Source organism: Ranitomeya variabilis, chromosome 4 (assembly GCF_051348905.1).
Source record: "Ranitomeya variabilis isolate aRanVar5 chromosome 4, aRanVar5.hap1, whole genome shotgun sequence".
NCBI classification, from domain to species: Eukaryota; Metazoa; Chordata; class Amphibia; order Anura; family Dendrobatidae; genus Ranitomeya; species Ranitomeya variabilis.
In genome coordinates this window covers 757,293,896-757,438,074 of record NC_135235.1, presented here as the reverse complement: position 1 = coordinate 757,438,074, position 144,179 = coordinate 757,293,896, and the positions used below count along the sequence as shown (strand labels likewise).

At 45.9% G+C, this 144,179-nt stretch overlaps 2 protein-coding genes across 2 annotated transcripts; one reads left to right on the top strand and one right to left on the bottom strand.

The window, feature by feature from the left end:
• Positions 1–72,568: 72,568 nt before the first annotated feature.
• On the top strand, positions 72,569–143,212 carry LOC143766835 (uncharacterized). Its single transcript, XM_077254818.1, has 7 exons — positions 72,569–72,623; positions 73,781–73,930; positions 74,060–74,239; positions 74,322–74,445; positions 74,529–74,626; positions 74,824–74,914; positions 141,518–143,212. The coding sequence occupies exons 2-7, from the start codon at positions 73,853–73,855 to the stop codon at positions 142,873–142,875; spliced, it is 1,929 nt and encodes a 642-aa protein (XP_077110933.1). The 5' UTR covers positions 72,569–72,623; positions 73,781–73,852; the 3' UTR covers positions 142,876–143,212.
• On the bottom strand, positions 135,476–138,417 carry LOC143766840 (uncharacterized). The gene is made up of 2 exons (XM_077254825.1): positions 138,130–138,417; positions 135,476–137,345 (listed from the first exon to the last, which is right to left on the bottom strand). Exons 1-2 carry the CDS (start codon positions 138,368–138,370, stop codon positions 135,847–135,849), a joined length of 1,740 nt encoding a protein of 579 aa, XP_077110940.1. The 5' UTR covers positions 138,371–138,417; the 3' UTR covers positions 135,476–135,846.
• Positions 143,213–144,179: the final 967 nt, after the last annotated feature.

The following is a 144,179-nucleotide window of genomic DNA, read 5'->3' as shown; positions in this document are numbered from 1 at the left end:
CTAGCCTAGGCAGGCAATCGTTCATTTAGTATTGTGCACATTATTATTCCAGGACAAATATCTTACTCTCATCATATAGGTGACTATACAATAATTTTTTGTGAAATGGTCATTCTCATTATGGGCAGACATTTTTGTGAAGCCTTCATATAGATTGAATTTCATTAATTTATATATAATGTATCACCTTATTATGTTTTAAAATTACTTATGAAATGTTTTGGCCGCTGTTTAGTGTTCATTCCATGGCAAAAAGGTCCCTATTTCCAATTGAACTCAGCACCTTTTCTATTATTTTTCATTGTAATCTTTTAAATAGTTTTTTTTAATTATTATATTATTAAAATTATCTATTTTAGTACCAAAGAATGTTTGGGATCATTACTGAATTATGGTGCAGTGATTTATTGTTTATCTAATGGCACACGTATCCCATAACCCTTAGGGTATGTGTCCACGTTCAGGATTGCATCAGGATTTGGTCAGGATTTTCCATCAGTATTTGTAAGCCAAAACCAGGAGTGGAACAATTAGAGGAAAGGTATAATAGAAACATATGCTCCACTTCTGCATTTATCACCCACTCCTGGTTTTGGCTTACAAATACTGATGTAAAATCCTGACCAAATCCTGATGCAATCCTGAACGTGGACACATACCCTTATGGCTTCAGTATATAGGGCACTCCTATTGTGATTAACAATCAAATACCTCATGTTCCTGACACCTGGTTACTGGTATAGTCCTCCGAGTCTCTTGAAAACTTCTTCTTTTTGATGTCCATAATATTTTCTCCAGCTTGACAAGATTATTCGTTAGTCCTTCATTCAAACATTTGAAATCCTTCACATGTGCATATGATTCCAACGATTTCTGAAGATCAACAATTTCATCCTTAACTTTATTCGGCTCCATTTTTTCATGTTTTACAATGAGCTGTATCAACTTGAGAGAACATTGGCTCAATATAGGATTCCATTCAATGTGAAATCATTATAAATTGTCGTGGCAATCTTTTTAATACACAATCCTCTAGGTATCATCTCCTTTTCCAGGTAAGTTTTCAGCGTTTTATGATCCCACCAGATATTTATTTCTTTAAAGGGAACCTGTCACCCCGTTTTTTCAGTATGAGATAAAAATACCGTTAGATAGGGCCTGAGCTGTGCATTACAATAGTGTATTTTGTGGACCCTGATTCCCCACCTATGCTGCCAAAACACGTTACCAAAGTCGACGTTTTCGCCTGTCAATCAGGCTGGTCTGGTCAAATGGGCGTGGTGACATCGCTGTTCCTTCCCCCAGATCTTGCTTAGTTTTCCGTTGGTGGCGTAGTGGTTTACGCATGCCAAAGGCCCGAATCCACTTCATAGGTGTGGAAAAAGAGCGCGATCTGCGCTATTCCCCTGGTGATCGGTGGGGGTGGCCATCTTCCTGTGGCCGCGCGTGCGCAGATGGAGCGCTCTGCTGCCCGGGGCTTCAGGAAAATGGCTGCGGGATGCCGCGCGTGCGCAGATGGAGATCGCGGTGGCCATTTTCCTGAAGCAGAGTTCGCACTCTTTTTCCACACCACCACATTTAACGGTTTTTTTTTATCTTATACGGAAAAAACGGGGTGACAGGTTCCCTTTAAACATTTTCTTTTCCAGTGCAAGCATAACTTTTTCCAATTCATTCAGATTTATTCATATCTGGATGTGGACGATGGCCAAATACTGCCGCCAATTTGTTCAATCTATCAGTACAGTCATTAATATCATAAAAATCGGTACATGAAGGATTCAATGTTAATAGTTGGAAAAAAATAATTATTTTTCAATAACAAGCTGTGTGCTATTGTAATGGTAACCAATCCGATATAGATCGGAATAAAGAGTCTCAGTGAGCAAGACAAAAAACTCTCCGTATAAAGCAAATAGAAAAGTCAGCTCACCTGCATCTAGACCCCTCCACATCTACTCCCGCAAGTTTATTGAAGAGCAACCAATCAAAGACAAAATGAAAGAAAACATGGCTGGATTTCAAAGGTTTCTTCAAATGTGGGGCTCAGCGCTGCTTAGTATGTCAGTATGGATGGAAAACAAAATTTAACAATCACGCAGTAATCTTAGGGAGTTTCATATTAATGATTATATTAACTGCAATGATACTTCTGTAGTCTCTCTCATTGAGTGCACCCTCTGTAAACCCCAATATATGGGATGTACAACATGCTCGTTACAAACTAGAATCAGACGTCACATATCTGATGCGGTTAATTAACCCTGCCGCTTTTTCTTCGTCTGCTGTCTCCAAACACTTTTGGAATGTCCATAAAGGTGATATTTCTGGCTTTGCCTTCTGTGGTATTGAAAAGGTTTATAGCCCTTATAGATGTGGGGATCATAGAAGGAAACTCCTGAATAGGGAGTCCTTTTGGATTTTCATGCTGGAAACGAGAGTACCTCATGGTCTAAATCACAGACAGCATCTTAATTTACATTACTAAAATATCCTTATATGCTCCTTCTGGCTGGATTGTCCTTCACATTTTTTAACATTTTTTGTGTGTTATCCCTTCTCAATGTCTTTTATATTATTTTGTATTTGTATTTTCATGATTTGTTTTCTTGTATGTCTCCATAGCCAACTCATTGGTTTCTGGAAACAATTGCAATTATTCAAACCAGCTGTGCAATGGAATAAGAGAAGCTATAAGAACTTATCCAGTCTTCAGTGAAGCATGCCACGATTAAGACGGATGTCGAAATGCGTAGGCTAAATGTTATTCTATGTGCATGATGCTGGAAAGTGCTGTAATGGTTTACCTTATTATCCTTTTATATTTTTGGATAAATAAACATGTGAAACTTTATTGAAGATAATAATTTCCCGCTGGATCACTCACTTTTTTTCTTCTTGAACTGGTTGCTCTGCCCTTTCCTTGTTGGAGTAGATGTGGAGGAGTCTAGATGCAGGTGAGCGGACTTTTCTATTTGCTTTAAATCCAATATCACCACATCCAGGTTGTATAGATGGAGGCTAAATGAATCCTTACTGACAGAGCCAGTTGTTAATACCCTAATTAAAGAGGATATGAGTAGATTTTTTGAGGACAATACTACAGGAGAATCCTCCCCAGGAACAGTTTGGCTAGCACACAAGAAATATATGACTGGTTCCCTAATCAAGCTAGCGGCTAACAAGAAAAGGAAGAGAACAGACTTGAAAACAAATTTGGAAAACAAATTTCTAAAACTCAAACTAGCCAATCGACTTTCCACATCTTTGTACCTAACTAAACAAATGCAGGACACTAAGCTACAATTAGAAGCCACTCTCACCACTAGGACAGAGAGAGCCCTGAATTAGACCAAAGCTACATTTTATGGACAGGCCAACAAACCCAATAGAATATTAGCACGTAAACTTAGAATGAGAGAATCACTTAACACCATAACCTCCGTAAAAGACACTACAGGACAGATATCAGCACACCCAGATACTATCTACAGCACAATTCATGCCTATCATCAGAAACTATACTCCACTCCGCAGCCACCCCCACCACAACTCCTACAATCCTTACAAGACCTGCATCGCCCCAAAATTACAGAACCCACAGTCCAACAACTTCATCTTGATATCTGTGAAGAAGAAATAATCTCAGCAATTAAAAGCATAAAAAAACTCGATGGCCTTACGGCAATCTACTATAAAAAATTCAGGGAGACACTTATGCCCTACATTAAGTGTTTTTGTAACTCACTCTTAAATGGATCCCACATGCCCCCTGAAACCTAAAAGAGACCATCTAATAACAAAAAATTAGAGACCTATTTCACTATTAAACATAGACCTAAAAATTTTCACATCAATCATTACTGATAGTCTTAATAAATTACTACCCTCTCTAATCCACCATGATCAGGTTGGCGTCATACCCTCGAGACAAGCGCCAGATAATATCATACCTCTTTATGGTCCTGTCCAAATTCGGCATCTCTCTCAAACTCATCTCTTGTCTTCAGCTATTATATGACAGTCCTGCATCTTATCTAAAGCTTCTGTTGACACATCCAATCCCCATAAATATACGAGGCACTAGACAAGGATGTCCTTTATCACCAGCCCTTTTTGCCCTAGCCATAGAACCCCTGGCAGAGGCCATAAGGAGAAATCTCAACATAATGGGCCCTGACAACTTAGGAGATCATTACAAAGTCCGTCTCTTTGCGGATGACCTCCTCTTGGCCTTAACTAATCCTCATACCACCCTTCCCAATCTGTTCTCCCTCCTTCATGATTTTGAATTGATCTCAGGCCTTAAGGTAAATATAGAAAAATCTGAAGCATTATTCGAAAACACTCCAAAAGAAGTGCAAACCAATATAATCTCCCAATTTAAGTTCACAAGAAAGGAGCATTACCTGACCTACCTGATTAACCTTACAACCAACACTGTTCACATGGAACTACACCCCACTTAGGCTAGTTTCACATTTGCGTTAGAATCCACAGAGTTTAAACCGCATCCGCAAGTGCAGGAAAAAAATGCATATAAACAAGTACAAACGCGGCGATTTTTAGACGCATGCGGGAACGCATGCAGTTAAAAAATGCCGCGTTTGCACGCTTTTCCATGCGTTTTTTCCTGTGTTTGCATTTTTGGTGCGCATGGTGACAAATTTTACAGGAGAAAAGACTAGATAACCAGACACCACCAATGTGACTACAGAGGGTGTGTATTATGGGATCTCATTCTCTATATATAGACCCTAGGACTGCTGAAATCTTAACAGTGTGCTACTGTATCCTGTGTCATGATGGATCTTCCCATGGAGAGCTTTTATTTCAACCTGGATTTAAGCATCAAGCTGTTTCTTGCCTGTGCGTTTGCTTGGGAGCAAGACAGAAATCGCAAAAGATGGAGGAGACGGCGTAGGCATTTTTGGAGACACCCCATTATTGAACTACGTGAGAGTCGTGGAGCCTATCACATGCTGTATGGCGAGCTTAATGCCAACCTGGACAAATTCCCGGAATATACAAGGATGTCGCAAGACTCGTTACGGGATTTGCTTGCTCGTGTCCAAGGAGCCATATGGAGACAAGACACCCAGCTCCGTAGAGCGATTCCACCAGAGGAACGTATGCTGGTTACATTAACCCCTTTACCCCCAAGGGTGGTTTGCACGTTAATGACCAGGCCAATTTTTACAATTCTGACCACTGTCCCTTTATGAGGTTATAACTCTGGAACACTTCAACAGATCCTGGTGATTCTGACACTGTTTTCTCGTGACATATTGTACTTCATGACAGTGGTAAAATTTCTTTGATATTACCTGCGTTTATTTGTGAAAAAAATGGAAATTTGGCGAAAATTTTGAAAATTTCGCAATTTTCCAACTTTGAATTTTTATGCCCTTAAATCACAGAGATATGTCACGCAAAATACTTAATAAGTAACATTTTCCACATGTCTACTTTATATCAGCACGATTTTGGAACCCAAATTTTTTTTGTTAGGGAGTTATAAGGGTTAAAAGTTGACCAGAAATTTCTAATTTTTACAACACCATTTTTTTAGGGACCACATCTCATTTGAAGTCATTTTGAGGGGTCTATATGATAGAAAATACCCAAGTGTGACACCAATCTAAAAACTGCACCCCTCAAGGTGCTCAAAACCACATTCAAGAAGTTTATTAACCCTTCAGGTGTTTCACAGGAATTTTGGGAATGTTTAAATAAAAATGAACATTTAACTTTTTTTCACACACAATTTTTTTCAGCTCCAATTTGTTTTATTTTACCAAGGGTAACAGGAGAAAATGGACCCCAAAAGTTGTTGTACAATTTGTCCTGAGTACGCTGATACCCCATATGTGGGGGTAAACCACTGTTTGGGTGCATGGCAGAGCTCGGAAGTAAAGGAGTGCCATTTTACTTTTCAATGCAAAATTGACTGGAATTGAGATGGGACGCCATGTTGCGTTTGGAGAGCCCCTGATGTGCCTAAACATTGAAACCCCCCACAAGTGACACCATTTTGGAAAGTAGACCCTCTAAGGAACTTATCTAGATGTGTGGTGAGCACTTTGACCCACCAAGTTTATAATGCAGAGCCGTAAAAATAAAAAAATCATATTTTTTCACAAAAATGATTTTTTCACCAGCAATTTTTTATTTTCCCAAGGGGAAGAGAAGAAATTGGACCCCAAAACTTGTTGTGCAATTTGTCCTGAGTACGCTGATACCCCATATGTGGGTGTAAAGCACTGTTTGGGTGCATGGCAGAGCTCGGAAGGGAAGGAGTGCCATTTGACTTTTCAATGCAAAATTGACTGGAATTGAGATGGGACATATTATAGAAGGGTTAATAGTTTGCCTTTAAGTGCCTCTTGCCTTTAATTGCTAGAATTACTAGAATCTGTTGATGCAGTAGTCTGATGGTCTCCTCTTCAAGGAGACTATACTTCTTATCATGTATGTTCTCAATAGTCAGCCACAACATGCTCTAAGGGTACATGAGAAATGAAGGTCAGTATGACCCTGGGTGATGGTGGGGGCTACATGAATTACATTGTGTGTTACATTTGTTGTAAATGGTATAAAATACTGCCTTTTGCTGCATTACATCAGATAAAAGTGACTTGCTCACAGGATATGTGTGAGGTGTCTTTTTGTCTCCAAGTGCGCTTGTAAAATGATGGGCATAACTACCTGATTTGGCTCTCACTGGTGATCTGGCGTACTGACATTGGGTCAGAATGAAAACAGCTACAACAGTTTTGGCGCCCAACGTGGGGCCGTGTAACCAGCCTATTCGGAATCCGTATGTGGGAGCTTCCTGAGAGATTGGACATGCAAAACCCAGCTGCAGCAAGGTGAGAAATTTTATGCTTACAATTTGTTTTGCACTTGCAATCTCTCTTCTGGATCTGTCCATACCTCTGGGTAAAAGGCTGCCAACACGGTTCAAAGAATCCACATCACCAGTGAGTTTTGTGTTTTGTCTGTTTATGTCCGTATGAGAGTTAAATAATAGAGTTATAAGATGATAATTGTGATAATTGTTATCTGTATTATTTGTCAATATCCTAATTGGTTGTGTATTTGTTTAGTGTGTGTGTGTAATACAGAGCTGGGATAGGGTCTGTGCAGTGTCGTTATTTTGGTCATTTTGGATTGGCAGTACATTATATGAAGCTGTATTTTCTATAAGGCTATAAGGCCGTGGTTTTTGTTGTTTGGCCTTAAAGTGCTTTCAGAGTGTCAGTGGACACTGCTGCAGCTTTATTTATATAGAGTTGTGTTAATTCCAAAGTGCAAAATAGGCAGGCTGTGTGAGCCTTGTATGTATGTATGTCTGTCTATGAGAACCTCTGAATGAGATAGGTGAGTTAATGAGTATAAGGGATAGATAAATCCCTGATTGATGATGGGTTCTGTTAGGTGTGGTCCTCTGTATGTGGTAGAAGACATTATTCAACTCAGTTTGAGCTGAATTAGGTGGAGTGATTGAGCTAAGGGATTTTCTTCTTATAAAAATCAACTGAAAAGTGAAAGGAAAAAAACAATCCCTGAATGAGCACGTATGAATGAGTGATAACATAAGTATTATTACTTATCTAACTGTTGTTGAGGGTCCAGGATGAATGAGTTGTGGATATTTTTTTAATGTACATTTAATTTACATCTGAGATTCAGTGAACCCCGTGTTATATATGGTTTGACATTGGATAGGTTTCTATATGTGTTTTGGCCGGATGCAGTCAGAATCAGCTTATTCAAGTTGTGCAGTGATTTGCCTGTATAGAGAAACTGTTTTTAATTCCGAGAGGATGAATGTTTGTAGAGATTAAGTCTGAAAACTGCTGCAATCCGTTTCTGTGTAGAAGACACTGAGCTCTTATCTGTGCTGAATACCAGATGGGAGGAGGGAAGCGAACCCCTGCGCGACTTGTTTGTGATTTCTCCCCTCTGTGCTGTGGTCTAGAGGAAGGGGGGCACGTAGCTGCATTCTAAGTTTCTCTGTCCTTGGTACTGTACAGTGTAAGATTTGAGTTTAACCCCTTCATGACCGTGGGATTTTTCATTTTTCCGTGTTCATTTTTCGCTCCCCTCCTTCCCAGAGCCATAACTTTTTTATTTTTCCGTCAATTTGGCCATGTGAGGGCTTATTTTTTGCGGGACGAGTTGTACTTTTGAACGACATCATTGGTTTTACCATGTCGTGTACTAGAAAATGGGAAAAAAATTCCAAGTGCAGTGAAATTGCAAAAAAAAGGGCAGTCCCACACTTGTTTTTTGTTTGGCTTTTTTGCTAGGTTCACTAAATGCTAAAACTGACCTGCCATTATGATTCTCCAGGTCAGTACAAGTTCATAGACACCTAACATGACTAGGTTATTTTTCACCTAAGTGGTGAAAAAAAATTCAAAACTTTGCAAAAAAAAAAAAATTGCGCCATATTCCGATACTCGTAGAGTCTCCACTTTTCGTGATCTGGGGTCAGTTGAGGGCTTATTTTTTGCGCGCCAAGCTCACGTTTTTAATGATAGTATTTTGGTGCAGATACGTTCTTTTGATCGCCCGTGCATTTTAATGCAATATCGCGGCGACCAAAAAAATGTAATTATGGCGTTTCGATTTTTTTTTCTAGTTACGCCGTTTAGTGATCAGGTTAATGCTTTTCTTTTATTGATAGATCGGGCGATTCTGAACGCGGCGATACCAAATATGTGTAGGTTTGATTTTTTTTTAATTGATTTATTTTCATTGGGACGAAAGGGGGGTGATTTAAACTTTTATGTTTTTTTTATTTTTTTCACATTTTTTTTTACTTTTTTTTTTTACTTTTGCCATGCTTCAATAGCCTCCATGGGAGGCTAGAAGCAGGCACAACCCGATCGGCTCTGCTATGTAGCAGCGATCATAAGATCGCTGCTATACAGCAGAATTGCAGGTGTGCTGTGAGCGCCGACCACAGGGTGGCGCTCACAGCTACCGAGGATCAGTAACCATAGTGGTCTCAAGGACCTCTATGGTTACCTTCCTGATGCATCGCCGACCCCCGATCATGTGACGGGGGTCGGCGATGACATCATTTCCGGCCACCCGGCCGGATGCGGTAGTTAAATGCCGCTGTCTGCGTTTGACAGCGGCATTTAACTAGTTAATAGGCACGGGCAGATCGCGATTCTGTCCACGCCTATTGCGGGCACATGTCAGCTGTGCAAAACAGCTGACATGTCCCGGCTTTGATGCGGGCTCACCGCGGAGCCCTGCATCAAAGCAGGGGAGCCGACATCGGATGGTATAGTACGTCCGATGTCGGTAAGGGGTTAAAGGAATACTGTAAGTTGAAGTTGGACGTCGAAAAGTAAAGAAACTGTGCCTATTTTAGAGGAAACTTGTAAGTGATTGTGGAGCGCCCCCACACCGCCGCAGGGCCTAGGGGTACCCGGAGCCGGGCTTCTAGGTCTCAGTCCTGGGGTTGTCACGGTGGCTAGACCCGGTCCGTGGCCCTGTGTGTCAGTGGGGGACGTCCGGTGCAATAAGCAGTGATGATGGTGCAGTTGTGGGGTGCAGGTCGCGGTAAATAACGAGGACACCAGGTTGCAGTCTCTTTACCTCTTTACTGGAGATCTCTGAGTCCTCAGTCCAGAATACGGTTCACCAGGCTGCGCAAGTCCGGCCGGTCCAATGGCACTTCCAGAGCTCTCTTCACAGGTGGAAATCAGTGCCTTCCTTCTTAGCGCTATGTGTTGTAGTCCTTCCCTGCTGTGCTTACGGAAAGTACCCCACAACTGTTGTGTCTGTTTCTTAAAGTTCCCTCACAACTCGATTAGATGATGTTCTGCTAATCATCCGTCCCTTCCTGATGTTACAGTTAGAACGGCACCCGTTTGTCGGGTAGGCCTGGAGTTCTTCCGGGACCCTAGAGACGCCCCTCTCCCGCAATTGCCTCCCAAGACTTCATAGGTGATTTAGGTGAGACAGCCCGCCTGAGACTGACTGTCCTGCCGCTGTTTAGAGTATTGCTTGAAGCTGTCTATTGAAATACTCCCTCGGCGTTCCAGCCACCGGTATTGCGCCTCAGTAGGATGTTGCTCCGGTCTTACAGCATGACCCCTACTGATATTCTCCTATTGCTTCGATCTCGTTTCTCACTCAGCACAATATATCTCTCTTCTAGTCCCTTCTTGGGCACCGCCGCTACCCGGAGCAGGCGCGGTCCCGTTACGTTCGTTCTAGTTGCCCAGCCTCTGTCAGGATCCCACCCCTGACAGAGACCCTACTGTCTCTTCCCCTGCAACACCCTCTGCCACAAGGTGTTGCCTGGTTCCGACCCAGTCAGCTTCTGACTAACTTCCTGCCTGACCCCCAGTTTACCCACTATGGTGGGGAGTGGCCTAATGAATAGCACCCTTAGCTCCCCCCGGAGGCCCGGCTGTGAAATGTATTGGTGTCTGTGATACCTGATCAGATGAGCTCCTTCAGTGCCATCGGACTCACCACAGCCCCCCATAGTGGCGGAGCCACAGTACTGCAACGACCAGGACTCTGGGCCGCTGCAATTGAAAGATTGGTAAAAAGATTCACCTGCTCCAAGTTGAGTGATCGATATAGCAAAGTGAGAATCAACAAGGGGGGTAGCCAACTGCACGGCTGATGTAGTAGGTGAGAGGCCTAACACAACAGGGCCTTCCTTCTACAGTCAACTTACGGGTCAGAGGTGGCATAGCCTTCCCGTCCATGGAATTGAGCTAGTGGGTCAGAGGCCTAACACAGCTGGGCCTTCCTTTTCTAGCCAGTTGATTTAACGGGTGGTCAGAGGTGGCATAGCCTTCCCGTTACATCCTTTAGGTTTACCGGGTTAGAGGTGGTATAGCCTTCCCTCTAAATCTTGACACTAACTCTGCAGGTGAGTTGTCTGAGCGGATAAGTTGAAGACATTGGCAACTTATTCTGTGTGCAGTCAGGGCCCCCAATGGGATCCAAAACCGCTGTACAGATTGAAAAATGAAGCAGTAAAAGATGTGAAACCAATATTTAAAAAAAAGGCAAAAATGCCAGTGTGTGGATGTTTGGATGTTCAAAAAGGCACAAAGGAGGAAAATAGCATGTGAATAAATGGCGTCTGAGAGAGTGCAGCAGGACGGAAGTAAGGTGTATTATGAATGTTTTGATGCTCAAAAGTCCGACTATGACTGACACATTACTGCTACGGTCATCCCTTTGTATAACTAGAGACCCAGACAAGACAGATGGACTTCTAAACATTGTGGTCAGACAAACCCAGACTGGAAAAATACTTGTATGATCTGTGCTGCAACCCGACCTAAGAGAATTGCACTGAATCCTGTCCAGACAAGATCACATGTAGTGACATAAGAAGCTGACACAGGATTTGTGGTTGGTGGATAGTGGGGACATTAACTTTTGGGAGTAGGCTGACAGTAATCCTTTTGGGAAGGAGCTGTAGACCAGCATGTCATGTCACCCCCAACCGGTGATCTAGTCACCCCCACCACCAGAGAACCAACCACATCAGGTAGGGTAAGACAGATACAGGAGTATTATCCCTGGAGGCCCTCTGACTAGCTAGCTATGCTAAAACAATTGGCTGACCCTGAGAACCAACCTTTCCCATTTTACAGACAAATAAAGACACAATGATGGACGTATAAGTGCACCTGAGCAGACCTAGAGAGTTGGTGAAGCACAAAAGCAGGTATCGTACTAGGACACATAATTAAGACTTTTACAGATGTGACAAAAGGAGAGTGTAGAGCTATACTTTGGACGGTTACAGCTGAAATGTGCAGACATGGGGTACAGTCCCATAAACCCACTCGATGTTAAAGTATTGGTAAATACATTCATTGACGGTATGACCAAAAGCTTATGAGATGCAGTACAGACAGCCAGACCTGAATGGAGAAATGTAGATCCAAAGACCTCCTGAAAGGTGCTAAAGGAGTTGAACAAACCAGGACAATAAGACGACGTGTCATGTATGCTGGAGTACAAGGAAAATAGTAGAGATGTAGTAAGGGACCTAAGGACTTAGAAAGAGTGAAGTGCTGGAATTGTGGAGAAAATGGACACTCAGACCAATCTTCCACCTCCTTCACCTTCATACTAGGAAACTGACAACCCAGTGACAAATGTGTGCCCTGTTCTTGTCCCCTCCGGGCTGGTCCTGCCTTGATGACCACCATACCAATGCCGGGAGGGAAAGAGACAGAATTCTTGATTGACACTGGTGCAGCCGGAACTGTGGTACACAAAGACTTGATAATGCCAGACATGATTACTGACGAGACTGTGGAATGCATGAGTGTAGAGGGACAAGTGACTGAAGCCCCTATGACGAAACAAATAAGACTAGAATCACGAGACCGCCAAGAGGTGCTTACAAACTTATTCTTAGTGACAATACAACCCCTATGATTTTGCTGGGAGCAGAGTTGAGTGCTGGCTAGGCCACTATACAGTACTCTCCTGAGGGTATTAGTCACAAGGCCCTTTCATATAAACACTTGGGGCAGAAGGACACCAGGGTCTTCCACGTGCACATTATACCACAGGTAAATCATGCCCAATTATAGTTACACTTAATTCCATTCATTTGCCAGTTTAGTAGTTTCCTTACACAAGATGATATACACTCACTGGCCACTTTATTAGGTACACCTGTCCAACTTCTTGTTAACACTTAAAGAAGTTGTCCACTACTATAAAGTTTTTTTTTTTCCCATAAATCTTGCTATTATGTGCCACTGAAAACATCTACTGTGTTTATTTTAACAATATTAATATACTGTTAAGGGGAGAATGTATGGCATATGAAGATATACTTGAATCAAACTTATATGGACGCTTTGCTGAACATTAGATTCATGTCACTTTAAGGTTTTCTAATTCACTGTTATAAGACTAAATTCTGTTTGTTACTCTGTACCAGGATGTACCAAGATCCGTGTAAATCCCCTAGTCTTATCGAGAGTAAATGTACCTCCACCTAGGTGAATTGATCCCCAATAAACCAAAGATAAGTAGAATGCGTGCATAAACAGATGTCAGCTTGACCCAAGACAGCCATTAGGGCGATAGCGGTACAGAATTAGACTAAAAGCAATAATCATTAGAATAATGATATTATAGTAATAAAGATAATAACATAGAACATGTAAGATCAAAAGAGTCTTGTGATAATTGACAAGTTGGAAAAACCCATGATGTAATGTGCTGAGACCGCCCGATTTCTCTTATAAAAAGAGCGGTCCACGAAATAAAGATCAGGAAAATCTTTCGAGACAATTGCTTGCATTTGTGTCCTGATTCCTCCGGCCGTAACATCTCACATTCAATTTGGCAGCAGACAATTAAGACGGGTCGCACCCTAGTGTGACAGAATTAACAGTTGGCGCCCAACGTGGGGCGCCAACTGTTAATTCTGTCACACTAGGGTGCGACCCGTCTTAATTGTCTGCTGCCAAAACATCATCACCATAGCCAGGTGATCTCCGGTGGGCATCCGCAAGAAGTCACCAACCACTTAGAGGTTGTAAGATCACTCAGAGTAATCAAGCCGCTACTCCCACTTCCACTAGTCCACTGGGAGAGACACAATTCAGACTTCTGCGACCATCGGTCAAGCCCGAGAGCAGGACCGGAACCAGAGTGACAGTGAAATTGCTCAGTACGTCTCCCTATCTTTTTCAGGCTGGCTGAGGTAGCAACCACATATGCAAACAAAATGCAAACAACCAAAACAGCAAAGCAGAGAGGCAAAGCAGATAAGGCAGACAATTAAGGAAATCGTGACCAGGGTGGGTTTTTTGGTGCTAGGACTTGTCAGAACGGTCACTATGTCCGAGTCTGACAGCCGACTGACCTTTATCTCAGCACGGAAACACTGGAGGGTTATAGGTAAGATGAATGATTTTCTTACCTAGTAGGAGGTGCACTTCTCCACCCTCGAGTGGTCCGGTCCAAGATAGGAGGTCGTCCTTGCGGCTGGTCAGGTTCGAACTTTTCGTCCTAGCCCCACGTTGCGGACGCCAAGATAGGGAGACGTACTGAGCAATTTCACTGTCACTCTGGTTCCGGCCCTGCTCTCAGGCTTGACCGATGGTCGCAGAAGTCTGAATTGTGTCTCTCCCAGTGGACTAGTGGAAGTGGGAGTAGCGGCTTGATTACTCTGAGTGATCTTACAACCTCTAAGTGGTTGGTGACTTCTTGCGGATGCCCACCGGAGATCACCTGGCTATGGTGATGATGTTTTGGCTGCAGCGTAAGTTCATAGGTTTTATTCTATAAGGGTGGAAGGGTAATTACAATTACCGTATTGATGTGACTGAGTGATTGCTCTCTCCCTGTCTACCTAAAGTGTTTTCTGCCCAGGCATAGACTTTTTATCTCTACAGATCAGGCTGGCATATAGATTGGTAGATTGTGAAGTGTTTTGTTGTCAGGAATTCACGGTATCTGACATCAGTGCCAGTTTAAGCTGTCTTTTTGTCTGTTTGTATAATGTATGGTTTGACGGCGGGAGGCGTATTAGCATATGGTTAAAGGTTTGAATTCATTCTATATATATATGTTGTGAGATTAGAGAATTAGTTAACCAGTTTTGTTTTGCATACTTTTAGAATTGTAAAGTTAGGTGTTACAATGTGTTCATGTAGGAAGAGAATTCCTTGAATGGTAATTGCTTTTACTTGTACAGATATCTCTGGTAGTGTGAGATCCGAAGTCCATTGTTACTCTTTAGTTAATGTTTGACTAACGTCACTGCATTTTTCTGTGAAACAGTTTTGAAATGATTGTTTTGTTACAGTGAAAGTGTTGTGGAAGCCGATATTCTAGCAATTTATCTGGTGTTTTTAGACTGTGCATTTTTCTGGGTATACAAGAATTGTTAAATACCCTGGTGGTAATTGTTCGCTAACTTCCTATATCACGGTGTTCAAAATACTAGACACCACAATATCACTAAAGACCCCTTTCCTTTGACATAAGGAGTACATACAGCGTTCACAGTCACATATATCCAACTGTTCAAAACCCCGTGGGAACTTGTCTCAAGAGATAGACACACATGTCCCTCAGACGCACTCAGAATTCAGATGATAGAATGGGTGGGAGTAGTCAGTCAACACACATAAGACAGACACGACCCATAGGGGAGCAAGGAAAGAAAACGCATGTTAAGAAGAACCCTCCGACCCCAAAGGGGGGAGGATTAGATAGGAAGGTATGGAAGAATGTGTTAATGAGTAGAGAGCAGGGTCTTAGGTTTAGGTATTATGAAATCCTACAGAACCCTGAAGAATTTTATAAGATGGTAAAGGAAGTTAGAAGACAGGTATGGAGAGAGGAATATGATAAGGATACTGAATTTTATGCCAAACAGGCACCTACGGAAAATGTGTCAGTTACAACATCTGCATTACAGTCATTGATACCGCCCATATACATTCCCGACGACTGGACATGTACCATCTGTTACACACAGAATGCAGAATACCGTGAGACTTGTTCTGTCAGATGAAAAACCCAAATAGCCCTACTTTCTATCCAACTATATATGTAGACGGAATACCTTATGCTACATCCTGTCCAGCATCCACTATAGCTCCATTAATTAATGCAGTCTATAAAAAGAATAATGAAGGAGAAGATGAAAATGACATGGAGATACATAGTCAAGCAGAAGAGGGAAGACAGGAATCAACAGCTCAGACTGATAATCCACAGCATCCACCAATATATGGTGGGAGTACATCATCATCTTCTAAACCTCAAAGCTTACACTCTCGCACACAGCCTACTCCACACAAGGACCCCTGGAAATACCAGGAGACAGACACCCTAGTGAGCAGCTTGCCAGACCCAGTGCAGCATCCCATGCCATTTTATAAAAGGATGCGTCAACTACAGAAGGCACACTCTGCCTCATGGGCAGATTTAGAAAGGCTCACTCAAATTACAGCAGGATATTCCCTTTGGCCAAGGATGCGACTAGCCCTTGAGCCTGATAACTTCCATGTAGAATGGCTTGAGTCATGTGTATCCGGAGAGTATTTCCTCCGTAAGCTTTACGTCTGGGCTAAGAACCGCCTGCCAACCCAGACCCCCACTCTCCAAGATGTCATGCAGGGGAAAGGAGAACCTGTGGATAGTTTCTTCCATCGATGTAATCAAAAGTTTCAGAATCTCAAATTTGAAATGCAAGTTAGTCAATTAGAAGAAACTTTGACACCCACCACTCCCGAGCTCCAGACCCTAATAGGGTATTGGCATACTGTACTAGCCTTAATTCTTTACCAGCATAACCAAAGTGATGATGACCATACATGCTGATTTCAAAGATCCCCTAGATGAAAGATGCTGCTGTGAAACCACGAGAGGAATGTCATATCCACATCCCCCAGAATATGTCTTCCTGAAACACGCCGATGAGGGAAAGACCAGGATCTGACTTCCTCCTGTGCAAAGTCCGTTAGGAGGGGGTCCATCTACTAGAGATGGGTCGTCTCGTCTATACGGTGAAGGTTAGCTAGTTAGATAGGCTTCAGATTAGGCCGGGAGGACAGATCGATAGGCTCGACGAGATCAGAGTTTGATTTTGCATATCTCCAAAGGGGGGACTGTTAAGGGGAGAATGTATGGCATATGAAGATATACTTGAATCAAACTTATATGGACGCTTTGCTGAACATTAGATTCATGTCACTTTAAGGTTTTCTAATTCACTGTTATAAGACTAAATTCTGTTTGTTACTCTGTACCAGGATGTACCAAGATCCGTGTAAATCCCCTAGTCTTATCGAGAGTAAATGTACCTCCACCTAGGTGAATTGATCCCCAATAAACCAAAGATAAGTAGAATGCGTGCATAAACAGATGTCAGCTTGACCCAAGACAGCCATTAGGGCGATAGCGGTACAGAATTAGACTAAAAGCAATAATCATTAGAATAATGATATTATAGTAATAAAGATAATAACATAGAACATGTAAGATCAAAAGAGTCTTGTGATAATTGACAAGTTGGAAAAACCCATGATGTAATGTGCTGAGACCGCCCGATTTCTCTTATAAAAAGAGCGGTCCACGAAATAAAGATCAGGAAAATCTTTCGAGACAATTGCTTGCATTTGTGTCCTGATTCCTCCGGCCGTAACATCTCACATTCAATTTGGCAGCAGACAATTAAGACGGGTCGCACCCTAGTGTGACAGAATTAACACCTGTTATCATGCTGTAGCAGCACATCTTCAGTGCTGGATTCAGCTCTCATGGGGTTAATCGACTACTTCCTTATTGTGCCCTAATACTACAAGTTCCATGATGCTTTGCACTGCCACTAAGCCCGAATCTAGCACACCCACTCCAAAAACAAACCCAAACCCCTCCCTCCTCTCCCTCCTCTCTGTTCAGGCTGATGAGGAGAGGTCACATCTTGGTCACAAGCTGAAAGCAGCACCAAGCACTGCACAACCATGGTGATCAAGCTTTGAGCTTTTTTTCTTTCTCATCTATTTCATAGTATAGTTTAGTGTACATATATGATATACATTTGGCCAACCCACACTCCATTACACACAGATAGATAGGTAGGTAGGTAGATAGACAGACAGACAGACAGACAGACAGATAGATAGATAAACAGATGGATAGATAGATAGATAGATAGATAGATAGATAGATAGATAGATAGATGGATAGATGGACAGATGGACAGATGGACAGATGGATATATAGATAGATAGATAGATAGATAGATAGATAGATAGATAGATAGATAGATAGATAGATAGAAAAACAGATGGATAGATATAGATAGATAGATAGATAGATAGATAGATAGATAGATAGATAGATATGGGATGGCTGGATATTTAAATACAGAGATATATCTATCCATATATCTATAGATATTTCCATAGCTATTAATTGAATATAAATGGACATGTTTGAAACATCAATTGTTACTCTGTCCATGAAAGATGGCAAAGTTATCACCGGACAACAAGAAAACTCCCATTTTAATATATATGTATAGAGACCACCGTAGAATAACGCCACAAAATTATAATCCAAAGAACGAGTAATAATTAAAAAATATACATAACTTTATTAAACAATCCAACAAGGCATAATATATACGAGTAAAAATGATGGATGATTGGTGATGACACAACAAACATAAGCAGCAGTACCATATGATTCAATATTTTCACATTGTAGCAGACAACACTCAATTCATTGAATGCGCAGACAGGAAATGAAAGACTGTATAGCATATCATAAAAAAAGTCTCGCAATCTATATATATGTAATAGTGTAAGGGATATGTACGTCTATTGCAACGCAAATCACCGTTCGCTGCTTGCTCGCGGCCGGCTGGCCGTGACCATTTAGCTACAGGCAAAGTCCGGACGCAAATTGGCCCCCTTTCGTCCAGTCAGCGCCCAGATAACGTTTTAGGACTGCGTTTCTGCACGGCATAACGCGGTGTAACGCAGTCCTTTAACGCTGTCATTAATCATCTAAGTGTGCGCAATTTTTTACTATTGATGCTGCCTATGCAGCATCAATAATAAAAACTTATGATGTAAAAAAAAATAAAATAAAATTACATTATATTCTCACCTTCCGCTACAGCCTTTCACACTACTCGCGACGATCCGGTCTAAATAATGCATTGCGGAAATGCACGAAAATGGCGTAGCGTTCTTGCGAGACCGCTACATCATCACGTGTTATGGCCGCAAGACATTACTGGCAACGGAACGTCACGACATGGCCTGGCTGCGGGGGACACCAGATGGTGAGTATATAACTATTTTTTACACATGACTGATCCGTAGCACGACGGACGGTCGCTAATACAAGTCTATGGGTAAAACGCATCCTGCGAGCACATTTGCAGGATCAGTTTATTTCCACCTGATAGTTTTTTTCCAACAGATCCGTTTTTTTCTCATAGAGTTGTATTAGCGCCAGATTGCGCCTGATGGCCACACGTTTCATATGTTTTTTGCTAGATCCGTTGCTGTGCGTTTTTTCGACGGACAGAAAAACCGTTCATCTGTATGTGTTTTCCATCCGGCGGGAACAGCTTTTTTGACGGAAACTGGAGAAAACGGATGAAACGTGTGGCCATCAGTCGCAATCCAGCGCTAATGCAACTCTATGAGAAAAAAAGGATCTGGCGTTAAAAAAAAAAAAATAGGATCCGGCGTAAAAAAAAGGAACCGGCGAAAAAAAAAAACGATCTGGTGGAAAAAACTGAGCCGGCGGAAAAAAATGGATCCCGCGAAAAAAAAAACGATACGGCAGAAAAAAAAAAACGGCGGAAAAAAAACGTCACGGAAAATAAAAAATGGATCATGCAAATGTGGTCACAGGATGCGTTTTACCAATAGACTTGTATTAGCGATGGATCAGTCGTGTTTTTGCAGACCGTCTGTACGAAAAAACTTTAAAGTGAACTTTTTTTGTCCGGTGCGCCGGCTATTTTCTAACGCGCATGCGCTGCAGAAACTCCACCTCCTTCTCCCCGCACTTCAGAATGGGCAGTGGATGCGTTGAAAAACTGCATCCGCTGCCCACGTCGTGCACAAATTTCACAACGTGCGTTGGTACGTCGGCCCGACGCATAGCGACGGACACGTACCGACGCAACAGTGAGAGGCCTTAATGAGTGTAATTTTTAAAAAAAAAAAAAAAAGAAAAAAACGGCGTGTGCTCCTGCGCAATTTTCTGCGCCAGAGGGGGAAAACCCACGGCCGGGGGCCAATATTTGTATCCTGCTATGAATACCAGCCCGCAGCTGTCTGCGTAGCCTTTACTGGCTATAAAAATAGGGGGACCCCCCCCCCAAAAAAAAAATGACATGGGGTTCCCCTATATTTTATTGCCAGAAAGGCTATGCAGACAGCTGCAGGCTGATATTCATAGCCTAGAGAGGGGCCATGGATATTGCCCCCCCCCCCCAGCTACAAATACCAGTCCGCAGCCGCCCCAGAAATGGCGCATCTGTAAGATGCGCCAATTCCGGCACTTAGCCCCTCTCTTCCCACTCCCGTGTAGCGGTGGAATATGGGGTAATGAAGGGTTAATGTCACCTTGCTATTGTAAGGTGACATTAAGCCGGGTTAATAACGGAGAGGCGTCAATAAGACGCCTATCCTTTATTAATCCAATAGTAAGAAAGGGTTAATAAAACACACACACATTTTGAAAAAAGTATTTTAATATTCTTCATTTAACCATACTTACCATACTGCAGCGCCTGCAAAAAAAAGTAAAATAATAAACCATATACTACCTTTCCGCCGTAGTCCAATTAATAACGAGTGTCCCACGACGATCTCCCCTATAGAACAGTGACATCGGGTGATGTCACTGCTCTATAGGACCCTCAGTGACACACTGACAGGAGACAATGGCTCCTGCAGTGCATCACTGAGGTTACTCTAGTTCACTGGTCTCACTTTATGGCAATTGCTGCGTGGGAAAATATCTCACCCAGCAATGCCAATAGTGAGACTAGGGACTATTTTCTCACAGGGGCGTAGGAATACCTTGTGAGGAATACATGATGGAAGGATACCTTCCATCATTGTGTTCCTGGAGCCCCTGGAGAGTGGTCGCATCAACTGATGCTCCTGCTCTCCACGGGAGATCGTCGTGGGACACTCGTTTTAATTGGATTTCTGCGGACAGGGAGTATATTGTTTGTTTATTATTTTAATATTTTTTACAGGTGACAATGGCTTCGGGGAACAAAGTGACAAGTGATGGTGAGTATGTACTCTATGTTATATGTACTGTATGTCTGTATGTATGTATGTACTGTATGTCACATGTCGTTGCATGGTGCATGTCGTCGCATGGTGCATATGCCGTCGCATGGTGCATGTAGCATGTCGTCGCATGGCGCATGTCGTCGCATGGTGCATGTCGTCGCATGGTGCATGTCGTCGCATGGTGCATGTCGTCGCATGGTCATGTCGCATGTCGTCGCATGGTGCATGTCACATGGTGCATGTCGTCGCATGGTGCATGTCGACGCATGGTGCATGTTCTTGCATGTCGTCGCATGGTGCATGTTGTCGCATGGTGCATGTTGTCGCATGGTGCATGTCGTCGCATGGCGCATGTCATCGCATGGTGCATGTCGTCGCATGGCGCATGTCGTCGCATGGCGCATGTCGGCGCATGTCATTGCATGGCGCATGTCGTCGCATGGCATTGCATGGTGTATGTCGTCGCATGGTCATGTCGCATGTCGTCGCATGGTGCATGTCGTCGCATGGTCATGTCGCATGTCGTCGCATGGTGCATGTCATCGCATGGTGCATGTCGCCGCATGGTGCATGTCGTCGCATGGTGCATGTCGTCGCATGGTGCATGTTGCCGCATGGTGCATGTCGCCGCATGGTGCATGTCGTCGCATGGTGCATGTCGTCGCATGGTGCATGTTGCCGCATGGTGCATGTCGTCGCATGGTGCTTGTCGCCGCATGGTGCATGTCATCGCATGTCGCATGTCGTCGCATGGTGCATGTCGTCGCATGGTGCATGTCGGCGCATGGTGCATGTCGTCGCATGGTGCATGTCGTCGCATGGTGTGTTGTATGTATGTATGTATGTATGTATGTACTGTTTTTTTTTTTTTTACATTCAACACATTAGCCGGATGATGGGACTACTACTGTCCCATCATTGGCTAATGTGTCACTCACTGTCAGTGTAGCAGGCAGAGCCCGATGGGACTTGTAGTCCCATCGGACGATGCCTGCACACACACGCACAGCGTCGTCACGCACACACACACGCACGGCGCCGGCACACACACACGCATAGCGCCGGCACACACACACGCACAGCGCCGGCACACACACGCACAGCGTCGGCACACACACGCACGCACAGCACCGGCACACACACACGCACGCACAGTGCCGGCACACACACACGCACGGCGCCGGCACACACACGCACAGCGCCAGCACACACGCACGCACAGCGCCGGCACATACGCACACACAGCGCCGGCACACACACGCACAGCGTCGGCACACACGCACACACAGCGCCGGCACACACACGCACAGCGTCGGCACACACACGCACAGCGCCGGCACACACAGCGCCGGCACACACGCACACACAGCGCCGGCACACACACGAACAGCGCCGGCACACACAGCGCCGGCACACACACGCACAGCGCCGGCACACACGCACAGCGCCGGCACACACACGCACAGCGCCGGCACACACACGCACAGCGCCGGCACACACACGCACAGCGTCGGCACACACACGCACAGCGCCGGCACACACAGCGCCGGCACACACGCACAGCGTCGGCACACACACGCACAGCGCCGGCACACACACGCACAGCGCGGGCAGAAACACCGGCGCCGGCGGGCACAAGCACCGGCAGACCCCCGGCGACCGAAGCACAGCCCAGCCACACATCATGATCCCAGCACTGAGCACACACAGCCCCGCCCGCCCCCAGCACAGCCCTGCAGGCAGACCCCAGCACCGCCCACAGCCCAGTCACTCTTGCTGAGTGACTGCTGACTGTGGGGGCTGGTCACGCCTGCTGCTGACGTCACGTCAATTTTCAGAGCCTGGAAATTGACGTGACGTCGGCGGAAATGAGCGGCGGCTGCAGTCTGGGGGTCATGTGACCCGGACTCAGCAGGAGGAATAGCGCCGCTCACAGGCGAAAACGTCAACAGAAGGTAATGGCACAATTCATTAGGGGCCCCGGGGGGGGTACATTGGGGGGTTAATTGAAAGTAGTGGACAACCCCTTTAAATTCTAATCAGCCAATCACATGGCGGCAACTCAGTGCATTTAGGCATGTAGACATGGTCAAGACAATCTCCTGCAGTTCAAACCGAGCATCAGTATGGGGAAGAAAGGTGATTTGAGTGCCTTTGAACGTGGCATGGTTGTTGGTGCCAGAAGGGCTGGTCTGAGTATTTCAGAAACTGCTGATCTACTGGGATTTTCACGCACAACCATCTCTAGGGTTTACAGAGAATGGTCCGAAAAATAAAAAAAATCCAGTGAGCGGCAGTTCTGTGGGCGGAAATGCCTTGTTGATGCCAGAGGTCAGAGGAGAATGGGCAGACTGGTTCGAGCTGATAGAAAGGCAACAGTGACTCAAATCGCCACCCGTTACAACCAAGGTAGGCCTAAGAGCATCTCTGAACGCACAGTGCGTCGAACTTTGAGGCAGATGGGCTACAGCAGCAGAAGACCACACCGGGTACCACTCCTTTCAGCTAAGAACAGGAAACTGAGGCTACAATTTGTACAAGCTCATCGAAATTGGACAGTAGAAGATTGGAAAAACGTTGCTTGGTCTGATGAGTCTCGATTTCTGCTGCGACATTCGGATGGTAGGGTCAGAATTTGGCGTAAACAACATGAAAGCATGGATCCATCCTGCCTTGTATGGAGCATCTTTGGGATGTGCAGCCGACAAATCTGCGGCAACTGTGTGATGCCATCATGTCAATATGGACCAAAATCTCTGAGGAATGCTTCCAGCACCTTGTTGAATCTATGCCACGAAGAATTGAGGCAGTTCTGAAGGCAAAAGGGGGTCCAACCCGTTACTAGCATGGTGTACCTAATAAAGTGGCCGGTGAGTGTAGTTACTGTGTATTTCTAGGTTGTCTTCATATGATATAAAAAGTTTTTTAGCCATTCATTATATTGGCTCAAGCCATAGTCACTGTTTATTTGTCCTTTCCACTTCTTATACCTTATCGCAAGCAACTGGTATTGATATTTGGTATTTTTCAAATCTCTTCTTTTTGTATTTGGAACTGTTAGTTATGGATTTATATAGGGCTGCTACTTCCTTAGAATAAGCTTGTGCTTTGCTGTGGCCTATGGCATTGTGCTCCCCCATTTTATGACTCAGTATCTTTCGTAATTATACACTCACCGGCCACTTTATTAGGTACACCATGCTAGTAACGGGTTGGACCCCTTTTGCCTTCAGAACTGCCTCAATTCTTCGTGGCATAGATTCAACAAGGTGCTGGAAGCATTCCTCAGAGATTTTGGTCCATATTGACATGATGGCATCACACAGTTGCCGCAGATTTGTCGGCTGCACATCCCTGATGCGAATCTCCCGTTCCACCACATCCCAAAGATTTCATGTTGTTTACGCCAAATTCTGACCCTACCATCCGAATGTCGCAAGCAGAAATCGAGACTCATCAGACCAAGCAACGTTTTTCCAATCTTCTACTGTCCAATTTCGATGAGCTTGTGCAAATTGTAGCCTCAGTTTCCTGTTCTTAGCTGAAAGGAGTGGTACCCGGTGTGGTCTTCTGCTGCTGTAGCCCATCTGCCTCAAAGTTCGACGCACTGTGCATTCAGAGATGCTCTTAGGCCTACCTTGGTTGTAACGGGTGGCGATTTGAGTCACTGTTGCCTTTCTATCAGCTCGAACCAGTCTGCCCATTCTCCTCTGACCTCTGGCATCAACAAGGCATTTCCGCCCACAGAACTGCCGCTCACTGGATTTTTTTTCTTTTTCGGACCATTCTCTGTAAACTCTAGAGATGGTTGTGCGTGAAAATCCCAGTAGATCAGCAGTTTCTGAAATACTCAGACCAGCCCTTCTGGCACCAACAACCATGCCACGTTCAAAGGCACTCAAATCACCTTTCTTCCCCATACTGATGCTCGGTTTGAACTGCAGGAGATTGTCTTGACCATGTCTACATGCCTAAATGCACTGAGTTGCCGCCATGTGATTGGCTGATTAGAAATTAAGTGTTAACAAGAAGTTGGACAGGTGTACCTAATAAAGTGGCCAGTGAGTGTATATTTTCATATATATAATTTTCTGTTGGTAACATATTTTCTGAATCAAATTTAGTTTTCTTAAGGGGTACTCTACCCAATCAAATACGGGTATAAACAATATTTGGACATTAATGTGTGACTTATATAAACACTTGTGTAAATTTGCAGAAATGGTGTATACGGCAAGAGTAGTGAAAGTAACACCTGACACCAGAATGTCCGAGGACAGGGAAAAGAGTCATGTACCAGACACTGTTTGGGCAAGGGGAAAATCTGATGTGGGTCGGCTGCCCATTCCCCCTGTCATGATAAATTAAAAGAAGGAACCACTCCTCTTTGGTTAAAGCAATACCCCTTAAGTCTAGTCATATCAATTTAGCCTTAACATACTCAAATCAATGGCCCTGAGCAGGGATATTAAAGAGTACGTTAAGGCAGGGGTTCTAGTGCAGAGATCTTCCCCCTGCAACACCCCTTTGTATCCCATTAAAAAGAAAAAGGACCCAAGGGTTCCCCTGACACAGAATAGTTCATGACTTACAGGCTAATAATGATGTTACAGTGAGTGTGATCTCAATTGTCCCTAATACACACACAGTACGGTCACAAAATGTTTCACAATCACTGATTTGGCAAATGCATTCTTCACCTCATCCACAGATTGTACCATTACAGTACGTGGATAACCTCCTGCTCTGCTGCCCGGACCAGATATCCTTGCTGTGGCTTTTTAGCAGAAAAGGGTTGCAGAGTCTCACGTGACAAGCTACAGTATTACAAACAAAAAGTGAAATTTTTAGACCACAATATTTCTAAAGGTATAAGAGTCCCGATTAAAGAAAAAAAATCAGGCAGTGCTGACTCAACAGCATAGAGGAAAACAGAGACCAATAGCTTATTACTCAGCACAATTAGACCCAGTGATTAGAGGGTCTCCTATGTGTGTCCGTGCTGTAAGAGCTGCTGTATTACCGAAAGGCATGTGAGCTCACACTGACTTTTTCTTTGGACAATTTGTTCCCCACATGACATTAATGCCATACTCGTACAAGTTCAACCAAAACACCTGTCTATGGCTAGACAGATCAGACTTGAATGTGCTCTAATACTAATTTAATGAATACGTCACCTTCAAAAGATATAATGTTCTGAATTCAGTCACTCATCTGCCTGTGGATTCAGAAAAGGGGGAATTGGTGACAGCGTTGGAAGAAGAAAAAAAAATGATGATGACATGACGCATGAACATGCATAGGAACTGATGAGTCAGGTGACAGTGGGTTTTACATATGTTCATGAAAAAAAAAACCCTGTTCCTAATGCATATTCTGAGGTTTTTATAGATGGCTGATTTGTGATGGGTGATTCTACATTGGATATGCAGTAGTATCCTCACATGAGGTAATCCGAGCTGAACCAATCCCTCCTCACATGTCGGTGCAGGAGGCAGAGTTAAAGGCACTCACTGAGGCGTGTAAAGCTGCTGCAGGTAAAGTCGCTAATATTTACACAGATTCGAATTGTGCATGGGGAATATCCCATGATTATTGCCCTATCTGGAGAAGCAGAACGTTTCTTACATCAGCCCATTAAAAATGCAGAGCTGGTGAAACAATTAGTGGAGGCATTGACGTTACCAGTCCAGGTTTGCATCGTCAAGGTAAAAGCACACACGGACGGTGACTCTGTGGAGGTAGAGGGCAACAGAAGGGCGGACGAGGCTGCTAAAGTAGCAGCAAGGCGGCCTAGGGAGCAGTGGACGGTGGCGGAGAGTCAGCGTATTCCAGCCACACTGAGCCTAGATGTCCTGAAATCCCTCCAGCTGCCCAGAGAAGGAACACGGGAGAGAATGGGAGCTGAGCTTAACTCTAAAAGAGTTTTGGGAGAATAAGGATAAATTGTATATACCAAGGTCCCTGTTCCTAATTATGGCGCAAGCAACACCTGGCCCCACTCACACCTCAAAATGTCACATGTGTCCATGGTAGATGCCTTCTGGATCACTCCTGGTTTCAGTTACGCAGCAGCCAAGCTTCTACGGTCATGCCTCATCTGTGCACAGCACAACCCTGGTAAAAACAGTAAAAATCCCTAAGAAAGCAACACTCAGGCCTCTCTACCCATTTCAGAGACTGCAGACTGGCTACATACAGCTACCCAAGGTAGGAGTGTGTGAAAAAAAATGTCCTAGTATGTGTGGATCTCTTCTCTGGTTGGCTGGAAGCCTATCTGGTAAAATGTGCAAATGCTAAAGCGACTGCAGACAAATTGATGAAAGAACTGATCTGCAGGTATGGTGTCCCAGAAACCATAGAGAGCGATAGGGACACACACTTCAAGGGAGAAATAATGAGGGAAGTCATGCAGGCCCTGGGAGTACAGCAAGCATATCATGCACCATATAGACAACAAAATAGTGGGAAAGTGGAAAGACTAAAAGACTCTTGTCAGTCAGACACACTCCAAATAGAAAGACAGGCTTGTCTCCTTTTGTAGTCCTGTTTAGTAGTTTGCCAGAGACTGGTCTGTACTTCCCACAGGTGCAACAAATGCAACACGGTGCTATAAGCCAATGTCCAGGCCTTGCAGAAAAGACTTAATATGGTGCATAAACATGTGTTTTCATCCATTCCAGATCTTAATGCCAGTGCAGACGTACATCTGCTGAATCCAGGTGATTGGGTGGTCAATGACCGTGGGTCTAGGCTCCTCACGTGTCTGTGTATGACCACTGGTCATACACAGACACGTGAGGAGCCTAGACCCACGGTTTGACGGCGCATTGTAAAGTCCAGCTGACCACATTCACCTCAGTGAAACTTGAGGGAAAGCCCACCTGGATCCATGCCAGTCACTGCAAAAAGATCTTTTCACCAGCAGAAAGACGGTTCTCTTAATCACCTTGCTGGCAGTGGTAGGATGTTTGCACCTTACAGAGACACTGGATACACTTTTAAATGTTGACAAGGACAGCAACTTATTCAACATCTTGCTTTTCTTATAAAAGACGCGGAAGGACAAAAACTGCTGGACTGTTGGATCTGTATACACAGCCCATGCTGTACTTAGCCTTTACCCCTGGAGCCAAGGAAGGTATTAACACCACACAGCATACCCGATGAGACTTAGACTCAGATTTTCTAGGTTCCTTAAGGCTCTTAATGAGACTAATACAATATAGAGACTCCTTTTTAAATCCAGCCGATAGGTTTAGCGGCCTAGAGGGATGGATTATTTTTGACTTGACAGACTTGTATGCAAATTTTGTCGCTTTGCTTATTGTTTTATGTAGCCGTAAAAGTGCTAATATATGTATTACCTAAGGCTGAACCTTCTGTAGTGCATCATAGGCCCCTGCTGACGGGGGACGTGAGTGTCCACACTGAGGGTGGATGGGCGAAGCAGGTAGAAAGCCACCTTGTGGGTACTAGACCCATGAGACAGTAGCTCCTTTGTGGACATCAGCTGACCCTGTGGCAGAGGTTATACCATTTACAAAAGGGGGAAATTGATATAGAAGGGTTAATAGTTTGCCTTTAAGTGCCTCTTGCCTTTAATTGCTAGAATTACTAGAATCTGTTGATGCAGTAGTCTGATGGTCTCCTCTTCAAGGAGACTATACTTCTTATCATGTATGTTCTCAATAGTCAGCAACAACATGCTCTAAGGGTACGTGAGAAATAAAGGTCAGTATGACCCTGGGTGATGGTGGGGGCTACATGAATTACATTGTGTGTTACATTTGTTGTAAATGGTATAAAATACTGCCCTTTGCTGCATTAGATCAGATAAAAGTGACTTGCTCACAGGATATGTGTGAGGTGTCTTTTTGTCTCCAAGCGCGCTTGTAAAATGACGGGCGTAACTACCTGATTTGGCTCTCACTGGTGATCTGGCGTACTGACATTGGGTCAGAATGAAAACAGCTACAACAGACGCCATGTTGCGTTTGGAGAGCCCCTGATGTGTGTAAACATTGAAACCCCCCCACAAGTGACACCATTTTGGAAAGTAGACCCCTTAAGGAACTTATCTAGATGTGTGGTGAGCACTTTGACCAAACAAGTGCTTCACAGAAGTTTATAATGCAGAGCCGTAAAAATAAAAAATCATATTTTTTCACAAAAATGATCTTTTCGGCCCCAATTTTTTATTTTCCCAAGGGTAAGAGAAGAAATTAGACCACAAAAGTTGTTGTGCAATTTGTCCTGAGTACGATGATACCCCATATGTGGGGTTAAACGACTGTTTGGGCGCATGGCAGAGCTCGGAAGGGAAGGAGTGCCGTTTGACTTTTCAATTCAAAATTGACTGGAATTGAGATGGGACATGACGCATTTGGAGAGCCCCTGATGTGCCTAAACATTAAACCCCCCCACAAGTGACACCATTTTGGAAAGTAGACCCCCTAAGGAACTTATCTAGATGTGTTTTGAGAGCTTTGAACCCCCAAGTGTTTCACTACAGTTTATAATGCAGAGCCGTGAAAATAATTTTTTTTTTCACAAAAATGATTTTTTTAGCCCCCAGTTTTGTATTTTCATAAGGGTAACAGGATAAATTGGACCCCAATAGTTGTTGTCCAATTTGTCCTGAGTACGCTGATACCCCATACAGTAGAAACCCCCAACAAGTGACCCCATATTGGAAACTAGACCTCCCAAGGAACTTATCTAGATGTGTTGTGAGAACTTTGAACCCCCAAGTGTTTCACTACAGTTTATAACGCAGAGCCGTGAAAATAAAAATTCTTTTTTTTTTTTTCACAAAAATGATTTTTTAGCCCCCAGTTTTGTATTTTCCTAAGGGTAACAGGAGAAACTGGACCCCAAAAGTTGTTGTCCAATTCATCCTGAGTACGCTGATACCCCATATGTGGGGGGGAACCACTGTTTGGGCGCATGGCAGAGCTCTGAAGGGAAGGAGCGCCATTTGGAATGCAGACTTAGATAGATTGGTCTGCAGGCGTCACGTTGCATTTGCAGAGCCCCTGATGTACTCAAACAGTAGAAACCCCCCACAAGTGACCCCATATTAGAAACTAGACCTCCCAAGGAACTTATCTAGATGTGTTGTCAGAACTTTGAACCCCCAAGTGTTTCACTACAGTTTACAACGCAGAGCTGTTAAAATAAATCTTTTTTCCCACAAAAATGATTTTTAGTCCTCCAAATTTTTATTTTCCCAAGGATAACAAGAGAACTTGGACCCCAAAAGTTGTTGAGCAATTAGTCCAGAGTACGCTGATACCCCATATGTTGGGGTAAACTCCTGTTTGGGCGCACGGGAGAGCTCGGAAGGGAAGGAGCACTGTTTTACTTTTTCAACGCAGAATTGGCTGGAATTGAGATCGGACGCCATGTCGCGTTTGGAGAGCCCCTGATGTGCCTGAACAGTGCAAACCCCCCAATTCTACCGGAAACCCTAATCCAAACACACCCCTAACCCTAATCCCAATGGTAACCCTAACCACACCCCTAACCCTGACACACCCCTAACTCTAATCCCAACCGTAATCCCAACTGTAAATGTAATCCAAATCCTAACCCTAACTTTAGCCCCAACCCTAACCCTAACTTTAGCCCCAACGCTAACTTTAGCTCCAACCCTAACCCTAGCCCTAACCCTAACCCTAATGGGAAAATGGAAATAAATACATTTTTTAATTTTATTATTTTTCCCTAACTAAGGGAGTGATGAAGGGGGGTTTGTTTTACTTTTATAGCGTTTTTTTATAGTGGATTTTTATGATTGGCAGCCGTCACACACTAAACGCTTTTTATAGCCAAAAAGTTTTTGCGTCTCCACATTTTGAGACCTATAATATTTCCATATTTTCATCCACAGAGTCATGTGAGGTCTTGTTTTTTGCGGGACGAGTTGAAGTTTTTATTGGTAACATTTTCGGACACGTGACAGTTTTTGATCGCTTTTTATTCTGATTTTTGTGAGGCAGAATGACCAAAAACCAGCTATTCATGAATTTCTTTTCAGGGAGGCGTTTATACCGTTCCACGTTTGGTAAAATTGATAAAGCAGTTTTATTCTTTGGGTTAGTACAATTACAGCGATACCTCATTTATATTTTTTTTATGTTTTGGCGCTTTAATACGATAAAAGCTATTTTATAGAAAAAATAATTATTTTGGCATCGCTTTATTCTGAGGACTATAACTTTATTTTTTTGCTTATGATGCTGTATGGCAGCTCATTTTTTGTGGAACACTTTTTGTTCGGTGGTATGATAATAAAGCATTGTTTTTTGCCTCGTTTTTTTTTTTTTTTTCCTTATGGTGTTCACTGAAGTGGTTAACTAGAGGGACAGTTTTATAGGTTAGGTCGTTACGGACACGGCGATACTAAATATGTGTACTTTTATCGTTTTTTTAATTTATTTAGATAAAGAAATGTATTTATGGGAATAATATATATTTTTTAATTTATTTAGGAATTTTTTTTTTTACTTTTTTACTTTGTCCCAGGGGGGACATCACAGATCGCAGATCTGACAGTTTGCACAGCACTCTGTCAGATCAGCGATCTGACTTACAGCGCTGCAGGCTTACCAGCGCCTGCTCTGAACCCGGAAGTAGTCCCTGCATGACCCGGATGCAGCCCCGCAGCCATTTTGGATCCGGGGCCTGCAGGGATAGGAGGTAAGAGATGCTCAGACCAACGCGATCACATCGCGCTGCTCCGGGTGTCTCAGGGAAGCATGCAGGGAGCCCCCTCCCTGCGCGATACTTCCCTATACCGCCGGAACACTGCGATCATGTTTGGTCGCAGTGTGCCGGGGGTTAATGTGCCGGGGGCGGTCCGAGACTGCTCCTGGCACATAGTGCCAGATGCCAGTTGCGATAGTCAGCTGACACCTGGCCGCGATCGGCCGGGCTCCCCCCGTTAGTGCGGCCGATCGCGCTGGACGTACTATCCCGTCGGTGGTCATACGGGCCCACCCCACCTCGACGGGATAGTACGTCCAATGTCAGAAAGGGGTTAAGGTAAGTAACAAATCTAAACAAATGTCAGTGCTAATTTTGGGTGTTCTGACATGTATTTTTTGGGTATTTTCCTATATGTCTTTAGCATAACAACACCATAAATAGAATTGATGTAATTTTTTTTTTTTCTTCTTCCGGATTTCTGGCAACCGGAGAGAGTTTATCATCCCTCCACTTCCAATGCCGGCTTGGAATTTCCACCCTGTCTGGAATAGTTGCGGACACCTGCCGGGCTTTGTGGAATGTTCTCCAGGATGAGTTTATACCCCTACCCACCGCGGACATGTGGATTGAAATTGCGGAAAAATTCTGGAGTGTGTGTGATTTCCCCAACTGTTTGGGAGTGGTGGATGGAAAGCACATCCGCATTATCAAACCAGCCAGAACAGGATCGGAGTACTTCAATTATAAAAAATATTTTTCTGTTGTGCTCATGGCAATAGCCAATGCGGACTGTCGCTTCATCGCCGTGAACATTGGAGCTTTTGGCCGTGGCAACGATTCCCAGACTTTTAAGAACTCGGATATGGGCTGCCTTGTGTATGGCAAAAATTTTAATTTTCCACGGCCATGACCTCTCCCCAACACTCAAGGTCCAGCAATGCCATTTGTTATGGTTGGGGATGAGGCCTTTCAGATATGTGAAAACCTACTGAAGCCATATTCCAGTCGGGACTTGAACCACACTAAAAGGATCTTTAACTACAGACTGACCAGGGCCCGAAGAACAGTAGAGTGTACCTTTGGCATTCTAGTCTCAAAATGGCGCATTCTTGCAACAGCCATTAATCTAAAAATGGAGACAGTCAACAAGGTGGTCAAAGCCTGTGTGGTTCTCCACAATTACATAATAGCTAAGGAGCGACCCAACATTGAACTGGATGAACCAGTTGGAAACCCATTGCCAGATTACCAGCATCACCCGCTGCAGTCAACTGCTGAAGTTGGCCACATGCGGGACCAATTTGCTGCCTTTTTTGAATCAGATATTGGACGTGTGTAATGGCAGGACAATGTTGTGTAAATGTCCTGTTGGCATTGGGTCTGTACGTTATTTTCTTAAATGTTACTAATATTTGTTGTTATTAAACTTTATTTTTTGGTATCTTGACCGTGTCTCCTATGTATTTCCTCTACAAACCAAGGGTGCTATCACACTACCACTATTTGGTCTGTATTTTACATCGGTATTTGTGCTATGATGTGGCCAAAAAATAAAGTGTGCGGCGCATGATGTGTGTTGCCAGAGGCGAAATACACAATTAAACCACACATATTTGGGGGCAAAAAACAATATTATTTATTTTCTTATAAACCAAATTTTTATTTAACTGCGCCTGCTTGGGGTAGAGTGATGGAAATGGGGGGGTGAAGCTGTGAGGCCTGGCTAAGTGTGGACGACGCAAGGGTGGCAGGAGAAGGGGTGTGATGGGGTGTGCGACAGAGCAAGCAGGGACAGCAGACCGATGAATAATCCAAGAGACCATTATTGCAACTGAGAGAATATTCCGGCAAACAGTCGCCGCAACAAAATAACAAATCCAGGGCAACACCCGATAATCGGACTCCAGGGAAAACAAAACACTAATTCATAGACAGGCGCCAGGATCTCGCCGCAGCAGCAGATCCTAGCTCCTCACACCACACAGGTCCCAGAAGAATGATAGTATATCCATGGATTTATTGTTCCACCCTCTAGGGATCAGCCCCTTGGATGGGTGGAGGGGCTCACACCCACCCTCAAACATTTGTTACCTAGAGCTGAAAGTACAAAAGAGGCTCCAGATGTCCAGTCCCACTGTCCCAGCCAGTCTGAGAAGCTCCCTGCAGAGAGCAACAAATGAACACAATGCCCCCCACCAGAAGCAGAGTACAAAATGTTAATGAGGTATGGTCTATGAAATCAGGGCGGGGGCGGGACTTCATTACAACCCCTTCCCCTCTCATATTGTGTACAGACTAGTGACCTCAACAGGTCACATGTCAAGTACACTTAGACATGGCCAACATGACTTATGACTCCTGCCTGGACAAACCATCAGCATTTATGTTGACTGCCTCATCTTTATTGTATGGTGCAGCTGTAGGCTTAAAGGCGGGCTCCATTTTACATCTTCTTTGACTTAAACTCTGCTTCCGGCACCCACAAATCGACATTGTAGCTCTCCCACATCATTTCCTAAGACAATATCTGCAGGCAGGCCCCTCATCACCCCAACCACGCATTGCTTAACCCCAAAGCCAAAGTCCAGTTCTACGCTTGCTTTTGGGATATTCTTCCATTGGCCTCCAGCTAATTCAATGGTAATCCCAGGTCTATGCTGTATTGCCTCTGGCCGAACCACTCTGGGATCAGCTATAGTGAGAAATGCCCCAGAGTCACAAGAGCCAATAACTCTCCAACCGTCCAGCATGACCTCCTGTACGTGCTTTCTTTGAGGATTAAAGGAACTCGTGGCTGTGGCCCGCACCCCATAAACCCCTAATGGTGGAACATGGGTTTCTGAGCTATTAGACAAATCAATTTGTAGCGGTGGCACCTCTTCCTCCATTGTATTTGGCTGTAAACAATTGATAGGCCGATTTGGTGCAGGGTCATTCCTCAATTGACCCTGAGGGCAGGCGTCTTGCAGATGCCCACCCTGCCCACATCGGTAACATCTGCACTGTATTGCACTCCTTCCCATGTGCACTCTGGGGACGGAGGTAAGGGAACCTGGAGGCTGATATCTATGTGACGGTGCAGGCAGTGGTTGTTGGGGTTGAGACCGATTTCTCCACTGTATAGCTGGGCAGGTGGCCTGCAGATGCCCACATCCATAACACCTGCGCTCTACTACTTTCTCTCCTTGCAGCATTTCGGAGGAAGGGGCAGGACTAGCTGGAAGGTGAGTCACATGGGTATCAACATGAGGTGGTGGTCTAGTGGGACAGCAAACTTTGGGGACTGAAGGACAAGAGACCACTGGTGGTGGGGTGTTGGTAGTTTTTACTCCATCCACCAGTAAATTTTTCCACTGAGGCTTGATGGTGAGAACCTCATCAGCTAAAGTAGGAGCTTGCTCCACTGTCGCTGGTCTCCTCTCACGCACCCATTCCCGGATCTCAGCGGGGCATTTGGTGTAGAACTGTTCTTTTAGGATGACCTGGAGGAAGGCCTCCCAAGTTAAGGCCCCCTCTCCCTCCAGCCAGCGGTGACACTTGTTTGAGCCTGTGGGCATATATCTTGAAAGACACTTCCCCCTCACAGGCTAAGGAGCGGAACTGCGCTCTGTAAGTGTCTGGAGTTACAGCATAATGTTCAAGAATGGCCTCTTTTATCTCCTCATACTCACTGCTCCACCGAGGGTCCATAGCTCTATAGGCTTCGGCAGCTCCACCGTCTAAAAGCCCGACTAGATGTCTGACTCGCTCCCTTTCCGGGACTTCCATTAATCAACATTGATGTTCAAAGTCCTGGAAGAATCCCTCAATGTCCCCTGCAGCCTCGTTAAATGGCTTAAAGTCCTTGCGGGACACTCTTGGAGGTTCCCTGATGGTAGGAGTTATGGTGGAGGTCTGCCTGTGGGCTCTAGCTTCTTCCTCAGAGAGCTGCCTTTCATGAGCTCTCTGAATAGCCTCCCGTTTATCTTCTATGGTGGCTTCTTCTCCCAGCAAGGCCATCTCCTCCTCATACCACACAACCCACTGACTTTTCAGTCTTTACCTCCAGGTCCCGTCTTTCCTCCAATTGCTCTGGGAGTCCCTCTCCAGTGCCATCTTGAAGGCTAACTCCTTCCAAAGCCTCAATCAGCTGATCCTTGTACAGTCCTTTGTAACTGACCCCTAATTCATGGGCCTTTGTCTGTAGGTTCATCACAGTCCAGTTCCTGTATCCTGAGGTTCCGGTTCCATTTGTTGCTGGGCCGCTGATCTCCATTCCTTTTGCTCTGATCCCGCTGCTTGCCACCAGTTTGTGACGGGGTGTGCGACAGAGCAAGCAGGGACAGCAGACCGATGAATAATCCAAGAGACCTTTATTGCAACTGAGAGAATATTCCGGCAAACAGTGATCAGGTTCTTCAACTTACAATAAGGCTGCAACAAAATAACAAATCCAGGGCAACACCCGATAATCCAACTCCAGGGAAAACAAAACACTAGTTCATAGACAGGCACCAGGATCTGGCCGCAGCAGCAGATCCTAGCTCCTCACACCACACAGGTCCCAGAAGAATGATAGTATATCTATGGGCTTATTGTTCCACCCTCTAGGGATCAGCCCCTTGGATGGGTGGAGGGGCTCACACCCACCCTCAAAACATTTGTTACCTGGAGCTGAAAGTACAAAAGAGGCTCCAGATGTCCAGTCCCACTGTCCCAGCCAGTCTGAGAAGCCCCCTGCAGAGAGCAACAAATGAACACAATGCCCCCCACCAGAAGCAGGGTACGAAATGTTAATTAAGTATGGTCTATGAAATCAGGGCGGGGGTGGTACTTCTTTACAGGGGCAATTAAACTAGTGGGGTCTGGTAGTTCGGGGATGGGGCTTGACACATGAGAGGCCTGAGACGCACTGGAAGGGTGAGACAAACCTGACATTACAGACAGACTGGGAGGTGAGGGGGGAGGAATACTGATAGTACGCGTTTTTTAATTTTTTTCCCCTTTCTGGGATCGCCGTGTTCTGGGAAGCCTCGGTGGGCTCATATGTCGTGGCATGGTCGTGGTGGGTGACCTGTCAGGGTCCGGCTGCACTGTGCTCGTAGAGCATGAAGCCATGCCAGAGTCCATAGTGCTCGTAGAGCGTGCAGCCATGCCAGAGTCCATAGTGCTCGTAGAGCGTGCAGCCATGCCAGAGTCCATAGTGCTCGTAGAGCAGAAGGCCATGCCAGGGTTCATTGTGCTCGTAGAGCGGAAGGCCATGCCTGGGTCCTGCTGCCTCGTGGTGGTGGTGGAGCGGAAGGCCATGCCAGGGTCCTGCTGCTGCATCGTGGTGGCGGTGCAGAAAGCCATGCCAGGGTCCTGCTGCTGCATCGTGGTGTCAGTGGAGGAGGTCCAAGCAGGAGCAGCGGTTGTCATGGTGGTGGCGGTGGGCTGTCCTACAGCACTCGTCATGGTGGTGGTGCTGTAGTGGTGTCCTGCAGTGCTAGGAATAGAGGTGGCCGTGCAGTGGTATGCAGCAGAGGTCGTCATTGAGGTCAATCGTGACAGTGTTAGCACAGGTGGATATGCCGCCACTGTCTGCTGAAAATACTGACTCTGCTGCATAGCCTGCACGTAAGCAACATTGCAGGCCTGCATGACACTAAGCTGGAGATCAAGAGTAAGGTGTTCCAACATGCCCTGTTCAATTTGGTTAAAAAAATGATGTGCTGGCCTCTGGAGGTCGGCTTTTACGTGGTCAAGGCTTTTGGTGACCTCCTGGTTACGTGTATTCATATGGCTAATGGCAGTATCCAGTCGGTCACCCAAAGCCTTGAGTCCATCATGAAAAACCAAGCTCAAGTGCAATAACTCGGGCATGAGTGATCTGTCCGATGCCCTCTGCCGCTGCTGGGAGGAGCCCAAAAAAGGGGCAGAGGACTGGGAAAGGGGAACACCTGATGGACCAGCTTCCTGGTCTCCAGGTAGTGTGGCAGGCCCACTTGCTGCAGCGCTCCAGAACCTGGGTCAACAGTTGCTCCATGTGCTGTGAACAAAGGAAAAAAAATTATAACCAAAAACTGAATAAACGCCAACTCCTGTTGAATAGAAACATACAGATTATGGCAATACAACACAACCTAATGCACAGGAGAAATACTTATGTTCTCTGGGCAAGGACCGGTCTTAAAAATGCCAGAATGCGATTGTATTTATACTTTCGGATCCTTGCTCCAGAACCACTGGGAACACGGCTCTCTTGACGCAGGTCCTTGTTGAAGCGGTCCTTCATCGAACGCCAACGTGTTTTGACTTTGAGCACTGTTTAAAAAACAAAACATAACTGTTAGACAATGTACTTTTGGCCATGCTCACACAACTGTGTGTGATGAGAGAAACTCCTGAGAGTTTGTGTCATCACACACAGTTGTGTGAGCACGGCCAAGGTCTCTGCTGCTTCACACTGCATTGCAATACTTACAAAATGCATTTCGGACCCGAGTCGGGGCATTGTCCCAGCCATCCCACATCGCTTTGGCCACCTCATTCCATAGGCGCCGGATCGTGACGTTGTCCGAGTGCTGTGGAACCCGGGTGTCCCACAACGGGACTCGCTCATGGACCAGGGAGATGAGGATATATCGTTGTCAATTAGGTCCTCATCCCGTTCTGGAACCTAAAACATAAATTAAGAAATTAAATGTTGTATACATTGACATAAGGAAAAGAAAGAAAACAGAGGCTGAGAAATGGCATGAATAAGGAAAGTCAAGATAAAAAAAGGAGTCCAGAAGAAAAATCTAAAGAAATAGGAAAGTAAAGAAAGGAAGATTCAAGAATTCTAAAGTGAGGATACAGTAAACAGTCAGCCAGGTATACTTACACGCTGCCGCCTTGCCACCCGACCGTGACCCCGCTGCTCCTGCTCACCCTCTGCCGCAGTGGAAGAAGTGCTCTAAAAAAACGGAAAAAAAATTGTCATATGTGTAGACGTGACAGTGAATACTTACCAATCTGAGGAGGTGAATACTCACTTCACTGACATGGCTTGAGAAGGCCCACGACGTTGCTCCTCATCAGAAGAAGACATGCTGATGCATGCAGAAAAAAAATGGCAGAAATTAGGACATGTAGAGACAGAAAATAGAAAAAAAGGCATTGGCTAGGATATACTCACATTGTTCAGAGGCTTGTTTCCTCCAAGGTGCTTTGGTCTGTCTGCTCTGCTTGTCTGTCTGCTGAGTAGTGACCTGCAAATGTCCACTCCCTCCTTTTATCACCTTGTATGTGGGGTGTGGCTTATCAGTGTCTAGACATGTTTTTCTCTGGTGCAACGCATGCTTTCACAAACGCAAGGAAACGCATGTGCTTGCGGCCGCATGCGTTCACAGACAGCAATGCGTTGTTTTGCCACATTACTTAAACAACCGCATACGTTTCTAGGCGGCAAATTGACGCCTCTAAAATTACTACATGTAGCGTTTACCGCGCCAAACCGCAGACGACGAAACGACGCATGCGTCATCAAACCCGGCAAAACGCAATCAAACACAGACACTTGCGTCCCTAATGTTAAATATAGGAATACACAACGCATGCGGATTATTGCGGAAGAAACGCTGCGGACACAACCGCAAATTTGAAACCGGCCTTATACAGATCCTTCAGGCTGACAGCTAGGTGGTCCCCCTCGACACTGTCTGGCTTGGTAGACTACACGCGGTAAAAATGGTATCATTACCTCGCTTTCTATATTCCGATCCCTCCTGATTGCGGTACCAACTAAAATGTTCCTCAATACATGCTATGATTTCTAAGTTTGTGTGACAAGGAAAGAGACCTAGAATCTCACAAAAAAATATGTTTCACCACCAGAGATTGGGAGTATTATTTTTGACCAACTTCACACTACATTTCAAGTCAGCCCAAATAGCTCAACTAACTAACACATGTACACATACCAGCAAACCTAGATTGTTTCTCTTGGAGTCATTTCTCACAAAGCCATTCTCATTACCAGGTCTCATATGGACTACAGAAAAGCTTCCAAAGGGTTTGACCATCACAGCGCCTTTCATTGCCCACTCCATAATATTCTGGAGGCAAGTAAGATTCAAATTTACACTCCAGTCCAACACTTCCACGCTAATCTCATTATTTAACAACCCATTGTTTCTGCCCGGCCTTGAACCTCATCCTTTTCCATGGTAGAAGCTAAAAGGGATCTCCATATTAAAACACCTTTGCTCTCCATTTAACACATTACTTAATAGGCAAGAATTTATTCAGAAATATAACCCCCCCCCCAACCAGAGAAGCCATGCGTGTAAACCAGATTCTTCACTTTGCCAAATTTTTCAAAATGAGTCCTCTCTCAATGCTTCAAGCTTAGAAGAAAAATGTCTAAATGATCCTCTGGGAAGGGGAACAATATCATTAGTCTACTCAACCATTAATCCTCCACACGACAAGAAAAAACTAAAATATATGTGTCACGGGGTCCTTCTACGGTACCACACAATCAACACAGCCAGCGAAGAGTGAACAATCCCAAGACCTTTATTTAGGCAAAAATACGAAAGGTCCATATACAATCCACCACACAAAGGATAAAAGTCCAGAACACGAATGCAGTTCAGTAACAGGATAAAAGTCCAACAATCCAGCAGACAGAGGATAGCATAGTCCATATACTCTTCCTTCTCTCTGATGTGATGTCTTCACATCATGGTTCCACACAGAATCTGATCTGTGTGTCACCTCCCTCATATTTACAAGTCCCCCTCCTCATTCACAGGTTAGGGAGAGGGGTCGGTGGCAGGGGCTCATTGTTTTAACAAGCTAGGTCAACATGTCATTAGCATATTAGCAAACAACATTATTCACTGACAATATGGAGAGATAACAGTACAGGACTGTGGGGGCTGATATCAGATGGCAAATAACAACTCATCCTACAAGAGAACACCATGATAATCAGTAAAATATAAATATACACAAAATGATACCCACATAACATATCACACCATCACAACCTCTCCCCCCTCATAATGAGTGAGCATGCCATGAGGCCTACACAGACCTCTGGCCTGCTCACTCCAGTCCACACCGTCCAATTGTCCATAGTTCCTTGTACAGTGGCAGGGGTTGCAACAATAATGAGCCCTTGTCCACAATTCCCGGCTCCATGGTCACACCAGGCTTCCCGACTGGACTGGGCCGTTCGCTGATGTTCACTAGCCAAGGCAGCCAGCTGGGCAAGACAGTCTCCGAAATCCAGAATGTAGGGAACGATGGGCGCTCCGGCATCTGCTACATCTCCCCCAACCATTCCCCCAGAAGAGTGAGAGGCCCAGGGATCCTCCGCTCCCACAAAATGACTTTGTAACTCCCCAATGTCATTTCCAAGGCGGATATCTGCAGGAAGTCCTCCCATAACTCCAATCCAACAGTTTTTCTCCAAAACCATAATCCAAACGTACCAAAGCTCGCTGTATATATTTGCGGACACCCCCCGCCAGGACAATGGGAATTCCCAGGCCCCGGTGATTTGCCTCAGGTTGAACCACACGGGGGTCAGCAATAGTCAGGAATGCCCCAAGTCTCTAAATCCCGACACTTTGTATCCATCAATTAAGACATCCTGCAGGTGGCAATGCCATTGCTCTGTATTTCTGATGGACAAAGGCTAGAGTCTATACACTCCAGGAGGGGTATCTAAGGTGTCGGGGTCGGTGGTCCACTCTGGTGGGGGTGGTGGTAGCTCTTCCTCAGGCGGGATGGAGTGTACAGGATGCACTGGATGAGGTGGGGCTACGTGGGGCTCCCTCCGAATCCTTGAGGGACAGCCAGACTGCAAATCTCCAGGTTGCCCACACTCATAACATCTCCTCTTTGTGATACCGCCAGTTCGTGGTCAGAACTGTTGGGGCCCAGGATTGTGAGGCGTGATTGTCATCGGCTTGCGACTAGGTGGAAGGGCAGATATAATTGGAGGGGGACGGGGCGTGGGAGCAGGCCATGGTTCATTGTCCAGAAGCATCCTCCATTGCGGTCAGATAGTAAAGGCTTCATCGGCCAGGGCTGCAGCTCTATCCATGGTACACGGCGTGCTCTCCCAGACCTATTCCCGTACCACTGCAGGGCACTTGGCAAGAAATTGTTCTATAAGGAACGCCTGTCACGGGGATACTGGGTAGACTAAGGCTGGTTACCCGGGTCCCTGCAATATCCCTCAGACTAGGGAAGACCCTGTCTGTCTCTCTCCCAGAATTTACACTGATGGTGTGCTTGTCTGGGACGCCAGGCCTGCCCCTGCCTCCTGTCTCAGTCCTATGCTGAAACCTCAACCCACCACCCAGTGATAAGACCACACACAACCCCCTACAGAAAACACAGACAGGGAAAACTAAAAACGCACCACGCCGCAAGCACACAGGAAAACACTATAATGTGCAAAGGGCAAAACAAATACAAATATAGGAAGGAGAAATATGACAAAGGATAATACACCACCAGATACAATATTTCTTCTCCTAGACCACCACTCCAGACCGAGAACACCAGGTACAAGACACAAGCTATAATCGGCGACGCCCAAAGTTCAGCAGAACTATTTAAAGGCAGTGGGCGTGACCAAACATCCAATTCGAGTACCAGCTATATTAACCCCGGACAACCTAGATAAAATCTAGCCGGCGCCACTGAGCACATAGTGGACGAATGCGGAATTACCGCTGTCGGACGCCCTAGTGTGAATAGCGTCCGACACGACAGTACCCCGCCTTCTACGAGGGACCCCAGGGCCCTCACGGACTTATAGGACCCGACTTGTCCGGATGGCGGCGGTGAAACATACTGACCAGCCGGTCCGCATCAATGTCCGAGGCTAGTACCCAAGACCTCTCCTCCGGCCCATAACCACGCCAGTGTACCAGGTACTGTAATGTGCAGCGCACTACTCGAGAGTCAACCACCTTGGAGACTTCAAATTCCAAATTGCCATCAACCAAGACTGGAGATGGCGTCGGCGTCGCGTCCACGGAACCCACCAGCTTTTTTAATAATGACCTGTGGAACACGTTGTGTATCTTATAAACCGTAGGAAGCTCCAATCGGTAGGCTACTGGGTTAATGATGGCGGTCGACCCTAAATGGACCAATAAACCTTGGACCTAATTTCAGGGAAGGTATTTTGAGTTTTATGTTTTTTGTGGACAACCACACCCAGTCACCCACACTCAGGTCCGGACCTGGCACCCGTCTACTGTCAGCCACACGTTTGTACCTAGCACCCACACTCAGCAAGCGCTGTTTCACTCTCCTCCAGACAGACGGGGACTCCCCAGATGATTCCTGGCGGTGATTATTTATAGCAAACTCTGCTAAAGGAAGGAACTTCGACCACTCCTCCCGATTGTCAGAAACAAAGCAGCGTAAGTACTGCTCCAGATTCTGGTTCATACGCTCGGTCTGACCATTTGACTGAGGATGAAACGCCGAAGAATGCGATAACTTGATCCCCAGCCGTGAGCAAAATGCTTTCCAATATTTTGCCACAAACTGAGTACCCCTATCAGACACGATGTCAGATGGAACCCTGTGAAGTCTGACCACCTCCTGCACAAATACCTGAGTCTTCGCGTTAGGCAAGGACACAAAGTGCGACATTTTTGAGAACCGATCAACAACCACCAAGATGACCGTGTTCCCAGCTGAAGAGGGCAGATCTGTAATAAAATCCATGGAGATCTCTGTCCATGGCCTACTCGGTACCCCTAGAGGATGTAATGTGCCAGCAGGACGGGAGCGAGGCGTCTTAGCCCTAGCACACGTGGTACATGCTGACACGTACAAGACCATGTCCTGTCAGATTTTGGGCCACAAAAACCAACGCGACACCAACTCCAACGTAGCCCTAACCCCTGGATGGCCAGCCAGGACAGCATCATGATGCTCACCCAATACCTTTAGGCGAAGATGGAGCGGTACAAACGATTTGTTAATGGGAAGCTCTGGTGGTACTTCCTCCTGAGCCTCGGCAATCTCAGCCTCAACCTCGGTCGTGAGAGCCGAGACCACTACACCCTTTTGGAGGATGGGTACCGGATCTTCCCGAGGTTCTCCCCCCGGAAAACACCTGGATAAAGTATCCGCTTTAGTGTTCTTAGACCCCGGTCGGTAAGTAACAAAAAAGTTGAACCGCATGAAAAACAATGCCCAGCGAGCCTGCCTGGGGGACAGACGCTTGGCTGACTCAAGATAAAGCAGATTTTTATGGTCGGTGAAAACTGTAACCTGGTGGACCGACCCCTCCTAGAAGTGTCGCCATTCCTCAAAAGCCAACTTGATAGCCAACAATTCCCTGTTGCCGATATCGTAGTTACGTTCGGCAGGCGACAGCTTCTTGGAAAAGTAGGCGCATGGACGCAACTCGCCCAAAGATGAGCCTTGTGACAGCACCGCCCCCACTCCAACCTCAGACGCATCAACTTCCACGGTAAATGGTTTCGATACGTCCGGCTGCACCAGAATGGGGGCCAAAGCAAAACTGTTCTTCAGAAATTCGAATGCGCGCACAGCAGCCTCAGGCCAGATGGAGAAATTGGTACCCTTTTTCGTCATGTCCGTAAGCGGTTTAGCAATGGTAGAAAAATCTTTGATAAACTTCCTATAGTAGTTAGAAAACCCAAGGAAATGCTGAAGCGCTTTTAGGTTATCAGGCCGTTCCCAACGCAGCACCGCTTGCACCTTAGCGGCGTCCATTTTAATCCCTGAAGCGGACACAATATAACCCAAAAAAGGCAACTCCTGAACCGAAAATACACATTTCTCAAGATTTGCATAAAGCTTATTCTCTCTGAGAAGCTGTAACACCTGCCTGACATGCTCTAAATGAGTATCATGGTCGCATGAATAAATGAGAATGTCATCTAGGTACACAATAACGAATTTCCCCAAAACATGCGAGAACACATAATTTATGAAATGTTGAAATACTGCAGGCGCGTTTGTCAACCCAAATGGCATCACCAAATTTTCAAAATGACCCTCAGGAGTATTAAAAGCCGTCTTCCACTCATCACCTTGACGGACTCTTATGAGGTTGTATGCCCCCCTGAGGTCAAGCTTGGAGAACCACTTAGCACCAGCCACCTGGTTGAACAAATCAGGTATCAGTGGCATAGGGTATGGATCATGAACCGTAATCTGGTTTAACTCCCTGAAATCCAGACACGGGCATAGTCCGCCATCTTTCTTCTTAACGAAGAAGAACCCCGCTGCCACAGGCGAGGACGAAGGCTTGAGGTGCCCTTTGCTCAAACTCTCAGCAATGTAGTCCTTTAAAGCTTGCCTCTCAGGACCAGAGATGTTAAACATCCTTGCTTTCGGCAATTTGGCCCCTGGTTTAAACCTGATAGTACAGTCATAGGGGCGATGTGGCAGTAATTCTGACCAACCCTTCTCTGAGAACACATCCAGCAGTGACTCAGGAATGCTAGGAGTCACAGCGGACACACATGTGGCCAGGCAATTCTCCTGGCAGAATCCGCTCCACTGGATTATGTCCCGAGTTTTCCAGTCAATCCTGGGTTGTGCATAGATAACCATGGAAAACCCAAAACCATTTATGCAGGAAGATTACTGAGAACCCTACATGTGACCTGCTTGAAATGTAGGACCCCAATGTGGAGTTTCACCTCAGCCACAAACTCAGTAATCTCCCCCTGTGGGAGAGGAGCAGCATTGATGGTGACCACCCGGATAGGATGAGGCAGTTTTTCGACCGTGAACCCGGCCATGCGAGCAAACTCCTCATCAATGAGATTAGTGGCCGAACCACTATCCACAAAAACAGTGATAGGCAGTTCTCTGCCAGCGACCATAACTCTGGCAGGGAGCATATATTGAGAGACAACAATGGAAGATATGCATAAGCTCAGATTAGTCTCTTCCACACCTTCTGAGCTTAGTAGTTTTCTGCCGTTGCGCTTTTCTTAGGTACCAGAGGACAAGCATTAACATAATGCCCATTTTTACCACAGCAAAAACAAACTCCCTGCTTCCTGAGCGAGGGGGCTCGATGACGTGACACCCCTGCGATTTGCATAGGCTCCGTGGGCTCAACTGTAGCAACCTCACGTGCACCTACGCCCTCCCCCATAGGCGGCGTCTCTTGCAACCCCTGACGCAAAGGACGATCAATGCGAACAACAAGACTCATAGCAGACTCCAGAGAAGCAGGAGACTCATACATCAGAAGGGCTTGTTTAACCCTTCTTGAAACCCCATGAACAAACTGACTCCGCAGCGCCGGGTCATTCCACTGCGTGTCCACCGCCCAGCGGCGAAATTCAGAACAGTAATCCTCCGCCATTCGCTCCCCCTGGTGGAGAGAGCGAATTTTAGATTCTGCTAGAGCCAATCTGTCAGGATCATCATAAATAAGCCCAAGAGCAAAAAAAAAAAAACTCTCCACTGAGTTAAATGCAGCTGAATCAGATGGTAAAGAAAATGCCCAAGCTTGGGGGTCTCCGTTCAGTAATGACAATACCAGTCCCACATGCTGAACCTCATTACCTGAGGAAATTGGGCGCATACGAAAGTATAATTTGCAAGCTTCCCGAAAGACAACAAATTTACTGCGTTCCCCAGCAAACCTCTCAGGCAAAGGGATCTTTGGCTCTGCAGCTCTACCTGCATTTTCAGCTTGCACATTAGATACTACAAGACCCTGTTGCTGAACCGCCCCTTTCAACTCAGTGACCTGTAAGGACAGCGCCTCCAACTGGCGGGTTATGGAAGTCATGGGATCCATGGAATACAAAATTTTGGGTCCGATTATAATGTCACGGGGATACTGGGTAGACTAAGGCTGGTTACCCGGGCCCCTGCAATGTCCCTCAGACTAGGGGAAACCCTGTCTGTCCCTCTCCCAGAATTTACACTGATGGTGTGCTTGTCTGGGCCGCCAGGCCTGCCCCTGCCTCCTGTCTCAGTCCTATGTTGAAACCGCCACCCAGTGGTAAGACCACACACAAACCCCCACAGAAAACACAGACAGGGAAAACTAAAAACGCACCACGCCGCAAGCACACAGGAAAACACTACAATGTGCAAAGGGCAAAACAAATACAAATATAGGAAGGAGAAATATGACAAAGGATAATACACCACCAGATACGATATTTCTTCTCCTAGACCACCACTCCAGACCGAGAACACCAGGCACAAGACAAGCTATAATCGGCGACGCCCAAAGTTCAGCAGAACTATTTAAAGGCAGTGGGCGTGACCCAACCTCCAATCCGAGTACCAGCTATATTAACCCCGGACAACCTAGATAAAATCTAGCCAACGCCACTGAGCGCATAGTGGACGAATGCGGAATTACCGCTGTCTGTCGGACGCCCTAGTGTGAATAGCGTCTGACATGACAACGCCTGTATAACATCTTCCACAGTAAAGGCATTTTCTGCTTGCAGCCATCTCCGACATGCCTGGGACATCTTATGTGCATACATCCTAAATGATCCCCCTGTAGTGCATGGGAGGTCTCGGAACTTGGCCCTATATAAGTCTGGGGTGCTAGCATGGTAATCCAGGATAGTCAGTTTTACAATGTTATAATCCCAATTCCAATGTGAGTCAATGGTTTGGTAAGCCTCCGCCAGGCTCCCGTTCAGGAGTCCCACTAACAAACGCATCCATCCAGAGTGGGGCTCCTCCATCACAGCACACTGCTGCTCAAAGTCCTTGAAGAACCCCTCCACATCTCCGGAAGCCTCATCAAATGGCTTAAACTCTGTCCGGGTGATCCGTACAGGCTCCCGGATCATTGGGAATACACTCCACATTGCATTACTCCCTCTTTCAAGCTCCATTGCTTCTTGTCTCTGCTGTGCCCGGCGGGCAGCCTCCTCCTTCTACTCCTGAGAGACACCTGGGCCCAGAACCGCCATCTCTTCTTCGTACCACACCACCCACTGGCTTTTTGGGGTGGGGGTCATCGTCTCCTGTGCTCGTCCTTCAGACATATGGGAGCAGGTGGCCGGGCCTGGTACCCACCAGTAGGTCAATTAAGGCCTCTTTAATCAGTCCCTAGTAGTTCAGGCCCAGGTCTCTGGCTCTCTCCTGGAAACTGGATACAGTCCAATTTCTGTACTCACTCTGAGGGTGGATCTCCATTAGGTTACGTTCTGTTGATCCCACTGCTTGCCACCAGTTGTCACGGGGTCTTTCTCCGGTACCACACAATCAACAGAGCCAGCGAAGAGTGAACAATCCCAAGACCTTTATTTAGGCAAAAACACGAAATGTCCATATACGATCCACCACGCAAAGGATAAAATAGTCCAGAACACGAATGCAGTTCAGTAACAGGATAAAAGTCCAACAATCCAGCAGACAGAGGATAGCATAGTCCATATACTCTTCCTTCTCTCTGACTTGCTGTCTTCACATCATGGTTTTACACAGGATCTGATCTGTGTGTCAACCTCCCTGATATTTACAAGTCCCTTTCCTCATTCACAGGTTAGGGGGGTGGGTGGCAGGGGCTTATTGTTTCAACAAACTAGGTCAACATGTCATTAGCAAACAACATTATTCACTGATAATGTGGAGAGATAACAGTATAGGACAGTGGGGGCTGATATCAGATGGCAAATAACAACTGATCCTACAAGAGAACACCATGATAATCAGTAAAATATAAACAAAATGAAACCCGCATAACATATCACACCATCACAATATGGTACAATGGGAGGATTTGGGCTTCGCTCTGTCTGTGGAGAGCTGGCAACGATGCTGCAATATGCTATCAGGAGGTAGCCACAAGACGTCTCTTGTGGAGACTTCTCTGAAAGTTCTCCACAGAACGTATCATGTCTCAGCAAAACTTCATAGCATTCACCCAAATGTTTCAAATATTTCAGAGGATGCAATTTACTAGGAGACATGAAGCATCTTTGGTGGACTTGCCCAGCGGTATTAGACCTGTGGCATGAAGTGAAACTTTTCGTTGAACAAATGTTTGGTGGGACAGTCCAATTAGACCCCTCTATCTTTTTCCTGGGGGCAAAACCTCCGGGATTCACTAATAACTTATTCAAATTGGTAAATTTTCTATTTATGGCCGCCAAAATCCACAAAGCATCACGAGGTAGAGAGCAGCTGTGGCCCTGGTTTCCTGTTCATATTCAATACGTCCGAAGGTAGGAGCAGTGAAGCTCGTGTGATGTAACAACCTCACATAAGCCCCGGGACAGTGAGTCTCAACACTGCTGAAGTGGAGCCGGCATGCCAGCGGAGTATGAGTGTTTTTATTTTAATGAAGCCAAACATGAGGAATGAGTTCACTGAGAAAAATCTGATAATTTTATATATATACCGTATTTTTTGGATTTTAAGATGCACCTGGGTTTTAGAGGAGGAAATTAGGAAAAAAAAGCAAAAAATGTGGTCAATTCTGTACTTAATATCCCCTATCCTGGTATATATGGTCCCATCACACCCATCCTGACACACAAGGCCTCCTCATCCCTACCCTGGTATGCAAGGCCCCCTCATCCCTACCTGGTATGCATGGATCCCTCACCCCTATCCTGGTATGCATGGATCTCTCATCCCTACCCTGGTATGCATGCCTCCTCATCCCTAACCTGGTATGCATGGATCCCTCATCCCTATTCTGATACACATGCCCCCCTCACCCCCATCCTGATACACATTGCCCCCTCATCACTATCCTGGTCTGCATGGATCCTTCATTCCTATCCTGGCAGTAATGATCACCCTCATCCCTATACTAGTATGCATGGCCCCTGTTATGACCTGGTGGTTAAGGAGCCACACTGATATGACCTGGTGGCTAAAACGCAACATGGGACAAGCTCTGAGGAGGTGGTATCTCTACTGACCGCAGTTCCTAATCCTAACAACAACACTAGTAATAGCCGTGGGATGTTCCTGACTCTCCCTAGACACCTCGTCACAGCCTAAGAACTAACTACCCCTAAAGAAGGAAATAGAAAGCTATCTTGCCTCAGAGAAAACCCCAAAAAGAAAGATAGCCCCCCACAAATATTGACTGTGAGTGGAGAGGGAAATGACTTACACAGAAATGAAATCAGATTTTAGCAAAGGAGGCCAATACTAAACTTGACAGACAGAATAGAAAAAGAATACTGTGCGGTCAGTATTAAAAACTAAAAAATCCACGCAGAGTTTACAAAAATGAACTCCACACCGACTCACGGTGTGGAGGGGCAAATCTGCTTCCCCAGAGCTTCCAGCTAGCCTGAATATGACATAGTGACAAGCTGGACAAAAAGAGACATATTTGCAGAGCAATAGAGTCCAAAGCAAATGGACAAACAAGAACTAGCAAAAACTTATCTTTTGCTGAAAAGGACAGGCCATATGAGAAATCCAAGGAGAGAACCAAATCCAACCAAGAACATTGACAGCTGGCATGAACTAATGCCCAGAACAGGTTTAAATAACAAACCCAGGCAAGGCGATTAGTGAAGGCAGCTGCTACAGCTACCTAAAGGAGCAGCAGTTCCACTCGAAACCACCAGAGGGAGCCCAAGGGCAGAACTCACAAAAATACCATTAGCAACCACAGGAGGGAGCTCCAGAACGGAATTCACAACAGGCCCCATCCTAATCCTGGTATGCAGGGTCCCCATCTCGTCCTAGTATGCAGGGCACCATCCCTATTCTGTATGATTGGCCCCATCCCGGTCCTTTTATGCAGTGCCCCCATTGTGTCATATTATGCATGGCCCCCATCCTTATCCTGGTATGCAGGGCCCCATCTCGTCCTGGTATGAAGGGCCATCATCTTGTCCTAGTATGCAGAGCCCATACCTAATCTGGTATGATTGGCCCCCATCCCGGTCCTGGTATGCATGGCCCCATCAGAAAACATGAAAAAAAAAAATATTACAATTATCTACCCGGCACTCCCTCACAGCGTCCTGCTTCAATGCCAGCAGCTGCTTTATGCTTGTAAGAAGCACATGGCAGAGACGTCTGACTAACTTCAGGGGTAAACTATGGGTATAGTTTTACATTAGGAATTAATAAAGTAAAAAGAAGAAAAGGTGGCCACGTAAAAAGAATGCACACCCGGGAGGGTATAGACTAAATGGTCAAAAAATACACAAGTTTATTGAAAACAGAGACCAATACACTACAATAAAAACATATTAAAATCTAATAACCACACCCCTGGTCCCAGGATGAATATTAAATGGTACATATATGAAAACGATGTTATAACACACAAAAGGGTAATAAGTAATATACCACACAACAATAATTATGATACAACACTATATCACCTTGAACCCTATGTAAGAATGATATAATATAGCTCAGGGAGTTGAAGACCCAGGTATAAAGATATTATGTATAAAGTACCAGAAAACACAAGGTCTGGGCGTCCCCAGACAAACCTATAGGAGGCCCCAATCAGTCAAAAGGCACAACAGCATCGGTAAGGTATAGTGCAGACTAAAATAAAGCAATAAGAAGTGTGAGGAATATCCTAATGGGAAAATCCTATAACCCTGATCATGAGATGGTGCTCATTCAATAGGGTAATGTGCCATGATGATGAAAGGAGCACAAGGGTAAGAAATAAATCACCCAGCCAGGTAGTCCAGTCTGTAATGTGGGCCGTCAGCTGTCAGGATATAAGGGTAAGGGAAAGTGATCCCGGGATCCAAGAGGTGTGGGGGGAGCCCCACGCGTATCGCTGCTAGACGCAGCTTCGTCATTAGGAATTAATGAAGTTTAGTTTTATCCTTTTGTCAACAAACATGAGGAATGACAAGAGACAACCCATTTCAGAAGATTCAATTTTGGTTAAAACTATTCCAACATTATGAACATAAAAAAGGCTTCTACCCTATGTGATGTCTCTGATGTTTATTAAGTTGATTTCCAAGTAAAATATACTGCGTGGGCTGTTATATACTACGTGGGCTGTGCTATATACTACGTGGCTGTGCTATATACTATGTGGGCTGTGTTATATACTACGTGCTGTGCTATATACTATGTGGCTGTGTTATATACGACGTGGCTGTGCTATATACTACGTGGCTGTGCTATATACTACGTGGCTGTGCTATATACTACATGGGCTGTGCTATATACTACATGGGCTGATATATACTACGTGGGCTGTGTTATATACTACGTGTCTGTGTTATATACTGCGTAGGCTGTTATATACTACGTCGCTGTGCTATATACTATATGGGCTGTGCTATATACTACGTGGCTGTGCAATATACTACGTGGCTGTGTTATATACTACGTCACTGTGCTATATACTACGTGGCTGTTATATACTATGTGGCTGTGCTATATACTATATGGGATGTGCTGTATACTACATGGCTGTGCTGTATACTACATGGCTGTGCTATATACTATGTGGGCTGTGCTATATACTACGTGGCTGTTTTATATACTGCGTAGGCTGTTATTTACTACGTTGCTGTGCTATATACTATGTGGCTGTGCAATATACTACATGGCTATCTGTGTTATATACTGCGTGGGCTGTTATATAATACGGCGCCGTGCTATATACTACGTGGGCTGTTATATACTATGTGGGCTGTGTTATATAGTACGTGGGCTGTTATAAACTATGTGGGCTGTTATACACTGCGTGGGCTGTGCTATATTCTACTTGGGCTGTTGTGAATTCTGCTTTTTGGCTCCCTCCTGTGGTTGTAGATGGTAATGCAGTGGTCCCTGGTTTGTAGCTCTGGTCAGGTGAATCTACTGATTGCAGTTCTTCTGGAGTATTTAGGCTCCCAGGATTCATTAGTCCTTGCCAGTTGTCCATAGTTTTTGGAGGTTTAGTCCTAGCCTGGTTCCTTCAGCTGTTGTGAATTCCGCTCTTGGGCTCCCTCCGGTGGTTGTAAGTGGCACTTTTGTGAGTTCTGCTCTTGGGCTCCCTCCGGTGGTTTTGAGTGGAATGGCTGCTTCTTGGATTTAGCATCAGCAGCTGCTTCCACTGATCATCTTTCTGGCTCGGCTATTTTAGTCTGGCCTTATCCCTCAGTCAATGCCAGTTGCCAATTGTTCCTGCTTGGAGTCACAGCTCTTTTGGATTTCTCTGACACTCTGACCAGTTCAGCAAAGATAAGTCCTTGCTTGTCCTTTTGCAGTCCACTTGTTGTGGACTTACTGTTCAGCACATTTTTTGTTTTTTCTCTTTAGTCCAGCTTATCAGTATGTATCTTCAGCTAAGCTGGAAGCTCTGGGCAGCAGATTTTGTCCTCCACACCTTTAGTCAGGTGTGGAGATTTTTACATTCTCTGCGGTGGACTTTTTCTAGTTTTTATTACTGACCGCACAGTGTTCTGTCCTGTACTATCTATCTAGCTAGAAGTGGCCTCCTTTGCTACATCTTGTTTCATAATACGTATGTCCTTTCCCTCTCCACTCACAGTCATTATTTGTGGGTCAAATAGAAGAAAAAATCCAGCTTCCAAAAATATCAAAATTTATTGAAGATAAAATCCAAGATCCAAAAACATGGTTCACAGGAGAAGAAATGGCAGCATGCTACATGTTTCGAACAATAAGTTCTTTTTCAAAGCTGCTCACCATGCACCAGAATGAGGTTTAAATAGCAGCTGTGAGAAATCACAGTGAATCAATCCACCACCTGATGCAACAGTGATTATATACAATAAAAAACGCAAAAGTGTCACAAAAAACTGGAAAACCAATAAAAAAACCAGACAAAAAATATATATAATGTGCACATAAAAAACATATAATATAACTGAACAATGTAAATCTCTCAGTAATGAAACATAATTTCCTTGCGAGCATTTAAACCCATGGGATAGCAAGTGTTAAGGCAGAACATCCAATAAGCTTCACGCGTCAACCGACAACCCGAAGGAATGCAGTGCTTCTTTGATGACTTTTTTTGATAGCAGTGATAAACAAGAACACAAAATCCAGCAATTTATTAACTGCAATAGCAAGAATGTAGTTTATATGATAACATGCATTAAATGTAAATTAAGTTATATAGGCTGTACCACTCGCATGTTAAAGACGCGTATCTCTGAACACATTACTGACATTGTTGTTCTTACTAATAATAATCGCTCTGTATCTCATGCCTCCAAGCACTTTATCACCAGTCATCAAAGAAGCACTGCATTCCTTCGGGTTGTCGGCATTGAGAAGCTTGCGATGACATCCAGAGGAGGAGATCTGAAAAGACGTTTAATGACGCGTGAAGCTTATTGGATGTTCTGCCTTAACACTTGCTATCCCATGGGTTTAAATGCTCGCAAGGAAATTATGTTTCATTACTGAGAGATTTACATTGTTCAGTTATATTATATGTTTTTTATGTGCACATTATATATATTTTTTGTCTGTTTTTTTTATTGGTTTTCCAGTTTTTTGTGACACTTTTGCGTTTTTTATTGTATATAATCACTGTTGCATCAGGTGGTGGATTGATTCACTGTGATTTCTCACAGCTGCTATTTAAACCTCATTCTGGTGCATGGTGAGCAGCTTTGAAAAAGAACTTATTGTTCGAAACATGTAGCATGCTGCCATTTCTTCTCCTGTGAACCATGTTTTTGGATCTTGGATTTTATCTTCAATAAATTTTGATATTTTTGGAAGCTGGATTTTTTCTTCTATTTGTTCTATTACCTTACGTGAAGACTGCACGTCATCCGGGCTTCCCCACAACAAATGCCTAGTAGGTGAGCTGGTTTTGTCACATTTTTTTTTTTCTTCTATTATTTGTGGGTGGCTGTCCTTTCCTTTGGGGATTTTTTCTGAGGCAAGATAGCTTTCCTGTTTCTACCTTTAGGGGTAGTTAGCTCTTAGGCTGTGACGAGGTGTCTAGGGAGTGACAGGAACATCCCACAGCTACTTCTAGTGTTGTGTTGAGATCAGGAACTGCGGTCAGTATAGTTACCACCTGCTCAGAGCTCGTCGCATGTCGCTCCTGAATCACCAGTCCATAACAGTGCAACTGGCCAAAGATGAGTTAAATGCATCTCAAAAGAAGAAAAAAAAAAAAAAAGAGTTCTGAGCCATTTTTTTTTTCTTTAGTCTGTTTTCTCTTTTTTCTTCCTCTTAATCTCTGGGTGGTTCAGGATTTTGGCGCGGGGGGCATGGATGTTCAGGGTTTGTTTTCTCGTGTGGATCAGCTTGCTGCAAGAGTACAGAGTATCCAAGATTATGGTGTTCAGACTCCGGCTTTAGAGCCTAGAATTCCTACTCCAGATTTGTTTTATGGGGATAGATCCAAGTTTTTGAACTTTAAAAATAACTGCAAATTGTTTTTTGCTCTGAAACCCCGTTCCTCTAGTGATCCCATTCAGCAAGTTAATATAGTCATTTCTCTGCTGCGTGGTGACCCTCAGGACTGGGCATTCTCCCTTGAGTCAGGGGATCCGGCATTGCTTAATGTAGATGCATTTTTTCAATCGCTCGGATTATTGTATGACGAACCTAACTTTGTTGATCATGCAGAAAAAACCTTGTTGGCCCTGTGTCAGGGTCAGGAAGTGGCAGAATTATGCTGCCAGAAATTTAGAAAATGGTCTGTGCTCACTAAATGGAATGAGGATGCTCTGGCAGCAATTTTCAGAAAGGGTCTTTCTGAAGCCCTTAAAGATGTTATGGTGGGGTTCCCCACGCCTGTTGGTTTGAGCGAATCTATGTCTCTAGCCATTCAGATTGATCGGCGCCTGCGCGAGCGCAAAGTGGTGCACCATATGGCAGTGTCCTCTGAACAGAGTCCTGAGCCTATGCAATGTGATAGGATTTTGACTAGAGCAGAACAGCGGGGATACAGACGTCAGAATGGGCTGTGTTTTTACTGTGGTGATTCTGCTCATGCTATTTCTGATTGCCCTAAGAGTATTAAGAGGGTCGCTAGATCTGTTACCATCAGTACTGTACAGCCTAAATGTCTCCTGTCTGTGACCCTGATTTGCTCATTGTCATCCTTTTCTGTCATGGCATTTGTGGATTCAGGCGCTGCCCTGAACTTAATGGACTTAGAATTCGCCAGGCGCTGTGGTTTTTCTTTGCAGCCTTTGCAGAGCCCTATTCCTTTGAGGGGTATTGATGCTACACCGTTGGCCAAGAATAAACCTCAGTATTGGACTCAGCTGACTATGTGCATGGCTCCAGCACATCAGGAAGATTGCCGTTTTCTGGTGTTGCATAATTTACATGATGTTGTTGTACTGGGTTTTCCATGGTTACAAGTACACAATCCAGTGCTGGATTGGAAATCTATGTCTGTGACTAGTTGGGGTTGTCAAGGGGTACATAGTGACGTTCCTTTGATGTCAATTTCCTCTTCCCCCTCTTCTGATGTTCCTGAATTTTTGTCAGATTTCCAGGATGTATTTGATGAGCCCAAGTCCAGTTCCCTTCCTCCACATAGGGACTGTGATTGTGCTATTGACTTGATTCCTGGCTGTAAGTTCCCTAAGGGCCGACTTTTCAATCTGTCTGTGCCAGAGCATGCCGCCATGCGGAGTTATGTTAAGGAGTCTTTGGAGAAGGGGCATATTCGGCTGTCTTCGTCACCATTGGGAGCGGGATTCTTTTTTGTTGCCAAAAAGGATGGCTCCTTGAGACCCTGTATTGATTATCGCCTTCTTAATAAGATCACGGTCAAATTCCAATACCCTTTACCTTTGCTTTCTGATTTGTTTGCTTGGATTAAGGGGGCTAGTTGGTTTACCAAGATGGACCTTTGAGGGGCATATAATCTTGTTCGTATTAAACAGGGTGACGAATGGAAAACTGCACTTAATACGCCCGAAGGCCATTTTGAATACCTTGTGATGCCTTTCGGGCTTTCTAATGCTCCTTCTGTATTTCAGTCCTTCATGCATGATATTTTCCACAATTATCTTGATAAATTCTTGATTGTGTATTTGGATGATATTTTGATTTTTTCCGATGATTGGGAGTCTCATGTGAAGCAGGTCAGGATGGTATTCCAGATCCTTGGTGATAATGCCTTATTTGTGAAGGGTTCTAAGTGCCTATTTGGAGTTCAGAAGGTCTCTTTTTTGGGGTTTATTTTTTCTCCTTCGTCTATAGAAATGGATCCTGTTAAGGTCCAAGCCATTCATGACTGGATTCAACCCACATCTGTGAAGAGCCTTCAGAAATTTTTGGGCTTTGCTAATTTTTATCGCCGTTTCATTGCCAACTTTTCCAGTGTGGTTAAGCCCCTGACCGATTTGACGAAGAAAGGCGCTGATGTGACGAATTGGTCCTCTGCGGCTGTTGAGGCCTTTCAGGAGCTTAAACGCCGATTTAGTTCTGCCCCTGTGTTGCATCAGCCAGATGTTTCTCTTCCTTTTCAGGTTGAGGTTGACGCTTCTGAGATTGGGGCAGGGGCCGTTTTGTCACAGAGGAATTCTGATGGTTCCTTGATGAAACCGTGTGCCATCTTTTCCCGAAAGTTTTCGCCTGCGGAACGCAATTATGATGTCGGCAATCGGGAATTGTTGGCTATGAAGTGGGCATTTGAGGAGTGGCGACATTGGCTTGAGGGAGCCAAGCACCGTGTTGTGGTCTTGACCGATCATAAGAATCTGATTTACCTCGAGTCGGCCAAGCGGCTGAACCCTAGACAGGCTCGATGGTCCCTGTTTTTCTCCCGTTTTGATTTTGTGGCCTCATATCTTCCGGGATCTAAGAATGTTAAAGCGGATGCCCTCTCTAGGAGTTTTTTGCCTGATTCTCCTGGAGTCCTTGAGCCGGTTGGCATTCTTAAGGAAGGGGTGATTCTTTCTGCCATCTCCCCTGATTTGCGGCGGGTGCTTCAGGAATTTCAGGCTGATAAGCCTGACCGCTGTCCTATGGGGAAGCTGTTTGTTCCTGATAGATGGACAAGTAAGGTAATTTCTGAGGTCCATTGTTCAGTGTTGGCCGGTCATCCTGGGATTTTTGGTATCAGAGATTTGGTTGCTAGGTCCTTTTGGTGGCCTTCCTTGTTGCGGGATGTGCGTTCTTTTGTGCAGTCCTGTGGGACTTGTGCCCGGGCTAAGCCTTGCTGTTCCCGCGCTAGTGGGTTGCTTTCGCCTTTGCCTGTCCCTGAGAGGCCCTGGACGCATATTTCCATGGATTTTATTTTGGATCTTCCTGTGTCCCAGAAGATGTCTGTTATCTGGGTGGTTTGTGACCGGTCCTCTAAAATGGTCCATTTGGTACCTTTGCCTAAATTGCCTTCCTCCTCGGATTTGGTTCCATTGTTTTTTCAGCATGTGGTTTGTTTGCATGGCATTCCGGAGAATATTGTGTCTGACAGAGGTTCCCAGTTTGTTTCTAGGTTTTGGCGGGCCTTTTGTGCTAGGATGGGCATTAATTTGTCTTTTTCTTCAGCGTTCCATCCTCAGACAAATGGCCAAACTGAGCAAACCTTGGAAACCTATTTGAGATGCTTTATGTCTGCTGATCAGGATGATTGGGTGGCTTTCTTGCCGTTGGCCGAGTTTGCCCTTAATAATCGGGCCAGTTCGGCTACTTTGGTTTCGCCTTTCTTTTGTAATTTTGGTTTCCATCCTCGTTTTTCTTCAGGGCAGGTTGAGCCTTCTGATTGTCCTGGTGTGGATTCTGTGATGGACAGGTTACAGCAGATTTGGACTCATGTGGTAGACAATTTGACGTTGTCTCAGGAAAAGGCTCAAAGCTTTGCTAACCACCGTCGGTGTGTTGGTCCTCGGCTTCGGGTGGGGGATTTAGTCTGGTTATCTTCTCGTCATGTTCCTATGAACATGATCCTCCTGCCCCGGTGTTGGTTGAGGGGGAGTTGGAATATGTGGTTGAGAAAATTTTGGACTCTCGTTTTTTGAGGCGGAGGCTTCAGTATCTTGTCAAGTGGAAGGGTTATGGCCAGGAGGATAATTCTTGGGTTGTTGCCTCCGATGTCCATGCCGCCGATTTGGTTTGTGCTTTTCACTTGGCTCGTCTTGATCGGCCTGGGGGCTCTGGCGAGGGTTCAGTGACCCCTCCTCAAGGGGGTTACTGTTGTGAATTCCGCTCTTGGGCTCCCTCCGGTGGTTGTAAGTGGCACTTTTGTGAGTTCTGCTCTTGGGCTCCCTCCGCTGGTTTTGAGTGGAATGGCTGCTTCTTGGATTTAGCATCAGCAGCTGCTTCCAGTGATCGTCTTTCTGGCTTGGCTATTTTAGTCTGGCCTTATCCCTCAGTCAATGCCAGTTGCCAATTGTTCCTGCTTGGAGTCACAGCTCTTTTGGATTTCTCTGACACTCTGACCAGTTCAGCAAAGATAAGTCCTTGCTTGTCCTTTTGCAGTCCACTTGTTGTGGACTTATTGTTCAGCACATTTTATGTTTTTTCTCTTTAGTCCAGCTTATCAGTATGTATCTATTCAGCTAAGCTGGAAGCTCTGGGCAGCAGATTTTGTCCTCCACACCTTTAGTCAGGTGTGGAGATTTTTACATTCTCTGCGGTGGACTTTTTCTAGTTTTTATTACTGACCGCACAGTGTTCTGTCCTGTACTATCTATCTAGCTAGAAGTGGCCTCCTTTGCTACATCTTGTTTCATTCTATGTATGTCCTTTCCCTCTCCACTCACAGTCATTATTTGTGGGGGGCTGTCCTTTCCTTTGGGGATTTTCTCTGAGGCAAGATAGCTTTCCTGTTTCTACCTTTAGGGGTAGTTAGCTCTTAGGCTGTGACCAGGTGTCTAGGGAGTGACAGGAACATCCCACGGCTACTTCTAGTGTTGTGTTGAGATCAAGAACTGCGGTCAGTATAGTTACCACCTGCTCAGAGCTCGTCGCATGTCGCTCCTTAATCACCAGTCCATAACATTCAGCCTTGCTGCCAAATCTGCAAGATAAGTGTCTGGTTTCTTTTGTGCACACATGCTATGTGCTTTATTATTCAGTACTATTCATTGTTTTTTGTCCAGCTTTGATTGTGTCAGTGTCTTTCACAGTCTTGTTGGATTCTCAGGAGATGCAGATGAACATTCCATGACTTTAGTTTGTGGAACTTGTTGTATTATCTGCAGTGGATTTTTTGAAGTATTTTAATACTGACCGCTTAGGCCGCTTTCACATTTGCGGTTGTGTCCGCAGCGTTTCTTCCGCAAATATCTGCATGCGTTGTGTATTCCTATCTTTAACATTAGGGACGCATGCGTTTTGTGATGTTCGCGTTTTGCTGCGTTTGACGACGCATGCGTCGTCTAGCCGTCTGCGTCTGGGCGCGGAAATGCAACATGTAGTAATTTTTAGAGGCGTCATTTTGCCGCCTGGAAACGTATGCGGTTGATTGCGCAAGGTTTGCGCCAAAAAAACGCATTGTAGTCTATGTAAACGAATGCGTTTTTCAGTACATGCGTTTGCTTGCGTTTGCCGACGCATGCGTCTCAATTGAGAAAAACATGTCTAGACACTGATAAGCCACCCCCCACATACAAGGTGATAAAGGGAGGTAGTGGACAGTTGCAGGTCACTACTCATCAGACTGCCTTGCAGTCGAGACGCCCCACAGCCCCTTGGAGCAGCAAACAAGCCTCTGAACTATGTGAGTATATGCTATCCAATGCATTTCTTTTCTATAATCTGTGTCTATATGCCCTAATTTCTGTCATTCCTTTCTTTCTGCACACATCAGAATGTCTTCTGCTTCTGATGAGGAAACGCCTGGGCCTGCACAAGGGGAACATGTCAGCGAAGTGAGTATTCACCTCCTCAGATTGGTAAGTATTCACTGTCACATCTACACATATGACAATGTATATTTTCCCTTTTTCAGACCACTTCTTCTACAGCGGAAGACACTGGGCAGGAGACTGGGCAGGAGCAGCGTAGTCACGGCCGGGCAACACGGCGGCATCGTGTAAGTATAGCTGGCTGAATGTGTATTGTATCCTCACTTTATAATTCTTGAATCTTCATTTCTTTCTACTTCTCTCTTTCTTTCCCTTTGGCTTCAGCACCAGTGTTTTTTTTTACTTCAATATTCATGCCATTCCTCGGCTTCTGTTTTCTGTCTTCCGTATGTGAACGCCTCCTATATTATGTACTTTTTGTTGTTAGGTTCCAGAGGAGGATGAGGACCTAATTGAGAATGAACACCTCATCTCCCTGGTTCACGAGCGAGTCGCATTGTGGGACACCAGGGATCCACTGCACGCCAACAATGTGACGATCCGGAGGCTTTGGAATGAGGTGGCCGCAGCGTTGTGGGATGGCTGGGCCAATGCCCCGGCTCGGGTCCGTTCTGCATTTGGTAAGTATCGCAATGCAGTGTGATGTAGTCAATACCTTGGCCATGCTCACACAACTGTGTATGATGTGAGAAAGTCATTACTTTTTCACAGCACATACAGTTGTGTGACCATGGTCAAAAGACCATTGTCCTAACTATTATGTTTTGTTTTGCCAACAGTCTCAAAAGTGAAAACACGTTGGAGATCGATGAAGGACCGCTTCAACAAGGACCTGCGCCAAGAGAGCCAGCTTCCAAGTGGTTCTGCAGCAAGGATACGCAAATACAAGTACCACCGCATCCTTGCGTTTTTGAGACCGGTCCTTGCACGAAGAACGTAAGTATATTGGTTAAAAAAGAAAAAAAAAAGTGGCGTATAATGCAATTTTTTGGGGGTCATTATTTCAAATCAGTATTTTTAATCCAAAACCTTGAGTGATTGATAGATGCAGAAGTGGGGTACGTGTTCTTTGAATACTTTCCCTCACATAGTTCCTCTCCAGGTTTTGGCTTACCAATACCTTGTATAGAGACATGGCTTGTATTGCCTCCATCGTCTCTTCATATTTTACATCAGTTTTTTTAATCCCCAAGGACTGGGCGATGCATGCAGAAGTTGTTTTATGAAACTTTTATTCCTACTGTTGAACTCCTGGCTTTCAAATTCTGATGTAAAATTCACTACAAATACTGTTAAGGTACCTTCACACGAAACGACTTTGAAACGATATCGCTAGCGATCCGTGACGTTGCAGCATCCTCGCTAGCGATATCGTTTCGTTTGACACGCAGCAACGATCAGGATCCTGCTGTGATGTCGCTGGTCGCTGAATAAAGTTCAGAACTTTATTTGGTCGTCCGATCGCTGTGTATCGTTGTGTTTGAAAGCAAAAGCAACGATACCAGCAATGTTTTACACTGGTAACCAGGGTAAACATCGGGTTACTATGCGCGGCCCTGCGCTTAGCAACCCAATGTGTACCCTGGTTACCCGGGGACCTCGGCATCGTTGGTTGCTGGAGAGCGGTCTGTGTGACAGCTCTCCAGCGATCAACAGCGACGCTGCAGCGATCGGCATCGTTGTCGCTATCACTGCAGCGTCGCTTCGTGTGAAGGTACCTTTAGTGTGACCTTTCCCTATCTGAATGTTTATCTAACTGTTGAGTTATCTTTTTGTAAATGTTTTGTAATAATTTTTTTTTTTTTTCCGCAGCACTTGGAGCTCAACTGTTGGCTCAGGTTCTGGTGCGGTCCTTCATCAGTCAGCCACGGACCCGTCCCAGCCATCCTCCAGCGCTGCAGCAAGTGGGCCTGCCACACAACCTGGAGACCAGGAAGCTGGTCCATCAGGTGTTCCCCTTCCCCAGTCCTCTGCCTCTAGCCAATTTTTTAGTGGCTCCTCCCGGCAGCGGCAGAGGGCCGCGGACAGGTCACTCATGCCCGAGTTTTTACACTTGAGCTCGGTCTTCCATGAGGGACTCAAGGCGATGGGTGACCGACTGGATACTGCCATTAGTCATATGAGCACACGTATCCAGGAGGTTACCACAGCCCTTGCCCAAGTGAAAGCCGACCTCCAGAGGCCAGCACATCATTTTTTTAATCAGGTAGAACAGGGCATGTCGGAACACCTTAGTCCTGAGCTCCAGATTACTGTTATGCAGGCCTGCAATGCTGCTTACGTGCAGGCTATGCAGCAGAGTCGGTATTTTCAGCAGACAGTGGGGGCATTTCCAACAGTGCCCACACTGTCACGCTTTACATCAATGCCGACATCTGCTGCATACCACTGCACGGCCACCTCCATTCCAAACACTGCCGGACCGTATTATAGCACCACCACCATGCCCAGTGCAGTGGGTCAGCCCACCGCCACCACCATGACAACTGCTGCTCCTGCTTGGGCCTCCTCCACTGCCACAAGCATGCTGCCGCCGCAGGACCCTGGCCTGGCGTTCCCCGCTACCACTAGAGTTTCGCCACAGGACCCTGGCCTGGTGTTCCCCGCCACCACTACAAGACTGCCATTGCCGGACCCTGCCCTGGCTTTTCCTGGCACCACCACCAGACTGCCGTTGCCGGACCCTGCCCTGGCGTTTCCTGGCACCACCACCAGACTGCCGTTGCCGGACCCTGCCCTGGCGTTCCCCGCCACCACCACCAGACTGCCGTTACCGGACCCTGCCCTGGCGTTCCCTACCACCACCACCAGACTGCCGTTGCCGGACCCTGCCCTGGCGTTCCCCGCCACCACCACCAGACTGCCGTTGCCGGACCCTGCCCTGGCGTTCCCTACCACCACGACAACGAGCCCGCGCAAAACAAGGAAGGGGAAAGGCAAAAAAAAACAAAAAACCATAGCTATCCCTCCCCCCTCACCTCCCAATGTGTCTGTAATGTCTGGTTTGTCTCACCCTTCCAGTGTGTCTCAGCCCTCTCATGTGTCTAGCCCTATCCCTGAATATCCTGACCCCAGCAGTTTTATTGCGCCTTCTCCTGCCACCCCTATGTCGGCTACAGTAAGCCAGACCTCACAACTCAACACCCCACAATATCGGCACTCAACCCAAAGCAGGCGCAGTTAATTTTTTTGTTTTTGTGTTTAATAAACCTGTGTTTTGCCCCAATGAGGTTTGGTTAATTGTGTATTTCGCCGCCGTCACCACACACCGTGCGCCAATAACAAATAATGCGTCAAACACTTTTTGGGGGGCCAACTCCAACCTACAGTACTTAATTAACAGAACACTGAAGCTTAGTGTGTGTTTGCTTAAGAGATATGAGGTTGCCCCCCAAAAAAACACTTGTATTTTCTCAAAAAACAGTTCTTTCTGTTTACTCCGTGACTTTTGGTAGCACACAGAAGACAAAATGGTGGTAATACACAGCACAAGTGTACTCAACAGGTCGTGTCTTATCAGAAACATTATTTATGACCCTGACCTGCTGATTTTAGAAATGCATTATATTACCTCCATTTTATCTTATGGGTACATATACATATATTTCACACAAAGTGAAGGTTCAATGTACGTCATACATGACATATCTATACTCACCCGGACAAGTGTCATGAAAAATGAATTCAAGAGCAATTAGCATCATAAATTCATTATTTCAGACACCTGACTTGATTACTATAGATTTGTGGTATAGGCTGCCGTCACACTCTCAGTATTCGCTCTGTATTTTACAGCACTATTTGTAAGCCTAAACCTGGAGTGGAGCTATGTGAGGAAAAGTTCAATAAACACATATGGACCAAAAGCATTTAACTACCACTCCTGATTTTGGCTTACAAATAATGCTGTTAAGTACTGGACAACTACTGCGACAATAACAGACATCTTCTATACAGTCTGCGGCAAATAGCTAATGGTGAAACAAGACAGCACTCAATGACGTCAAGAACCTAAGCCCAAAAAAACAAAGTGGATTGTTAAGGAAATAGATCGGAGACATAGTGAAGAAAGTAAATCACAATTATTTTATTAGAAAAAACATTAACATTCCAAACATAAATTTGCAGACCCGAAACCAGCAGTACATTTTACACCATATTGTCCTGCCATGGCACACGTCCAATGTCAGAATCAAAAAACGCTGCAAATTGGTCCCGCATGTGGCCTACTTCAACTGCTGACCGCAGCGGGTGATGACGGTAATCAGGCAAAGGGTTTGCAACAGGTTCATCAAGTTCTATGGTGGGTCGCTCCTTAGCCAGAATGAAATTGTGGAGAACCACACAGGCTTTAACCACCTCATCCACTGTCTCCATTTTTAGATTTATTGCAGTTGCTAGAATGCGCCATTTTGACACCATAATCCCAAAGGCACACTCTACTGTTCTGCGTGCCCTGGTTAGTCTGTAGTTATAGATCCGTTTTGTGCGGTTCAAGTCCCGACTAGAATAGGGCTTCAGTAGATTTTCACTCATCTGAAAGGCCTCATCCCCAACCATTACAAATGGCAGCGGTGGGCCTTGAGTGTAGGGGAGTGGTCGTGGCTGTGGGAAATTAAAATTTTTGCCATAAACACGTCGGCCCATATCAGAGGTTTTAAAAGTCTGTGAATCGTTGCCACGGCCAAAAGCACCAATGTCCACAGCAATGAAGCGACAGTCCGCATCGGCTATTGCCATAAGAATTACTGAAAAATATTTTTTGTAGTTGAAGAACTGTGATCCCGTTCTGGCTGGTTTGGTAATCCGGATGTGCTTCCCATCCACCGCACCCAAACAGTTGGGAAAATCACAAACAGTCCAAAATTTGTCAGCAATTTCTTTCCACATGTCCTCCGTGGGTATGGGTATAAATTCCTCACGGAGAATGGTCCATAAAGCCCGGCAGGTTTCAAAAACAATTCCGGACAGCGTGGAAATCCCAAGGCGGTACTGGAAATGAAGGGATGACAAGCTCTCTCCAGTTGCAAGAAATCTGTAGTAAGAATAAATAATTTAAAAAATAGGCAAAAAAACATCAGACCTGCCAAAAATTTTGGGTAGCTTTTGTTTAGAATTATTACGTACCTTAAGGTAACCAGGAGACGTTCCTCTGGTGGAATGGCTCTACGGAGCTGTGTGTCCTGTCTCCGGATGGCTCCTTGGACTCGATCAAGCAAATCCTGGAAAGAGTCTTGTGACATCCTGGTATATTCCGGGAATTTTTCTGGGTTCTCATTGAGCTCACCATACAGGGTGTGATATGCACCACGGCTCTCACGCAGTTCTACAATGGGGTGTTGCCAAAACCGCCTACGCCGTGTCCTTCTCTGTCTTTCCCGGTTTCGGTGTTGCTCCCAAGCAAACGCACATGCCAGAAAAATCTTGATGCTCAGATCCAGTTTGAAGTAATAGCTATCCATGTGAAGATCCATCTTGTCACAGGACACAGGAGTAAAATCTGAAGATTTCAGCTGTCATAGGGTCTATATATAGATTTCACATAATACACGCCCTCTGTAGTCCCATTGGCTGGTTCTTGTATCTAAATTTTTTCTCTGGTAAATTTTTGCGACATGCGCACAAAAAACGCAAACGCATGGAAAACGCAAGCAAAAGCATGTAAACGCAGCGTTTTAATGACGCATGCGGTAACCGTTAGCGTTTTAAAAACGCTGCGTTTACACGCGTTGTCATGCGTTTTTCGTGTCCTTGCGTTTGCGGATTAAACGCTGCAGATTAAAACGCTAATGTGAAAGTAGCCTTAGTATTCTGTCCTATCTTTTCCTGTTTAGTTAGAGTGGCCTCTTTTGCTGAAATCTGTTTTCTGCCTGTGTGTGTCATTCCTCTCCTACTCACAGTAAATATTTGTGGGGGGCTGCCTATCCTTTGGGGTTCTGCTCTGAGGCAAGTTAGGATTCCCATTTCCATCTATAGGGGTATGTAGTTCTCCGGCTGTGTCGAGGTGTCTAGTTTGGATAGGCACACCCCACGGCTACTTCTAGTTGCGGTGTTAGTTCAGGGTTTGCGGTCAGTATAGATACATCTCCTGAGAAAGTCCCATGCAGCTCCAAGGTCACCGGATCATAACAGGCTGTGCTATATACTTCGTTGGCTGTTATATGCTACGTGGCCTGTTATACACTGCGTGGGCTGTGTTATACACTGTGAAGGCTGTGCTATATACTACGTGGGCTGTGCTATATACTATGTGGCTGTGCTATATTCTATGTGGGCTGTGCCATATACTACGTGGGCTGTTATATGCTACGTGTCTGTGCTATATACTGCGTGGCTGTGCTATGTACTACGTGGGCTGTGTTATATGCTACGTGGCCTGTTATATACTGCGTGGCTGTGCTATATACGTTGTGCTATATACTACTTCGGCTGTGCTATATACTACGTGGGCTGTTATATACTGCGTGGTTGTGCTATATACGTTGTGCTATATACTACTTGGGCTGTGCTATATACTACGTGGGCTGTTATATACTACGTGGCTGTGCTATATACTTTTTGGGCTGTGCAATATACTTCGTGGGCTGTGTTATATGCTACGTGGCCTGTTATATACTGCGTGGCTGTGCTATACTACGTTGTGCTATATACTACTTGGGCTGTGCTATATACTACGTGGGCAGTTATATACTACGTGGCTGTGCTATATACTTCTTGGGCTGTGCAATATACTACGTGGCTGTGCTATATACTACGTGGGCTGTGCTATATACTACATGGGCTGTGTTAAACGCTACGTGGGCTGTTATATGCTACATGGGCTGTTATATACTATGTGGCTGTGCTATATACTACGTGGGCTGTGTTAAACGCTACGTGGGCTGTTATATGCTATGTGGGCTGTTATATACTACATGGCTGTGCTATATACTTCTTGGGCTGTGCAATATACTACGTGGCTGTGCTATATACTATGAAGGCTGTGCTATATACTACGTGGGCTGTGTTAAACGCTACGTGGGCTGTTATATGCTACATGGGCTGTTATATACTATGTGGCTGTGCCACTTGCTACGTGGGCTGTGTTATGTGCTATATGCTACGTGGGCTGTTATATACTATGTGGCTGTGCTATATACTACGTGGCTGAGCTATATACTACGTGGGCTGTGCAATATACTATGTGGCTGTGCAATATACTACGTGGGCTGTGTTATACACTACGTGGGCTGTGCTATATACTACGTGGGCTGTGCTATATACTACGTGGACTGTTATATGCTACGTGGGCTGTTATATACTACGTGGCTGTGCTATATGCTACGTGGGCTGTGTTATGTGCTACGTGGCTGTGCTATGTGGACTACATGGCTGTGCTATATACTACGTGGCTGTGCTATATACTACGTGGGCTGTGCTATATACTAGGTGGCTGTGCAATATACTGCGTGGCTGTGTTATATACTGCGTGGGCTGTTATATACTACATCGCTGTGCTATATACCACGTGGCTCTGTTATATACTATGTGGCTGTGCTATATACTACGTGGCTGTGCTATATACTACGTGGGCTGTGCTATATACTACGTGGGCTGTGCTATATACTATGTGGTCTGTGCTAGGCTGTTATATACTACGTTGCTGTGCTATATACTACGTGGCTGTGCAATATACTACGTGGCTATCTGTGTTATATACTGCGTGGGCTGTGTTATATACTATGTCGCTGTGCTATACACTACGTGGGCTGTGTTATATACTATGTGGACTGTTACATACTATGTGGGCTGTTATACACTGCGTGGGCTGTGCTATATACTATGTGGACTGTTATATACTATGTGGGCTTTTATACACTGCGTTGGCTGTTATACACTGCGTGGGCTATGCTATATACTTCGTGGGCTGCTATATACAATGTGGCTGTGCTATAGTCTACATGGGCTGTGCTATATACTACGTGGGCTGTTATATGCTACGTGGCCTGTTATATGCTACGTGGCCTTTTATATGCTACGTGGCCTGTTATATGCTACGTGGCTGTGCTATATACTACGTGGTTGTGCTATATACTACTTGGGCTGTGCAATATACTACGTGGCTGTGTAATATACTACTTGGGCTGTGTTATATACTGAGTGGGCTGTGCTATATACTACGTGGGCTGTGCTATATACTATGTGGACTGTTATATGCTACGTGGGCTGTTATATACTACGTGGCCGTGCTATATGCTACGTGGGCTGTGTTATGTGCTACGTGGCTGTGCTATGTGCTACGTGGGCTGTTATATACTACATGGCTGTGCTATATACTATGTGGCTGTGCTATATACTATGTGGCTGTGCTATATACTACGTGGGCTGTGTTATACACTACGTGGGCTGTGTTATATGCTACGTTGGCTGTTATATGCTACGTGGGCTGTGCTATATGCTACGTGGGCTGTGTTATATACTACGTGGGCTGTGTTACGTGCTACGTGGCTGTGCTATATGCTACATGGGTTGTTATATACTACGTTGGCTGTGTTATATGCTACGTGGCTGTGCTATATTTCTCTGTTTTATCTGCGCATCATGAATCTTAGTATGTGTTAAAGACGGGGGGCCCACTGAGACTCTTTCGCCCGGGGCTCTCAAAAACCTGGAGCTGGCCCTGGCTTCACTAATTGTTCTCGGTCGGCCGCGACCAATCAGTGACAGGCGCAGTCCGGCCGCGAATTGGCGCGGGATTTGAACCATGCTTCGCTGATTGGTCACGCCCAGCCGAATCCTATATATTCATTGCATTATTCTTAAATCTTCATAAATCAACTACATACATATTCTAGAATACCCGATGCGTTAGAATTGGGCCACCATCTAGTACAGTGTAAAGGCCCCACATGATGCTCCATACTGTATAATGGCCCCACATGATGCTGCGTACAATATAATGGCCCCACATGATGCTCAATAGTGTATAATGGCCACACAATGCTCCATACTGTATAATGGCCCCACATACTGAATAATGGCCTCACATGATGCTGCGTACAGTATAATGGCCACACAGTGCTCCATACTGTATAATGGCCACACGTGATGCTCCATACTGTATAATGGCCCCACGTGATGCTGCGTACAGTTTAATGGCCACACAGTTACCCCACCCCCATCATTTCCTTCTCCATCACTATACACACACATCTCTCACAGCGCTCCCTCGCAGAAGCCGGCAGCTTCCTCTCACCCGGCGCCGAATTATGTCATCCAGCCGCGCCGCTGACTGCTCACGTCGCTGCAGCTCCGGTACGCCTCTGATAAAGACCTCTCCGTGTCTCCTGTGCCAGTCAGAGCGAGGAGCAATATCTGCTCCGATCCGACACAGCTAGCGATCGTGCAAGCATTTTAAAGCGGCGGTACATTTGATCTGAGGCCATGCGTGAAAAGGAGGATCCCGGCCGGGACAGAGTCTCACAATTGGGACTTAGCTGCTGGATCCTGAACGATTGGGAGTTATGCACATGCTCTGTACACACAGCTCTGCTCCATACACCTCGTACACACGCGGCTCCCCTCCGTACACACGCGGCTCCCCTCCGTACACCTCGTACACACGCGGCTCCCCTCCGTACACCTCGTACACACGCGGCTCCCCTCCGTACACCTCGTACACACGCGGCTCCCCTCCGTACACCTCGTACACACGCGGCTCCCCTCCGTACACCTCGTACACACGCGGCTCCGCTCCGTACACCTCGTACACACGCGGCTCCGCTCCGTACACCTCGTACACACGCGGCTCCGCTCCGTACACCTCGTACACACGCGGCTCCGCTCCGTACACCTCGTACACACGCGGCTCCGCTCCGTACACCTCGTACACACGCGGCTCCGCTCCGTACACCTCGTACACACGCGGCTCCGCTCCGTACACCTCGTACACACGCGGCTCCGCTCCGTACACCTCGTACACACGCGGCTCCGCTCCGTACACCTCGTACACACGCAGCTCCGCTCCGTACACCTCGTACACACGCGGCTCCGCTCCGTACACCTCGTACACACGCGGCTCCGCTCCGTACACCTCGTACACACGCGGCTCCGCTCCGTACACCTCGTACACACGCGGCTCCGCTCCGTACACCTCGTACACACGCGGCTCCGCTCCGTACACCTCGTACACACGCGGCTCCGCTCCGTACACCTCGTACACACGCGGCTCCGCTCCGTACACCTCGTACACACGCGGCTCCGCTCCGTACACCTCGTACACACGCGGCTCCGCTCCGTACACCTCGTACACACGCGGCTCCGCTCCGTACACCTCGTACACACGCGGCTCCGCTCCGTACACCTCGTACACACGCGGCTCCGCTCCGTACACCTCGTACACACGCGGCTCCGCTCCGTACACTTCGTACACAAGCGGCTCCGCTCCGTACACCTCGTACACAAGCGGCTCCGCTCCGTACACCTCGTACACACGCGGCTCCGCTCCGTACACCTTGTACACACATGGCTCCGCTCCATACACCTCGCACACACTCGGCTCCGCTCCATACACCTCGTACACACACGGCTCCGCTCCATACACCTCGCACACACTCGGCTCCGCTCCATACACCTCGCACACACTCGGCTCCGCTCCATACACCTCGTACACACACGGCTCCGCTCCATACACCTCGCACACACTCGGCTCCGCTCCATACACCTCGCACACACTCGGCTCCGCTCCATACACCTCGTACACACACGGCTCCGCTCCATACACCTCGCACACACTCGGCTCCACTCCGTACGCCTCGTACACACACGGCTCTGCTACATCCACACTGTAAACCCCTCCTGACCCCACACAAACTTCCCCTCATCCAGCACCATGACAACCAGCAGAGTCCTGCATACACTGAGGCCCTGATCATGTGACCGCTGACTCCTCCCCTCCTGTGACCTCATCACAGGTCCTGTGCGCACAGAGCAGCCATCCGGATGTTGTGCAAAAGCTGCAGAGAAAGTTACCCGCACTTGACAACCCGAGCGTCACTCCGGAAGCGACACGCAGGGAACGCCAGGAAATATAGTACCGTAACTCTGTGAGTGCCACGTGACGGCAGGGGGCGGGGCCTCCGGGCGGCTGCGCAGTAGGGGGCGGCACACTGGCTGGTGGGAGCTGGAGCCGCACAATGCGGTCAGGACACTGCAGGGATCTGAGTTCTCCCGGGTGATGAGCCTGGACTGTATGGCCGCTACCTGCCCTGACCGCAGCCAGCCTGAGTCTGTGTAATGGCGGCTTCTCTACCTGTACTAAGGACACGCCCCTAGTGTGACACGCCCCGGAAATGACGTCACATCTGCAGGCGCCACAGTTTAGTATTTACTCCAGATTCCTCCAGAAGCTCCTTTCTCCCCGTGTATTCCCGGTGTGCGGCTCTGCAGGTGGAGTCTGCGCAGTCCTCGTCATCCTCCATGTGGGGGAGTCTTCCTCCTATATCGCCTCCATACTCCGCCCTTTCACTATAGCGCTTATTCACACCTGGGAGTCCTGGCTGTGTCTGTGCAGTGAGTGCGTTTTCCTCTTTGTCTGCAGACAGTAATGTCCTCCCCTGTGTACCGGCCACTGTAAGAATTCTCCCTTCTTCCCCCACATGGGAATATTCCCCTATTCACCTACAGGGGGCATAAGTCCTTCTATGTGGCCCTAACTAGTATTAATGGCCCCTGTGCGCCCCCATATATTACTGCTGGCCCCCGTGTGCTCTCATATATGACTACTGGCCCCCGTGTGCCCCTGTATATTACTGCTGGCCCCCGTGTGCCCCCATATATTACTACTGGCCCCTGTGTGCCCCCATATATTACTACTGGCCCCCGTGTGCCCCCATATATTACTACTGGCCCCCGTGTGCCCCCATATATTACCACTGGCCCCCGTGTGCCCCCATATATTACTACTGGCCCCCGTGTGCCCCCATATAGTACTACTGGTCCCCGTGTGCCCCCATATAGTACCACTGGCCCCCGTGTGACCCCATATATTACTACTGGTCCCCGTGTGCCCCCATATATTACCACTGGCCCCCGTGTGCCCCCCATATATTACTACTGGCCCCTGTGTGCTCCCATATATTACTACTGACCCCGTGTGCCCCCATAGATCACTACTGGCCCCCGTGTGCCCCCATATATTAATACTGGCCTCTGTGTGCCCCCCATATATTACTACTGGCCCTTGTGTTGTGAACTATACTTCTTGGCTCCCTCTTGTCGTCACTAGTGGTATGGCACTTGGATTGTCTTTCCCCAGGTTGGTACTCACCTGGTTCGTTAGGCCTGGGGTGTTGCTATTTAAACTTCCTGGATTCTTAGTCTGGTGCCTGGCATCATTGTAATCAGTTCATGTCTGTTTGCTCCTGTCTACTGGTCCTGGTCTTTTGTAAGATAAGCTAAGTCCTGCTTTCTTATTTTTGTTTATTTGCATTGTTCTTATTTTTGTCCAGCTTGTACTAAATGTGATTCCTGATATTGCTGGAAGCTCTAGGGGGCTGATGTTCTCCCCCCCCCCCCCCCACACCGTTAGTCGGTTGGGGGGTTCTTGGATATTCAGCGTGGATATTTTTTGTAGGGTTTTTTGCTGACCGTATAAGTCATCTTCCTATTTTCTGCTATTAGTCAGTGGGCCTCTCTTTGCTAAAATCTAGTTCATTCTTACGTTTGTCTTTTCTTCTTACCTCACCGTTATTATTTGTTGGGGGCTTGTATTTATCTTTGGGGTCTTTTCTCTTGAGGCAAGAGAGGTCTTATTTTCCCTGATAGGGTTAGTTAGTTCTCCGGCTGGCGCGAGACGTCTAGAATCAACGTAGGTACGTTCCCCGGCTACTGCTAGTTGTTTGTGCTAGGATCAGGTATATGGTCAGCCTAGTTACCACTTCCCTATGAGCTGGTTTTTGTGTTTGCAGACTTTGCTGAAACCTCAGATCCTCTGCCATTGGGATCATAACACCCCTGTGTGCCCCCCATATATTACTACTATATATACCATATATTACTACTGGCTCACGTGTTGCCCCCATATATTACCACTGGCCCCCGTGTGCCCCCATATATTACTACTGGCTCCCGTGTGCCCCCATATATTACTTCTGGCCCCTGTATATTACTACTGGCCCCCGTGTGCCCCCATATATTGCCACTGGCCCCCGTGTGCCCCCATATATTACTACTGGCCCCCGTGTGCCCCCATATGTTACTACTGGCCCCTGTGTGTCCCCCATATATTACTACTGGCCCTGTGCGCCCCCATATATTACCACTGGCCCCCGTGTGCCCCCGTATATTACTACTGGCCCCCGTGTGTCCCCATATATTACTACTGGCCCCCGTGTGCCCCCAGATATTACCACTGGCCCCCGTGTGCCCCCATATATTACTACTGGCCCCCGTGTGCCGCCGTATATTACCGCTGGCCCCTGTGTGCCCCCATATATTACTGCTGGCCCCCGTGTACCCCCATAAATTACTACTGGTTCCTGTGTGCCCCCATATATTACACAGGATTCTTATGATGTTACATCGGCTCATCTTCTCATTCAGGTCTCTACAATATCGGATCCTCTCAGTGAAGATCTTCTACAGAAGATAATTTTCCTGATTTACCCATCAAAGATGGATATGGACAGAGACAAGATGGCGGAGAGGATATTACACCTCACCCTAGAGATCCTCTTCCGGCTTACTGGAGAGGTGAGAGATTCTGATGACGTCACATTACATCATTCTTATCTATGGGAATAACAGATGGACAGAACTGGAGAGGTGAGGACTCTGGAGATGTCTGTAGTGAGATTTATTAATGTGTCTCTCCATTACCAGGATTACACAGTGGTGAAGAAGACCTCTAGTGATCGCTGTCAGGACCCTGTGTCTGAGGGATGGGGAAGACCCCTGAGCCCAATCACGGGGCCTCCACCTCACCTCCTGATCCATGAGGACTTCAATGAGCAGAAGATCCTAGAACTCACCTACAAGATGATTGAGCTGCTGACTGGAGAGGTGACACTGCTGGGAATGCTGGGACATTATACAGTAACACTATGAAGGGATCGGGGGATGACGGTATCATTGTATGTGTCAGGTTCCTATAAGGTGTCAGGATGTCGCTGTCTATTTCTCCATGGAGGAGTGGGAGTATTTAGAAGAACACAGAGATCTGTACAAGGACGTCCTGATGGAGGTTCCCCAGCCCCTCACATCTCCAGGTAATAGACAGGACTAAATACACACGGCCTATAATCATCTGTATGTAAAGAATGAATTCACTCCCTGTATGTGTTTCCTCCAGATCTATCCAGTAAGAGGACAACACCAGAGAGATGTCCCCATCCTCTTCTTACACAGGACTGCAAGCAAGAAGATCCCAATGCTCCTCAGGATCATCAGGTAGATGGAGAGAAGGTGTCAGGAGATCTCCCTATGATGTGTAGACGCCGGTGAAGGTCTTGTGCTCAGTCTTGTTTTATCCACCAGTATAATATGTTTTATACTTGTGTAATGAGAACGGTGGAGATGGCAGGATTAGAGCTGATCATAGATGTGACTTCTCCATCTGTCGGTGACTTTTATAATATTTGTTTCAGGGTGAAGATCTGACCCATATTAATACTACAGAGACATATGTGAGGGGGGATGAGAGGTGTAAAGAGGAGATTCCCACATATGACTACCCAGGTGAGTAGTAACCACTAAATGCAGAGAAGTCACAGACTCTTCTCATCACCGGCTGTGGCTGCTTTATCAGTGGTGTAGTCCGGCCGTATTACCATGATCACCATTTTACCTCTAGACCACAACATTCTCCTCCACCCAAAACTGTTCTAATGACTTTGGGCATTGAAAGCCCTTTTCTATAGAACTTACCACCTGGTAGATCCACCTACCCCCTGGGTTTAGGAGACGCTGTTACCTGCCCAGATCCGTGAACTACAAAGCCAAATGACAGCGTACGTAGAATGTGCTGACAAGATAGAAAATCACTTGTAGAAAAATATTCTGATGGGCCTGTAAGAGAAAGCGGAGGGTAATGATGCTGTTGGCTTCCTAGAACCCTGAGATCTTATCGGATGAATCTCCCTTCTCTCCCTTCTGTGCTGCTGAATGTGATTGTATGGTCCCTACAAGACCAGGTCCAGTCTTTCTGGCCAAACTTCACTTTTATGATCGACAACATTAAATGTGCAGTGAGGCCAAGTGTGAATTTCTGGACAAAAACAGAGTTTCCCTTTATCCTGACTTTTCAATTTGTATTAAAACCGACTAACTTCAAGGAGGATTGTGATAATCTACATAAACCCATCACACCGGTGCCATGATATATCTCTGAGCTGTGCGCGGCTGATGGCTGTAATATACATTTATTCCCGCCTGCAGGAGATGTGTTGGCTCCAGCCCTGGTTTCATGGATTCACTCCACGGCATAAATTACATTGTTTTTGATCCTAAGAAATTCAGATTACTGCACAATCTCTCCTGAAATGGGGAGCAATATTATTTTCTCTAATCTTCTGGTCAGGATTCATAGTAGCTCCAATGGTCCACCATAAATGAATGCAACTCTGGTTTACTGTTGTGTAATCTGTATTTGTAGTTTTCAGTTAATGAGATTCTCGTGCTCTGGGGCGGGGCTGTGGGCGGGGCTTTATGTGGTGCTCTGAGTACATATTCATCTGTATTGGCTTATGACAGGTCGCTGATCCCTCACTGACCTGCCCCCCATTTTTACATAATGCATATACAGTAATAGCATTGATATTATTGTTGATAATGCCTATAATATTGTGGCTATTGGGAGGCTTAAAAAAATAATTAGGTAGATCAAAGATATAAAAGGGCTTTTATCATAGCACACTGTCCTTTCCAAGGGATATTAAGTCTAGGCCTTATTTTCAGACTGAACGGAGTGTCCTTGAGGCAGTCATACAGGGGTTGCATGTGGAGAGGGGCATCTAGGATCCAGGGACAGCAGTAGGATACAAGTCCAAGGAAGGACTGCAGCTGTGGGGGCTTGGTTGGCAGAGGTATGTTCTGGACAGCTGTTTTCCTGTCTTCAGTTAGGTGTTTGGTCTGGTGGGAGATGCAGTGTCCCAGAAACACAACTTTTTCCTTGCAGAACTGTAGCTCGTCTTTAGATGCCTTGCATCCATTGTTGGCCAGGAACTGTAGTAAAGAAATGGACTTGGTCTGTGGGTGGGCTGCGGCTGCCATGGCCCCCTCCTGACGAGCTGATCTGCAGTTCCTTTTAAGGTGCCCTACTTTGCCACAGTTGTAGCAGATGCCCCTAGGCCTTTGTGGTTTTGCGGTGTCAGAAGGGTCCTGAGAGAACAGGAGAGTGGTACGGGGCCTGGCTGGTTGGTTCAACTCTACCCCTTTTGCTACTGTGTGGAGCACTTCTGAATCTAGCCTTTGGTACTCTGGCCTTGTGGTGCGAACTGCTTGCGTATTGGCTCTCGGAGGCCCTGCACAAAGACCTGCACCCAGTTTTGGCGATGGGCTTTGTCAAGGAGATCAAATCCTAGATCAGTAAACATTTGATTAAGGGTACCGTTACACAAAACGATTTACCAACGATCACGACCAGCGATACGACCTGGCCGTGATCGTTGGTAAGTCGTTGTGTGGTCGCTGGAGAGCTGTCACACAGACAGCTCTCCAGCGACCAATGATGCCGAGGTCCCCGGGTAACCAGGGTAAACATCGGGTTACTAAGCGGAGGCCCGTGCTTAGTAACGTGACGTGACGTCACCGCTGTGCTCTGCTTTCACTTTACGGCCGGCAGTCAGTCAGTGCGGGAAGCAGACGGCAAGGGACCTGACGGACACCGGAATGTGAGTATGTACTGTTTGTTTTTTTTTTAACATTTACGATGGTATCCAGGGTAAACATCGGGTTACTAAGCGCGGCCCTGCGCTTAGTAACCCGATGTTTACCCTGGTTACAAGCGAATGGATCGGTGTCACACACACTGATCCAGCGATGACAGCGGGAGATCCAGCGACGAAAGAAAGTTCCAAACGATCTGCTACGACGTACGATTCTCAGCAGGGTCCCTGATCGCTGCTGCGTGTCAGACACAGCGATATCGTATGGCTATCGCTGGAACGTCACGGATCGTGCCGTCATAGCGACAAAAGTGCCACTGTGAGACGGTACCCTAAGTCTGTGGTAAAATTTTTCCACAGACTCCCCTTTCTCCGGCATTGTGTCCTGCAGGGAGGTGACTTGGTCTGCCAGGCGGTCCTTAGCCCAATGTCGGAGCTTGTCGAGGAAGTCCTGCCCTGATGATAAGGACTGATAGTATTCGGGTAGCCCACTTTTGGGCCTCAAGCTTGGTTCCATTACGGGCCAGAAGGAGTCACCTGCTTTAATTTCTGTTAGTCCAATTAAGTCTATCCATGAGGCAGCATGTGTTTTGTGTATCTGACTCATCTTCCTGTAGAAAGGTATAGGGTGCACTTCTGGGTCTGGTTAACTGTTTACGAGAGTAGCAGCTTCCTGAGGCTTGCAACTGATGTAGCGGGTGCTACGTCTGGCAGGGATTAAGCTGTCACGGATGGGAGCTGTATGCCTACTACGGAGGTGGTCCGAACCACTTATGGATCCTGTCCTGTCTGGGCTCTCATCTACATAGTAGGGTATGGATATTTTTGGTGTGTAGGGGTCCGGTGCTGCTGTAATGTCTCTTGGGTTCGCTTCCCGCCCTACGGTGGTACTGCTGGTGTCTGTTTCTTGCTGTGAGGATACGGTTGGAGGGTGGACGGTTTCTACCTTTTCCTCCTTAATCCTTTCTTCCTCATCTTTATCCTCATCCCCATTTGTGTATATGCCAGATGCTACCGAAGCTAAAATGGCCGCTCGGTGACTTGTGCCCTTAAAATGGCTGTTGGTGTAGGTGTGGCCTGACACAAGATGGCCGCCGGGACATGGGGCGTGCCATCTGTATTAAGGACTGGGTACAAGGAAGTAGGATTGCGTGTGCGTGGTGCCCCACACACGGCACACGTGTCCCTCCAGTCTGGATTCTGATTTTGGCAGACTGCACATAATAATAATAATAATAATAATCTTCATTTTTATATAGCGCTAACATATTCCGCAGCGCTTTACAGTTTGCACACATTATCATCGCTGTCCCCGATGGGGCTCACAATCTAAATTTCCTATCAGTATGTCTTTGCACATGTCCATCCCTCTGGAGAGTATGGGGGTGATCTGTGTGGTGCAGCTGCTAGAGCCAGAGCTATTTTATCGGGAGGTGGTCGGTACATATATTCACCAGTGGAAGAATTACATTCTTCAACCCACATTTGTCTCTTAATCTCTTTTGCCGTTCTATACCATGCTTCAGCATCTCTTAAAACATTTTCTCGTCAGAGTCCTTTCTTGCTAGACAACATACTTTTCCGTTCTGTCTCATCAAGCCTTCCCCCTCGGGTTGTAGATCCTGTAAGTTTCAGGAGGAGCTTTGCATTTTTAACATACTGTTTGCCTTCTCTTTCTGCCACTATCTCTTGTGCAGAGAACTGACTGGTTTTAGACTCGCTGGTACCCATGTTACAGTTTAAGTTCCAACCACCGTACTTCCTGTTTTGCCAAAACTTCATATACCTCTGGACTGCCGTAATTGTGGACACACCTGAAGGGTGTTGTGTGTGTGTGTAGGATGATACAACCCATTAGACTCGATATGGTATAGTAGTGCACCCTCTGGACTAGGAACAAGATATCTTAGCGTGAATGTTCAGTCTAAGCACTTTGAATTCAGGAAATTCAGCTGAAAAGGCAGTATAACCAGTGTTGAATCTGCGGACGGGGGTGTCTAGTACTTTAATAATGCGCCAACCCTCTTGTGAGATACTGAGTATTAGGGTTTGTACACCGTGAGAGCAAGACATGAGACTACTGTGAGTAGTAATGCAATAGTTAAGGCTTTCCCCTTGCCTTCACTGGTCTTGTCACCCAGACAACTAGGACTGAACTTTGTCACTTCAGCTGCGATGAGCGGTAATATGGTTAATAATCAACTTTGGTTAATGCAGTTTGATATTACAGTGGAGGGGTATAGCAATGCCACAATCCTTTGTTCTAGTGTCACATATGTGTGTATGCCGTGTCATTCATGTCACCAGACCCCAGATTCGCACTATGGGGCGAATGGCCGGACGTGAGCACCTGTATAAGTTTAACTCATTGACCATCTAAGGTCGGAACCAGGGCAATTGCACGGTGTTAAAATAACACCCCCTCCGCACTGTACTATTCTAGCTGCCCTTGCACAGTGTGGGATGGCTTATGCCTAGACACCAGACACACCCTTAATTGGACTGGACAATACACACAGATACAGACAATTAAAGGCTGAGTCACACATAACGATATCGTTAACGATATCGTTGCAACGTCACGCTTTTGGTGACGTAGCAACGGTCCCGCTAACGATCTCGTTTACGTGTGACAGCGACCAATGATCAGGCCCCTGCTGGGAGATCGTTGGTCGATGGGAATGATCAGGACCTTTTTTTGGTTGCTGATCACCCGCTGTCATCGCTGGATCAGCGTGTGTGACGCCGATCCAGCGATGTGTTCACTTGTAACCAGGGTAAATATCGGGTTGCTAAGCGCAGGGCCGCGCTTAGTAACCCGATATTTACCCTGGTTACCATTGTAAAAGTAAAAAAAAAACAAAAAAACAGTACATACTCACATTCTGATGTCTGTCACGTCCCCCGGCGTCCACAGGGTTAAAACTGCTTTCGGCAGGAGCGCTGCTAATGCACGCACTGCTGCCGAGAGCTTCCCTGCACTGACTGTGTCAGCGCCGGCCGTAAAGCAGAGCACAGCGGTGACGTCACCGCTGTTACTGCCGGCGCTGACACATTCAGTGCATGCCGGTGGACGCCGGCGGGGGACGTGACAGACATCAGAATGTGAGTATGTAGTGTTTGGTTTTTTTTTTTTTACTTTTACAATGGTAACCAGGGTAAATATCGGGTTACTAAGCGCAGCCCTGCACTTAGTAACCCGATGTTTACCCTGGTTACCTGGGTGCTGCAGGGGGACTTCGGCATCGTTGAAGACAGTTTCAATTATGCCAAAGTCGTTCCCCTGATCGTTGGTCGCTGGAGAGAGCTGTCTGTGTGACAGCTCCCCAGCGACCACACAACGACCTACCAACGATCACGGCCAGGTTGTACCGCTGGTCGTGATCATTGGTAAGTCGTTAAGTGTAACGGTACCTTTAGGAAGTATATATCAGACCAGGTTCGTAGACTCGGGACTTTCAAATGTGGTCTATTGTCCTAGAGACGACAGCCAAATATCTCGACCCAGGCCCGGACGTGAATACAGAGGTCAGGTAAGATGATATATTTTCTTACCTTGTTCAGAGCTGCAGACTCTTCCCACCGATGACGGGGGGGGGGAGACTTGGTGTGGCTGTAGTCGTCTGGGTATCGTCCTGAGCCCCTCGTTGGTAGTGCCAGCTGTGAATTCTGTCACACAAGGGTGTGACCCCTCTTAATTGTCTGTGGCCAAATTGGGTCTCTGAAAGAGATGATACGTGCACTGAGGAAAGAACACACAAGACACAGTGGATCATGTATCAAATTATTCTTCCCTGCTTTAATGCTTTGCAGAATACCTCCTTTTATAGGAGAAATCAGGCAGTCTCGACACATTGCATCATGGATTTTTCCAACATAACAATTATCACAAGTCACTTTTGATTGATTATTGCTTGTTGATTATTCTGTACCGTTATCACCCTAATGGCCTGCTCTAGGTCAGGCGGACATCTGTCTTTGCACGTATTCTACTGATCTTTGGTTTATTGGGAATTGACCTCCCTACGTGCAGGTGCGTTTACTCTTGAAAAGACTAGGTGAATTACAAAGTCCATCTAGATACAGGAAAGAAATATATCTTGGTACCGTGTTAGCCAGTAGATAGAAAAATATTTAGAATTGAGAGTCCTCAGTGGTTGATACCTTTTAATGGCTAACTGAAAAGATGGTAACAAATTGCAAGCTTTCGAGACTACATACGTCTCTTCATCAGGCAAAGACTAAAACAAATTCTGAAGAATCACATATTTATGCACAACATAGTACTATGTTGTGCATAAATATGTGATTCTTCAGAATTTGTTTTAGTCTTTGCCTGATGAAGAGACGTATGTAGTCTCGAAAGCTTGCAATTTGTTACCATCTTTTCAGTTAGCCATTAAAAGGTATCAACCACTGAGGACTCTCAATTCTAAATATAAAGTCCATCTAGACATTGGCATATCTTGGCACATCCTGGTATAGATTAATAAACAGAATTAAGTCTTATAACAGTGAATCAGAAAACCTTAAAGTTACACAAATCTAATATTAAGCAAAGCGTCCATATAGTTTGATTTCAGTATATCTTCATATGCCATACATTCCTTAACACCATATCCCAAGGATTGCCTTGCTCATCTCGCCCTTTAACACCATTACATGGATCTGGACTTACACTGGGACCCCTAGGCTTGGACCATGGTGTTACCTGCTATTCTGTCGTATTAGATGGCAAGAAGAGTACGTAGCTGGGTTAGTACCGGAAGGACAGAATCAGAAGACAAGAGTAGTCAGTAAACGGGCCACAGTGACAACAGTAAACAAATACACAAGCCGCAAGTTGAGCACAGAGGACTGAACCAGAGGAGAACAAAGCTGTTTCTGGCAGATTCTGGCCATGTGCTTTGAGCTTTAGTAGGGTGTTGTACTTTCCAATTGGCTGAAGTAGGGAGCAGATTACTCCAGCTGGACAGCAGGAACAGATCCCAGATGAGATTGGACACACCATATGCAGAAGCCCTAATATGACTAAATGACAGAAATCCAGAATAGTCGAAATCTTCATAAAGTGATTCCATTTTATAAATTAATTCACTGAGGGTTATAATCTATACATATGTGGTCATAATTGTTGGTACCCCTCGTTTAATGACAGAAAAACCCACAATGGTCACAAATAACTTGAATCTGACAAAAGTAATAAGAAATAAAAGATCTATGAAAGTGAACAAATGAAAGTCAGACATTGCTTTTTAACCATGCTTAAAAATAAAACTCATAAAATAGGCCTGGACAGAAATGATGGTACCCCTGAAAATAATGTGACAAAGGGACATGTGAAATCTCGGTGTGTCCACTAACTAGCATCACTCACTGTGCTGTTTGGTGACATGGTGTGTATCACACTCAACATGGACCAAAGGAAGTGAAAGAGTTGTCTGAGGAGATTAGAAAGAAAATTATAGACAAACATGTTAAAGGTAAAAGCTATAAGTCCAGGGCCGTATATAGAGTTTCTGCTGCCCTAGGCACTTTTAGTGATGCCTCCCCCATTGGTGAGTATGACACTATCGGCAGTGACTTTGGCAAAAATCGCTGATGTGAAAGTAGCCTTTTGCAGCAGATCCAGCAGTTTTTGTGCATTTGCTGCGTAACAGATCACTTACGGCAACACTCTCATGTGAGCAAGTTTCTTTGTAGCACTTGATGGTTTTTGCAACTGCACTTGGGACACTTTCAAAGTTTTCCCAATTTTTCGGACTGACTGACCTTCATTTCTTAAAGTATTTATGGCCACTTGTTTTTCTTAGCTGCTTTTTTATCGGTCGTCCATGACAGCACCACATAGAGAGAGGGGATCCACCCTTCAGGAACAGGAAACCTACAGATACATAAGGGCGGCACCTCTCCCACGCATCAGTTGGTTTCCTGTTCCTGGAGGACAGGATGCCCTACAGACATCTCCGGGCCGGCTGTCAGACTAAGGTAGCGAGGGGGTCTCCTACCTCGGGCAGTGCGGGTCCCTGGAAGCACCACGGTGGGTCCGGGTAGGGCTCCACGACAGTGAGCAGAGCAGGGGAGCGGAGGCCGGAGGATGTGCTGTGCTGCGGCCACATGCAGCGACGTAGGGAGACTGGCGGCCACACGGGGAGGGGGCGGTACTGCTGGCCTCACACCTGCTGACAATCCGGATGCGGGTGAAGGGCTATATATAGCCGCCCAGAAGGCTGCAGGGCTGCTTGTGAGCCCATCTGCAGCTATGGATGAGCCAGAAGCTGCCGTCGGTCTGCTGGAGCAGGAGCAGGACAGAGTCTCAGAAAGGTCACTTGCAAACCCCCAGCTGAAGACCCACAGACGCAGTAACCAGCCCAGTCGCAAATCTAGACTGAAGGATCCGGTCCGCTCCCCCCAGTAATCCGGTACCTACCGCTACTGCCTGGGTAAGAGATTTTCGTGAACGTACCCTGATGCAGTCTTTTTCCTATGTTTATTTCCTTAGGGGAAAAAATGCGCTGGTAAAGTAAAGAATAAGAAGTGCGCACTATGCGGTTGCCCTTTGCCAGACGCCTACCCTAAGAGACTATGTCAGTCGTGTGTGCAACAGACGGTAGGGAATAAAACGATGGGAACATTGTGTAGCGGTAGCACCAGTTAAATTACATAGGGGTTTTTCTTTTTTTTCCGCTCCCATAGGTGGCGGAAGAGTCTCCCGATTTTACTTCAAACCTTAGAGAGATTATCAAGAAAGATTCCCTAAAATCCTTGTCCCGGGGGGAGCCTTTCAAGAGAAAAAGGGAGCCTAGTGTCTCAGATTCAGATTCGTCCACTGGCCCTAGAAAGGAAAATGATTCGGAAACCTCCGTCTCCTCGGCGTCCTCTTCAGAAGAGGATTCTAATCGATTCTGCTTCCCGCTGGACCAGATGGACAAGCTGATTAAATCAGTTAGATCCACCATGGGGGTGGCTGATGAAAGGCCAGAGCTTTCAGCGCAAGACCTAATGTTTAGCGGTCTAGACCCGAAAAAGCGTAAATCATTTCCGCTTAATGACAAGGTTCAGAACCTTATCAAAAGGGAATGGAAAAAGCCAGAGAAAAAGGGCTCCCTTCCACCTGCCTTTAAACGGAGATATCCCTTTGATGACCCCTTGGTGAACATGTGGGATAAGGCACCCAAATTGGACGCAGCGGTGGCTAAGGCGTTTAAAAAATCCTCTATTCCTTTTGATGACGTGGCTTCCTTAAAAGATCTTCTTGATAAGAAAGCAGACTCGTTTCTTAAAGGGACTTGGGAGATGTCGGCGGGTGCCCTAAGACCTGCAGTAGCTGCGACATGTGCAGCCAGATCAATGATGGTCTGGCTGGATCAACTAGGGTCTAAACTAGAAGATGGTCTCCAGAGAATCCATGTTAAAATTTCTGCCAACAATTCAGAATGCCGCTGCTTTTCTCGCGGACGCATCTGCAGATTCTGCATGGATGGCGGCTAGGGTGGCAGGATTATCAAATGCGGCACGCAGGGCCCTATGGCTGAAATGTTGGCCAGGTGACCTTCAATCCAGATCCCGTCTGTGCTCTATTCCGTGTGAAGAAGAATACCTGTTCGGTCCAGTCCTAGACGAACTGCTGGAGAAAGCCGGAGACGAGAAAAAGAAATTTGCCAGTCTACCGACCACTTCTAGGCACCCCTTCACAGGAAAGAGGTTCTTTCTTGGCTAGGGACCAGAGCAGATGGGATGATAAAAAGAAAAAAGGTACTGGATTTATGTTTGGAGGTGGGGGACGTCAGGAACCATCCCGTGAGATCAAAAAACCACCCCTATGACTAGTCGCCCCGTTGGGAGGTAGACTATCTGCCTTCTATCCGGCCTGGTCCAAAATTTCCAGTAGCAAGTGGATTTTGGGAATAATAGCTACGGGTCTGCGGCTAGAGTTCTCCTCTATCCCTCATAATTTTTTCAGAGTTACCCCACTCAGGTCCTCTCCCGCAGAACAGGTGGCCCTGGAAATGGAAGTTCATGATCTGTGTTGTGAACTCTGTTGTCGGACTCCCTCCTGTGGTCGTGAGTGGTACTGTGAGTTCTATCTTTGGGCTCCCTCTGGTGGCTCTTTTGTTATTCTGCGGGTCTGTGGCTGGGATCAGCTGCCTCGTCACCTGCTATTCAGGTGTTCTATTTAACTCACCTGGACCTTCACTCTTTGCCTGCTGTCGTTGTACTCAGTGCTGGTTTTGATCTCTCCTGACTTCATTCGTGATCTGGCTCTCCAAGAGAAGCTAAGTTTTTGCTAGTTCATTTTTGCTCATCTGTGTTCTATATGTTTTCTCAGTATATGATGAGTTCAGTCCAGCTTGCTAATATGTGATCTTTTCGCTTGCTGGTAGCTCTGGGGTGCTGAGGTTCTCCCCTCACATCGTTAGTTGGTGTGGGGGTTCTTGCATCCTCTGCATGGATATTTTTGGATAGGGTTTTGTACTGACCGCATAGATTCTTTACTGTCCTCTTTCTATTTAGTGATAAGCGGGCCTCCTTTGCTGAACCTGTTTTCATTACTGCGTTTGTGCTTTCTCCTTTACTCACAGTTATTATTTGTGGGGGGCTGTTCTAAACTTTGGGGTTATTTCTCTGAGGCAAGTGAGGCTTCTATTTCTCTCTAGGGGTAGCCAGTTTCTCAGGCTGTGAAGAGACGTCTAGGATTTTAGGAACGTTCCACGGCTGCCTATAGTGTGTGCGGTTAGGATCAGGTTTGCGGTCAGTCCAGTTACCACATCCCCAGAGCTCGTCCAATGTTCTGTTACTTAGCTGGTCAGATTTGTGATCCTAAGCCACTAAGGATCATAACAGATCTGCTCAATAAGAACGTCCTATCAGAGGTTCCGGAAGGAGAAAGGGGTAGAGGGTTCTACTCTCCTCTATTCCTGATACGTAAACCAGACAGCTCCTTCAGAAATATTATCAACCTTAGGGCTCTTAACAATTTTCTGACCGTACAATCATTTAAAAGGGAGACTGTTAACACCGCAATAAAGCTACTGTTTAAAAACTGCTTTATGGTAGTATTGGATTTAAAGGACGCCTATTACCATATCCCCATTTATGCAGGACACCAATGATTCCTGAGGGTGGCGGTCCGGTTGGATGGGGTGGTCAGACATTTCCAGTATAGGGCCCCCTCCCTTTTGGTATATCGGTCGCCCCCCGGGTATTTGCTAAGGTCATGGCCCACCTGCATGAGTCTGACATTCTGGTAATCCCCTACCTCGACGATCTCCTTATCGTGGGTAAAACGGCGGATCACTGTCTAGAACAATTCCTTAAAGTAATGTCTGCCCTGGAGCGTCTGGGGTGGTTGCTAAATGTTAAAAAATCACGGTTACAGCCCATGACGGTGCCGCGATTTTCAGGTCTCGCCTTGGATTCCCAGGTTCTTGAATGCTGTTTACCTCATGAAAAAATTGATCGCCTGCACCTTCAGGTGCTGAATGCCTCTAAAAACCCCACCATGTCCCTTAGGAAAGCGATGTCTCTGTTGGGCTCTCTCTCGTCCTGCATTCCAGCGGTCCGATGGGCCCAGTATCATACAAGAATACTTCAGGGCGAGGTGCTGTCACAACAAAAAATGTTGGGGGGTCGTCTAGAGAGCCAGCTGACTTTGTCCCAAGACACTATTGTATCCCTTGAATGGTGGCTAGACCGAGAGAACCTATCCACAGGGGTCCCCTGGGAATAGAATATAATGCAACTCGTATAGTCACCTCAGACGCCAGCCCTTCTGGTTGGGGGGCTCACATGGGTGAAATATTGATCCAGGGGCTTTGGGATCAGCGTCAGACGGAAATGTCCTCCAACCTGAAGGAATTAACGGCAGTGCAACAGGCAGTTGAAACACTCCTTGTCTATCTACAGGGCCACCACGTGCGGATATTCTCCGACAATCGGGTCACCGTGGCATATATAAATCACCAAGGCGGAACCCGTTCCAAATCCCTAATGAACGTAGCAGGTCGTCTGTTCCAGCTAGCAGAGCAACATCTTCTGTCATTGGCGGATCTTCACATAAGAGGAGCAGAAAATACTATGGTGAATTACTTAAGCCGCAACACATTGAGGCAGGGAGAATGGTCCCTAAACGGCTCCATCTTCAACCTCATTGTGGAAAGGTGGGGTCAACCGGAGGTAGATCTTTTCGCCACAAAGGAAAACCGAAAAGTGACACAATTCTGCTCTCTCAACCCCAGAGAAAATCCTGTCCGTAGACGCCCTCCTCATAGACTGGAACTTCAGGCTAGCTTACGCCTTTCCTCCCCTATCTCTACTTCCTCTGGTGGTGAGGAAAATCAGGAAGGACAAGGCCACATTTATAGTAATTGCCCCCTTCTGGCCCAGAAGGACGTGGTTTCCATGCCTCAGGACTATGTCAATATCTGTCCCATGGGTCTTACCAGACATCCCGGATCTCCTATCCCAGGGCCCAGTCTATCATCCTCGGGCGGTTGGCCTTCATCTGACGGCGTGGATTTTGAGCGGGCGCTGTTAAAAGATAGGGGGTTCTTTCCGGGCTTCATTAACACTCTGCTGAAGAGCAGAAAAATAATCACCACAAAAATTTATGTTAGGATTTGGAAGAGATTTCTTCAAAACTCAGGGGTAGTAGCTGGTCAGTCAACACCAATAGACCAGATTTTGGAATTCTTGCAAAAGAGGTTGGATATGGGGTTATCACTAGAGTTGAGCGACTTTCATGTTTTTAAGATCGAGTAGGGTTTTGGGAAACCCGATTTTGTCCAGAGTTGAGTCGAGTGCAGTCGGCCGATTATCGCTAAAAGTCGGGGATCGACCGAAACACGAAACCCAATGCAAGTCAATGGGGAAGCATAGTCGGCAGTGAGTGGAGGCCAGGAAAACACCTACAGTGCCCATTTTAATGCCAAAAACATCCATTCTTGTTTCTGAAGCTTGTCAATCTTAATTAACTTTATAATAATAGTAGGGCATAGGAAATTGGGGGTCATTTGGCAAAAGTTGTGGGGGGAGTAGGGCTGGCTCAAGTTTTTTGTGGGCCCAGGAAATGCGGACTACTTCACGGCGGTGTTGCAGGGAGAGGTAAGTATTTCAACGTTGTAAGTGCTGTGATCCTGAGCAAGCAGGGGGGGCCCACTCGTTCGCATTGGCACTGGCACAGGGCCCCTCAAAGTACGGCGGTGTGTTTGCATGGCGGGGGCGCCTCCCACCAGCAGCGACACTTTGGCGTACTCTGAGGGGCCCTGTGCCAGTGACGTTGCCAACGAGTATGCCCCCCCCCCACCTGATGAAGGAACCTGCACTTTCATCTGCACCTTCCTCTTTGTCCCTGTGTAAGGTGGTATAACATGCGGGAAGGGGAACCTTACTTTCAGCAGGGTCAGATTCTGGCTGTGTAGAGTGCAAGGGGAATGTAGTGGTCTAGGTCAATGTACCAGCAGACTCATCTAGCAGTGGCTGGGCAATGGGCAGGATAAGGAGGAAACAGATATAGGCCCAAAGAATAAATTAGGCTAAATGCAGTTCAAAATTGGTAACAGGACTAAACAGGCGGCATTGCTTTGTTCAGTGGAGTAGCTAACCCAAGAGCAACAGACACTGTTTTAAGGGCCCAACCACACTAGTAGGCCAAATGCAGTTTAATATCTGATAGTATAGGCCGAAAGCCAGAATGTGGAAGCTCAGCTTTGTTCAGTTGAGGACAACACCAGGCAGGGGCAGACAGATACCTTTAGTAGGCCGGACCAGCCAATTGCATTTTTAAAAATGGTAATTTGGAACAGAAGGTTGAAGCACAGCTTTGTTCAGTTGAGGACAACACCAGGCAGGGGCAGACAGACACCTTTAGTAGGCCGGAACGGCCAATTGCATTTTTAAAAATGGTAATTTGGAACAGAAGGTTGAAGCTCAGCTGTATTCAGTTGAGGGCAACACCAGGGAGGGGCTGACACCGTTAGTAGGCCCTAACCACCAATTTTTAAAAACACCGCACTTAATGAGAGCCAGAAGGTTGAAGCTCAGCTGTATTCAGTTGAGGGCAACACCAGGGAGGGGCAGACACTGTTATTAGGCCCTAACCACCAATTTTTAAAAACAACGCACTTAATGAGAGCCAGAAGGTTGAAGCTCAGCTGTATTCAGTTGAGGGCAACACCAGGGAGGGGCAGACACTGTTAGTAGGCCCTAACCACCAATTTTTAAAAACAACGCACTTAATGAGAGACAGAAGGTTGAAGCTCAGCTGTATTCAGTTGAGGGCAACACCAGGGAGGGGCAGACACTGTTAGTAGGCCCTAACCACCAATTTTTAAAAACAACGCACTTAATGAGAGCCAGAAGGTTGAAGCTCAGCTGTATTCAGTTGAGGGCAACACCAGGGAGGGGCAGACACTGTTAGTAGGCCCTAACCACCAATTTTTAAAAACAACGCACTTAATGAGAGCCAGAAGGTTGAAGCTCAGCTGTATTCAGTTGAGGGCAACACCAGGGAGGGGCAGACACTGTTAGTAGGCCCTAACCACCAATTTTTAAAAACACCGCACTTAATGAGAGCCAGAAGGTTGAAGCTCAGCTGTATTCAGTTGAGGGCAACACCAGGGAGGGGCAGACACTGTTAGTAGGCCCTAACCACCAATTTTTAAAAACACCGCACTTAATGTGAGCCAGAAGGTTGAAGCTCAGCTGTATTCAGTTGAGGGCAACACCAGGGAGGGGCAGACACCGTTAGTAGGCCCTAACCACCAATTTTTAAAAACACCGCACTTAATGAGAGCCAGAAGGTTGAAGCTCAGCTGTATTCAGTTGAGGGCAACACCAGGGAGGGGCAGACACTGTTATTAGGCCCTAACCACCAATTTTTAAAAACAACGCACTTAATGAGAGCCATAAGGTTGAAACTCAGCTGTATTCAGTTGAGGGCAACACCAGGGAGGGGCAGACACTGTTGGTAGGCCCTAACCACCAATTTTTAAAAACACCGCACTTAATGAGAGCCAGAAGGTTGAAGCTCAGCTGTATTCAGTTGAGGGCAACACCAGGGAGGGGCAGACACTGTTAGTAGGCCCTAACCACCAATTTTTAAAAACACAGCACTTAATGTGAGCCAGAAGGTTGAAGCTCAGCTGTATTCAGTTGAGGGCAACACCAGGGAGGGGCAGACACCGTTAGTAGGCCCTAACCACCAATTTTTAAAAACACCGCACTTAATGAGAGCCAGAAGGTTGAAGCTCAGCTGTATTCAGTTGAGGGCAACACCAGGGAGGGGCAGACACCGTTAGTAGGCCCTAACCACCAATTTTTAAAAACACCGCACTTAATGAGAGCCAGAAGTTTGAAGCTCAGCTGTATTCAGTTGAGGGCAACACCAGGGAGGGGCAGACACTGTTATTAGGCCCTAACCACCAATTTTTAAAAACAACGCACTTAATGAGAGCCAGAAGGTTGAAGCTCAGCTGTATTCAGTTGAGGGCAACACCAGGGAGGGGCAGACACTGTTAGTAGGCCCTAACCACCAATTTTTAAAAACACCGCACTTAATGAGAGCCAGAAGGTTGAAGCTCAGCTGTATTCAGTTGAGGGAAACACCAGGGAGGGGCAGACACTGTTAGTAGGCCCTAACCACCAATTTTTAAAAACACAGCACTTAATGTGAGCCAGAAGGTTGAAGCTCAGCTGTATTCAGTTGAGGGCAACACCAGGGAGGGGCAGACACCGTTAGTAGGCCCTAACCACCAATTTTTAAAAACACCGCACTTAATGAGAGCCAGAAGGTTGAAGCTCAGCTGTATTCAGTTGAGGGCAACACCAGGGAGGGGCTGACACTGTTATTAGGCCCTAACCACCAATTTTTAAAAACAACGCACTTAATGAGAGCCAGAAGGTTGAAGCTCAGCTGTATTCAGTTGAGGGCAACACCAGGGAGGGGCAGACACTGTTATTAGGCCCTAACCACCAATTTTTAAAAATAACGCACTTAATGAGAGCCAGAAGGTTGAAGCTCAGCTGTATTCAGTTGAGGGCAACACCAGGGAGGGGCAGACACTGTTAGTAGGCCCTAACCACCAATTTTTAAAAACACCGCACTTAATGAGAGCCAGAAGGTTGAAGCTCAGCTGTATTCAGTTGAGGGCAACACCAGGGTGGGGCAGACACTGTTAGTAGGCCCTAACCACCAATTTTTAAAAACACAGCACTTAATGTGAGCCAGAAGGTTGAAGCTCAGCTGTATTCAGTTGAGGGCAACACCAGGGAGGGGCAGACACCGTTAGTAGGCCCTAACCACCAATTTTTAAAAACACCGCACTTAATGAGAGCCAGAAGGTTGAAGCTCAGCTGTATTCAGTTGAGGGCAACACCAGGGAGGGGCAGACACCGTTAGTAGGCCCTAACCACCAATTTTTAAAAACACCGCACTTAATGAGAGCCAGAAGGTTGAAGCTCAGCTGTATTCAGTTGAGGGCAACACCAGGGAGGGGCAGACACTGTTATTAGGCCCTAACCACCAATTTTTAAAAACACCGCACTTAATGAGAGCCAGAAGGTTGAAGCTCAGCTGTATTCAGTTGAGGGCAACACCAGGGAGGGGCAGACACTGTTATTAGGCCCTAACCACCAATTTTTAAAAACACCGCACTTAATGAGAGCCAGAAGGTTGAAGCTCAGCTGTATTCAGTTGAGGGCAACACCAGGGAGGGGCAGACACTGTTAGTAGGCCCTAACCACCAATTTTTATAAACACCGCACTTAATGAGAGCCAGAAGGTTGAAGCTCAGCTGTATTCAGTTGAGGGCAACACCAGGGAGGGGCAGACACCGTTAGTAGGCCCTAACCACCAATTTTTAAAAACACCGCACTTAATGAGAGCCAGAAGGTTGAAGCTCAGCTGTATTCAGTTGAGGGCAACACCAGGGAGGGGCTGACACCGTTATTAGGCCCTAACCACCAATTTTTAAAAACACCGCACTTAATGAGAGCCAGAAGGTTGAAGCTCAGCTGTATTCAGTTGAGGGCAACACCAGGGAGGGGCAGACACTGTTATTAGGCCCTAACCACCAATTTTTAAAAACACCGCACTTAATGAGAGCCAGAAGGTTGAAGCTCAGCTGTATTCAGTTGAGGGCAACACCAGGGAGGGGCAGACACTGTTAGTAGGCCCTAACCACCAATTTTTAAAAATACAGCACTTAATGTGAGCCAGAAGGTTGAAGCTCAGCTGTATTCAGTTGAGGGCAACACCAGGGAGGGGCAGACACCGTTAGTAGGCCCTAACCACCAATTTTTAAAAACACCGCACTTAATGAGAGCCAGAAGGTTGAAGCTCAGCTGTATTCAGTTGAGGACAACTTGAATTAGGGACTGCAGACAGACTTTGCAGGCTGTCCCCTGTGTGGACCATGCATCCAATACATTAACCCATTGAGCCACAAAGGACACGTAACCTTCCGTGGCCAGGCCTACAGGTCCATGTGTCTGTTGTCAGGTGTACCTTTGGACTGACAAATTGACAGAATGCAAGGACAATGCGGTCTTTAACATGCAGGTGGAGGGGTGGGATGGCTTTTCTCGCAAAAGAATTGTCAACTGGGTAGCTCATAGCGTGGTACATCGTAGTCCATCCTGGCTTTATTAATATTAAATTAAATAAAAAAATATGCTCTAGGCACTTTATAATTGGTTCCAGGGATACACGGGCAGCAGTGGTCTGGTCAGTGGAGGCCTAGTGGAAGGAGGGACCGCAGACAGGCTTCGAAGGCCTAACATAATAAAATGGGCTGGCTGTAGGCACTTTATAATTGGTTCCAGGGGTACACGGGCAGCAGTGGTCTGGTCAGTGGAGGCCTAGTGGAAGGAGGGACCGCAGACAGGCTTCGAAGGCCTAACATAATAAAATGGGCTGGCTGTAGGCACTTTATAATTGGTTCCAGGGGTACACGGGCAGCAGTGGTCTGGTCAGTGGAGGCCTAGTGGAAGGATGGACCGCAGACAGGCTTCGAAGGCCTAACATAATTAAAATGGGCTGGCTGTAGGCACTTTATAATTGGTTCCAGGGGTACACGGGCAGCAGTGGTCTGGTCAGTGGAGGCCTAGTGGAAGGATGGACCGCAGACAGGCTTCAAAGGCCTAACATAATTAAAATGGGCTGGCTGTAGGCACTTTATAATTGGTTCCAGGGGTACACGGGCAGCAGTGGTCTGGTCAGTGGAGGCCTAGTGGAAGGAGGGACCGCAGACAGGCTTCGAAGGCCTAACATAATAAAATGGGCTGGCTGTAGGCACTTTATAATTGGTTCCAGGGGTACACGGGCAGCAGTGGTCTGGTCAGTGGAGGCCTAGTGGAAGGAGGGACCGCAGACAGGCTTCGAAGGCCTAACATAATAAAATGGGCTGGCTGTAGGCACTTTATAATTGGTTCCAGGGGTACACGGGCAGCAGTGGTCTGGTCAGTGGAGGCCAAGTGGAAGGATGGACCTTAGACAGGCTTTGAAGGCCTAACATAATAAAATGGGCTGGCTGTAGGCACTTTATAATTGGTTCCAGGGGTACACGGGCAGCAGTGGTCTGGTCAGTGGAGGCCAAGTGGAAGGATGGACCTTAGACAGGCTTTGAAGGCCTAACATAATAAAATGGGCTGGCTGTAGGCACTTTATAATTGGTTCCAGGGGTACACGGGCAGCAGTGGTCTGGTCAGTGGAGGCCAAGTGGAAGGATGGACCTTAGACAGGCTTTGAAGGCCTAACATAATAAAATGGGCTGGCTGTAGGCACTTTATAATTGGTTCCAGGGGTACACGGGCAGCAGTGGTCTGGTCAGTGGAGGCCTAGTGGAAGGAGGGACCGCAGACAGGCTTCGAAGGCCTAACATAATAAAATGGGCTGGCTGTAGGCACTTTATAATTGGTTCCAGGGGTACACGGGCAGCAGTGGTCTGGTCAGTGGAGGCCAAGTGGAAGGATGGACCTTAGACAGGCTTCGAAGGCCTAACATAATAAAATGGGCTGGCTGTAGGCACTTTATAATTGGTTCCAGGGGTACACGGGCAGCAGTGGTCTGGTCAGTGGAGGCCAAGTGGAAGGATGGACCTTAGACAGGCTTCGAAGGCCTAACATAATAAAATGGGCTGGCTGTAGGCACTTTATAATTGGTTCCAGGGGTACACGGGCAGCAGTGGTCTGGTCAGTGGAGGCCTAGTGGAAGGAGGGACCGCAGACAGGCTTCGAAGGCCTAACATAATAAAATGGGCTGGCTGTAGGCACTTTATAATTGGTTCCAGGGGTACACGGGCAGCAGTGGTCTGGTCAGTGGAGGCCTAGTGGAAGGATGGACCGCAGACAGGCTTCGAAGGCCTAACATAATTAAAATGGGCTGGCTGTAGGCACTTTATAATTGGTTCCAGGGGTACACGGGCAGCAGTGGTCTGGTCAGTGGAGGCCTAGTGGAAGGATGGACCGCAGACAGGCTTCAAAGGCCTAACATAATTAAAATGGGCTGGCTGTAGGCACTTTATAATTGGTTCCAGGGGTACACGGGCAGCAGTGGTCTGGTCAGTGGAGGCCTAGTGGAAGGAGGGACCGCAGACAGGCTTCGAAGGCCTAACATAATAAAATGGGCTGGCTGTAGGCACTTTATAATTGGTTCCAGGGGTACACGGGCAGCAGTGGTCTGGTCAGTGGAGGCCTAGTGGAAGGAGGGACCGCAGACAGGCTTCGAAGGCCTAACATAATAAAATGGGCTGGCTGTAGGCACTTTATAATTGGTTCCAGGGGTACACGGGCAGCAGTGGTCTGGTCAGTGGAGGCCAAGTGGAAGGATGGACCTTAGACAGGCTTCGAAGGCCTAACATAATAAAATGGGCTGGCTGTAGGCACTTTATAATTGGTTCCAGGGGTACACGGGCAGCAGTGGTCTGGTCAGTGGAGGCCTAGTGGAAGGAGGGACCGCAGACAGGCTTCGAAGGCCTAACATAATAAAATGGGCTGGCTGTAGGCACTTTATAATTGGTTCCAGGGGTACACGGGCAGCAGTGGTCTGGTCAGTGGAGGCCTAGTGGAAGGAGGGACCGCAGACAGGCTTCGAAGGCCTAACATAATAAAATGGGCTGGCTGTAGGCACTTTATAATTGGTTCCAGGGGTACACGGGCAGCAGTGGTCTGGTCAGTGGAGGCCAAGTGGAAGGATGGACCTTAGACAGGCTTCGAAGGCCTAACATAATAAAATGGGCTGGCTGTAGGCACTTTATAATTGGTTCCAGGGGTACACGGGCAGCAGTGGTCTGGTCAGTGGAGGCCTAGTGGAAGGAGGGACCGCAGACAGGCTTCGAAGGCCTAACATAATAAAATGGGCTGGCTGTAGGCACTTTATAATTGGTTCCAGGGGTACACGGGCAGCAGTGGTCTGGTCAGTGGAGGCCTAGTGGAAGGATGGACCGCAGACAGGCTTCAAAGGCCTAACATAATTAAAATGGGCTGGCTGTAGGCACTTTATAATTGGTTCCAGGGGTACACGGGCAGCAGTGGTCTGGTCAGTGGAGGCCTAGTGGAAGGAGGGACCGCAGACAGGCTTCGAAGGCCTAACATAATAAAATGGGCTGGCTGTAGGCACTTTATAATTGGTTCCAGGGGTACACGGGCAGCAGTGGTCTGGTCAGTGGAGGCCTAGTGGAAGGAGGGACCGCAGACAGGCTTCGAAGGCCTAACATAATAAAATGGGCTGGCTGTAGGCACTTTATAATTGGTTCCAGGGGTACACGGGCAGCAGTGGTCTGGTCAGTGGAGGCCAAGTGGAAGGATGGACCTTAGACAGGCTTCGAAGGCCTAACATAATAAAATGGGCTGGCTGTAGGCACTTTATAATTGGTTCCAGGGGTACACGGGCAGCAGTGGTCTGGTCAGTGGAGGCCTAGTGGAAGGAGGGACCGCAGACAGGCTTCGAAGGCCTAACATAATAAAATGGGCTGGCTGTAGGCACTTTATAATTGGTTCCAGGGGTACACGGGCAGCAGTGGTCTGGTCAGTGGAGGCCTAGTGGAAGGAGGGACCGCAGACAGGCTTCGAAGGCCTAACATAATAAAATGGGCTGGCTGTAGGCACTTTATAATTGGTTCCAGGGGTACACGGGCAGCAGTGGTCTGGTCAGTGGAGGCCAAGTGGAAGGATGGACCTTAGACAGGCTTCGAAGGCCTAACATAATAAAATGGGCTGGCTGTAGGCACTTTATAATTGGTTCCAGGGGTACACGGGCAGCAGTGGTCTGGTCAGTGGAGGCCTAGTGGAAGGAGGGACCGCAGACAGGCTTCGAAGGCCTAACATAATAAAATGGGCTGGCTGTAGGCACTTTATAATTGGTTCCAGGGGTACACGGGCAGCAGTGGTCTGGTCAGTGGAGGCCAAGTGGAAGGATGGACCTTAGACAGGCTTCGAAGGCCTAACATAATAAAATGGGCTGGCTGTAGGCACTTTATAATTGGTTCCAGGGGTACACGGGCAGCAGTGGTCTGGTCAGTGGAGGCCAAGTGGAAGGATGGACCTTAGACAGGCTTCGAAGGCCTAACATAATAAAATGGGCTGGCTGTAGGCACTTTATAATTGGTTCCAGGGGTACACGGGCAGCAGTGGTCTGGTCAGTGGAGGCCTAGTGGAAGGAGGGACCGCAGACAGGCTTCGAAGGCCTAACATAATAAAATGGGCTGGCTGTAGGCACTTTATAATTGGTTCCAGGGGTACACGGGCAGCAGTGGTCTGGTCAGTGGAGGCCTAGTGGAAGGAGGGACCGCAGACAGGCTTCGAAGGCCTAACATAATAAAATGGGCTGGCTGTAGGCACTTTATAATTGGTTCCAGGGGTACACGGGCAGCAGTGGTCTGGTCAGTGGAGGCCAAGTGGAAGGATGGACCTTAGACAGGCTTCGAAGGCCTAACATAATAAAATGGGCTGGCTGTAGGCACTTTATAATTGGTTCCAGGGGTACACGGGCAGCAGTGGTCTGGTCAGTGGAGGCCTAGTGGAAGGAGGGACCGCAGACAGGCTTCGAAGGCCTAACATAATAAAATGGGCTGGCTGTAGGCACTTTATAATTGGTTCCAGGGGTACACGGGCAGCAGTGGTCTGGTCAGTGGAGGCCAAGTGGAAGGATGGACCTTAGACAGGCTTCGAAGGCCTAACATAATAAAATGGGCTGGCTGTAGGCACTTTATAATTGGTTCCAGGGGTACACGGGCAGCAGTGGTCTGGTCAGTGGAGGCCAAGTGGAAGGATGGACCTTAGACAGGCTTCGAAGGCCTAACATAATAAAATGGGCTGGCTGTAGGCACTTTATAATTGGTTCCAGGGGTACACGGGCAGCAGTGGTCTGGTCAGTGGAGGCCTAGTGGAAGGAGGGACCGCAGACAGGCTTCGAAGGCCTAACATAATAAAATGGGCTGGCTGTAGGCACTTTATAATTGGTTCCAGGGGTACACGGGCAGCAGTGGTCTGGTCAGTGGAGGCCTAGTGGAAGGAGGGACCGCAGACAGGCTTCGAAGGCCTAACATAATAAAATGGGCTGGCTGTAGGCACTTTATAATTGGTTCCAGGGGTACACGGGCAGCAGTGGTCTGGTCAGTGGAGGCCAAGTGGAAGGATGGACCTTAGACAGGCTTCGAAGGCCTAACATAATAAAATGGGCTGGCTGTAGGCACTTTATAATTGGTTCCAGGGGTACACGGGCAGCAGTGGTCTGGTCAGTGGAGGCCTAGTGGAAGGAGGGACCGCAGACAGGCTTCGAAGGCCTAACATAATAAAATGGGCTGGCTGTAGGCACTTTATAATTGGTTCCAGGGGTACACGGGCAGCAGTGGTCTGGTCAGTGGAGGCCAAGTGGAAGGATGGACCTTAGACAGGCTTCGAAGGCCTAACATAATAAAATGGGCTGGCTGTAGGCACTTTATAATTGGTTCCAGGGGTACACGGGCAGCAGTGGTCTGGTCAGTGGAGGCCTAGTGGAAGGAGGGACCGCAGACAGGCTTCGAAGGCCTAACATAATAAAATGGGCTGGCTGTAGGCACTTTATAATTGGTTCCAGGGGTACACGGGCAGCAGTAGTCTGGTCAGTGGAGGCCTAGTGGAAGGAGGGACCGCAGACAGGCTTCGAAGGCCTAACATAATAAAATGGGCTGGCTGTAGGCACTTTATAATTGGTTCCAGGGGTACACGGGCAGCAGTGGTCTGGTCAGTGGAGGCCAAGTGGAAGGATGGACCTTAGACAGGCTTCGAAGGCCTAACATAATAAAATGGGCTGGCTGTAGGCACTTTATAATTGGTTCCAGGGGTACACGGGCAGCAGTGGTCTGGTCAGTGGAGGCCTAGTGGAAGGAGGGACCGCAGACAGGCTTCGAAGGCCTAACATAATAAAATGGGCTGGCTGTAGGCACTTTATAATTGGTTCCAGGGGTACACGGGCAGCAGTGGTCTGGTCAGTGGAGGCCTAGTGGAAGGAGGGACCGCAGACAGGCTTCGAAGGTTTAACATAATAAAATGGGCTGGCTGTAGGCACTTTATAATTGGTTCCAGGGGTACACGGGCAGCAGTGGTCTGGTCAGTGGAGGCCTAGTGGAAGGAGGGACCGCAGACAGGCTTCGAAGGCCTAACATAATAAAATGGGCTGGCTGTAGGCACTTTATAATTGGTTCCAGGGGTACACGGGCAGCAGTGGTCTGGTCAGTGGAGGCCAAGTGGAAGGATGGACCTTAGACAGGCTTCGAAGGCCTAACATAATAAAATGGGCTGGCTGTAGGCACTTTATAATTGGTTCCAGGGGTACACGGGCAGCAGTGGTCTGGTCAGTGGAGGCCTAGTGGAAGGAGGGACCGCAGACAGGCTTCGAAGGCCTAACATAATAAAATGGGCTGGCTGTAGGCACTTTATAATTGGTTCCAGGGGTACACGGGCAGCAGTGGTCTGGTCAGTGGAGGCCAAGTGGAAGGATGGACCTTAGACAGGCTTCGAAGGCCTAACATAATAAAATGGGCTGGCTGTAGGCACTTTATAATTGGTTCCAGGGGTACACGGGCAGCAGTGGTCTGGTCAGTGGAGGCCAAGTGGAAGGATGGACCTTAGACAGGCTTCGAAGGCCTAACATAATAAAATGGGCTGGCTGTAGGCACTTTATAATTGGTTCCAGGGGTACACGGGCAGCAGTGGTCTGGTCAGTGGAGGCCTAGTGGAAGGAGGGACCGCAGACAGGCTTCGAAGGCCTAACATAATAAAATGGGCTGGCTGTAGGCACTTTATAATTGGTTCCAGGGGTACACGGGCAGCAGTGGTCTGGTCAGTGGAGGCCTAGTGGAAGGAGGGACCGCAGACAGGCTTCGAAGGCCTAACATAATAAAATGGGCTGGCTGTAGGCACTTTATAATTGGTTCCAGGGGTACACGGGCAGCAGTGGTCTGGTCAGTGGAGGCCAAGTGGAAGGATGGACCTTAGACAGGCTTCGAAGGCCTAACATAATAAAATGGGCTGGCTGTAGGCACTTTATAATTGGTTCCAGGGGTACACGGGCAGCAGTGGTCTGGTCAGTGGAGGCCTAGTGGAAGGAGGGACCGCAGACAGGCTTCGAAGGCCTAACATAATAAAATGGGCTGGCTGTAGGCACTTTATAATTGGTTCCAGGGGTACACGGGCAGCAGTGGTCTGGTCAGTGGAGGCCAAGTGGAAGGATGGACCTTAGACAGGCTTCGAAGGCCTAACATAATAAAATGGGCTGGCTGTAGGCACTTTATAATTGGTTCCAGGGGTACAAGGGCAGCAGTGGTCTGGTCAGTGGAGGCCAAGTGGAAGGATGGACCTTAGACAGGCTTCGAAGGCCTAACATAATAAAATGGGCTGGCTGTAGGCACTTTATAATTGGTTCCAGGGGTACACGGGCAGCAGTGGTCTGGTCAGTGGAGGCCAAGTGGAAGGATGGACCTTAGACAGGCTTCGAAGGCCTAACATAATAAAATGGGCTGGCTGTAGGCACTTTATAATTGGTTCCAGGGGTACACGGGCAGCAGTGGTCTGGTCAGTGGAGGCCTAGTGGAAGGAGGGACCGCAGACAGGCTTCGAAGGCCTAACATAATAAAATGGGCTGGCTGTAGGCACTTTATAATTGGTTCCAGGGGTACACGGGCAGCAGTGGTCTGGTCAGTGGAGGCCAAGTGGAAGGATGGACCTTAGACAGGCTTCGAAGGCCTAACATAATAAAATGGGCTGGCTGTAGGCACTTTATAATTGGTTCCAGGGGTACACGGGCAGCAGTGGTCTGGTCAGTGGAGGCCTAGTGGAAGGAGGGACCGCAGACAGGCTTCGAAGGCCTAACATAATAAAATGGGCTGGCTGTAGGCACTTTATAATTGGTTCCAGGGGTACACGGGCAGCAGTGGTCTGGTCAGTGGAGGCCTAGTGGAAGGATGGACCGCAGACAGGCTTCGAAGGCCTAACATAATTAAAATGGGCTGGCTGTAGGCACTTTATAATTGGTTCCAGGGGTACACGGGCAGCAGTGGTCTGGTCAGTGGAGGCCTAGTGGAAGGATGGACCGCAGACAGGCTTCAAAGGCCTAACATAATTAAAATGGGCTGGCTGTAGGCACTTTATAATTGGTTCCAGGGGTACACGGGCAGCAGTGGTCTGGTCAGTGGAGGCCTAGTGGAAGGAGGGACCGCAGACAGGCTTCGAAGGCCTAACATAATAAAATGGGCTGGCTGTAGGCACTTTATAATTGGTTCCAGGGGTACACGGGCAGCAGTGGTCTGGTCAGTGGAGGCCTAGTGGAAGGAGGGACCGCAGACAGACTTCGAAGGCCTAACATAATAAAATGGGCTGGCTGTAGGCACTTTATAATTGGTTCCAGGGGTACACGGGCAGCAGTGGTCTGGTCAGTGGAGGCCAAGTGGAAGGATGGACCTTAGACAGGCTTCGAAGGCCTAACATAATAAAATGGGCTGGCTGTAGGCACTTTATAATTGGTTCCAGGGGTACACGGGCAGCAGTGGTCTGGTCAGTGGAGGCCAAGTGGAAGGATGGACCTTAGACAGGCTTCGAAGGCCTAACATAATAAAATGGGCTGACTGTAGGCACTTTATAATTGGTTCCAGGGGTACACGGGCAGCAGTGGTCTGGTCAGTGGAGGCCTAGTGGAAGGAGGGACCGCAGACAGGCTTCAAAGGCCTAACATAATAAAATGGGCTGGCTGTAGGCACTTTATAATTGGTTCCAGGGGTACACGGGCAGCAGTGGTCTGGTCAACGGAGGCCGATTGTAATGAGTGTCTGCCAGTTAGTAGTCCAAAACATCAAATAAATGTGAATGTCTCGCATTAAAACAAAACAAAAACACTAAAGGGTGCAATCATTAGGTTCAGGGGTGGGATCCTCTGCGTTGTTTCAGACCTACTAATTTAGCGCAAAGTATTTACTGTGTTAAATAGAGGACACTGCCCCGGGCCCTGACTATGTTAACCCTCCGTCACATACAATATTCGGACTAACGAGTTCACATACAATGTGCCTGTCAGGCGCCTGCTGGAAAAATACCTATAATATCTAATGTTTGCAATTTCAGTGCTCTAAAAGTGATCAGTGACCTTCATAGGGATGTAATAAAAGAGACTACACATAATCAGTTGCAAAAAAAAACATTTACTTAACATAAAACTAATAACTATGAAATACAAACTTTTCAAAACTCCCGCCAAATAGTCCCCAGTTCGACTCTCTCAAAAAAATGTACAAAGAAAATTTTTGAACACAAACTTAATTTTAAGGTACCTTAAGTACTACTAAAAACATATTCAATCAGAAGTAGATGCTGACATTTCCCCAGAAAAGTCACACTTGCAGAGCAAATAGCAAGAATTACACACCATTTTTGCATGTGTCAGGCAAATTGCTTTATGACATTTGAGACATTCATAATTTGAAAGGTGAGTAATAATAAAGGTGAGTAATAATGTTTAAAGGTTCCCTATGTTTTTTCAGGAATGGCTTCTTGTTCCATTTAGTATTTTTATCTTTTCCAATATAATATGATCCAACTTCTTCATCCTCACCACTGTCACCATCTTGCTCTGTTTCAGAATCCAGGACACATTCTTCCACCTCATCATGAGAATCAATCTCACTTTCCTCTCCTAAATCCTCATTCAGTGTGAGGTCTCTATCATCTAACAGCATGTTTGTTACTTCCTCAACATCAAGTTGTTTGGAGAAATTGTACATTTTCCTCTCCATTTCAGCAGATAATCTGAAGCAAGAGAAGGAATATTTTAGGGAACTACTGTATATGCCTGAGCAGCACACTTTCTTTTATAAAATCTCCCTTATTTCTATGAAATATCCTCACATTTTGTGCTATACATTCATAAAACAAGCTAAATAAACTATTGTGATGAATAAAAACATAAAATACCAACCTTACTGAATGTGACGTATTCACATACAATGAGCCTGAGAGATCTGTGCAGCTATATCCTCTCCCCTGAAGCTCTGAAATCCAACTGTGATATCAGGTTTCACAGACCTTCAAGAGACAGGAGACTACCTGGAGGGAGGGGCTTTCCTCATAATCTGGTGAGGAAGGAGAAATGAAAGTAAAAGAGAAGCGCCTGTCAGATCAGTTGTATGTGACGGAGGGTTAAGTACCATCATACATGTCAACACAATGGTATTGTCAGTGGCAGGTATGGAAGGATGTCAGCGCATAGACTTAACATTGGTGGAAGTGTGAGAGATAACTGTGTAAGTGGTAGAGCAATGTTTGACCTGGGGGTGGGTGAACTCTCTTGTGGCCGGCGGTACAGGCCCAGGGCCCCTCATGTTACAACAGTGTGTCTGAGGTTGGGTGCGCACCGCCACCGCCAGAGACACTTTATTGTACTATGAGGGACCCAGTAGCAATGCCGTCGACCAAAAGCGAGCACACCCACCTCTTCAGACAAACATCAGTCTCATGGGTGCTTGCGCCAAGTCGCAATACCATGACCCCGTGTGGGGAGTTTGGCCATTTAGGGAGGTGTAAACATGTCGTATGCTGGACAATCAGCTGCAGCAAATTAGACATTAGAAAAGTAATTCACAGTAGTCCACAGGCAAGAGCTTTTCATAGGAAAGCTAGGTGTCGGCCGGACAAGGTGGGGCAAAAGATTTTGAAATCCAGTTGTGGTTCATTTTAATGAATGTTAGATCATCAACATTTTGGGTAGCCAGACGAGTCCTTTTTTCGGTTAATATTGAACCTGCAGCACTGAATACTCTTTCTGATAGGACACTTGCTGCCGGGCAAGCAAGCTCCTGCAATGCATATTCTGCCAATTCTGGCCAGGTGTCTAATTTTGATGCCCAGTAATCAAATGGGAATGACGGTTGAGGGAGAACATCGATAAGGGAAGAAAAATAGTTAGTAACCATACTGGACAAATGTTGTCTCCTGTCACTTTCAATTGATGCAGCAGTACCTGTCCTGTCTGCGGTCATAGCAAAATCACTCCACAACCTGGTCAGAAAACCCCTCTGTCCAACGCCACTTCTGATGTGTGCACCCCTACCACTCCTAGTCTGCTGCCCCCTGGAGCTCGTGTGAGAACAATCACGTGCGCTGTGTGCTGGGAATGCCTGAAGCAAACGGTCAACAAGAGTTGATTGTTTGGTTGCTAATATTAGTTCCAAGTTCTCATGTGGCATAATATTTTGCAATTTGCCTTTATAGCGTGGATCGAGGAGGCAGGCCAACCAGTAATCGTCATCGTTCATCATTTTCGTAATGCGTGTGTCCCTTTTTAGGATACGTAAGGCATAATCCGCCATGTGGGCCAAAGTTCCAGTTGTCAAATCTCCGGTTGTGATTGGTTGAGGGGCAGTTGCAGGCAAATCTACGTCACTTGTGTCCCTCAAAAAACTAGAATCCGGCCTTGACACGCAACCAATTTCCAGTGCCCCCGGGAAAGGTTCCGCATTAAAAATATACTCATCCCCATCATCCTCCTCGTCCTCCACCTCCTCTTCGCCCGCTACCTCGTCCTGTACACTGCCCTGACCAGACAATGGCTGACTGTCATCAAGGCTTTCCTCTTCCTCTGGTGCAGACACCTGCTCCTTTATGTGCGTCAAACTTTGCATCAGCAGACGCATTAGGGGGGTGCTCATGCTTATTACGGCGTTGTCTGCACTAACCAGCCGTGTGCATTCCTCAAAACACTGAAGGACTTGACACATGTCTTGTATCTTAGACCACTGCACACCTGACAACTCCATGTCTGCCATCCTACTGCCTGCCCGTGTATCCTCCCACAAATAAATAACAGCACGCCTCTGTTCGCACAGTCTCTGAAGCATGTGCAGTGTTGAGTTCCACCTTGTTGCAACGTCTATGATTAGGCGATGCTGGGGAAGGTTCAAAGACCGCTGATAGGTCTGCATACGGCTGGCGTGTACAGGCGAACGTCGGATATGTGAGCAAAGTCCACGCACTTTGAGGAGCAGGTCGGAGAACCCAGGATAAGTTTTCAATAAGCACTGCACCACCAGGTTTAAGGTGTGAGCCAGGCAAGGAATGTGTTTCAGTTGGGAAAGGGAGATGGCAGCCATGAAATTCCTTCCGTTATCACTAACTACCTTGCCTGCCTCAAGATCCACTGTGCCGAGCCACGACTGCGTTTCTTGTTGCAAGAACTCGGACAGAACTTCCGCGGTGTGTCTGTTGTCGCCCAAACACTTCATAGCCAATACAGCCTGCTGACGCTTGCCAGTAGCTGGCCCATAATGGGACAACTGGTGTGCAACAGTGTCATCTGCCGATGGAGTGGTTGGCCGACTGCGGTCTGTGGAAGAGCTGTAGCTTCTGCAGGAGGACGAGGAGGAGGAGGGGGTGCGAACGCCTACAGCCAACTGTTTCCTAGACCGTGGGCTAGGCACAACTGTCCCTAAATTGATGTCCCCTGTGGACCCTGCATCCACCACATTCACCCAGTGTGCCGTGATGGACACATAACGTCCCTGGCCATGCCTACTGGTCCATGCGTCTGTAGTCAGGTGCACCTTTGTACTCACAGATTGCCTGAGTGCATGGACGATGCGCTGTTTAACATGCTGGTGCAGGGCTGGGATGGCTTTTCTGGAAAAAAAGTGTCGACTGGGTAGCTCGTATCGTGGTTCAGCGTACTCCATCAGGGCTTTGAAAGCTTCGCTTTCAACTAACCGGTAGAGCATCATCTCTAACGAGATTAGTCTAGCTATGTGGGCGTTAAAACCCTGTGTACGCGGATGCGAGGATAAGTACTTCCTTTTTCTAACCAGAGTCTCATGTAGTGTGAGCTGAACTGGAGAGATGGAGATCGTGGAACTTGCGGGTGTGCCGGTGGACATGGCAGACTGAGAGACGGTTGGAGACGGTATTGTTTCCGCCGGTGCCCTAGATGCAATATTTCCTCCTACAAAACTGGTGATTCCCTGACCCTGACTGCTTTTGGCTGTCAAAGAAACCTGCACAGATACTGCCGGTGGTGCGGAAAATGGTGGCCTTACAGTGACGGAAGGGATGTTGCGTTGATGACTAGCTTCATTGGCCGAGGGTGCTACAACCTTAAGGGACGTTTGGTAGTTAGTCCAGGCTTGAAAATGCATGGTGGTTAAGTGTCTATGCATGCAACTAGTATTGAGACTTTTCAGATTCTGACCTCTGCTTAAGCTAGTTGAACATTTTTGACAGATGACTTTGCACTGATCAATTGGATGTTGTTTAAAAAAATGCCAGACTGCACTCTTCCTAGCATCGGATCCCTTTTCAGGGATTGCAGACTGAGCTGTAACCGGATGGCAACGCTGTGCTCCAACAGGTTTTGGCTTTGACACGCGTTTTGGGACAGGTAGGGGCCCGGCAGATGGAACCTGTTGCGATGTTGATGCCTGCTGCGGCCCCTCCTCCACCTCCGCTTCTGAACTACTGCTGCCTGCACCCTGTTCCCCCAATGGCTGCCAATCGGGGTCAACAACCGGGTCATCTATTACCTCCTCTTCGAGCTCGTGTGCAACTTCGTCTGTGTCACTGTGTCGGTCGGTGGTATAGCGTTCGTGGCGGTGCAACATAGTCTCATCAGGGTCTGATTGTGGATCTGTACCCTGAGAGGGCAATGTGGTGGTCTGAGTCAAAGGAGCAGCATAGTACTCTGGCTGTGGCTGTGCATCAGTGCACTCCATGTCAGAATCTACTTGTAATGGGCATGGCCTGTTAAATGTTTCACTTTCTAAGCCAGGGACGGTATGTGTAAAGAGCTCCATGGAGTGACCCGTTGTGTCGCCTGCTGCATCCTTCTCTCTTGTTGTATTTTTTGCTGAGGAGGACAAGGAAGCGACTTGTCCCTGACCGTGAACATCCACAAGCGACGCGCTGCTTTTACATTTACCAGTTTCTGAAGAGGAGGCAAAAGAGCTAGAGGCTGAGTCTGCAATGTAAGCCAAAACTTGCTGTTGCTGCTCCGCCTTTAAAAGCGGTTTTCCTACTCCCAGAAAAGAGAGCGTTCGAGGCCTTGTGTAGCCAGACGACGAAACTGCCTCCACAGCTCCAGACTTAGGTGGAATATTTTTATCCCCACGACCACCTGATGCTCCACTACCACTACCATCATTACCAGCTGACAATGAACGCCCACGGCCACGACCTCTTGCACCAGACTTCCTCATTGTTTTAAAAACTTAACCAAAGTAACTTTATTTGTTGCTGTCAAACAACTTACACGGTGAGCTATAACTTCAGTATGATTTCTATATCCCTTAACAGGTTGGTGAGACCACAAGGAAAATCAGGCACAATGTTACACACTCTGTTTTCTGTGGCACCAAATCACAGAGATGACACACACGCAGGACTGTCACTCAAGCACTAATGTCAATATTAATCTCCCACCTAATTTTATTTTTTTTTTTTTCTCAGGGAGACTTTAGAAACCAAATAAGATAAAATGTTTTTTTCAGGGAAAATTTAGAAACCAAATACTAATAAAAAAAAAAAAAAAATAGGCTTTCTATGGCCCACAATTAGAGAGAGAGAGGTGGCACACCCAGGAGTCAAGACTGGTGCACAAGCTGAAAGGGCAATATTACTCTCCCACTGTTTTTTTATGTAATTTTTTTTTTTTTCAGGGAGACTTTAGAAACCAAATAATATTAAAAAAAAACAAAAAAAAAGGCTTTCTATGGCCCACTGAATGAGAGATGGCACGCACAGGAGTGGCACACAAGCCCTGACTGAGGCCAATATTTTTCTCCCACTGATTGATGTAGTGTTTTTGTGTTGAGGTACATTTTAGAACTCAAATCAAGGAAAAAAATAAATAGGCTTTCTATGGCCCACAATTAGAGAGAGAGAGGTGGCACACCCAGGAGTCAAGACTGTCACACAAGCTGAAAGGGCAATATTACTCTCCCACTGTTTTTTTATGTAATTTTTTTTTTTTTCAGGGAGACTTTAGAAACCAAATAATATTAAAAAAAAACAAAAAAAAAAGGCTTTCTATGGCCCACTGAATGAGAGATGGCACGCACAGGAGTGGCACACAAGCCCTGACTGAGGCCAATATTTTTCTCCCACTGATTGATGTAGTGTTTTTGTGTTGAGGTACATTTTAGAACACAAATCAAGGAAAAAAATAAATAGGCTTTCTATGGCCCACAATTAGAGAGAGAGAGGTGGCACACCCAGGAGTCAAGACTGTCACACAAGCTGAAAGGGCAATATTACTCTCCCACTGTTTTTTTTATGTATTTTTTTTTTTTTTTTCAGGGAGACTTTAGAAACCAAATAATATTAAAAAAAAACAAAAATAATAAATAGGCTTTCTATGGCCCACTGAATGAGAGATGGCACACACAGGAGTGGCACACAAGCCCTGACTGAGGCCAATATTTTTCTCCCACTGATTGATGTAGTGTTTTTGTGTTGAGGTAGATTTTAGAACACAAATCAAGGACAAAAATAAATAGGCTTTCTATGGCCCACTCAGTGAGAGATGGCACACACAGGGATGGCACTGTAGCAGAAATGCCAATCTTAATCTCCCACAAAAAAAAAACAAAAAAAAAAACAGGGACTGTCCTACAATTACTATCTCCCTGCAGTAATCTAAGCCAGGTATGGCAGGCAGCAATAGGAGTGGACTGATGCACAAATTAAATAAAAAGTGTGGACAAACAAAAAAGATAGCTGTGCAGAAAGGAAGGAACAAGAGGATATGTGCTTTGAAAAAAGCAGTTGGTTTCCACAGTGGCGTACACACAGCAATACAGCTATCACGGAGCCTTCTAGGGCAGCCCAATGAGCTACAGCGCTGAGAGAAAAAAAAAAAAAATAGCTTTCACTGTCCCTGCACACCGAAGGTGGTGTTGGACAGTGGAAATCGCTACAGAACAAGCGGTTTGGTGGTTAGTGGACCCTGCCTAACGCTCTCCCTGCTTCTGACGAAGCGGCAGCAACCTCTCCCTAAGCTCAGAGCAGCAGCAGTAACATGGCGGTCGGCGGGAACGCCCCTTTATAGCCCCTGTGACGCCGCAGACAGCAAGCCAATCACTGCAATGCCCTTCTCTAAGATGGTGGGGACCAGGACCTATGTCATCACGCTGCCCACACTCTGCGTTCACCTTCATTGGCTGAGAAATGGCGCTTTTCGCGTCATTGAAACGCGACTTTGGCGCGAAAGTCGCGTACCGCATGGCCGACAAGCACAGGGGTCGGATCGGGTTTCATGAGACGCCGACTTAGCCAAAAGTCGGCGACTTTTGAAAATGAACGACCCGTTTCGCTCAACCCTAGTTATCACCAAATACTCTTAAAGTACAGGTGTCAGCCTTAGGGGCCCTCTTTGGCTGCAACATTGCCGAAAATTACTGGGTCAGCAGATTCATCAGGGCGACAAAACGTTCTAGGCCAATGGTGAAGAATAGGGTCATGCCGTGGGACCTAAACCTAGTCCTCTCAGCCATGACAGAGGCCCCATTTGAGCCAATTTCTTCAGCCTCTATTAAAAATCTGTCTCTTAAAGTAGCCTTCCTGGTGGCCCTAACGTCAGCGCGTAGGATAGGCGACATCCAGGCGTTATCCAGGGTTCCCCCTCACATGCAACTTATGAATGATAGAGTGATACTATCCCCTGATCCAGCATATCTTCCTAAGGTAGTGTCCAAGTTCCACAGAGCACAGGAATTAGTTCTTCCATCTTTCCTCCTTAATCCTACTAATAAGGAAAGGAAACTACACACTTTAGATGTAAAAAGATGTATCCTGGAGTATCTAGCAGTGACTGATCCTTGGAAAATGGATAATGCCCTATTCGTGTCCTATCAGGGTAGCAGGAAAGGTCATAGAGCATCAAAATCTACATTAGCTAGATGGATAAGGGAGGCTATTTCACTGGCATACATCTCAAAGGGCAAACCGGCGCCTGGAGGTCTAAAAGCGCATTCCACTAGAGCTATGGCGGCCTCGTGGGCGGAAAGGTTGGAGGTGTCGATCGACCAAATTTGTAAGGCTGCTACTTGGTCTTCTCCAAACACTTTCTATAACCACTATAGACTAAACCTGGGTGCCTCTTCTGACCTCTCTTTTGGTGTAAGGGTGCTGTAAGCCGCAGTCCCTCCCTAAAACAGTTAAGGTACCGTCACATTAAGCGACGCTGCAGCTATATAGACAACGATACCGATCGCTGCAGCGTCGCTGTTTCATTGTTGTGTGGTCGCTGGAGAGCTGTCACAGAGACAGCTCTCCAGCGACCAACGATGCCGAAGTCCCCGGGTAGCGATGTCTTCACTGGTAACCAGGGTAAACATCGGGTGACTAAGCGCAGGTCCGCGCCTAGTAACCCGATGTTTACCCTGGTTACCAGTGTAAATGTAAAAAAAAAAACACTACATACTTACATTCCGGTGTCTGTGGCGTCCCCCGGCGTCTGCTTTCCTGCACTGTGTAAGCGCTGGCCCTAAAGCAGAGCGGTGACGTCACCGCTGTGCGCTGCTTTACGGCCGGCCGGCGCTGACACAGTGCAGGGAAGCGGACGCCGGGGGACTCGACAGACACCGGAATGTAAGTATGTAGTGTTTTGTTTTTTTTACATTTACAATGGTAACCAGGGTAAATATCGGGTTACTAAGCGCGGCCCTGCGCTTAGTAACCCGATGTTTACCCTCGTTACCAGTGAAGACATCGCTGAATCCGCGTCACACACACCGATTCAGCGATGTCAGCGGGTGATCCAGTGACGAAATAAGGTGCTGGCCTTCTAGCTCCGACCAACGATGTCACAGCAGGATCCTGATCGCTGCTGTGTGTCAAACACAACGATATCGCTATCCAGGATGCTGCAACGTCACGGATCGCTATCGTTATCGTTGTTAATTTGTTCAGTGTGAAGGTACCTTTACTCTCTGTAATTCTCTCTGTGGTGCTGTCATGGACGACCGATAAAGTCTTAGTTACTCACCGGTTAACGGTGTTTTTCAGAGTTTATGACAGCACCCGTACATACCCTCCTGTCTTAAGTTCTGGGTATACACCTCTTCCCTTGTTTATATAATTCACGGGTAGTGAATAGTTAGTAGTTGTATTGTTGTTTATTAAGTATGCTATTAACCTTGGTGGTCCTCTTGTGCTCTGTAAACCAACTGATGCGTGGGAGAGGTGCCGCCCTTATGTATCTGTAGGTTTCCTGTTCCTGAAGGGCGGATCCCCTCTCTGTGGTGCTGTCATGGACTCCGAAAAACACCGTTAAGCGGTGAGTAACTAAGACTTTCTTGCCACAATACAAATTCTAACAGTCTATTCAGTAGGACTATCAGCTGTGTATCCACCAGACTTCTGAACAACACAACTGATGGTCCCAACCCCATTTATAAGGCAAGAAATCACGCTCATTAAATCTGACAGGGCACGCCTGTGAAGTGAAAACCATTTCCGATGACTACCTCTTGAAGCTCATCAAGAGAATACCAAGAGTGTGCAAAGCAGTAATCAAAGCAAAAGGTGGCTACTTTGAAGAACCTAGAATATAAGACATATTTTCAGTTGTTTCACACTTTTTTGTTAAGTATATAATTCCACATGTGTTAATTCATAGTTTTACCCTTTGCCACGACAGCACCCACTGGAGAGATAGGGATCCGCCCCAAGGAACAGGAAACCTACAGAAGAATAAAAGGGGCGGTCCGCCTCTTCTCCTCAGTTTAGGTTTCCTGTTCCCAGGGGACAGGTTCTCTGGATTCTCAGAAGACCATACCTGGGCCAGGGCATCCGCCTGTGTGGTCTCTGCGGGAATGGCAGGGGATGCAGTCCAGATGCAGCGTCGGGGGAGTTTCCGTTAGATGGCTCCCCCCTCCCTGTCCGGCACAGTGATGACTGGATCCGGGAGAGGCCGCCCGGTCTCACTGAGGAGCTCTGCGGCGAGATGTGCGGGCTGGAAGATAGCTCTGGGACATCGGCCGGCATATGGGGTCCGGGGGTCCACCGCACTGTCTCCAGCAGCAGCTGAGTCGCCACTCCATAACGCGGGCCGAGGTAAGAACACAGCCGCGCATGCGCAGATCGGTGTGAGTCTCCATTATCTGTCCGGAAGTGAACATAGCACTTTCGGGGCATTCAGCACAGCGGTGGGGGGAAAGCGCAATCGCGCATGCGCAGTACACCGCAAAAAGGAAAAAAAATGGAGACCGGATCTTATGTTTAAAAAGGGGGATGGTTGCGGGCACACAGGCGATGCAACATGTCATCCCCAGGCAAGACGTGGACCCAGCAGGGGATTCAGCCAGCAGGAGGTCCTCGGACGTCAGCCGTAAGAGTGATACCGCGGATTCAAGGTCCAGAACGGCGCTTCGGCCACCTGATCCAGTACCAAAGAGCTTCACTGGGTGAGTGTTAAAAACCTCTACCTATTAAGCCGACACTTTTTCTACAATATTCTCCCCCCCAGGCCGAAAGGAAACAAAAATCCAAACATAAACAATGTGCGTTATGTGATCATCCTCTCCCAGATTCCTACCCTAAAAAACTCTGCAAGCAATGTATTAGTGAAACCATGCAGGGTCCATCTATGTCTGTTACGGATATACGGGCCATAATCAGGGAAGAGTTACAAGCCATCACCTGAGACGCACCCCTTAAGAAAACTAGTAAAGGAAAAATAGCATCCAGCTCTGAGTCCGATGAGGAGCACGTAATCAACTCAGACTCCTCACACGCATCATCCTCATCTTCATTAACATCAGATATTGAAGGTCGGTCTTGTTTTCCCCTTGATGGGGTGGACAACCTAGTAAAATCAATCAGAAACACAATAGGTTATGAAGATACAATGGATGACCAGACAACGCAAGATATCATGTTTGCAGGGTTAGCAGAGAGGAAAAGGAGAGCTTTCCCAGTAATCCCTGCAGTTAAAGCATTGATAAAATAGAATTATTCTTACCGTTAATTCGGTTTCTAGGAACCTTCCACGACAGCATAGGAGGATGTCTCCATTCCCTAATGGGGGACAGGAAGCACAAAGAGGTTAAAAGGCCCCTCCTACCTCCAAATCGCCAGTGACTTTTAACGGATACCATAGCACTAGCTACCTTAATAAACCCAGGATAAATCCAAAGGAAGGTAGGGAATTAGTGCTGTCGTGGAAGGTTCCTAGAAAACGAATTAACGGTGAGAATAATTCTATTTTCTCTAGTCACCTTCCACGACAGCATAGGAGGAGTACCAACCAATTCAGCACTAGGGAGGGACAATAGCCTGGAGAACTTTCTGGCCAAAGACTAGATCCCGGTTGGACAGTAAGTCCAATCTGTAGTGTTTGGTAAATGTATGTGGTGAAGACCAAGTTGCGGCCCTGCAGATCTGCTCGATGGAAGCACCCGCTCATTCAGTCCTGACTCCAGTTGGCGGTGTTAGCTTTTGGGCTAGATAAGATTCTTGTATAGCCTTCTTAATCCAGCTAGAGATGGTGCTTTTTGCCACCCTCTTCTCTTTCCTCTGACCTGACATATGGACAAACAGGTTCTGGTCGATTCTGAAAGAGCTAGTTTGTTCAAGGTAGTGTATGATGATACGTCTAACATCAAGAGTATGGAATTGTTCCTCTCTAGAGTTTGTCGGATTCTGACAGAAGGAGGGAAGGATGATATTTTGAGATCGGTGAAAATCAGACACCACTTTAGGTAGAAAAAAGGGATCCAGACGGAGATTTATGGAGTCGTCTGTTATTGTCAAGTAGTGTTCTCTTACTGATAAGGATTGAAGCTCTCCTACTCTTCTTGCAGTGGTTATTGCCACTAAAAAGGCAGCTTTGTAGGATAAGAGTCGAGGAGAGCAAGAAGACAGGGATTCAAACGGTGCTTGAGTGAGACCCTTAAGGACCAGGTTTAAATCCCAACTGAATAACTGGTTGTTTTACAGGTTGCAATCTGAGAGCTGATACCATAAATCTTCTGATCCAACGATAGTTGGCAAGCTCCTGATCGAAGACAGCACTGAGAGCAGAGACTTGAAACTTCAATGTGCTAGGCTTAAGCCCTAATTCTAAGCCGTGCTGAAGAAAATCTAATATTTTAGATATATTAGGATGGAGAGGATCAGGAATACTTGGAAGGCAAAAGGTGGAGAAGGTATTCCATACCTTACTATAGATTGCATTTGTGACAGGTTTTCTTGAGCTTTGTAAAGTTGAAATTACTGCATCTGATAGTCCCCCCGCCTTTAGGACCTGGGTTTCAACAACCAGGCTGCTAGGTTCCATTTCTGGGGGTTGCAGTGTTGAAAGGACCCCTGAATGAGAAGATCGGCATCCACCGGTAGAAGGACTGGCCCATCTGCATGTAGTTTGACGATGAGGTTGTACCAACTCCTCTTCGGCCATGCCGGAGCTACCAGTATGGTAGGTACCTGTTCCTCTCGTATCCTCCGCAGAACTTTCGCCAACAGAGAAATTGGTGGGAAAGCGTATGCCAGTTGAAAATTCCAGGCCTGGACCATGGCATCTACCCTTCTGGGATTGTCCCTGGGATTTAGGGAAAAAAATGTTTTCACCTGGGCATTCTGACCTGAGGCAAAGAGATCTACCTCCGGAAGGCCTCATTTGTCCACCAGCATCCTGAAAGTTCTTCTGTTCAGGCTCCACTCCCCGGGTTGAATGTCCTGACGACTCAGGAAATCCGCCTGGATGTTTGATGACCCCTTCAGATGGACAGCCATGAGGGAGAGAGGGCTTTTTTCTGCCCAGCAAAAAATTCGACTCGAGACGCCTGCCAAGTTGTTGAATTTTGAGCACCCCTGATGTTTGAGGTGGGCGACAGTAGTTGTATTGTCTGAGTAAATCTGGACATGTTTCCCAGAAATTAATCTGCTTGCTGCTTTGAGGGCTTCCTCCACTGCTTTCAGTTCCTTGAAATTGGAGGATCTGACTCCTATGACTCCAGAGGCCCTGAAACGGAGTATGCAGGATTACCGCTCCCCAACCCCGCTTGCTGGCATCCGTTGTGACTGTCACAAGGGGAGATTGTGACCAGCTTACCCTCCTGCGAAGATTTCTGGGGTTCAACCACCATGCAAGAGATGCCTTCACACGACCTGGGGTAAACACTCTTTTGTTTAGGGAACCCTGATTTCCATCCCAGTTTGCAAGGATGTGGGCCTGGAGGACTCTGGAATGGGCCTGAACCCAAGACACTGACTGGATGCATGCCGTCATGGAGCCTAGGACCGACATGCCCTCCCGTATGGTCGGAGATCTGGTTTCTCTGAAATCTATCACCTTTTTTGTTAGGGCCCGAAGATGGTCTTCCGGGAGAAAAGATTTCTGTTTCACTGAGTTCAGCAGAACTCCAAGGAACCTTCTTGTTTTGGAAGGTTGTAACTGGGATTTTTTAAAATTCAGGAGCCACCCTAATGTTTTGAGAATGTCCAGGGTTCTCGCAACATGATCGGTGAGAGTCTGAACTGAAGGGCCTATTAGAAGCAGATCGTCCAGATAAGGGATGATACAGATTCACTGTTTGCAGATATGAGATACTGTCTCTGCCATTGTCCTTGAGAAAACTCTTGGAGCTGAAGAGATTCCAAAAGGGAGCACATTGAACTGAAAATGAGTCACTTGCTGATTGAACTGAATCGCAAACCTGAGGAATTTTCTGTGACGGGGGTGAATGGGCACGTGAAAATAAGCGTCTTTTAGGTCTATCGTTACGATAAAGAACCCAGGACGTATTAGGGGTATGGCAGACTTCACGGATTCCATCTTGAATCTGTGGTATACAATGTGACGATTCAGCTCTTTCAGGTTCATAATAACTCTTGGGTCCCCTGTGGGTTTCCTTACCAGGAATAACCGGGAATAATGTCCTACACCCCATTCTTCTGGAGGTATCTATGGAAATTGTGTTTGATTTTAGCAATTCCCCCAGGCCTGTCATCATTGTCAAAAAGTCTCTCTGCGATGATGGGGAGGTAATTCGCAGATTCCAAGGGGGGGGGGGGGATAATTCTATCAGAAGGCCCTCTTGTACTATATTGAGGACCCACTGAGATTCGGAGATAGCCCGCCAGTGATGGACGAATTTTGCGAGCCTCCCCCCCCCCACCGGAACGGAGTCATTTCTCTTGCTGCTGATGCTGCTGCTGCTGGGGTATGAGGATATTTTTTCCCCTCCCTTTGGCGTAGCTCCATCTCCCCGTTTTACCTTTACCTCTTGCCTGAGGGTTACTTGACTGGGGAGCACGAAAAAACCGCTTCCTAATAGGCTTTTGCTCCGGAAGGGCCTTTTTCCTATCCGTTGCCTTTTCTAGAATTTCATCTAGAGAGGGGCCAAATAGGTAGTCACCTTTAAAGGGTATTGAGCACAGCTTAATTTTGGAGGTTACGTCACCACTCCACATTTTAAGCCAGAGGGCTCTTCGTGCAGAATTGGATTGGACTAAAGACCTAGCTGCAATCCTAATAGACTCCATGGAGGCATCTGAGAGAAAGGCCGATGCCTTTTGAAGCATGGGTAGAGAATCCAGCAGTTCTCCCTTGATGTGCCTTGAGAAATATGCTTCTCAAGCTCATCTATCCAGAGAGAAAGAGCTCTAGCGACACAGGTAGCTGCAATGTTAGATTTTAAACCAGGGGTGGACGTTTCCCAGGATTTTTTTAATAGACTCTCCATTTTCCTATCCAATGGATCCCTTAGCTGGGAGGAATCTTCAAAGGGGAGTGAAGTTTTCTTAGCCACTCTAGCCACCTCTATGTCCACCCTTGGTACATCCCAGGAAGGGGAACGTGCCTCTAAGGGAAACCTGTGTCTCATTTCTGATGGTGTAACAAGTCGCTTCTCCAGGCATTCCCACTCCTGAGATATCATGTCTATAATGTTCTGATGTACTGGGAACCCCATTCGCTTTTCTGACTTCAATCCTCCAAACATTTCATCCTGAATAGTTTGAGATATAGGTTCCTCCTGAAGCCCCATAGTGCTGCGTACAGCCATCACTAGTTCGTCAATGTAATCCGAGGAGAAAAAATACTTTCTTCGGAAATTTTATAACCTGAGGTTTCACCCCATTTTTCCAAAGAGGAAGAATAGGAACGGTTAGAATCAGAGTCAGAATCCTCAGTTTGAATTTTCCTTTTTTTTGAAGGAGAAGGATTCTGAGGAGGCTTAGGAGGATTGAAGGCAGCTAAGGAAGATTGCACTTCACTTTTGACTAGCATACGGATTTCTTCTAGCAGGGAAGGCTGCTTGGCTCTAACAATTTTGTCCGTGCAGGCCTGACATAGTTTCTTCTCCCATAAAGAGCGAAGCTTTATACTGCAGATTGCACATTTTGCCGTTTTCTTAGCCGGGTTTCTCTGGGCCGACTTGTCTCCCTAAAATAAAGGGAGAGTGGAGACGGAAATTAAAATAAGGCCCCTATTACCCTGGACGTGGACCCACCCCGCGACTGACTTACAGGAGCTGGGGCAGCGCTGGGCTCTACAGAAGCAGGGCAGAAAGCACCATCCATACTGATGGGATCAGTCTTACCTGGAGGTGTCTTCAGGCTGGTTTATATAGCCATAAACCCAGCCCCCAGCGCAGGTGCAAAAGTCCCCTCCTCATCCTCGGGTCCCAGGCAGGCCACCACGTGGGGGGCGCGCCGCCGCGGTGTTGAGGCTCAGGAGGCCGGCAAGGCCACACCAGGAAGTGTGTGTGCGCTCCACGAGGTGGAACGCAGGAACCGGGGGGCGAGCGACCGCCGACGTCACTTCCGGAACGCCGAGCCGCAGAAGGATGAGGAACATGGCGGTGAGCTCAGGAGGACACCGCCGGGGGATCACTGGCCCACTTTACCTCAATGAGGCGCGGGTGGGCCAGGGCAACTCCCGAGTCCGGAGGAGACGGGAGCAGCGCAACCCGTGGAGGAGGGCAGAGCCCACAACCACCATTGCCCGGCTAAAAATCAGGTATGCCATGATCACCGGCCACGCAGCATAGAAAAACCTCTCCATGCCCCATTGGGGACAGGAAAGACACTGGCAATTTGGAGGTAGGAGGGGCCTTTTAACCTCTTTGTGCTTCCTGTCCCCCGTTAGGGAATGGAGACATCCTCCTATGCTGTCTCGTGGAAGGTGACTAGAGAAAGAGGGAATGGGAAAAACAGGACCAGAGAGGTTTTCTCCCGTCAGCCTCCAAAAGGAAGTACCCCTTTAGTGATGATGAACTTATATCATGGACTAAGATCCCTAAAGTGGACGCAGCGGTCGCCTCCACTTCAAGACAATCCACCTTACCAGTTGAGGATGCAGGCCTACTTTCAGATCCTCTAGACCGGAAAGCGGAATCGTCACTAAAAAGATCATGGGAAGCTTCCACAGGCATATTTAAGCCGGCAATTGCCAGTACATGTACTGCTAGATCCATGCTGGTCTGGATTGATCAATTAGATCAACAGATTGAACAAAGAGTCTCTAGGCAGAAAATGCGGGATGCTATACCTTTGATTAGAGGGGCGGCAGCCTTCATGGCTGACGCATCAGCTGACTCTCTACGCCTTGCAGCAAGATCAGCAGGCTTAGTTAATGCCAGACGAGCCTTGTGGATGAAGAGTTGGAAGGGGGATACGCAATCAAAGACCAAAATCTGTGCGATCCCGTGTGAGGGTGAGTTTCTCTTTGAAAAATCTCTGGATGATATCCTTAAAAAAGCGAAAGAAAGGAAAAAAGCCTTCCCTGACCCCTCAATTCCTTTCTACAGGAAGACTTTCAGGAGAAGACCATTCGGTAAAAGGAGACAAAATGAAAGACCACCGCGGTGGACCACAAAGGAAGAAAAACAAAGGGGTACTATGTTTAAAGGACCCCCCTTCCGCAGAGACAGTAAATATTAAAGCACAGGTCACCCCAGTAGGTGGTAGGCTAAAATTATTCCTCCCTCAATGGGAAAAAATAACATCAAATCCGTGGATTCTAAGGGTATGTGCACACGTTGCGGATTCTCTGCAGATCCGCAGCGTTTTTTGCAGCGCAGAAACGCTGCAGATCCGCAATTAATTTACAGTACAATGTAAATCAATGAGAAAAAATAATGCTGTGCACACTTTGCGGAAAATCCGCTGCAGAAACGCTGCGGATTAAAAGTAGCAGCATGTCACTTTTTTGTGAATCTGCAGCATTTTTGTACCCATTCCATTATAGAAAAGGGGTAAAAAACGCAGCAAATCCACAAGAAAACCGCAGCAAAAACGCTGGGGAACCGCACAAAAAACGCGACAAATCCGCAGTTGCGTTTTCTTCCTGGAGAGGCAGAATCCGCACCAGAAATTCCTAAGCCTAATCCGCAACGTGTGCACATAGCCTATCATTAAAGAAGGAATTAAGATAGAATTCCTCCAAATTCCCCCACGATTCATTCATTATAACAGCCCTTAGCTCACTGATACATCAAAGAGCCCTTGAACTTGAGATTCAAAGCCTGATAGATAAAAATGTTTCAGTAAAAGTACCAAAGGGACTAGAGGGTAGTGGGTTCTACTGTCCATTATTTCTAATCCCTAAGCCCAATGGTTCGTTCAGAACCATTATAAATCTTATAATATCTCAATACATTTAAAATTATAAATTCAAAATGGAATCCATTCGATCCACCATTAAGCTCCTTTTTCCAAACTGTAAAATGGGAGGCATTGATTCAAAAGATGCTTATTACCATCTCCCTATCCATAACAGATATCAAAGATACTTCAGAGTCGCAGTAATACTCGAAGGGGAGATTCATCATTTCCAGTACACGGCCATGCCCTTTGGTGAAAATTCTTGGTGCCGTGGAGAGACCAAAGTGATGCTAGAGGTGATGGCCTACCTTCGTCAAAAGGACACTTTAATCATCCCCTAGTTGGATGATTTTTTAGTTGTCGGAAAAATATCACTAATAGAGAAAAAAGTAACTGCTGCAATTCATAAACCCCGAATGTCACTGAGGGAAGGAATGTCCTTTTTGGGATCCCTTTCTTCCTGTACTCCAGCTGTCCAGTGGGCAAAATTCCATACCCGAACATTGCAACACCAAATTCTTCGGGAACAGAAAAAACTCCTTGGCCACCTTGAATCTAAGATAACCTTATCGCAAGATGTTCTAGCCTCCCTGATATGGTGGTTAGAAATGGTGGTTAGTAGAAATTTAGCGGGTGGGTCCCTTGGGTGATAACACCATCCCACACTTTAACTACTGATGCTAGTCCCCACGGGTGGGGCGCACATATAGGGGTTAGTTTCTGCTAGGGAATGTGGAATGAAGAAGAAATCCAATATTCATCTAATTTAAAGGAACTAAATGCAGTAAACTGTGCATTACGTCAATTTCTTCCACAGCTCTGAGGAAATCACGTCAGAGTCTGTTCAGACAACACTACGACAGTGGCTTACTTAACCAAGGGGGTACTCGGTCGGACGCTCTAATGTCTTCCGCAGAGAACATCTTGAACCTGGCCGGAAAACATGTTGTCTCTCTCTGCCCTCCACTTCAGGGGAGAGAACAATCAACAGGCAGACTTCCTAAGTCGACACACTCTACATCAGGGAGAATGGTGCCTAAATCCTCGCATTTTCTACAAGACAACATTATTATGGGGCCAGCCTCAGATAGACCTGTTTGCTACGAGACAAAACAGACAAGTAGGGAAATTTGCATCTCGGTCCTGTGCAGATCACCCAGACATTCTAGATGCTCTTTAAATACCCTGGCAAGTCAATCTAGCATATGCCTTTCCTCCGATAATTCTACTTCCTCAAATCATACGGAAAATCAGAGCGGAGCTTGCCAGGATAATATTAATAGCACCATTTTGGCCCAAGAGAACATGGTTCTCGTGCCTACAATCAATGTCGGTGACAGACCCATGGGTCCTTTCCTCAATCCCAGACCTACTCTCTGGGACCTTTCTTCCACCCCAAGTGGACAGCCTCCACTTGACGGCCTGGAATTTGAAAGGCAGATACTAATTTCTAGAGGTTTTTCAAAAGGTCTAATTGCTTAGCAGGAAACCACCTACTACAAAAATCTATACCAAAATATGGAAAAATTCTTCAGTTCCATACAGGTTCCGACCCCTCAGAAATTCCAATAAGACCTATCTTAGAATTCTTACAAAAAGGGAAAGAGTTAGGTCTTTCTCTTAATACACTAAAAGTCCAAGTATCCGCTCTGGGCGCCCTCTATGGCCATAATGTTGCAGGGAATAAATGGGTATCCCGTTTAATCACGGCCTGTGAACGAGTTACTCCTGTCCACATCCCTAGAGTATCTCCTTGGGATTTAAACCTAATTCTAGACTCTCTAACAACCTCCGTTTGAGCCTATAGATACAGCGTCTCTAAAACACTTATCGTTAAAACCGGCCTTCTTAGTAGCACTAATATCGGCTAGAAGAGTTAGCGACATTCAGGCCCTATCAATAGATCCACATTTCCTTCTAACATTTTAGGACAGACTAATTTTAAAACCAGACCCCTTATACCTCCCTAAGGTAGCGGGAAAATTTCACAGATCACAAGAGATACATCTTCCCACTTTCTTTAAAGACCCCTCCACTCCTGAAGAATAAAAGTTTCACACTAGATGTCAGGAGAGTAGTTTTACAATATATTGAAAGAACTAGTAGTTGGAGGCAGTGTAGGGCTCTTTTCATATCCTTCAAGGGCAAAAAGAAGGGGTATGGAGTCACAAGAGCCACATTATCCCGGTGGGTTAGAGACGCTAACCGGCTGGCCTACTCCATGAAAAATAAGGAACCTCCGGATGGCATTAAAGCACATTCCAACAGAGCTATGGCATTTTCCTGGGCCAAAAGGGAAAACGTTCCAATTGAGGACATATGTAAGGTGGCAACGTGGTTGGCTCCGTCTACCTTCTATAACCACTATAGGCTTGATCTTTCATTAACTTTTGACCTACACTTTGTCAGGACTGTCCTCAGCACGGTGGTCCCCCCCCCCCAGGTGTTGGTCTCTGGAAATCTCTCCAGTGGGTGCTGTCGTGGCGAAGGATAAATAGCCGGATTACTTACCGGTAATGCTCTTTTAATGAGTCCACGACAGCACCCAGTCACATCCCTCCCTAATAATTAATAGTTACTGATTGAATTACTTCCTTTGTAAGAGTAAATAAGTTTAAATATAAATGTAAATATTTGCCTAATACTGGTGGTCCTCCGGGTACTCTGAAAATGAAACTGAGGAGGAGAGGCGGACCGCCCCTTTTATTCTTCTGTAGGTTTCCTGTTCCTTGGGGCAGATCCCTAGCTCTCCAGTGGGTGCTGTCATGGACTCATTAAAAGAGCATTAACGGTAAGCCGGCTATATTATGCCCAGAGTGTGAATGTATGATTTTCTTAGTCATGAAAATACAGAAAAATCTTTGAATGAGAAGGTGTCCAAACTTTTGGTCCATACTATATATATATATTGTAGTGTGGCTAAAGGGTGTCTAATCGACGGGAGATATGTGTCACATAGGTGGCTTGCCGCTGTGATATAACCATAGCTATCTATATGTGTTTCAGGACCTGTGGTGATGTCGTAACCACATGTCTAATCATGTGATGGGTTCATGGGTGTGGTTAGATCTATAAAAGAAAGGTTAATGCTTAACACAGGTAGATATGTGTGGAGGTGCTAGCCTCCAGCGTGTGTTAAGGCTCCAGGACTGAGCCTGAAGGAATGGACACTTGTTTTTTCCTTTGCCTGAGCTAAAGGCTATTTGTTTTCTGTTTATGCTAGTTGATTTATGGAGCAATAAACCTTTGAACTTTTGTTGGAACGTGCCTCCTAAGTGTCAGCCGTCGCACCTGAGTGAGTGACACCCCTACAATATATAATCTATATATATATCTATCTATATATCTCCACACACACATACATGTGTATGTATTACATACCATATACAGTGGGGCAAAAAAGTATTTAGTCAGCAATAGTGCAAGTTCCACCACTTAAAAAGATGAGAGGCGTCTGTAATTTACATCATAGGTAGACCTCAACTATGGGAGACAAACTGAGAAAAAAAAATCCAAAAAATCACATTGTCTGTTTTTTTAACATTTTATTTGCATATTATGGTGGAAAATAAGTATTTGGTCAGAAACAAACAATCAAGATTTCTGGCTCTCACAGGCCTGTAACTTCTTCTTTAAGAGTCTCCTCTTTCCTCCACTCATTACCTGTAGTAATGGCACCTGTTTAAACTTGTTATCAGTATAAAAAGACACCTGTGCACACCCTCAAACAGTCTGACTCCAAACTCCACTATGGTGAAGACCAAAGAGCTGTCAAAGGACACCAGAAACAAAATTGTAGCCCTGCACCAGGCTGGGAAGACTGAATCTGCAATAGCCAACCAGCTTGGAGTGAAGAAATCAACAGTGGGAGCAATAATTAGAAAATGGAAGACATACAAGACCACTGATAATCTCCCTCGATCTGGAGCTCCACGCAAAATCCCACCCCGTGGGGTCAGAATGATCACAAGAACGGTGAGCAAAAATCCCAGAACCACGCGGGGGGACCTAGTGAATGAACTGCAGAGAGCTGGGACCAATGTAACACACTACGCCACCATGGACTCAGATCCTGCAGTGCCAGACGTGTCCCACTGCTTAAGCCAGTACATGTCCGGGCCCGTCTGAAGTTTGCTAGAGAGCATTTGGATGATCCAGAGGAGTTTTGGGAGAATGTCCTATGGTCTGATGAAACCAAACTGGAACTGTTTGGTAGAAACACAACTTGTCATGTTTGATGGATGCAACTCTGTATTCTTTTTCCTCCAAACACCATACCTACTGTAAAGCATGGTGGTGGAAACATCATGCTTTGGGGCTGTTTCTCTGCAAAGGGGCCAGGACGACTGATCCGGGTACATGAAAGAATGAATGGGGCAATGTATCGTGAGATTTTGAGTGCAAACCTCCTTCCATCAGCAAGGGCATTGAAGATGAAACGTGGCTGGGTCTTTCAACATGACAATGATCCAAAGCACACCGCCAGGGCAACGAAGGATTGGCTTCGTAAGAAGCATTTCAAGGTCCTGGAGTGGCCTAGCCAGTCTCCAGATCTCAACCCTATAGAAAACCTTTGGAGGGAGTTGAAAGTCCGTGTTGCCAAGCGAAAATCCAAAAACATCAGTGCTCTAGAGGAGATCTGCATGGAGGAATGGGCCAACATACCAACAACAGTGTGTGGCAACCTTGTGAAGACTTACAGAAAACGTTTGACCTCTGTCATTGCCAACAAAGGATATTTTACAAAGTATTGAGATGAAATTTTGTTTATGACCAAATACTTATTTTCCACCATAAAATGCAAATAAAATGTTAAAAAAACAGACAATGTGATTTTCTGGATTTTTTTTTCTCAGTTTGTCTCCCATAGTTGAGGTCTACCTATGATGTAAATTACAGACACCTATCGTCATTTTAAGTGGTGGAACTTGCACTTTTGCTGGCTGACTAAATACTTTTTTGCCCCACTGTATACTAGAGTATAGGCCGACCCGAGTATAAGCCGAGGCATCTAATTTTGCTACGCAAAACTGGATAGGCTTATTGACTCGAGTATAAGCCGGGTATGCATTGTGCCCTCATTCCTATCCCGGTATGTGAGGTTCCCCCGTCCTGTCTGTCTCCCCATGTTGTCTGCATTGCTCCCCCGTCCCATCTTTTTTGCATGGGTCCCCCCCGTCCCATCTTTTATGCATGGGTCCCCCCCTCCCATCCTTGTATGAATGGCTTGGCTCTCCCTCCTCCCATCCTTGTATGCATGGCTCCCCTGTCCCATCTTGTATGCATGGCTCCCCCCTCCCATTCTTGTATGCATGGCTCCCCCCCACATTCTTGTATGCATGGCTCCCTCCCTCATATCCTTCCCCGGAGGAAACCCACGCAAACATGGAGAGAACATACAAACTCTTTGCAGATGTTGTCATTAGTGGGGCTTGAACCCAGGACTCCAGCGCTGCAAGGCTGCTGTGCTATCCACTGTGCCACCGTGCTGCCCGAAAAAGAACACTGCCCCTACTGTGAAACATTGAGGAGGCCCTGTTATGTTCTGGGGCTGCTTTGCTGCATCTGGCACAGGGTGTCTAGAATCTGTGCAGGGTACAATGAAATCTCAAGACTATCAAGGGATTCTAGAGCTGCCCAGTGTCAGAAAGCTTGGTCTCAGTCGCAGGTCATAAGTCTTGCAACAGGATAGTGACCCAAAACAAACAACTAAAAACACCCATGGCTAAGAGGAAAACATTGGACTATTCTGAAGTGGCCTTCTATGAGCCCTGACATAAATCCTATTGATCATCTTTGGAAAGAGCTGAAACATGCCGTCTGGAAAAGGCAACTTTCAAACACGAGATAACTGGAGCAGTTTGCTCTTGAGGAGTGGCCAAAATACCTGTTGAGAGGTGCAGAAGTCTCATTGACAGTTACAGGAATCGTTTGATTGCAGTGATTGCCTCAAAAGGTTGTGCAACACAATATTAACCCTTTCGCACCAGAGCCTGTTTTTGCCTTCGTGACCGGGCCAATTTTTTCAATTCTGACCAGTGTCACTTTGAGGTCATAACTCTAATGCCTCAATGATGCATGAATTAATAAATAACATTTCCCACATGTCTACTTTACATCAGCACAATTTTGGAAACCATTTATTTTATTTTTTTTGTTAGGAAGTTATAAAGGTCAAAAGTTGACCAGCGATTTCTAATTTTACAACAAAATTTACAAAATCATTTTTTTTTGAGACCACGTCACTTTTGAAGTGAGTTTGGGTGGGTCAATATGACAGAAAATACCCAAAAGTTACACAATTCTAAAAACTGCACTCCTCAAGGTGCTCATAACCACATTCAAGAAGTTTATTAACTCTTCAGATGCTTCTCAGGAATGAATGGAATGCGGTAGGAAAAAATAAGCAATTTTTTTCTCAAATTTTCCTTTAGACCTTTTTTTTTTTTTTTTTTTTTTTTACTTTCGCAAGGGTAACAGGAGAAAATGGACTATACATTTTGTTTTGCAATTTCTCCTGAGCATGCCGATACCCCATATGTGGGGGAAATCTACTGTTGTGAGGCACGGCAGGGTTCGGAAGGTAAGGAGGGCCATTTGATTATTTGAATGTAAAATATGCTGGAATAACTAGCGGTTGCCATGTCACGATTGGAGAGCCCCTGATGTGCCTAAACAGTGGAAACCCCCCACAAGTGACACCTTTTTGGAAACTAGACCCCCCAAGGAACTTATCTAGATGTGTGGTGGGCACTTTCAACCCCCAAGTGCTACACAGAAGTTAATTACGTAGAGCCCTGAAAATAAAACTTAATATTTTTTTCCAGAAGAAATTAGCTTTTTGCCCTCAATTTTTTTTTTCAAAAGGGTAACAGGAGACCCCAAAAGTAGTTGTGCAATTTGTCCTGAGTATGCTGACATCCCATATGTGGGGATAAATCACTGTTTGGGCGCATGGCAGAGCTCAGAAGGGAAGGAGCGCCATATTGGAAAGCAGGTTTTGCTTGAATTGTTTGTGGGCGACATGTCACATTGCCAGAGCCCCTGAGGTGCCAGAACAGCATAAGCCCCCAAAAGGGACTGCATTTTACTAAATACTTCCCTGAATGAAATCTTCTAGTGGTGCAGTGAGCATACTGACACCACAGCTGTTCCATAGAAAATTATACCATTGGGCAGTGAAGAAAAATTATTTTTTTTTTACCACTAAAATGTTGTTTAACCCCAGATTTTACATTGGAAAATAGGTAGATAGGTAAATGGTTACTACACCCATACATGAATTTGCAGAAGGGTGTCATTTCCAATTCCTAGGGGGGTGTCATTTCCAAAATGGGGTCACTTCAAGGGGGATTCTGGGGTCACTTCTGAGGGGGGATGGCACTTTGGAGAGCCGCTACGTGCCAGAACAGAATTCCCCCCTGAAGTGACCTCATTTGGGAAATGACACCCCTCTGGGAATTCATCTATGGATATAGTGACCATTTCCACTACATGGATGATTTCCAGAAACACGAAGTGGAAGTTTTAGAGCAAAAATGTCATTGTAGTGCCCAATATATTGTGCCCAGCTTGTGTCTCTGGAGACATCCTCCCACCTACCCCCGGAAACTGTTAAGCCAGCTCTAATCAAATGTGTCTCACTAAATAAACCAAATGATTGAATGTCAAAACAATTTATAAATGTGGTTCTGTGTGGAAAATTTTAAAGCAGTCATGGAGGCATAAGGCTGGCAATGATGGGCATTGTGGGCAATAATAGCGGGTATCATGCCTCATTCCTCTCTTGGAACATACACGACATCTTCTCTGGGGGATCTTTCTTGTTTCAATTGCTGGAATGAGTGCAATAAAATGTCGCTCAGCGAGTCTTCTGACATCTTCAGATTTTAAAAGATTGGTTTTCTTGATACCTGGTATGGTTGTAGATCCTGATCTGCAAGGTCCACACCCCCCATATATTTGTTGTAGTCAATGACAGACACAGGTTTTGGAGTAGTGGATCCCTGTTGGTCTGCAGTGGCCCTTGTGGCATCTGTGTGGATCGAGCTCAGGATAAAAATATCTTTTTTATCCTTATACTTAAGGGCAAGCAGCTCTCCATTGCGTAAAGCCCCTGACTCCCCCTTTCGGAACTTTTCGTTGACCAATTATTGTGGAAACCCCTGATGATTTTTGTGAATGGTCCCACAAGCCCCCATGTTAGGTTCAACCAGACTTTTAAATAGGGGTATGCTGGTGTAGTAGTTGTCAACATACAGATTGTAACCTTTTGTAAAAATGGGGTTATCCGCTCCCAAACGGTTTTTCCAGATGTCCCCAGATAAGTAGTGCATCCTGGTGGGCTCAGTTGGCTATCTTTCCCCTCATAAATGCGAAAAGCTGATGTGTATCCAGTTGAACTCTCGCACATTTATAGAGCTTTATTCCGAACCTTCCCCTCTTAGAAGGAATAAATTGCTTGAGGTGCAGTCTTCCTTTGAATTTTACAAGGGACTCATCAATGGAAATGTTTCTGTTGGGGTGTAAAGCTTTAAGAACTTTTCTGTCAAATCTTAGATGATGGGTCTGATTTTGAATAGTCTGTTATGTTCTGGGGCATTTCTGGGCAGGCATCAACTATTGTCGTTAAAATGGCAAAAAACCTCATGAGCATTTCATGACAGATCCTAGGAAGAATGGCAGAAAACATTGGGGTGGCTTGAACAGGGCGGTTGGACCAATAGGACCGAATGCTCGTTTTTTTTTAACAAGCCCCATAGCAAATGTAAGTCTTAAATTTTTTTTCATTTCTAGGACATTAGTTGGTGTCCATAAATTTGACTTAGCATAATAGGATTGTGGATTCTGGGTGATGAATTGGGACTCATATAAATTTGTTTGTAGGTTAATATGCTCTAGCACGCTATCTGTCAGAAGCAAATTAAAATAAATTAACTGGTCCAAAATTTTCAACCTCCACATTTGTACCAGGAATGGCATTAAAATTAGGGATGAATGAAGTAGCCAAATCCGAAGCTTCCCATCTGGAAAATGCTACATCAAGAAGCAAAGCCCCTTGCAAATTGATGTGCACCAATTCACGAACACGAGGGACAGCGCTAGTATTGGGCATTGTTCCCTGAGTTTGAGACATTTCTCCCGAAGCTCAATTTGTCCTTCCTTTTTGTACTGATCCTTGTGTGTGAGGATGGACCTGAATCACTGCTCATTTCTGAGCTATCACTGTCGCTGCTACTAAAGCCCTCGAAATCCACATCGCCATCTGGCACTGCACTTTCTTTGCTGTCAGAACATAAAAGTGCATACGTCTCCTCTGTACTATAATACTGATTGGCCATTTTACTTGTTTTTATTTATTTTTTTTCGGAAATAGAAAATTCTGACGTTACATAACTGAGGTGACCAAATTATTGGGGAGACAATTGAGAAAAGCCTAATTCTTTAGCCTAAGCCTAACTTTAGAATAAACCCTAACAGCAACCCTAACTTTAGCCTAACAGCAACCCTAACTTTAGCCTAACAGCAACCCTAACTTTAGCCTAACAGCAACCCTAACTTTAGCCTAACAGCAACCCTAACTTTAGCCTAACAGCAACCCTAACTTTAGCCTAACAGCAACCCTAACTTTAGCCTAACAGCAACCCTAACTTTAGCCTAACAGCAACCCTAACTTTAGCCTAACAGCAACCCTAACTTTAGCCTAACAGCAACCCTAACTTTAGCCTAACAGCAACCCTAACTTTAGCCTAACAGCAACCCTAACTTTAGCCTAACAGCAACCCTAACTTTAGCCTAACAGCAACCCTAACTTTAGCCTAACAGCAACCCTAACTTTAGCCTAACAGCAACCCTAACTTTAGCCTAACAGCAACCCTAACTTTAGCCTAACAGCAACCCTAACTTTAGCCTAACAGCAACCCTAACTTTAGCCTAACAGCAACCCTAACTTTAGCCTAACAGCAACCCTAACTTTAGCCTAACAGCAACCCTAACTTTAGCCTAACAGCAACCCTAACTTTAGCCTAACAGCAACCCTAACTTTAGCCTAACAGCAACCCTAACTTTAGCCTAACAGCAACCCTAACTTTAGCCTAACAGCAACCCTAACTTTAGCCTAACAGCAACCCTAACTTTAGCCTAACAGCAACCCTAACTTTAGCCTAACAGCAACCCTAACTTTAGCCTAACAGCAACCCTAACTTTAGCCTAACAGCAACCCTAACTTTAGCCTAACAGCAACCCTAACTTTAGCCAAACAGCAACCCTAACTTTAGCCTAACAGCAACCCTAACTTTAGCCAAACAGCAACCCTAACTTTAGCCTAACAGCAACCCTAACTTTAGCCTAACAGCAACCCTAACTTTAGCCTAACAGCAACCCTAACTTTAGCCTAACAGCAACCCTAACTTTAGCCTAACAGCAACCCTAACTTTAGCCTAACAGCAACCCTAACTTTAGCCTAACAGCAACCCTAACTTTAGCCTAACAGCAACCCTAACTTTAGCCTAACAGCAACCCTAACTTTAGCCTAACAGCAACCCTAACTTTAGCCTAACAGCAACCCTAACTTTAGCCTAACAGCAACCCTAACTTTAGCCTAACAGCAACCCTAACTTTAGCCTAACAGCAACCCTAACTTTAGCCTAACAGCAACCCTAACTTTAGCCTAACAGCAACCCTAACTTTAGCCTAACAGCAACCCTAACTTTAGCCTAACAGCAACCCTAACTTTAGCCTAACAGCAACCCTAACTTTAGCCTAACAGCAACCCTAACTTTAGCCTAACAGCAACCCTAACTTTAGCCTAACAGCAACCCTAACTTTAGCCTAACAGCAACCCTAACTTTAGCCTAACAGCAACCCTAACTTTAGCCTAACAGCAACCCTAACTTTAGCCTAACAGCAACCCTAACTTTAGCCTAACAGCAACCCTAACTTTAGCCTAACAGCAACCCTAACTTTAGCCTAACAGCAACCCTAACTTTAGCCTAACAGCAACCCTAACTTTAGCCTAACAGCAACCCTAACTTTAGCCTAACAGCAACCCTAACTTTAGCCTAACAGCAACCCTAACTTTAGCCTAACAGCAACCCTAACTTTAGCCTAACAGCAACCCTAACTTTAGCCTAACAGCAACCCTAACTTTAGCCTAACAGCAACCCTAACTTTAGCCTAACAGCAACCCTAACTTTAGCCTAACAGCAACCCTAACTTTAGCCTAACAGCAACCCTAACTTTAGCCTAACAGCAACCCTAACTTTAGCCTAACAGCAACCCTAACTTTAGCCTAACAGCAACCCTAACTTTAGCCTAACAGCAACCCTAACTTTAGCCTAACAGCAACCCTAACTTTAGCCTAACAGCAACCCTAACTTTAGCCTAACAGCAACCCTAACTTTAGCCTAACAGCAACCCTAACTTTAGCCTAACAGCAACCCTAACTTTAGCCTAACAGCAACCCTAACTTTAGCCTAACAGCAACCCTAACTTTAGCCTAACAGCAACCCTAACTTTAGCCTAACAGCAACCCTAACTTTAGCCTAACAGCAACCCTAACTTTAGCCTAACAGCAACCCTAACTTTAGCCTAACAGCAACCCTAACTTTAGCCTAACAGCAACCCTAACTTTAGCCTAACAGCAACCCTAACTTTAGCCTAACAGCAACCCTAACTTTAGCCTAACAGCAACCCTAACTTTAGCCTAACAGCAACCCTAACTTTAGCCTAACAGCAACCCTAACTTTAGCCTAACAGCAACCCTAACTTTAGCCTAACAGCAACCCTAACTTTAGCCTAACAGCAACCCTAACTTTAGCCTAACAGCAACCCTAACTTTAGCCTAACAGCAACCCTAACTTTAGCCTAACAGCAACCCTAACTTTAGCCTAACAGCAACCCTAACTTTAGCCTAACAGCAACCCTAACTTTAGCCTAACAGCAACCCTAACTTTAGCCTAACAGCAACCCTAACTTTAGCCTAACAGCAACCCTAACTTTAGCCTAACAGCAACCCTAACTTTAGCCTAACAGCAACCCTAACTTTAGCCTAACAGCAACCCTAACTTTAGCCTAACAGCAACCCTAACTTTAGCCTAACAGCAACCCTAACTTTAGCCTAACAGCAACCCTAACTTTAGCCTAACAGCAACCCTAACTTTAGCCTAACAGCAACCCTAACTTTAGCCTAACAGCAACCCTAACTTTAGCCTAACAGCAACCCTAACTTTAGCCTAACAGCAACCCTAACTTTAGCCTAACAGCAACCCTAACTTTAGCCTAACAGCAACCCTAACTTTAGCCTAACAGCAACCCTAACTTTAGCCTAACAGCAACCCTAACTTTAGCCTAACAGCAACCCTAACTTTAGCCTAACAGCAACCCTAACTTTAGCCTAACAGCAACCCTAACTTTAGCCTAACAGCAACCCTAACTTTAGCCTAACAGCAACCCTAACTTTAGCCTAACAGCAACCCTAACTTTAGCCTAACAGCAACCCTAACTTTAGCCTAACAGCAACCCTAACTTTAGCCTAACAGCAACCCTAACTTTAGCCTAACAGCAACCCTAACTTTAGCCTAACAGCAACCCTAACTTTAGCCTAACAGCAACCCTAACTTTAGCCTAACAGCAACCCTAACTTTAGCCTAACAGCAACCCTAACTTTAGCCTAACAGCAACCCTAACTTTAGCCTAACAGCAACCCTAACTTTAGCCTAACAGCAACCCTAACTTTAGCCTAACAGCAACCCTAACTTTAGCCTAACAGCAACCCTAACTTTAGCCTAACAGCAACCCTAACTTTAGCCTAACAGCAACCCTAACTTTAGCCTAACAGCAACCCTAACTTTAGCCTAACAGCAACCCTAACTTTAGCCTAACAGCAACCCTAACTTTAGCCTAACAGCAACCCTAACTTTAGCCTAACAGCAACCCTAACTTTAGCCTAACAGCAACCCTAACTTTAGCCTAACAGCAACCCTAACTTTAGCCTAACAGCAACCCTAACTTTAGCCTAACAGCAACCCTAACTTTAGCCTAACAGCAACCCTAACTTTAGCCTAACAGCAACCCTAACTTTAGCCTAACAGCAACCCTAACTTTAGCCTAACAGCAACCCTAACTTTAGCCTAACAGCAACCCTAACTTTAGCCTAACAGCAACCCTAACTTTAGCCTAACAGCAACCCTAACTTTAGCCTAACAGCAACCCTAACTTTAGCCTAACAGCAACCCTAACTTTAGCCTAACAGCAACCCTAACTTTAGCCTAACAGCAACCCTAACTTTAGCCTAACAGCAACCCTAACTTTAGCCTAACAGCAACCCTAACTTTAGCCTAACAGCAACCCTAACTTTAGCCTAACAGCAACCCTAACTTTAGCCTAACAGCAACCCTAACTTTAGCCTAACAGCAACCCTAACTTTAGCCTAACAGCAACCCTAACTTTAGCCTAACAGCAACCCTAACTTTAGCCTAACAGCAACCCTAACTTTAGCCTAACAGCAACCCTAACTTTAGCCTAACAGCAACCCTAACTTTAGCCTAACAGCAACCCTAACTTTAGCCTAACAGCAACCCTAACTTTAGCCTAACAGCAACCCTAACTTTAGCCTAACAGCAACCCTAACTTTAGCCTAACAGCAACCCTAACTTTAGCCTAACAGCAACCCTAACTTTAGCCTAACAGCAACCCTAACTTTAGCCTAACAGCAACCCTAACTTTAGCCTAACAGCAACCCTAACTTTAGCCTAACAGCAACCCTAACTTTAGCCTAACAGCAACCCTAACTTTAGCCTAACAGCAACCCTAACTTTAGCCTAACAGCAACCCTAACTTTAGCCTAACAGCAACCCTAACTTTAGCCTAACAGCAACCCTAACTTTAGCCTAACAGCAACCCTAACTTTAGCCTAACAGCAACCCTAACTTTAGCCTAACAGCAACCCTAACTTTAGCCTAACAGCAACCCTAACTTTAGCCTAACAGCAACCCTAACTTTAGCCTAACAGCAACCCTAACTTTAGCCTAACAGCAACCCTAACTTTAGCCTAACAGCAACCCTAACTTTAGCCTAACAGCAACCCTAACTTTAGCCTAACAGCAACCCTAACTTTAGCCTAACAGCAACCCTAACTTTAGCCTAACAGCAACCCTAACTTTAGCCTAACAGCAACCCTAACTTTAGCCTAACAGCAACCCTAACTTTAGCCTAACAGCAACCCTAACTTTAGCCTAACAGCAACCCTAACTTTAGCCTAACAGCAACCCTAACTTTAGCCTAACAGCAACCCTAACTTTAGCCTAACAGCAACCCTAACTTTAGCCTAACAGCAACCCTAACTTTAGCCTAACAGCAACCCTAACTTTAGCCTAACAGCAACCCTAACTTTAGCCTAACAGCAACCCTAACTTTAGCCTAACAGCAACCCTAACTTTAGCCTAACAGCAACCCTAACTTTAGCCTAACAGCAACCCTAACTTTAGCCTAACAGCAACCCTAACTTTAGCCTAACAGCAACCCTAACTTTAGCCTAACAGCAACCCTAACTTTAGCCTAACAGCAACCCTAACTTTAGCCTAACAGCAACCCTAACTTTAGCCTAACAGCAACCCTAACTTTAGCCTAACAGCAACCCTAACTTTAGCCTAACAGCAACCCTAACTTTAGCCTAACAGCAACCCTAACTTTAGCCTAACAGCAACCCTAACTTTAGCCTAACAGCAACCCTAACTTTAGCCTAACAGCAACCCTAACTTTAGCCTAACAGCAACCCTAACTTTAGCCTAACAGCAACCCTAACTTTAGCCTAACAGCAACCCTAACTTTAGCCTAACAGCAACCCTAACTTTAGCCTAACAGCAACCCTAACTTTAGCCTAACAGCAACCCTAACTTTAGCCTAACAGCAACCCTAACTTTAGCCTAACAGCAACCCTAACTTTAGCCTAACAGCAACCCTAACTTTAGCCTAACAGCAACCCTAACTTTAGCCTAACAGCAACCCTAACTTTAGCCTAACAGCAACCCTAACTTTAGCCTAACAGCAACCCTAACTTTAGCCTAACAGCAACCCTAACTTTAGCCTAACAGCAACCCTAACTTTAGCCTAACAGCAACCCTAACTTTAGCCTAACAGCAACCCTAACTTTAGCCTAACAGCAACCCTAACTTTAGCCTAACAGCAACCCTAACTTTAGCCTAACAGCAACCCTAACTTTAGCCTAACAGCAACCCTAACTTTAGCCTAACAGCAACCCTAACTTTAGCCTAACAGCAACCCTAACTTTAGCCTAACAGCAACCCTAACTTTAGCCTAACAGCAACCCTAACTTTAGCCTAACAGCAACCCTAACTTTAGCCTAACAGCAACCCTAACTTTAGCCTAACAGCAACCCTAACTTTAGCCTAACAGCAACCCTAACTTTAGCCTAACAGCAACCCTAACTTTAGCCTAACAGCAACCCTAACTTTAGCCTAACAGCAACCCTAACTTTAGCCTAACAGCAACCCTAACTTTAGCCTAACAGCAACCCTAACTTTAGCCTAACAGCAACCCTAACTTTAGCCTAACAGCAACCCTAACTTTAGCCTAACAGCAACCCTAACTTTAGCCTAACAGCAACCCTAACTTTAGCCTAACAGCAACCCTAACTTTAGCCTAACAGCAACCCTAACTTTAGCCTAACAGCAACCCTAACTTTAGCCTAACAGCAACCCTAACTTTAGCCTAACAGCAACCCTAACTTTAGCCTAACAGCAACCCTAACTTTAGCCTAACAGCAACCCTAACTTTAGCCTAACAGCAACCCTAACTTTAGCCTAACAGCAACCCTAACTTTAGCCTAACAGCAACCCTAACTTTAGCCTAACAGCAACCCTAACTTTAGCCTAACAGCAACCCTAACTTTAGCCTAACAGCAACCCTAACTTTAGCCTAACAGCAACCCTAACTTTAGCCTAACAGCAACCCTAACTTTAGCCTAACAGCAACCCTAACTTTAGCCTAACAGCAACCCTAACTTTAGCCTAACAGCAACCCTAACTTTAGCCTAACAGCAACCCTAACTTTAGCCTAACAGCAACCCTAACTTTAGCCTAACAGCAACCCTAACTTTAGCCTAACAGCAACCCTAACTTTAGCCTAACAGCAACCCTAACTTTAGCCTAACAGCAACCCTAACTTTAGCCTAACAGCAACCCTAACTTTAGCCTAACAGCAACCCTAACTTTAGCCTAACAGCAACCCTAACTTTAGCCTAACAGCAACCCTAACTTTAGCCTAACAGCAACCCTAACTTTAGCCTAACAGCAACCCTAACTTTAGCCTAACAGCAACCCTAACTTTAGCCTAACAGCAACCCTAACTTCAGGGTGGATAAAAATCTTGATTTTTTTAAAAAAAAATAAAAAAAAATCAGATTTTTTTGATTTAAATCAGATTTTTTTGATTTAAATCATTTGATTTAAATCAGATTTTTTAATCAAGTTGTACACAAGCAAAACTTTGTCTTTTTGCAAATCTAATTGTTTTACACAAATAAAAATATTAAAACAGTTGATTATGAAACCTAATAATTTTTATTTGCACTATTAAACACTCAGAATTGAACTACAGAGAGTAAGTACTTTTTAACAATAGCCTACAGAGAGTAAGTACTTTTTAACAATAGCCTATCTCTAACGTTTGAAGTAAGCAAACATCTTCAGTGAATACATCAGTCCTTTAAGCCTACTGTTTATTTAGGACTTTTAATAGGAAAACCAGTTGTCCTGCTTTAGCAGTTCCTAAGCGGTTTCGGACTGCGTGCACAAAACCAAATGAAGAAAACAATCTCTCTACTCCTGCGGATGAAGCCGATGCAGTCAGTTGCTGAGTAGCTAGATTTATTATCTTTGCTGGAAGAACAAGTGATTGCGACTTCCACCAGTCCAGTGGTTTTAGTTCATTAACGACGTTATCTGCAAACATGTATTTTTGAAATGGTGCAGATTCACACTTCAATTTCAGCACAGTTGCCACAATGTCATGGTTAGTATTGGCGAGCCACTCCATTGCAGAGTTGATTTCCGCCTCAGATAATTTTTTCCCTCTGTAGATGGGATGCAAGATATTGGCTAAATAGTGTTCTTCTTTTAATGCTTGGTCCTTGCGGTGCTGTATTGCAACCTTTACATTGTTTGAGAGGTTCAAGCGATCTAGAGAACCTTCTAAATCTTTCCAAACTTCTGTGGCATCAGCTATGGTTGCAGTATCTTTCTGCATTTTATCCAACGCAATCGATATTGGCTTTAACCTTTCCAAAAGGTCCTCGGCATTTCTCTTCACACCAAGATTTAATACTTTGCTTCGTATATTAGCATCAATTTTATCCCGATGTGTTTCGCAAATGGACAGTAATTTTGACCAGTTGTTAATAAACAGTTCCAAGCAGTCAGCCAAGGTATTCCATCTAACATCTTGTGGTAGAACCAACTTCAGTCCTCCCATTTCCTTGTAGGTTGCATGTGCAAAATGATTATTGCGGAAATATTTAACAATTTCTACAACATGTTCCTTGACACCCGAAATATGCAGGTCTTTTGCCAAAAGATGCAACAAATGGGCAGAACAACCGTATGTAATGACATTTGTGTCATCCTCATGTGCCAGTTCCGCTCGCATTTTTGCCACATTGCTTGCGTTATCAGTAACTAAGCTCCTTACTTTACATCCAAACTGTTCTTGGCATTGGTGAATTGAGTTCTTAGCAATTTCAAGTAAATATTCAGCAGTATGTGAATTTCCAGATGTGTCGATTGTGTCTGTAAGGTAAGTTTCACCATCTTCTGTTGTGACACAAGTGCAAATTATGGGGTCGTTGTGGATGTTGCTCCAACCATCCAAGCTCATGTTAACAACCTTGTCTTTCAAATATTTTGTACAAGCCGCTCTTTCTATGTCGTATACAGCCTGAAGATGTTTTCCTGAGATATCAAATCTACTTGGTGGTTTGTAGCCTGGTCTAATTCCTTCGATCATTTGTACAAACAATGGGTGCTCAACTAGTCGGAAAGAATTGGTTGCAAATATGAATTTAGCAATTAATTCATCAAAATGTTCTTTCTGGCTCGTCGTAGTCTTTAAGATGAATTTTTCTACACTTTGCACGCAAAGTTTTTTTTTGGGCTGCTTTGTTGAAGTTGTACCCAGATATTGATTGTCACGTGCAGCACAAGCCATATTTGACCCTGAAAGCACAGAAATTAAAAATATAAATCGACTGCATATTTGAAGAAATATAACGAAAATATTTTGAAACAAACTTTTTGAACAATGTAATGGTCCTCGTCCTATAAGGGCTGTCTCAAAAGTTATGCTACTCAAGTTTTCCGGTGAAGTTGCTGTAATACTGGTAACTAATATCAGAGCAACTGAAAAAAATTATGTCACAAAAGTTTTAAAAATGTTTTTTTTTAAAAAATGGTCAATTTGGCAGACTTCAAAAGTGAATTGCAGCCTACAATAAAAAAAAAATAAGCGTATACACACTTTATTTTTACTTAAAGGACATGTGCACCTTTATTTTTTATGGTGCAGTGTGCACATGTCCTCCCCCCGCAGCTCTCTTACCTCCGATGTCAGCGCTGCGGGGATCCGTGGCTTCGTTCTGCCCGTCCGCGAGCGTGCCTCCATTCATTTCAATGGAGCGTGCGGCCCGCTGACGTCACGCCGCTGGATCACTGCGAGTAGGCCGCAACCGGAGGACGGGAGGCGGACGGTCAAAACGAAGCCACGGATCTCAGCGCTGCGGGGATCGGAGGTAAGAGCGCTGCGGGGGGAGGACATGTGCACCTTAAAAAAATAAAGGTTCACATGTCCTTTAGCGTTAATTTTCTGTGAAATATTGCCTTAACATAAATTTAAATTCTATACTCCAGAACTACTAGTGCTAGAAATTTCTCTTTTCATAGACTTTAACCATCCAGTAAAATGTCTGTTAAAAAAATAGGTTGTAATTGCCAGACTTACCACTAGTACTAGGCTCCTGGTGCATAAGAAGCTGTGGGGGTTCATTGACATTAGTTGTATCACTATCAACATCTTCATTTCCCTTCTGGTTGCAGTTTTCATAATGTGATTTCAAACGGCAAACAAGTCCTTGGATATCCTTTTGACAGTATTTGCACTTTGCTCTTGCACCTTTCTTTCCAAGATCTGCTGCTGGCATCTCAACAAAATGAACCCAAATAGGGTCTCTCTTACGACCTGCCATGGCTCACACAGATCACTTATGAAGTTTGATTGTTACTACAGCCAAGTACTGCTGACTATCCAACAAGTTTGGGCATGTCAACTGAATGGAAAAAGAAACTAAACCAAAAGTGAAACCAAGCTAGAAGTGTGGAATTAAAGGGGCAGTATGAACAAAATGTGGAGGCTGTTAATAGTTTATACAATTAAGACATGCTGCTTTTAAACACCTACCTATTGCCATATAGTAAAACAAAAAAGATTTTTACTTACTTTTGGGTCCCCCCCTCACCCTGGCGTTAGATCGTTGCCCCTAGTTTCGTCCGTGTAACTATGGGCGCACATGCGCACTGCTCTCACTTCTCATTTTAATCGTGATTTATATTAAAAAAAACCTTTTGATTTAAATCAGTGATTTAAATCATGATTAAAATCATGATTTAAATCGATCCGATTTAAATAGAAAAAAATCTTTTGATTTAAATCGTGATTTAAATCATGATTTAAATCGGCGTGATTTAAATCAATCCACCCTGCCTAACTTTAGCCTAACAGCAACCCTAACTTTAGCCTAACAGCAACCCTAACTTTAGCCTAACAGCAACCCTAACTTTAGCCTAACAGCAACCCTAACCCTAACTATATCACTAACCCTAACCTGCCTTATCTGTTTTTTTACTTTATAGCAAAATCGCTGACTGACACAGCTGTTGACAACCACCCTTGTAACACTGTTTCTCCTCTAATCTCTAACTGACAGGAGATCTGAGGAGAAACAGCGTTTTTATGAAACAGATCACCCTGGAAAGTTTGTTGCTTCAACAAACTTTCCTAGTGATTTGTCTCATTGACTGGTGTGATGCTGATGTCATCAGGACCTGAACCAATCTGGTCTCGATGAGGTTGGGGTCACAGGAAGTGTTGTGCACTGGAATCCCCTCGTTATAAGGTATGTGGGGGTCCTGATGAGCATAAAACTGCCGACCGTAGACAAATGACGGCGCTGTACAAAGCCCTGCTAGCGCCGATGTTCATCTACCGTTGGAGGTCACGAAGCAGGTAAGTTAAGGGTATCATCATTTCTGTCCAGGCCTATTTTATGAGTTTTATATTTTTTAAAATTCTGTGGAAGCATGGTTGAAAAGCAATGTCTGACTTTCATTTGTTCATTTTCATAAATTTTTGCTTTATTTTGTCAGATTCAAGTTATTTCTGTGACCATTGTGGGTTTTTCTGTCATTAACCCCTTCATGACCGTGGGATTTTTCGTTTTTCCGTTTTCGTTTTTCACTCTCCTCCTTCCCAGAGCCATAACTTTTTTATTTTTCCATCAATTTGGCCATGTGAGGGCTTATTTTTTGCGGGACGAGTTGTACTTTTGAATGACACCATTGGTTTTACCATGGCATGTACTAGAAAACAGGAAAAAAATTCCAAGTGCGATGAAATTGCAAAAAAAGTGCAATCCCACACTTGTTTTTTGCTTGGCTATTTTCCTAGCTTCACTAAATGCTAAAACTGACCTGCTATTATGATTCCCCAGGTCACTACGAGTTCATAGACACCTAACATGACTAGGTTAGTTTTCACCTAAGTGGTAAAAAAAAATTCCAAACTTTGCAAAAAAAAATAAAAATAAAATTGCGCCATTTTCCGATACTCGTAGCGTCTCCATTTTTCATGATCTGGGGTCGGTTAAGGGCTTATTTTTTGCGTGCCGAGATGGGATTTTTAATGATACCAATTCGGTGCAGATGCGTTCTTTTGATCGCCCGTTATTGCATTTTAATGCAAATCACGGCGACCAAAAAAACGTAATTCTGGTGTTTCGATTTTTTTTCTCGTTACGCCGTTTTGCGATCAGGTTAATGCTTTTTTTTATTGATAGATCGGGCGATTCTGAACGCGGCGATACCAAATATGTGTAGGTTTGATTATTTTTTTATTGATTTATTTTGATTGGGGCGAAAGGGGGGTGATTTAAACTTTTATATTTTTTTTATTTTTTTCACATTTTTTTTAACTTTTTTTTTAAACTTTTACCATGCTTCTATAGCCTCCATGGGAGGCTAGAAGCAGGCACAGCCCGATCGGCTCTGCTACATAACAGCGATCATCAGATCGCTGTTATGTAGCTAAAATGCAGGTGTGCTGTGAGCGCCGACCACAGGGTGGCGCTCACAGCCACCGGCGATCAGTAACCATAGAGGTCTCAAGGACCTCTATGGTTACTGTCCTGACACATCGCCGACCCCCGATCATGTGACGGGGGTCAGCGATGCGCTCATATCCGGCCGCCCGGCCGGATGCGGTAGTTAAATGCCGCTGTCTGCGTTTGACAGCGGCATTTAACTAGTTAATAGCGGCGGGTGATCGCGATTTCACCCGCCGCTATTGCGCGCACATGTCAGCTGTAAAAAACAGCTGACATGTCGCGACTTTGATGTGCGCTCACCGCCGGAGCGCACATCAAAGCAGGGGACCCGACATCGGACGGGATAGTACGTCCGATGTCGGGAAGGGGTTAAGCGAGGGGTAACAACAATTTTGACCAAGGATGTAGGTGGAATTAATATTTTGACTCCACAGCCACTTTCTGGAAGTGGATGTTGGAGAGTGAAAATGACATATTTGCCATTTTATTACCCAGCACATAATGCCCAGATTATGCTCCAGGAGACACACACCGCAGATTAAGTGGATTCTTCTCACTATAATATTGGCAAATACAGGGATTCTATATGTTTGAGCACACTGCAAGACTCAGAAGTGAGAGCAGATTTTGCTGGATTGGTTTATAGAAACTCTGTTGCTTTTCAACAGCCTTTGAGCCACTAATAGTGTGGGAACCTCTATTTTTCCATTCACAGATGATGGGCCTAAGTGAGGACTTGTTCTTTGTGAGATGATAATTAGTATTATTTTCGCCTACATAACATTGATTGGTGTCTTTTTATTCGATACTTGGGAGGCAGAATAAACAAACAGTTGAACACCACACACTACTGGTTCATCCAACAAGGTCTTCTATTAGACGTTGAACTGTCATTGTCTTGGTAAATAAAGTTTTTTTACATAAACTGTCCATAAAAATGGAAAGCTAAGTAGAAATGTTCAAAAATATAAAGCTCAAGGATATTTTATAAAAAAAATTTTTTTATCTTAGCAGATGACTGTACCAGGCGATCAGAGGGACAGCTGACATCTTCCATTTTTAAATCTGATGATCTTGAGATCCTACAAGATACAACTGAAGTGATTGCTGTTACTCCAGATATATCATCATCCATTCACAGCAAAGATCTGTCATCTGATCCTATGAAACTGGTCCCATCTTCTGATTCATTACTGACTACTAAGGAAAATCAAAGTCACAAAATAGGCATTAAAAAACAAACTGCTGCTAAAGCAAATAAGTCATTTTCATGTTCAGAATGTGGGAAATGTTTTACTGACAAATGGCATCTTGTTACACATCAAAAAACTCACACAGGGGAGAAGCCTTTTTCCTGTTCAGAATGTGGGAAATGTTTTAACCGAAAAGGGATTCTTGTTAGTCACATGAGAACTCACACAGGGGAGAAGCCTTTTTCATGTTCAGAATGTGGGAAATGTTTTAACCGAAAAGGGATTCTTGTTAGTCACATGAGAACTCACACAGGGGAGAAGCCTTTTTCATGTTCAGAATGTGGGAAATGTTTTAACAACAAATCACAATGTATTAGACACCAAAGAACTCACACAGGGGAGAAGCCTTTTTCCTGTTCAGAATGTGGGAAATGTTTTACCTACAAAGGGAATCTTGTTGAACACCATAGAATTCACACAGGGGAGAAGCCTTTTTCCTGTTCAGAATGTGGGAAATGTTTTAACCTGAAATCAGATTTGGTTAGGCACCATAGAACTCACATGGGGGAGAAGCCTTTTTCCTGTTCAGAATGTGGGAAATGTTTTACCTACAAAGGGAATCTTGTTGAACACCATAGAATTCACACAGGGGAGAAGCCTTTTTCCTGTTCAGAATGTGGGAAATGTTTTAACCTGAAATCAGATTTGGTTAGGCACCATAGAACTCACACAGGAGAGAAGCCTTTTTCATGTTCAGAATGTGGGAAATGTTTTAACCATAAATCAGATTTGGTTAATCACCATAGAACTCACACAGGGGAGAAGCCGTTTTTATGTTCAGAATGTGGGAAATGTTTTAAATGGAAATCAGATTTGATTAATCACCATAGAACTCACACAGGAGAGAAGCCTTTTTCCTGTTCTGAATGTGGAAAATGTTTTAACCGGAAAGAGACTCTTGATCAACACCAAAGAACTCACACAGGAGAGAAGCCTTTTTCATGTTCAGAATGTGGGAAATGTTTTAACCGGAAATCATATCTTGTTAGTCACCAGAGAAATCACACAGGGGAGAAGCCTTTTTCCTGTTCTGAATGTGGGAAATGTTTTAAATGGAAACTGCTTCTTGTTAGACATCAGAGCAGCCACACAGAGGAGAAGCCTTTTACATTTTCTTAATTTGGGAAATATTTTACTTGGAAATCATCTGTTCATAAACATCAGACACGTCACATAGGGGAGAAGCCTTTATGTTCATAATGTTGGAATAGTATTTGTGTAAATCAAGTTTATTAAAAGAAGTTGCATATAAAAGTACATTGCAAATTAGTATAGCGAACAGAAATAAATCAAGTACCTTTTGACACTTTCAAGCACTGTTATTCAAGAAAAATATAATAAAGTTTTTCAGTATCAACCTGTAAAATTATTTCTTGGTTAAATATGAGGAATGCTATTCTAGTAACTATTCAAAAGAGAGTCTGGAAACATTGACTAAGTTCCAGAGATCGGACGTATGGACACTCTCCCGTTGACTATAAAACAGATTACTACTATTAGCAGTGGGATTCATGGTTATTGCAAGTCCAATTCTCCAAGACCCATTCCGTTAACTAAAGATAAACAATACTGGAGTAAGAGTATCTAGATTGTTTCATTATACAAAACTTTAATGTAATTTAAACCAGCTTTATGATTAACAAAGAAAAATAGAAAGAAAAGCGAAAGGATGGGATGGGGAAGAAGGGTATGGCTTCTGGTATCTTGTCTAACTCAGCTGTTAATTAATATTAGAGTATAATTGTTCCACCACCTTGAATATAAATGCATGAGGGTATCCATAGTATATTCAGTAAGTTAACCCAGCCAAGCAACCAGTTCCTCAGTCTCTCTAAACACTATCCAAGGAGTCCATGTGTTTAAGACTTTGTCTGAAGTTCCCGTATCCTGGCCAACCAATTGTTCCATACGAAGGAGATGGTTCAACTCTACTACAAATTCAGATCTTGAAGGGGATGTTGGAATAGTTTTAACCAAAATTGAATTTTAAATGGGTTGTCTCTTGTCATTCCTCGTGTTTGCTGACAAAAGGATAAAACTAAACTTAATTAATTCCAAGTGTAAAACTATACCCATCATTTACTCCCTGAAGGTTAGTCAGTAGGTGACTAATAGAAATAACATGTACCCCACATCTCAGTATATAGGGTGAGGTGACGTATAAACACTCACTTTCCAAGCCTCTCATTTCTACGGGTTTCATCGCCCTCACCAAAGGCGACTCATCAGGAGACTATTTAATATTGAACTATATTCAAGCGAGACTAAACCAAAAAAAAACTAAAATCAGGTATCATGTTATCTGAAAGTCAGAAAACTAGCCACATATTGGCAGACCCCAGACCTCAATCTATATACTTTGTAAGTTTATAAGCCACTCCAGTGTCAGGAATAGATAGTATGTGAAAAATACAGTATAATTC

Excerpts from the sequence above, each read along its gene's own strand:
- LOC143766840 (XM_077254825.1), bottom strand. The coding sequence starts at position 138,370 with ATGGCAGGTCGTAAGAGAGACCCTATTTGGGTTCATTTTGTTGAGATG. Across the intron at positions 137,346-138,129 it reads GCACCAGGAGCCTAGTACTA|GGTCAAATATGGCTTGTGCT; the intron begins GTGGTAAGTCTG and ends CTGTGCTTTCAG.
- LOC143766835 (XM_077254818.1), top strand. The coding sequence starts at position 73,853 with ATGGATATGGACAGAGACAAGATGGCGGAGAGGATATTACACCTCACC. Across the intron at positions 73,931-74,059 it reads TCTTCCGGCTTACTGGAGAG|GATTACACAGTGGTGAAGAA; the intron begins GTGAGAGATTCT and ends CTCCATTACCAG. Across the intron at positions 74,240-74,321 it reads TTGAGCTGCTGACTGGAGAG|GTTCCTATAAGGTGTCAGGA; the intron begins GTGACACTGCTG and ends TGTATGTGTCAG.